General features: G+C 47.1%; 1 protein-coding gene across 3 annotated transcripts; it reads left to right on the forward strand.

The window, feature by feature from the left end:
• Positions 1-3,644: 3,644 nt before the first annotated feature.
• Positions 3,645-111,352, forward strand: GAS7 (growth arrest specific 7). Of its 3 annotated transcripts, none has more exons than XM_082326923.1 (14): positions 3,645-3,846; positions 43,760-43,883; positions 64,777-64,848; positions 66,140-66,225; positions 69,824-69,877; positions 79,478-79,567; positions 81,741-81,856; positions 87,535-87,609; positions 90,860-90,938; positions 94,965-95,093; positions 97,098-97,221; positions 99,658-99,737; positions 102,057-102,155; positions 102,854-111,352. In XM_082326923.1, exons 1-14 carry the CDS (start codon positions 3,664-3,666, stop codon positions 102,965-102,967), a joined length of 1,425 nt encoding a protein of 474 aa, XP_082183049.1. In that variant the 5' UTR covers positions 3,645-3,663; the 3' UTR covers positions 102,968-111,352. The 3 variants fall into 3 exon arrangements, with proteins under 3 accessions (XP_082183049.1, XP_082183050.1, XP_082183051.1); XM_082326925.1 differs by lacking the exon at positions 3,645-3,846 and adding an exon at positions 37,168-37,313; XM_082326924.1 differs by lacking the exon at positions 69,824-69,877.
• Positions 111,353-128,586: the final 17,234 nt, after the last annotated feature.

Genomic DNA, 128,586 nt, shown 5'->3' on the forward strand with positions numbered 1-128,586 from the left:
GTGTCACATAAATAAAAATCCTGTGCAGCCCCAGGCCAGGAGACACACACATGATGGTACATTATAGGCAACAAAAAGTGATGGTTGTTCTGAACTGGCTCCTCACTGCTGATTGCAAAGTAAGAACAAATCAAAAGGAGAAATGGGAGGCTCTTCCTCCGTGAAAAAAAGATGGAACAGAAAGGAATCTGAATGTTAGAAACAGGACAGGCCATACAGGAGTCGGTGGTCAGATGGGGTCTGGGAAAAGGACTGAGCTGACAGCAAACCATCACAAATTGTGCAAAGCCTGGACTGACTCACAGAAGTACCTGCGTCCTTGCCACCGGAATAGAAGTTGATGCATGTGCCCTGAAGTGCAGGACCCACGCCAGCACCTGCTCCCTGAAATGAGTTGCACAAGCACGTGGCTGTGCATACACGCAGAGGGCCCCAGGCAGGTGGAGTCCCTGACTTGCACGCACTGGAGTAGGTCATGCACACACTTCAGTCGAGGGAGTTACAAACGGGGCAAGGAGCATCACACGCAGGCTGCAGTCCCATGAACACCTGCATGCCCAGATGTGCAGCGTACACGCAGGCACTCTCATGCAGCAGAATGGGACACACAATTGACTCATGCACATAAACTGACTTGTGCAAGAGGAATCATGAGCCCAGTGGAGTTAGGGACATGCTGGAATATGGAGATGGATCGGTAATGCACACAGCGGGAATCACACACTGACACAGATCTCATGCTCTTCAGAGCAGCATGGACAAATACACTGTGGCTTATATAGGTGCACGCTATGTCTCAAACCTCCCTGCGTGGAGGATCTCACCAAACCACACAGACACGCAGTGTGTGCCTGCTGCTGTTGAGGCATACACGTCCTGGGCTAAGTCACACCACGCATCTTGACTTTTGCACACATTGTGAGTTTTTGCCACATTCACAGTGGACACATTGAAATGAATGATGTGTACACACACAGACAAGTGCAGTCTTACATCTGTGCATGTCTATTCCCAGAGTCAGTCACGCACCCCTGTACTGCAGCAAGCCTCTCCTGTGGACCAACAAGGTTCTCAAACACACGCACACGGAGTTCAGTGCTCACACACTTGCACACGCTGGAAGCAGACGTGGTTTCCTGCACACCCACAGACACGCAGTGCCCGGGAGGCAATCAGCAGAGGGAGCATCGGAGGAGATGTGGTCATGCCCGCTGGGCACGGCTGGCTCCCGCCAGTCAGGGGGGAGAAGGACCCACTCATCTCACTGATGTCTGAATACAGCAGCAGGTTTGTGCCCGCCTTTCCCCTCTCCACCGACTGACTACAAAAGGATGCTGGGTGGCAGGCTTGGATACGGCCGTGGGGTGTTGTCAGGCGGACCCAACTCCTTCTGCCTCATCCCTTCCACACGCATGCTGGTGTGAATCTGGCACACACAGAAGTGAGCCTCTCCCTCTCCTCCGTGTGCCACACGTGCAGATCGCCGTGCAGCAGGTTGCACAAACACGGGTGAGACCCTCCCACACGCCTGTGGTGCAGTGTCACACCAGTCACTGATCCTTACAGGCACTCTGGAGTGAGCCTCTGGTGCATAGGTGTACAGAGGCACACACAGAGCCAGCTTACACACACACACACACGCAGCCACACACACGCAGCTGGGTCTCACACGGTTGCCCCATACGCACCTATACAGGTCAGTCTCCTGCAAGGGTGAGTCTTGCCCACTCCGGTGAAGCCATACACACGAACACACGGGTCTGACTCACAGCTCAGCCTCAGCGGTGCATGTCCACACGCACCCCCGTAAGTCACGCTCACAGGTGAGCGCCGCACGCGCACACAGGTGTCTCCTGCACAAGCAAAGATATGTACACCCTCATACAGGGCTGAGTTTCAGACAAGATTGAGTTTCTCACACGCAGTTGTGGGAGAGTCTCCTACACAAACACGTACATACGTATCCCATACACCACACACAAGATGTAGTAGTTACTCAGGTGCGCGTGCCCTGCCTTTCAGGTACACCCACGCACACGTGGAGATCCCAAGCACTACGCGGGCGAGGTGCACATCCTCTCACCCCCACGCAGGCACCCCCCCCAAGTGGGCCAGGCAGCCCGCCCTGCAGCAAGTTGCGCGTACGCGTATGCCTGGGCTTCCTGCAGACACCAGTACACGTATAGGCAGGCGTATATTCCATATGTGCAGTGAGTGAGGTGTGCGTACCTGGACAGAGACACGCGCACGGCGGTTCATACACACCTCCGTGCACAAAGACAGGTATGTCTTACACACACACGCAGGAGTCACACGCCTGCTGCAGTATGAGTCAGGTATGCACACCCGGAGCAGGTTGTACATGCAGACTGTTCATAAACAAAACACACACAGGGTGGTGTCTCGCACGCACACATACACGAACATCACACAGATGAGGGTGTCACACACACGGTGCGTCTCTCACATACACACAGGTGTCACACAGACCAGGGTGTTTCATGCACAGAGACATCTCACACACGTGCAGCTCACACATGTGCCGCAGTCAGACACGCACACGTGCAGCAAGCTGTGCACGCAGCTGAGTGTTGCAGAGACACACACACACTTGGGGATGTGTTGCACCCCCTTGGATGGTTCGTACACGTTTAGGCATGTCACACCATGTCTTTCAGGCAAAACAGATTTCCCACACTTGGGTGTGTGTCACAAACGCACACGTGGTGGCTCAGACATACAGAGATGTCTCCCGCTCTCACACAGACGTGTCTCCAAACGCACACACGGTGTCTCAGACACGCTGGGTCATACACGCGGGTGTTACAGACACGCAAGGCGTCTCACACGCCGTCTCTCACAGACACACAGGTTTTGCACACACACACGGGTGTCAGACGCACACACACACAGCGTCTCACGTGGGGCCTTTCACAGGCACACACGGGTGTCTCGGTGTCACAGGCACGGTGCCTCCCATACACACGGGTGCCTCTCACAAACACACGCGTGGGTATAACGCACACATGGGGGTCACGCGGTGCCTGTCCCCCACACGCGGTGTTTCTCACACACACGCAGGGGTGTCAAGCAGGCAGGTGTCACACGCAGTGTCCCTCGGGGACACGGTGTCTGTCACTCACACACACACACGCACACACACACACACACACACACGGTGTTTCTCGTGCACTCGCGCACACGGGGTGTCTCCTCCCCAACACGAACAGGCGACGCCTCTCAGGGCCCCACGCGCGCACGGTCTCTCTCTCTCTCTCTCACGCACACGCTGCCTCGCCGACACGCGTGTCACACGCGGCGCGGGCTGCGCCCCCGGCTGGCCCCTCCCCCCCCGCCTCTCCGCCCCGAGCCGCCGGTGCCCGTGGGGGCCCGGCCCGGGGCCGCCCCGCTCCCGCCGCCGCCGCCGCCGCCGCCCGCGCTCGGCGCCCGCCGCGCCCCTGGAGCGGGGCGGGGCGGGGCGGGGCGGGGCGGGGCGGGGCGGGCGAGGGGCGCGGCCAGCGCGGGCCCTCCCGCAGCCCTGCGCGCCGCGGGGCCGGGCAGCGGCGCCCCGGGCGGGCGCGGAGCGGCGGCCGAGGCCGGGGCGGCTGCGGGCGGAGCGCGGCCGCGTCCCCGTCCCCGTCCCCGTCCCCGTCCCCCGGCGGGATGTCGGGCTCGCGCTGCCAGACGCTGTACCCCTTCTCCGGGGAGCGGCACCGGCAGGGGCTCCGCTTCGCCGCGGGGGAGCTGATCACGGTGCTGCAGGTGCCGGACGGCGGCTGGTGGGAAGGGCAGAAGGAGGACGGGCTGCGCGGCTGGTTCCCGGCCAGCTACGTGCAGCTCCTGGAGGTAGGAGCGGGGCCGGGGCCGCGCCGAGCGGGCGGCGGGAGCGGCGCGGGGGGCGGGCGGGAGCCGCTCGGCGGCCGGGCCGGGCCGGGGCGGGGCGGGGGAAGGGGCCGTCCCGGAGCGCCCCTCGCTCGGCTCCTTGGGGTCCCTCCGCCCGGCCCCCGGGGCCCCCCAGCCGCCAGCTCTGCTGGCAGGGGGTGCCGGCGGCGCTGGGGGGGAACGCGCGGCTGCACACCGGCGCTGCTGCCGGGGACCCGCCTCGGCATCGCTCTGCCCGCTGCCGGGGGCAGGGCAGGTGCCCCGGCCACCCCAGGGCCGGAGTGTGCTGGGTGCTGGTAAGAGTAGGCGGCACTCGGAGAAGGAGCAGCCCGGCCGGCCCCGCTCCGGCAGCCGGAGCCCTTGGTACCCTCAGTCGTAGCCGTGGAGTGGCGGGGTTCGGGGTGCGGGGCGAGCTGCGGGCCCCTCTGGGCACGGATGCTTTCACAGCTGCTAAACCGCAGCAGAAGTCAGTGGCTGAGGTGATACAGCCCCCGTCAGTCATGCGTGTGCGCCAGATGCTGTCCGAGTTCCTCCCTCTCCCCTTCCCTCTCCCTCTGCTTTACGTTGTGGAAGAGGTAAATTCAGATACGTCCCTTCTGCTGCAACAGTTCCCCAGCTGCCTGGAGATACCTTGCTGCCATACCAGGGAGCCCCAGCAGAGTTAGAGTCAGTTGCCCACACTCAGAGGTCATGGACTTTCCGTCAGGATGCTGAGAAGCTCTGTTAGCTTCCGTTGTTTTCAGGGCCCTGACAGCTGTATTCCCACCTCAGGGACTGCTTGTGTCTGGACTTGTTTATTACTTTCTCTCCTATGCAAATAAGACACAATGTGAGTGTAAATATATGTCCACAAAGAGTGCCTCACCATCTTTGCATTTCTGAAAGTGAAATCTGAAACATCTCATGCACCAAAGCAAGAACCTGCCATGAGCCCATCGGTCCTTCCCTCGCTGACCATGCCCTGTTGTCACTTGGCACTTAACCGAGAATGTGGGTATGGAAATGGTCTCTCGAAGCAGCGTCTCTGCGGTGACTGGGCTGAGGTGGTTAGCGGCACAGTGTTTCTTGGGTCAGCCTCTGTGTGTCCTCCAGGTTCCTAAGGGGAATCAGACACCCTGCTTCGCGTACATGTAAGGCAGGCACCACCCGCCCCAGGCGTTCCATGCCCACCCTCTGCGGGGTCCAGAGTGACGGGAAGCGCAGCCCCGAGCAGGACCAGGCCCACCAGAGGCATGCAGAGCAACGTCCTGTCAGCTAAAGGTGCTGGGCAAAAGGACTTTTTGCCTATAGATCTGGCATTGCCTTTTGGTTTCTCTAGTCCAAATGAATTAAAAAATGTCTGATGTTTCCACTGAGTTTCCGTTTCTCATTCTTACCTGGAAAGAAGGAAAGTAGGAGCAAAATTTCCCCACTCAGTGCTACAAGAGTGAGGCCAGGGACTTTTCTGTGCCACTGAAGCACTTGGGATTTTTTTGTTAGCTTAAGAATGTGGTAGTCCTTTTGTTTGTCAGTTTTGCCACCTACAAGATCATTTACTGAGATATGTGAATGTTTGTGGTTTCACAAATTGCTAAATATTTACACATCTAACCAGGAATTTAGGAATTGTTTGAGGCAAAATGTATCATGAGATGAGACAAACTCTGCTCAGCAAAGGCAGTGGGAAATCACTTCTGCGTACACTGTCACTTTGCTTCCCTGTCATCTCCCTCTTGGAAACTCCTCTTTTCCTACTTAAGTCTGAGCAAGTTGCACTGTGCTCAGATCGGTGCCTGCAGCCCCCAGATGTGCCCTTCTGGCCCTTGGCTCATGTTCCACGGAGAACTTTACTGCAGACCCGTCGTCCACACAGCCCAGCCTCCTTTCTCTTGCGCAAACCTTTGGAAGAACGGTAAGAAAGACGGCGAGTGCCGAGTGGTGTTCACTCTGGCATGTTTTCCTTTTCTCCAGAGGTGGTGCCTAATAAGGACTATGAGACAGAGTTAAAAAATATGAGAGCTAATTAACCAAATTAACCAAATTTATGGGACCACAGGTACTTGGCACACGTTACAGTAGGGTAGATGTGTGAGAAGAAGAGAGACCTGCGTGTGTGTGTCTCTCATGGCTCTGTGCAGGTAGCCTTTCCTTTGTGTGCAGGTATGCAGCTGGCTTGCTCAGGGACCTGATCTAACTGAAAGACACCACGATAGAAATACTCTTCTTCTCTGATCCGAGCCCCCGCCCAACCACATTGACATTGGAGCTGGCATCAGGAGGAGATGACAATGCATAGCCAGATGGGGCCATGAACACGATTCTTCTTTCAGTACCAACCAGCACCTATGTTGGTTTTGGGTGGCGCTGGCCCTGCAGCTTTTGGTAAGATTCAGTGGTATGTTCTGAGCTGAACTTAACCACATGCTGTTGTTGGAAGAGGAAGATGTTATTTATTCCCGCCCTCTGTCCTGCCCTCACTTCCCCATGCCCAGTTCACTCCAGCAGGTACCTGTGCTTCTCTCTCTGGAGCCCTGAAACTCATTGTCCCGAAGGACAGCTGGCTGCATTTTCTGCCACAGCAGTGAATAAACGTGGCTTGTGGCATTGTCCGAGGCATGCGAGGGCTGGCAGGGTTTGCCCTGCCTGGCACACACCCTTTCTGCTCACACCAGAGTCTGTCAGGTGGCTGGGTGCTACCAAAAGGAGATGGCCTTCTTCTGAAGCTTTTGTAACTTTAAGCCTGCCGCTGTGCATAGGCAGGCAGGCTGGTTTTTCTCATTCATATGACTTCACATTTACCAACACTGAAATCTCCTCTGACAGCGCTGCTCTGAAGTCTGCACTGAGTTTTGGTCCTGAGCTGGAAGAGGAACAGGCTGCCCAGGGCAGTGGTTGAGTCCCCATCCCTGGAGGTATTTAAAAGATGTGTAGCTGTGGTGCTTGAGGACTTGGTTTAGTGGTGGACTTGGCAGTGATAGGTTAACGGTTGGACTCAGTGATCTTAAGGGTCTTTTCCAACCTTAACGATGCTATGATTCTATGATTCTTTGAGGGAAGTGAGAAAGGTGTGAAGGACAGCAGTTGAGAGGGGAGTCTCTTCCACCCTTGAGCGGTCGGTTTAGCAGCTAGTCTGCAGCGTGCTGGTTCCTGCTGGACGAAAGAGGAGAAATGACTGTTCCTGATGCTGTCTCTGACTTGGGAGGAACCATGCTGCACCAACAGCACCTGCGTCTCTTCACAGGCAGCTGGGCTGTGCTGCTGCCAGCGCCGATCCTCTGGATGCTGCCACATGGCTCTAGTTGGCTTATCCAGGAGCTAAGGATAGGGCAGGCTCTTCCTCCTTGTATGCACTCACACTGAGTGGTAGCTCTTGGCTCTTGCAAAGGAAAATAGGTATCATCCATGGCTGGTGGTTAACCAGAACTGGTTTTAATGGCAAATGTGGAGTTGGACAGCTCTGATAAAACCATGAAGGTGGCTTGGGGGAAATAAACTCCAGTGCTAGAGATGGGCATTCCTGAGGGATCGCTGCCTTTGCCTCCTGAGTTCTCTTGCTAGCAAAAAATGTGTTTTCAATTCATTCATCACAGAAGATCAAGGAAAGGACCAAAGCTGTAGTAAATAGAGAGAGCTGTAGCAAGAGAGGCACAGGGAGGTAAAGAGGTAAAGATGTTTGGCACCCTTTGGTTCCTGCAAGCCCACAGTCGTGGGTTAGAAGAAAACAACGATGGCTGGAGGTTCCTGCTCATGGCAATGATGGAAACAATGAGAGCTGGAGGAGGACTGGAGGAGCGTACGGTAGGGATAAGCCAGAAACAAGATGTTTCTGTGAGCCCTGGAGAAGATACAGTTGTCATAGAGCAAAAGGGACAGCATAAACTGAAAGTCTATCAAAAGCAGAGAGCAAAGTGAGCAAGGGAGTGTATTAGCTCCATGATGGGGTTCCAGATGGGTTCCCTGAGGCCCGGGTGGTTGGCAGCGGTTGGGGAGTCTGCTGTGGTCTTGTTCACAGAATTGCTGAGTTGGAAGGGACCTCTGGAGATCAGCTAGTTCAGCTTCCCTGGCCATGTCTGGTCAGGTTTTGAATATGTGCAAGGATGGAAACTCCACAGCCTTTCTGGGCAATCTGTTCCAGTGTTTGACTATCCTCACAGTTTTTTGTTATGTTTAAAAGGGATTTCCTGTGTTTTAATTTGTGCCCATTGCATCTCATCCTTTCACTGGATATCACTGAGAACAGTCTGTCTCTGCTTTTTTTACAGTCCCCCTCCCTAGGTTTTTATACACACTGCTAACATCCCTCTCGAGCCTTCTTGTCTGGATGCGAAAGAGTCCCAGTTCTTTCAGCCTTTCCTTGTATGACAGATGCTCCCATCCCTTAATCATAATTGTGGCCCGTTGCTGGACTGTCTCCAGTATGTCCTTGTCTTCCTTGTGCTGGGAAGCCAAGTACTGTTTCTTATACTGTTTTGCTCTTGGAGATAGTAGGTTAATGGAGAAACAGCCCTCCACCAATATTTCCTGAACATAAGAATCCATTGACACCAGAGGAATCCAAAAGAGTGCTGCCAAATTCATATGGTTTTGCTTTTACTGAGCTTGATCTGTGAGCAAGCAACACTCTTGTGCAAACTCAAGGGCTTGGGGAAGGAGGGATGTTGTTGCCTGTGATCCATATCCCATTGAGCAGATACACCAGCAGCTTCAACCTTCACCCCACCTCCTTTGGTGGTTCATAGCTATGTATGTCAGCCATGAGACCTGAAAGTCAGGGACTAGCAGCTGCATCTTCTGACCATCTTCTCCCTCATGCGTGCGTTTATATTTTTGCCTGACCTTTTGACTATTTGAGCAGAGCCTTGCAGGGATCCTTTGTACCAGACCGCTGCAGTCCTAGGTTAAGCAATTGTCCTTCCCTGCCTGGTGCAAAGAGGAATCTGTGTAGATACCGGCGAGGAGGAGTCCTTCAAGCCAGCACTGCCATGGTGAACACAGGTATAGAGCAGCTGGAATGTGGTGTGTGATACAGCGAGGGATTTCTTAACAGCTGAAGGTAACAAAATGTTTCCTACCCAGAGGCTGACTGCCTCCTCACCCCACCTGCGTCAGAGATGCTTGGGGTGATGGTGTGTGTCGAAAGATCTGTACAGCTCCAGACCCGAGAGCAACCTAGGACAAGTCCCAGGTGTGTCCCAGTTTGTCACAAGCTTTATCGGTGCAGGACAGCATAGATGTCAAGAGGGTGAGGTGGTGGTTGACCTCTGGGGTATGTACTCCAAGGGGTGCTTTGCACGGGACCCTCTGGGGAAACACTGGCTGTTGTGTCTGCCTTTTCTAGAGAAGTGATTTTCAGCAGGGTGGGGAGATGTGTCATTCAGTCACATTTGCAAGCGGTTTGTTTTAAAATCTATTTTGGGCTTTGCTTTTTGTATTTGTGGTTAGCTAGAAATCACTTATATAAGCAGCAGCAGTAGCAACATATGCAAATTTGCTGAAAATTGTCAGCACTTTTTATAGCTTCAGTCATCCCACAGATGTAAGTCTCTGTATGTAGCACAGTGTGTGCTTCCAGCATGGATGGAGGTGGCTCTGGAATCTGACTGAGCGAGCTGGCCTGAGTAGGACTGAGAGCTGCTGCTGATCTTGTCTGCACTTTCACAGCTTGATTTACTGGAACCGTGAGGCACTTTGGAAGGAAAGAATCACGTCCTTCTCCCTGCTGTATGGTGCACGTGCAGGCATCAGGCAGTATTATCCATTACTTCCACTGCTGTGTGATATCCAGGGGATACCTCATCCCCCCTAACCCAACCTGTGACAGCTGCCACACGAACACTGAAACGTGCCAGCGGTTGAGCCTGGAGATTGTGGCACATTCAGCTGCAGGAGGCGTGGCATGGCACGAACTGCTTCATTCTTTGTGCCCACATAGTCATAGAGAAAAAGGATGAAAGGATTTCACAGAAATGATAATGCCTCTAATTTATTTTGTAATAGCAGAGAATGTGTAGAGGATTTCCGTGCCAAGCTCTACCTTGTCTTAAGCTGATATGATCCAAGGAGACAGTGTGCTTAAGGAGAAAGTAGAACCTGCAGCTGATTAGCAAGGAGAATTCCATTTCATGAAAAAATTCAGCTTCTGAACATTTATGTGAAACAGTATTGTGATGAAACCCCTATTTTTAGAGAGAAAAAATTTATGGTTTATATTTCTCTTCCTTCACATTAGTGATGGAGTGTATTTTGACCAAGAAAAACCCCAAAACATTTTGTCAGAAAATATCCAGCCAGTCCTAGAAATGAGCATCACTGCAGCCAGTGCTACAACGTGATGGCTGTGCTGTGTGCTGCCACAGCCAGGGCTGGCACGAGCAGCTGCTGGAGCTGCTCCCTGCTATCATGGGAGCTATATAATGTGTACGATACCCTTGGAAGAGAGGAGACGTTGGTACCTATTGCAACAGAGCTTTTCCTGATGACCATACAAAGAAGAATAAGGTTGTGTATGGAAAGCACCTGGCGGGCTGTGAGTACCTGAGGCCTGGGCTCTTTGTATGTGGCACCGATACCTCCTGCATGCAGCAGTGGTGCTTTGCTTTCTTAGCAGGTTGGGGTTTGTTGTCTCATGCTCTCTCGTTCCTCCATCTCCCCACTCAAAAATCAGCTCAACATAAAAAGTCATGGAGAGCAACAAGGACTGAGGATATGTGTGACCATCTTGGGTACAAATGCGGCTGCTACCACTGCTTTTTTCTAAGGATACTCCGTGGAACAAGTAATGCTCCAATATGTAGTCTTGTGTGATGGGAGAGGAATCTGGTCTTTAATCCAGCGTGATAAGGCTGTGGGTGCTGAACCCTTCTGTGGTTTTAAGCGGCTAGGGAGTGAGCATGGCGTTGTGCTCAGGAAACCTGCACGGCGTTCCGTTCCTGGTGCTACGAGCTTAGCAGTTGAACTACTTGGCTGAGCAACTGCCAGGCTGGAACTGGTTCTCCCGTCTCCCTGTCATTGTTTAGATCTGTGACTTTCTGTAACTGTATCTTTTCAGACTTGAAACTTCTGGTCATCTGACCATTGACATTTCTGGAAAATGTGGACAAAATGAAATAATCTATTTTCTCATATTAAAAGGATGAGGAAATTATGTTTTGCTGCCAGAAGATCACTTTTCGATCAAGGTTTCTGAGGGATTTCAAAGCCCCATGAGAACGTGAAGCAGATGTGATACTACAGTTCACAATCCCTCGCTCATAAGAGTGCCATCTATCATGCATCTGGTGATAATTGTCTCAGACTGTTGAAGTTATAGATAGAATTTAAAAACTGAATAGTACCATAAACACCCAAAATTTGTGAAAGGAAGGGTCTTACTGATGGGTGTGGCGTTTTTTGTGAGCTCTTCTGCACAAGTTGGGGTGTTGCAGAAGCTGGGCTTAGGGATGCTGCACCTGTAGCAGGTGAGAACAATCACATCGGTGGCCTTGCAGAAACTGCACAGGACAGAATTTTTAAAGATGTTTTTCTTTATCCTTAGCTAAAAGACGGAAAAATGTCATGGGAGGCTTAATCTGGAAGGAACTCTTTCTGGCTATGGATTACAAAGAGAGTCTAAAAACGGTCTCACTGCAGATGTCCGCCTTGCAGATGTTAAAGATGAAATGAGTTGCCATCCACCTGCACGTTAAGGGTGGATATAGAGCGAAGATGAAAAATGTGGATCATTTAAAGACTCGCTTGAAGATCGCTTAGTTCCCTCAAGAATTCCCTGTTCATTCTGTGCTCTGAATGGGGCACGCATCCTGTAGATAAACATCGGAGAGCGATTTCTGCAGTGGTAGGCATGGGGTACTCTAAACAGTCTCATTTTCCAACTTGGGTGCTAAAATGCACCTTCAATGTCTTCAATGGTGTGCTGCAAACAACGTGTGTTAAATGTATAACATGGTATTTTATACTGAATGTAGTTTAAAAAGACACAGTAGGAATAATGAGAAGATGCCAGATACTCAGTATTTCCTAAAACACTGCTTTATTTTGGTGTCCAAAATGGAAAATTTAGCTCTGAAACCAAGACCAGAAGATCCTGGCAGATTTGGTGGGGTTTGGTTTTCTCTACTTACTTCACTTCTACCTGTGTGATAATAAATGACCAGGTAGAATTAACTGGTCATTTAAATAACCAGATTAAACCTCTGTTTTATTCTCCATGATTCCTTATCTTCCGTGGTTGCTTATGCCCCATGGAGCACATTAGTATCAGTACTGCACCCCGGTTCTGCGTTACCAGACTATTAAATGTCTCAGTATGTACTCAGGACTTGTTTTCATTATTTCACTGACTACTGACACCAAGCGCAATCCCAAAGATAGGACATTTTTCTGTTTTGGAGAAGTCCCACAATAATAGGAGCAAGTATGTGGTGCTGCAGCATTGCAGATAGTATCTGTCTTTGGAAATATTTGGGCCCGTTGCGGTTGTTTTCGCTGTGGCCACGCTACAACTCAGGACAGCAAGACTGATATTTCTCACGTTGCATGTGTGCACCCTTGTCGCACCAAACGGCAGAGCATGGGGAGCCAGCCTGCTGAGCACGGCAGGCAGGCAGCACTGCTAACTTGTGTCTTGGAATATTTGACATAAGGCACCGATATTTCTGTCTTTGATTTTTGACACTTCCAGGGAGCACTTGTTCTGTGCAGCTTTTTCAGAATCCAGCGCTTATGGGATGTGCCTTGCTTACTGTGCACACATGACAGATTTACTGGAAGCCTCCCAAAAGCTTGGGCCATGTTGCGGTGGCTGCATCATGCTGTGCACATTTCCAGTAACCGTGCATGGCTCCACATTTACAGACAGGGAAGGAGGACCTGGGGAAATCTGAAAGAAGCATAAGGGACTTGATGGTCCCCACTCTGTGCTTTGCATGCTGTCATCAGTTTACGTCAGTTTAAAGTGTCATTGGCCGTATTTAATTACATGTCACACTCCCTTTTATTGGTATGATCCACTTAGAGTGCACAACAGCGTAAAATCAAGGCCAACTGTTTGTTCAGCCGCTGTTTTTCAAGAACAGGGTGCTTCAACAAGTGTTTGTCTTGAAAAATATAAGTATACTTTAGTGAAGTTGGAATTTTTTATGTCACGCCACTGTGTAAAACATTACCTATTAAGAAGAGCTCATGCAAAGGTTGGTATGTGGCCGGAAACCTGGGCTATCAGCTCTCCAGATTTGCACCGTGTCTGCCGTGCAGGCAGACAGGCTGAACCCATGCAGCATGGGGCGTCCGCATGGGAGAGGGCCGGGCCAGCAAGAGCCCCTGCATACCTGCCATACCAGCAAAAGTGCACTTGTTTTGGTTGAGGGGGAGAGCAAAGTATACTCCATGGGCTACAGACTTGCTGGTGGTACTCTGCCTGCTGGGGTACCTTCTCTGTACACGCTGTAGTGACCGTCCTGGGAAGCACTCCTTTTACAGGTATATATAATAGCAGAGAAAGTTTTTTGCTCATACTAGTAATCCAGTTTTCCACATTATGCTATCAGAATAGCTTTTGTATTAGTCTAGTACGTTTGTGGTTTGCTTTTTTGCTGGCAGATTCCAGAAGGGGGATGCCATGGGTTACTCGGGAGCTACCACTCTGCATTTTGTAGAACACATCTAGCGGTGGAACAGCCCAATGTCTTTTAGCATACACCTTTTTCGGCATTTGTGAGCAGTCCCCTCAGCACTCAGTTGTCGGTATGGGCCACTTTTGGAGTGAATTTAGGCTGACTAACAGGTGACTTTTTGGTTACTGATCTTTGAACTCCTAGGCGGGTGCAGACTCAAAGGCTGAAAATCTTTATTTGATGTCGTTTGAGATCTGTCTGACACTTCTTCCTACATTCATAGTTGGTAAGATTAGACTGTGCAGGCTGTTCTTGAGCCACGGATATTCCCGCTGAGATGCTGGCAGCAAATGCACCGTGGTCTTCCAGTGTTGGTCTGAGCACTAAGTTTGTTTACTGCGCAGATCTCCCCGGGCTTTCCCAGCTCTGTGGCAGCTTGCGATAACCCTCTGCACCTCTGCTGCTGCCGTCTCCAGGGTGTATGCTAGGAACAAAATAATGTCAACATTAACTGTTCCGTCTGCTATCACTTCACGTGCCCCTATTGATCAGTTCTGTGCCTCTCTCTTCTTCCCTGTCAGTTGGTTTTCCGTGGAGGAAAAAAAAGCTCACTAAACGGTAATTAAAAATAAAACGTCTTGTGAAGACCTGGGATGTTTGTATCATAGGGTGGATTAGGCCAAGGTCTGTAAGGAGGGCGTGTGAGTGAGTTTTCCATGGCTGTCCTACAGAGAGCTCCAGGGCCAGGAAGGCGCGCAGCCGAGGTGAAAGCTGCAGGCCGCCTGCCCAGCCCAGCTGCGCCGCCGCTCGCTGCTGGAACCGGGATCCGCAGCTGGGCAGCACTGCTGGTGGACCTGCCAGAGCAGGGGCAACGCGGCAAGGCTTTAACACGTTACACAGAGAGAAAGCGGGTGCTTGCTCTGGACTGGATAAGGAGCCTGTAATTGTCAAGTTGGGCCATTAGCACTGAATCCTAGTCTTTGAAATGCCCTCTCACACTCAGTGAGTCCAGGAATGGGTAAGGCATGAGAGTGAGGAGGGAGCAGAGGCGCATCACAACTTAATTAAAAGTCCCAAGCCGCTTGTTTTATCTTCCCATATTTGTCCCTATCTTTTACTTGAAAACTCCGTAAAATCTTCCTTAAATTTCAGAGGCAGATCTGGTAGCTCCGAGTTAAATCTGATCTCTTACCGAACCTGCGGTGCGCTTTCTGGCATCTCAGTGTTGCTCATGGCCTCCGTTAGCCTTCTCGCACCCATTCAGTCAGAGACATGGTCAAGCAGAGACTGTTGAGGAAAATACAGCAGTTGAATGGGGAGCATGGAAGGGGTTAAAAAGAAGCATCTCCCCTCTCCTGAGAGGTCTCTGGGCTGCCAAAGGACCAGCTTTTGTGGAAGACAGAGGGAAGGAGCAAGGATCTCTGAGCTGGTGGACATTTTTTGGGACATGAAAGATACACGTAGGATTCCAATTATGTATTATTTTGCATTTATCACTAGTGTAGTTTGTTTGCTGTGATGTTACCTGTTCATTGAAGACTTACTGAAGCTCTTTAGGCTTTTGCCTCATGTAAAAAATTATGTATAACTTGCACATATTTACAACACACTTCTGACTCTCCTTTTCTTGAATAGCTTGAGGAGCGAGCGGCATCATCAGGCCTTTGTGGTTGACTTTTGAGTTTAAGAAGACTAACTCTTCTTGTTTCTGCTCCTTGCTCTCTGGCTTATTAATTTTTTATTTTGCACAGTAGTTTTCTCACTCCTTGACTGCATCTTTTCCTTTGAAAGTCTTCACAGAAAGGAGTTTATGCATGCTTATGATAGTTGGTCTAACAGAAGATATCAGCACTCCCAAGAGTACCTAGCACACATCCTTATGCTATCATGGCTATAACATTGCTGTTAAGTGTATTCTGTCATTCTGCTTTTTTCCCTCTGGTAATCTATAAGCACTTCCAGAATGTTCTTTTAAATTGGCTGACTGGATCTGCTCTATCTTCCTGATCCTTTCCAATTTACTTATTCATTCATATTTCCATACTTATTCATTCATATTTCCAAATTAAAACGCTGCAGTTGCTGTGTGCCCACGGGCTCTTCCTTGACCCGTGTGCCACAAAGCCACAAAGCTAGACCTACAGTGACAAGCTGGTGCATGACAAGAGCAGTTTCAATTGCTGCAGAAGTGAGGCTTTGTCGTAGAAGAGGCAGCATCAAGAGCTGGCAAGTTTTTGGTAGTGGGGGAGAAGGAATAATTAGTATGGAGGAGTTTGGAGGAGAAAAATGGAGATTTGGAGTGACAGAGTTTGCAAGGGGTGGCAGAGAATGAAGAATTAATGCAGTTTGAATTTGATACTGATATGGCAAAGTGCCATGCAGAAATTGCACAGAAGAGGAATTATATTTCCAAGGGGTGGGCAAATGCTTAACTCAGAAAGGAATACCCAGAAACTGGATTGACGAATGCAGTGTATTTTGTCCTGGAGAAATGTGTGTACTGTCTGCAGAATTCAGTTTAAAAATCCTGCTGCGGGCTGTGTGTGTAGCACATGGCTGAGCAGTTCCAGCCCTGCCCATGTAGTGAGCTGCCTGAGCAGCAGATTTGCTTCTCCTGTGCCAGCTGCTGTATAATAGGACTAATTCATTACCCAAGGCCAAGTAATCACTCTCAATAGCAAGATTTAGAGGAGAGCCTCTGACTTGTCTCATTGCGCTGTGAACTGCTGATTAACAGTGATAACTGGCACCAAATGAAGACTGGAATTGAAGCTCAGTCCGTTATGGGATGAAGAACAGAACTTCAGGTATTTCCAAAAAGAAACCATGTTTAAATTATCTATGGGTCCCTTTTGGAAAATAATTTTGAAACGAAACTGAGTCAGTGAGCCCCTGTGCCCAGCTCCTGTCTCAGCTGCACTGCCCCAGGGTTTGCTGGACTCCCTCACTCCTGCTCCCTCCTCCGCTCTCGGCCAGCACAATTTACCAAGTCTGAATATGGATCTTTGGTGAGGGACAAAGCTTTCCCTCGGTGCTGGCTAGAGACATGATCCTGGGCTCTAATGCAGCTCAGGGATGGGGCCATGGCAAATTCTTCTGATGTGCATCTTGCCGGCTGTGCTGGAAGTGGCATGGAGGAGAGGTGGTGCAAATCACTGTTCCCAGCATATTGTGATCACTGTGGCCGATGCTCTGTGCTGCCCAGTGTGCACCAAGCAGGATGCTGCCTGCCTCATCGCTGTAGCCGGCAAGACAGAACAGGGCATCTTCCAGTGTATCTCTGATTAATGATCCCCTGCTCTGGCATCTTGTTGGTTTTGAGGTGGGACCTGCCACATCTCAGAGGTGGGACTCTCTGCTGGAGCAGGACAGGAGGTCTTCTGGCCACGTTGGAGCCCCATGGACAGGGAACCCACAGATAAAGACCACCAGCCCCAAGCAGCACATGAAAGGGGAAAGAAGCTGAGGGCTGCTGCCCTCACTGTGAACCAGAGACACTGAATGCTACAACTCCGGCTGCATTTTTTACTTGAGTAGGTTGGAGAATTTGATCACAGAGCTCCACCCAGTGATGCCCAGCAAGTTCTTTATATCACAGCCTTATAGGCTTGCATGCATGCACTATTCCTTCTGTGTGTCCAAGGGAGGAGCACTCCAGTCTGACCTGGGGAGTATGGGGACTGCCACCTCCCTCATGACTGTCACCCAGTGGCACAGTGTTCTCTAGGCTCCCTTCTCCAGGCCAAGAGTTGCTCTACCCATGTCTTCTGGGCTGCGAGGCTGCTAGTTTGCAACCAAGCGCAGATAATTTCAGATACACAGATCACCTCATTGTATCATTTGCATGGATGTCACACAGGAAGCTGCCCACATCTTGGCACTGCTGGGGCAGCAGGCTGCTGGTTTGCCTGCAGATGGGTTGCACGGAGAGCCAGGCTAGTGCAGGCAGAAGCCCACTGCTCCTGCAGCCTCAACTGCACAGAGCTCTTCTTGGGAAAGGCTCTTCTGCTTCACTGTTTTTCTCTCAGTTGACCTCAGTGGACTTTGCATTAGTCTGAGAGTCCCTGCAGACAATGGGTCTCATCCCTTCCTCTGAGTTGACTATGCACAAGCTTGTTCTTATGTCTTTCAGCGTCTCGGCAGGATGGGGGGAGGTGCTGGTGCTGACAAGCAGGGCCGATCAGAGAGGGCCAGCTGGGTGCCATGCATTGGGTCTCGTGCAAAGCAGCAGCTCTGGGACCCTGCACTTACAGCTGAAAGACGGTGATTTTTGTAACACTGGGAATGAAGCTGGCTGCACTGAATGGAGTGGCTTTTTGCTGGACAAGACGTGGATCTCTAGAAATGGCTCTTTTGTGACTCTAGGATCAGAAATACGCAAGCAGGAATGCCCGTAGTCCCTGTGTTAGCACTGATTAGTGCTCTGTGTATGTGTGTGTGTGTCCCTGGTTTATGCAACGCTTTTAGAGCCACACCGCTGAGCCCCCTCCTCCCTTCCCTGCCCTGCTGCCTTCTGGGGGCAAGGCTGCTCCTGAGCTCGGATGCCACCGCTGGGGTCAGGGCATGTGCCCTGGCAGGCGGTGAAGACCAGCTCAGGAACTCCAGCCTCTTTCCAGCCCCTGTCCTCCAGCCTCTGGAGCAAATGAATCTCAACATTCATTTCCGTGGTACGGAATTTGCTTTTGCTTTCAGTGCTGGAGGATCCAATGTTTGCCAGTGGTTAGAGGGAAGAGAGCTTGAAAGCCGCTTTTCCCCTCCCCATGGGAGGGAAGCATTGTGGGGAGGTTGATTTGAATTGCTGTGCTCAGGCCTTTCCCTCCCTCTGCTGGGATGGGATGTTTCCCCTTCACCACCAAGTGAGAGCCTCATGCAGTCTTCTGCTGGTTTTTTCTCATCTCAGAGGATTCATGCTTTACCTGCCATGCACCTTCATCCTCTCTGACACGCACCACCTATGGAAGGATCAAAATCAATCCGAATCATTAGTCCTTTTTTTGAAAATAACCACGATGCTGACTAATAACCTTTGCCTTGCTCTGTGTGATGGAGGCCTTGTGGGTTCTTAATTGCTTGTTTTGACTTGAGGGTGCACACCTGTACCCCTGTGGAGAAATGCAGCACTAGCATTGTCAGGACTATTTGGCTCGGATGCAACAGACAACTGTCACGAGTGGTTCTGCCCGCCAGGGACAGCACGTAGCAAATGGTTTTAGGTCATGGTTTGTCACTGTCTCTTTGTTCAGGTGGCATGCAGTTTGAAGGGCAGATGTCCTCCAGCTTCTAACGGCTTGGAATGCAGTGCAGCTAAAATCCTTAAAAATACTTTTATTTTAACAAATAAGGTTACAGCTTGTTCTCTGATAGAGCCTGTACACCTAAGATGTCTTATTCTACTCTGCGGTGAGCAGCAATTGTCTCTTTCTGTCATGTAATGTGTAACTGCCTCAGTTGCCTTACCAGAGTATTTCCAAGGAGTAGAATTGAATCACTGATCATTACAATGCAGGACACAATTTTTTCCTCTGTCGTAAGCTTTTTCCTTTACCTATGATGTCGTCTTCCTTGACAGCTTCCACATTTTATTGTCAAGGTAAGAAATTTATTTATAAATGAATAAAATATATAAATTTATACATTCTTCAGTGTTGGCTCATTTTCTCCTGTCTGCTAGGCTTAAGCTCTAGCAGTAGGAAGGCAATTTCTTCAGTTGAAGGAGTTAAATATATCACCCCAGAAAAGAGCAAGCCAGATCTGAAAGCTGTTCCTGTAACACTAATTTTGATCTCAGCCCTGTTTCCTGTCTAAAGACTTTTCTCTTTCAGTGGAGATCATGAAATGTCACATTCATTATTTTTGCTCAGAGCATGCTGAGAAAACGGCTTTCAGCTCCAGAGATTCCCTCTCTTAGGAGCATGGTTTGAGGAACAACAACCACGAGTTACAGCGAAGTTGCAGTTCTCGATATTTTTAAACAATATAATTCTGAAGAACAATAATATTAAGTGTGTTGCCATGGTGTAGTAGCGTATGATTAATTAGACACAGATTCAATATGTTTAAGTGTGCAAGATGACTACTAGAGTCAGGCCAAAACCAGGATAACCTCCCAGATTTCCCTCAAATAAAGCAGGTTTTGTTTTTCTTCGCATGGTGAGATCCTGCAGCTGTGCAGGATTCAGCAGGGAAATTCCTTCTGTAATCAGACCAACTTTTCTCCCTTAATCCAGTCAATTACAGGAACTTGGGACGGACAACACAGAGCTGCTGTGGCAGGAGCAGCACTACACTATGGACGCCCTCTGAAGCACCAGTGCAGGTGGGGGAGATGGACACTTGCCTATGGGGGCTGCACAGGAAGGTGGCACGTATACAGATGTCACATGCATACAGATCCTGCTGATCCCAGGTTGTCCGTAAGCTTTTGCTGTTTCAGTTCAGTGATGGGCACAGCAATATTTAGAGCAATGTGAAGGATGTTTAAGCTATGACAGGTGAGGACCTATGGCAAGGGTGGAGAGCTGACCTGGTCTGGCCTCCCCTTCAGACCTCCCCTGCCTCTTTACGCTCATAGGGATTCAGCAGCAGTCCCGTGATGACCCTGTTGAACCTCCCTCCACGAACCCGTCCAGCTCTCAGCACCAGGCGACTCGCTGTTATCCTGGGGTGACTTCTCTGCTGGGTGAGCTTGCAGGGCCACTGAGCACCAGAGCCTGTTCAAAGGGAATGTCGAGAGTAGGGACGGGAGCGGGACCCTGCTGTGAGGCAGCTCAATGCCTCTCCTGGTATTTTACCCTATGGTTGCAGCAGCCGGGTTTCCAAGGATGCTGAACATGTCCCTTGCCTCTCTGGGACTGGGGTGGTGGTGGGTGAAGCAGTTTGAGCATACAGATCGCAAGGTGTTACAGACGGCACCAGAGCCAGACCTCCACCTGGTCACTAACATGTAGGTGTGCTGCTCAAGCAGGCTGTCTCCGCCGTCTGAGGCAGGCATCCAGCCCTTCTGTACAGACGATGCGAGACACGCTGGTTTCTCCAAAGGGGACTGAGTGTTGATTTATGCGGCAGGAGCTGCCCAAAGCTCACCAGTGGGAAAGGCCAAGTCCTGGGGGTGGTGTGAGCGAGGGCTTCTCCTGGCAGCTGCAGTGCCTGACGTGGGGCCGTGCAGGAGGGCTGTATGTGTTTGATGTCCACTGGCTTGTTAAAAGCTGCGGGGAGAGGAGGCCGTTAACCACCAGCCTCGGGTGCAGGCAAGCAGCTTCAGCGCAGGAAGTGGGAGCCGTGGCTTCGGTTTCCTCTGTGTGGAGTCAAGCGCGTACTTCTCTGTTCCTCGGGGAGCACGTGAGCTGCCAGGCTGTGCAGCGAACGTCCTCCTGCCCCCGGGGAGGCTGCCCACGGGCAGTCAGCAGGCAGGAGAGCAAGCACGGGGAGTCCAGGGGGACGGCAGGTTTCTCATAAGCTTCAAGGATTATTCCTGTTGTGATGGTCCAATGTGGACAGGCGAGCAGTCCTGGAGCAGAAACTGCTCAATTCAACATGCAGACAGTGAAGAACAAGTTCATCTTTATTTCAGAGAGACAAAACAGTCACTCAGATTCCTTTATAGACAACTGAGGAAGAGGTACTTCTGAGGTCAAACTCTCCCGATGCTTTTTCAGACGTCTAGACTGAAGGAGCTGGGTCTTCTGTCTCTGCCCGGTGATCAGAGAGCACCAGCCTGACTTTCTTGGCTGTGGGCACGTGCGTTCGCCCAGGTGAAGTACGCAGTGCTGAACGGAGGCAGGAGCATTGACCAGCTCTGCATATTGGTGTCTTTGCGCTCAAAACAGCTCCATGAGGAGCTACACCGAAATGTAGTTTTCGTGTCTTGCCAAACTGTTCTTCCTATTGCTAACTCAGAGAGCAGGAGCCTGGGGGTGTTGTTATCAATCTGTAGTTTGAATTCAGCATCTGTTCTGCGTCGTCCTGCTTCTTTCCTAGGCGTGAGGCCAAGGCTGGTGTTTGGTGTCCAGGCGGAGGTGGGACCTGCCTGCAAATGCAAGGCTGCGTTAGAGCTCCCGATTCCTTCCTCCCTGAACAGGGCTGTTGCAATAGAACAAGAAGGTGCAAGTACGGTTTTTACAAGCCAGAAAGTGGTTCTTGAGTTTGAATGAAAACAATTTTCCTAGAACCTAAATGCTTTCTTTTCCCGCCTGTGTCTCTCTGAGCCACACAAGTCTTCGGGCAGCTGGGTGCAGCCCCCCAGATGTCACGGCGTGGTTGGCCTGTGGACTTTGCGGGAAGTTTCAGGAGGGAAGTGGTACAGTGAGGTGCCCTGAGCAGGGCAAGCTCCTGACAGAGGTTACCTCTCAGGAGCTTGGGGTTTGGGGTATTTTCAAGAGGGTGTTTCCATGACTCCTGGATTAGCTGTACCAAAAGTTGTGCTGCAATACTCCTCTGTTTTTTCTGCTGTCCACAGGGTAGCAGCTTGTTACCAGGAAATTTCTGATCCTTTATTTTTACATCAAGTCTAGATTAAAAATAGAATTCTACCTTTTTCACCAACACACATGAAGTAAAAATCCCATGGCCTTAAAAATCCCATCTAAAGCACTGGGATGTAATTGGCAGACTCATCAGAACTTTCTTGCTTTGTCTAGGTTGTTTTTTTTCAGACCCAGGCTTCAGAATACCTCAGCTGAAAATACTACTGTGGTTCACGTGCAAAAGTTCGCAGCGGTTCATGTGGAGAGGGTTTATAGTCTAGGAATTATTTCTTTGTGCCTCTTTGAGGTAATGATGTCCAGGTGATTATACATGAGACCAGAGGCAGTGCCACACGCTGAGAAGGGCAGGGTGATGTGAGCGCGCAGGGCTGCAGGATGGTGCTGTCGCTGGGGTGCTGGGCTGGAGGGGAAACAGGCAGCTCGGTATTTCAGCCTCTTGCAGAAACCCTCAGATGTTGCAAGCATGTGTGTGCTGCAGTGCCTAAGGGCTTTGGCAGAGACCACTCTGCCCAAGCTACTTTGTACAAATCCAAGGTCACTGATCTCCAGAATCCTTTCAATAGCACAGCACAGGCTTGGATCTGCGATCACATCAACCTCCGTCTGAGTTTCTACCAGGTCTTTTCAAAAACAATGACCTTGTGTCTCTGTCATTCAAGCACATTCATTTTTTACTGACATTTTTAATGGCCTGCTGGATCAGTCCAGAAGCTTGTCTGGCTTCGTGATTCAGACTGGGTTGGAAAAGTCTCTTGCATTTGGCTCATGGATGGAGAATTGTCTGAATGCAAGGGGAACATGGCTGATCTGAGAAGCGATCGATGAATAAAACTGAACCTAGGCCTTCTGCACCACTTTGAAAATGGCCTGGTTTGGGTGTCTGCAGGGAGATGTTACTGGTTTGGCTGGTGGTAGTTAAATGACTCGTATTTGTTTTTAAATATCAGGATAAAGGAGAGGTAAAACCTGCATCACAGTGGTCCCCAGGGCCTTATTCCCAATTGCTGTCAGTCTAAATTGTTGCTCTTACAGCTGAGCCCATTACTTTTGTAATAAATTTCCCACCAGAGGACAGAAATGAGGTAGAGTTAAGCAGTTTCTCAGTAATCACATAACTCAAGCATCAGAGGCCCGTGGAAGAAAATGATTTATGATTATGTTACTAAAGACTGCATTGTGAATGCCGTCAGAAAGATTTCATAGTCCCCACCCCAATTCTTCTTAACTTTCAGCTCCAAGTGTTGACCTTTTCTAAGTAGCATTTTCTTGTATTAGATTTTGTTTTCTTTTTAATACATGATGTCATACTTTACATAATATTTTCATATCAAGTGCATCTATTCCAAGCCACCTCAGGAAACATCAGCATAGTGTGATCTTCAAAAAAAACTGCCCAGGGAATACATGCATATCTCATACTATAGTCATAGGCTCACTCCTCTGCTCCAAGAAAGGCTCGATAATACCTACATCATTTCTTACAAACAGTTTCTGTTTTTTTCTTAAGGAAGTCCAAGCTATACCATGGCTTCGATATCACCTCCATCCTGAACCTTCCTTCCTGCAATTTAAATCCATTTTCATCCCGCCTTTGGATGGGAAAAGAAAACCATCCTTTTTCTCTTTTCAGCAGCTTTGTGACTTATCTGAGACACTCCCCTCTCACTTGTGCCTGCTCTGTATTAAACAATTTTTCCTCTTTTCCTTTCAGGTAATTTTTTCTAGGTCTCTGGTTTTTATTCTCTTCTGGACTAGCCAGTTTGTTCATATCTTAAAGACTGAAGCTCAAAACTTGACACATAGTTCCAGATGAGGTCTTTCCAGGTCCGTGTCTCCGACGCTGCTCTCTTGTCTTCCTTCCCAGTCCAATGTTTGTCTCTCTAGGAGAGCGTACCACTGCTGACACCTCTACGGCTCCTCTTCCACCTTGGGGCTAGGGTTCAATCGCATGCGGGTGATCAGATTGCTTCAACAGTTCTACCCATGACAAAATGGTGTAGGCTTTTAATTATATCCTTGTTGTCTTCTCAGGGGCCTTAAAAATTGTTAAATAATTTATTCAATTATTTTTCTAGGAACTGGAGTTCAACTGGCTGTTCCATGACTCCGTCTCCTTCTTTTCCCATTTCTCCAAGCTAGGCACTATGTTTTGCCTTTTCTGTGTTGCCAGAACTCTCCCTCCCTGATTTTCCCTGAATTCTCAGAGATGATTAGCGATAGCTCTGAGATTTATGAGCTAGTTCTTTAAAAGTCTTAGGATGAATTAATCAATCTCAGTGTTCTCCAACTTATTCCTTTCCTATTGAAGACTGAGATCTTAACCCTTTGTTGCTAGTATTAACTGTGACAGCCACTTGATCATGGATGACTTTTTTATTAACAGATGACTTTTTCTTGAAGATACTGAACACGATCATCCAGGGGTAGCTCTCCTCTGCGGAGCCACAACTGGTTCCTTTACTTGGTCTTCCTCTTAATACTACTGCATTTATAGAACATTTCCTGTTACTGTTAATGCTTTTCTGCTGATTTTATCTACTTTTGCGCCTACACTTCTGTACTTGTCATAAGAGTAACTGGCAGCTTATTTTTCATTTAAAAGCAATCTAAAAGGTTCCTTTCCTTACCCGCATGGCACCAGGCACAAAAGGTTCCCAGTCCCAATGACTTCTGATGTTTCCATGTTATAATTATTAAAATTCACTGCAGCAGTAAGAGGTAATTATATCCAGTGGATGTAAGAGGAAGATGTATATTGAAATGCTGAATTTCATAAACAAGATTAACTTGCTGGATGTAGAATAACCAAGCAGATAGATTTTCTGTATCTGCTTTGAGAGACGGCGTGGCTTGGTGATGAATCTTGAGTAAGCGGCAGGTCACTGTGTCTGGACCATGTTGGAAATGCATCCTCATTGCGGGATAGTCCCAGGGATTAGGAGGCCAGCCTTCCTCTAAATGAGCACATTCAGTTCTCAGCTCTGCAATGAGCTTTATCTATAGTGGCAATTAAGTCACACAAGCTTGGTGCCTCTGGCTCCCTTTGTATAGTTGCAGTAACTCAAAGCCAAAATTGTATTTAAACTTTGTTGTTGTGGCAATAGGCAATTTCTGTGCTTGCTCATTCTGTAGGTAGCATGCTCAGGCTGAAGCTTTCTTCTCTTGGAACTGCAAAAGTTGTGAATTGCACAGAAATAATGATATTTGGGGCTGAGTTCAGTGCTGAATTCTGTACTTCTGTGTCCCATCTCGTGTCGAAGGGTTATAGCGTAGTCATATATTTCATCAGCGCTGCGTGTCACTGACTAGCAGTTCACCAACAGAATAGCTAGGCTTGAGGAAGAAAGGGAACCTCTGGCGATGTGGCAACACTGGAGTTTATAACCTGGCCTGCTGTTCCCAGGGCCCATGAAAGTCCTGCCAGCAGCAACCACCACCTCCTAGCAAAACTTCTAAATTTCCTATGCATGTCACCCAAGTTGGTTGGGTTGACCACATTTTAACCATAACCATAAGGCATAACCATGCTTTAACACTGGCCTTTTTTCTAAGAATTTCCTCCATGCTTTTTGCTGCATAAACAAATCTGATGTGAAGCAAAAACCCATCCACATAGACATCCGACTGGGGGCTTGAAGTCTGGTAAAGTCCAAAGAGAATGGAGAGTCTAGAAGGGAAACGTGGCAGTTTTTAAATGGGCAGTTTATTCCTTTCCTCTAAACCAGCATTAGTGGGGCAAGGGAGTGACGGGGCAAGGAGAGTGGGGGGGAGGTGGCCCAGTGGCACTCCGCTGTGGTCTTCTGAGGATGACCAGTTACTGGGTGGGGCGAATTAAAAATCATCACTAACTGTTGCCAGGGATTTCCCTCCCACTGACTCTTTTTTGGGCTGTTTTCTTGTACTTGCATTTTTTCCAAGCTGAATATCATCTCGATATTTCCTGTCTGTGTTTCTGCCTGCTCCACTTTGCTGCATGTGTCTGTCCCAGCTGCAGCTGATCGCCTCCGACCGATGAGTCTCCCTGTCCTGGACCTGCTCGGCTGTGCTGTTTCCCGGCACTTTTCTTGAGGTCTGCCTTCGTCATCCCTTTTCTCTGCAGTCCTTCCCACTCTCTGCAGTGTGCTGGCTTAAATGTTATTCTTGTATATGGGCCATCCCAGGACTAAATGAATTTCGCTGCACAAATGTGGTGACCTGGATATTATTCTTCTCAGATGAAATGCTTGTACTATGGAGTTTCATTAAAAAGAGATAAACTGGGCAAATGAGATCTGAGCTCCCTGTAGCGTGCAGAGGGCCGGGAGCAGTAGCTCCGAGGACAAGAAATTGAAGTTTTTCAAATGCTCAAAGGTATGCCACTAATTAGAAAGTAAACATGAAAGTAAACATCAGCTGTGGTATGTCAGAGGTAAGAGGCATCCACATTACCAAGGACTGCCCAGTCTGTTGAAATGACGGCTTACTTTACAGGCCTGGGTAGGTGGCATGTGGGAGACACGGGTGTCCTCTGTGGGTGTCCTCCTCCAAATCAGAAAGGCAAGAGCCTCTGTGCAGGGGTGCCAGAGAGGGGACGGCAGCTACAGAGAGCATGTCGTGCTGCCAGGATCAATGCAAACCAGCTTGGTCCTTCCCAGGAGCAGCAGGAACTGCAGGAGGGAGAGGAGAGCACGTGGCTCTCGCACAGTGTGGAGATCCTGTGCTGCTCTGCCCACCAAGGGTCATCTTCAGAAGCAGCTGATGGTGCTGCATTACCTGTATGTCATATTTGCACTTTTTTCCATTCCAGTAATGGGAAGAAGCTTGTAAATGAATGTAGCATACTCTGGTGCCAGCAGGCAACTCTGCCACACTCGTCCAGACCTTCCTGTGGGAGGGGGTCAAGGCAGCCAGGTAGCTTGTGGTCATGCTCAGCACGTCCTGCCTGAGCAACCTCCAGTTGTTGAGCCTGGCGGAGAAGGAGAATTTTGCTTTAGTGACATCTTAGTCCTCTGTCGGGGTACAAAGGCAGTCCCACACTTTGCATTTTTAGAGAAAGGACCCCTGGAAAAATGCTGCAAATGCAGCAAGCGCTGGTGTCAGCAGGGCCCTCCCTGCAGGACGTGCCCACTGAGCCCGGCAGCAGACCCACGTCCCAGCTGCAAGGGGGGAGCAAGTGTTTTGCACCGCACCGTAGAGCCCTAAAGCCCCCAGTCCTCCCCTCGCCACCTGGTCCCCCCAGCAGGGATGGGCACACGGCCTCCCGCTTGCCGTCACACCAGCCCCGCTCCCGGGCCAGAGCCCACCCGTGCTCTGACAGTGGCTGCCTGTCCGTCTGTCTGGCCACAGCAGCAGGCAGGCAGGGGTCCAGGGTGAGCCACGGCTCTGTGCGGAGGCTCCGGCTGGGGCTCCGGCAGCCTCACTGGGCCTTGGCAAGTTGTGGGAATGGCCTTCTTCCCTTGCTTTTTTTTTGTTTGCTCGTTTATTAAGAATTGTAGCAGCAGCAAAAATAAAAACTAAATATCATCTGTCTGTCTGAGCGTGCTTTACTGCAGCGTTACAGGCAACAACAGTTACATTCCCCGCGCCTGAGAGAGATTACGAGGGAGGGCGCAGGAATGTGCATCTGGCAGCACTTTGTATCTTGGCCATTTCATTGTTTTCTCTGCATCTGAAGTTCCCAAAGTTTTGGTCGTGGAGGGCCATTTAATTCAGGGAATATCAGGTTGGGGCTGCATAACAGATTTTCTCTGCAGGGAAACACCATTCAAGAAAAACTGAGGACAGTTGTAAATAAAAAGTCCCCATCCAGGCTGCCTGCAGAAGTAGCTAGGAGCTTTATTTGGGGATCCTGACCTACCACAGCAACAGGGGGGAGCAAATTTCATTTTAAAGTGCAGGAAAACATAGCTGCAATATGCCAAAGCCTTAATAGCTTTGCTTAAGGCCTGGGGTCAGGAACAGAATCTGAATTAACTATTCCAATTTTGTTTTAATTGCATAGATGTTGAGATAATATTTATAATAAAAATATCTTATTAGAAATGCAGATCATTAACACAAGGTTCTCGGGGATCTGGTCCCAACATTCTTCCTAAAAGAGAGAGGATATTTAAAGTTTTTAAAAAAGTAATTAAAGATAAGTACATACAGCTAACCTGAATTATTCTTTGGACAATCTCAGAATATCCTTTTCTTGGGGAGAATACACCAGCAATGGAGGTTTGACCAGAAGCTCTTCTATGATGCTTTTACTTGCTTTTCTAACTCACAAATATGTTACTTACTTGCTCCAAAGTATTTTTGTAAATAACCATTTTTGGCAGATGACTGCAGCAGAGGTGGATGTTGCCATGCCTTAGCTTTGCTGCGCATGCTTGTGTGTGCACGTGGGAGACAGTCTATATAATTTAAGGGAGAATCCCTCCCTTCCTAAAAGAACAGACACTAATTATTAGCTGTTATGAAGTGATTTTATTGTGTCTGGGAGACTGCAGAACACAGCAGTGGAATTGTGCTTGTTAAAAAACCACATAGTGATGCATGAGAAATGAAGCAAATAGAGGCGTGCGCTGGCACAGCCCCCTTCTAAGCAGCGTATGTCTATGAAGGTACCTTGCATAGGTACATCGTACCCTTGGGAGAAGAATTTTCTTTCATAGCGATTTGTATATTTTTCATTATTTTACTTTTACTCATAACTTCTTCTTTTTGCACCTTGTGCATTGCTGGAGTGGAAAAGAGTCCCAGTTCTGTGTAAACCACAAAAGCAAGTAAGTCTGTCACTAATAGCTCCTGCGATGGCACCGCATTCACGTTGTCCCCAGGTAAAATGCTGGACGCCTGCAATCCAGCTTGAAGTGGGAGTATTTTGCTGCTGGGGCCAGGTCTTTCATTGCATTGCTGCCGTGGCTGGCACTGGGGTTTGTTTACCTGGCTGCTGTGCTCTGGGTCAGAGGACGCTGCTGGAAGATGCTTGTAATTCCTGGGAGCCGCGGAGCACACTGGAGGCAGACGGGGTGCCAGGCCGCCAGGTGTGGCAGGGCTGGTAGAGGGGTCAGCAAACGGCCGAGAGGGATTTTGTTCGAGGGGCCAGGAGGGTGATGAAAAGTGTGGTGCAACACAGAAAGTCTGTGGACGAGATCAAGAGCGGACCTGGAAGAGCTGCACGGTTGGCAAGGCACAGGTTTCTTTACCACCTCTTCTTATTTCTGCTAGGTTTCTGTTCAAGTTTTTCCCTATGTAAGCAGTTACTTCTTCACATTTGTCTTCAGATAAAACCCTGTGGCATTGTTTGGGGACGGTCATGGCAGGAGGGGGTATGGCACATCCCCATGAAACCAGAGTGGCTTAGGGCTCCCTTCCAGTTTTTTGTGCATGCATTTTGCAGCTCGCTGCAACGCCTTGTGAAATATCCAACCCTGACACTGCATCTAATCCCATGAAGCCATCAGTGCTTTTTGGCCCTGGCCGGAGAGAGGGGACACGTTCCCGTGTGCAGGTGAACATGGATAGGCTTGGGGCTTCGTCCCAGGCTAGTAAGAGCGCGTTGTGTCAGCGCGTATAGCAGAGAGCGCTTAGCCAGGCTGAGCTTTCCTGCAGTGTATGGGCTGGAGGCCCCATGTAAAAACATTTGGCATTATTCCCAGATGTTTCATTTCTCCAAGATCAGCTGCACTCGAAGGGCCCTAGGAGCGCAGAAGAGAGCCGTGCTGCCCAGCTCTTGCCTGCCCTCAAGCCTGCTGGGGGTGACTTCTCTGCCCCTCTTTTCCATGCAGCCGCCAAGGGAGATGGGTCAGACCGTGAATTTAGGTGGCTGTGGGAAGCTTCTTTTTTAATTGCTTCCAGTCACCTTTCCAGTACAGAGCACCTGGAGCAAGCAGCATGCCCCTGGCTCCCTGGCTGCCTCTTGGGCCTCTGGCCGTCTTGCTAGTGTGCCACGCTCTGCAGTCAGTCAGAGGGGGATCTGTCCCTGCAGTGTGTCATTTCAAACTGGAGGCAAGCAGTAATGCTGCAGCTGGCCTGACCTGGCCTTGTGACTCTCTGGCATATGGGGGTGACTCTTACAGTACAAGGTTTGCTCAACAATAGCCCTGTTGTCCCTGGCTGCCCAGGACAACAAAGCCCTTCAGAGCGCTTGGCCCTGGTGCTCTGCCTTGTACCAGATGATGATGTCAGAGATGGGGCGACACATCCCTCCTGAGCAGGGCAAGGCGAGGAGGGCTCCTGCCCCCGCCCGGGCTGCCCTGGCAGAGCGCACATCCAGCCCAGAGCTCTCGGAGTGCTGGTGCTGCCTCATCCCCCGACTTTTACCTTCTCCTGCCCGTTGTCACCCTACCAAGCCATAGTGTGACAGCTCCTAGCTGGGGAAGTCTTAGGATCCAGGAGAGCCTGTGGCAGAGCTCCGGGTCTCAATTCCTAGTGAGGGGATGGGGCTGTGACTCAAGTAGCTCATGTCAGACTTTGTCATATCCTAGTGAGCTGAACGTATGTGGCAGCATGCGGAGCTTGGGTATAGAAACATGAAACCGTGCTACGATCAGCTCTGGATCTTTTGAGAAATCAGCTTTGTCCCAGCTGGCCACATCCTGTTATTTCGAGACATCATGGGAGGAAGACACCATGGCTTCATTTCCTAATAACAGAAAGGCAGCAGGGCAGAGCACTCAGTGCGCTGCTTGTTGGTGACCCAAACTGGCTGTATACTGGCAGATGAACCATTCCCAGACCTCCACAGCCCATATCGGCTCTGCTAGTTAAAATGTTAACTCTCTGAACAGCAAGAAACAATGGTGCTGAAAGGAAAATGAGGAATGGGAGAGTGCTAACTTCTTTATTTCTCTTTGGGAAGAAGAAAAAGGACTACAGATATTTCTGAGGCGCTCCTTGACTGCTACAGGAAAACAGACTGCAGGGAGGGATTGCTCTGTGTTTGAGGGAGGCAGTTGGACACAGCCGTGCTTGGGAACAGGCGAGAGGTACCAGCCCAGTCCTTCCTGACATTCTTGCACTTGCCTTTTAACTTCTGCATGGTACATATGCTGACTTCCCATGAGGGTCTCCAAGGCCACATGTTGATGCCGAGATCTGCCTCTTTTCTCTTCAGTACCCTGTGCCTTAGAGTTTAGGCAGACATAGCATGTGAAGGTTTTTCTTAAAACTGGTGCTGCAGAGATGAGCTTCTGCACGAAGGCATGAACACAGAGATATGCTGCAATGCTCCCCATTCCCCCAGGGCTATAACAGGGGACAGGCACATGTGAAGTACCTCTCTTCATCATTGCTTAGCTTTGTTTTGGACTGGGATTATTCCACCTCAGCTACCTGTCCTCCACATCAGGACCTGGAAAGACGAATACCAAGGGCTGGGAAGTGCATGTGCACTGTGGTAGGGGCTGCTGAGTCAGGTAGCCCACTAGAGGCAAGGCTGCCACAGCTCCATATCCCCAGGTCCAGACAGCAGTGAGGCTAAGCGTGTATTCCCAGTAGGCATACAACACGAACCCACATGCATGGTTCCCTGCACAGTTCAACACAGACAGAAACACTCAGCACTCTCTCAAGTGGCACCAACAGCCTCATCCTTTTCCCCTTTCTGGCTGAAAAAGGACAAAGGTCTGTTAGTGGGGAATGCATACATACATACAATGTGGAGCCCTCCAGTAACTGGCTTCAGACAGTCTGTCCAGGAGCTGGCCCTGGATCCTGGTCTCCCCAGTTGCTGGCACCTGGTCATGCAGCGCCTGAGACCGCAGCCCCACTCCATTTGCTGGTTCGCAGATCTCCTTGCACACACCAGCACATGCACAGACATACGCTGAAGATCCTTCCAGTAACTGGATGTAGATACCCCACCTACCTGGCAGCTGAGCCATGGAGCCTTTCACCTGACACACACAGACATGCATAAGCAAATGGGCCTCAGCCAACAACCAGAACTTACGGTCCCTACAGTAGTGGGCTTGGATCTCCTGGTCTCTCCAGTAGCAGCTCAAAGACCCTCTGGTCTCTCCAGTATCTTATAGCTGTTTTGATACCTGGCTAGTCCAGTTCGATATGCACCCACAGGATACACCAGTACTCCAGTGTCTCCAGTTGCTGGCACTGCAAACACACTGGCCCCTATGTCTTCTGGTCCCCTCTCCAGTTGCTGGCACTAATTAAATCTCCATGCATGCACATGCATACTGAATAGAGAGGCCCTTGCCCAGGAAAATAGTTAGAAATGGATGCTAATAAGAACACAGGATGGACTGCAGTGATCAGACTCAGGGCATGGACAGACAAATGTGATGACCATTTACACGTGACTAGCTCCTTTCATCCCCTTACCCCTCTGTTTTCCCATAGTGGTTTCCTCCTTTCCCCCACCTTTGTTTCTTCCCCTAATCATCCCTTGTCTTGTATAACCCCAAGATGCTCTTTGCCTGCATCCCATAACGAGTCTTATACCCCTAGAGGCAGTATCAGTCTGTAAGATGATCTAGAGAGCCTTTCCCTTGACTCACTGTGATGGTTTTCGCCCCAGACAATGGGGCTGATTGCTCTCATGCACAGGGGAGGCTCCAGGCAGGGAGCTCTGTTTGTGGGATTAGGTTATCTCGGTTCCCCACCCGTCATTGTCCCTCTGTGCTGCTGTTAAATGTTCCTCTGTGCTCCCTTGTGTGTGGAGCTGAGCCCTTCATCACAGCAGTCTGCCTGGTTGACCCCTCCTTGGCCAAGTGCACACCGGGCTCCCCCAGGCCACGCTGGAGAAGCTCCACCCAGCAGTGCCAGCTCCTTGCTGCTGCCTGATGTGACCGCCCGCAGCTTCTTTCTCATCCAGTCTCACTCTGGCCATCACCTCTCCACACATAGCTCGGCTGGGTAACACTAGCCAGGAGGAGCTGCTCAAAGGGAATGGAACAGATTTGTCCATTAAATGACTTTTTGTCCATTAGCACAGAAAGAAAAAACACAGTGTATTCTCCTAGGGGGTGATTCTTGAGCTCCCTGTGGGTATATATGCATTATACTTGCAGGGTGTAGCCATGGTCACCATGTTCTAGACAGGCTTTCTTACTCAGAGCAGACACCTCTCCCATCTGGCTGTTCAGGGTCTTCAGTGCCTGCTGTGAGGGTGGTACTTCGTTTCCCCTTTCTCGGATGCTAATTCAGTGCCAGGACTCTACGCTCTTGTCAGATAGTGCTAAAAACTGTCACAGGGTAGCACTCACACCGGCTGTGAGCACACTGAGAAGGGAGCATAGGAAAGTGATGAACTTGCTTGGGAGCGTGCCGAGAGCTCAGGCAGAGCAAGAAGTGAGAAAGCCAGCAGCCGGGCTGTCCTCCTCTGCAAACCGCTCTCACCCTCTTGCCACACCTGCCACTCGCCAGATCAGGCACCGTCACAGGCTTTTTATTCTCTTTCTTGCTAACCACCCTCCCCAAATCAGGGCCCCACTCCCATGCTCTTTCCCCACATTGAATCTAACCCCCCCCCCCCGCTCTCTCTCTTATCCTTCCTACTTCTTACACCTGCCCAGCTTCCCTCTCCTCAGCCAAAAAAGTCTATAGCTATTGCCAAGCACTTTGGCACCTGACTTGCTGCTTTACTGGGGAGTGAGCATCGTCTGTGGCAGGATTGGGACCAGACCTGGTGCCACGGGTCCCGTGAGACCCACCAAAGGGGACAGGCTCAGCTTCAGCTCAATGCTGTGGCTTCTCCCAGTCTGGCCCCTTACATGGCTTTGTGCACCAGGCACACATGGAGAAGGAAGGGAGAGGACTGACGTGCACTGGAGTTACTCGGATTTTTCACCTCTGGCTCGACAGCTCCTGTTTTGAAGGGGTCTCTTCCCACCCATTTTGGTCTCTCACACAGCACTGAGACAGAAAACATCACCCAGTCTGTCTCCCTGGGTCATGTATCACTCAAAACCAGTTTGTTTTTCCCTAGTACTGGCAGAGAAAAATATACCAGTCCCAGAAGGCTAATTCTCTGCAAACACGATGCTATTCACGGATATTACCTTAAAGCAAAGTCCTGGGCACATGCCTGCACCGCAGCCAGGGACCTGGGTGGGAGAGTAGGGAGGATTTTGGCAGCTGTGGATCTGGCTGGGAGAGCAGGCCCTCAGCAAGGAAGGTAGAGCTGGGTGGGAAGCATGCACACTGCATTTCAGAGCCAAATGGGAAAGAGGAGTGCAGAGGTACAGGAGAGTTGGCCCCGGAGCAGAGACCCATGCACAAGGTCCACCTGGTCCTCCTCCTCCTGGTCACAGCTGTGGCGGGTTGGTAGGAAGGCAGCAGAGATTGCATCCAAGGAAACGGCTGCTGCAAGGAGATGCTGAAGTTATTTAGGAGGAAAAAGGGGTGAAGAAGACTTTGGTGTGGCACAGAGGAGACTTACTAGGGCAAGGAGATTTTTAAGACTGGGAAAAATAAGAGCTGTCCTGCTAGACTGGCATGTGGGGTATGTGCTGGGCATAGCTCAGCCCACGGCTCCAGGCTGGCAGCGCAAGCAGCGCTGTGAGACGCCCTAACACTTGGCACAGGTTAAGGGACTTTTTCTCTTCAAGGAAGAGGGCTGGTGTTGTTACAGAAGGTGGCCAAAAATGAGGCATGGTGCCCAAGGAAGAAGAATGCCATGGCTGGGCTGGGAGGGCTGGAGGGGCAGTGTCTTGCTGTGTTTCTGCTACAGAAGCGGTGCCCACAGGGCCACCCAGGAAGGGCAACTTGTCCCCAGCAGCCATGTGCCACCAGATTCAGCTGAACGGGAGCTGTGCTGGTTGTCATGACAACTAGGACAGGTCATATGACCCGCTCCACTTTCTAAATATAAATCTGTTTCACACAGTGTATGTGACTCCATGGAAACCAAATGTTGAGCAAGAAAGATTGCATAAAAATGAACAAAATACAGAATGACTCAAAGTATTACAGACGACGGGCATTGCCGGAGGGGTTCAGAGCTGCCCCAGGCGTTCCCCTTTGCCAGGGCACATGTTAGTGTGGGCATGCCCATGCCCAGCCTGGGGAGGGTCTGGGGGGCACTTCTCAGTGCTGGGATCTTCATGCCAAACTTGGGATGGACACAAATGTTGGTATAGGCATCTCTGCCACCAAGGGTCTTCTGTGGGCTTCTCTCACTAGCAAATCCTGTTTGCAGCATCAGCTGTGTTCAAACACAGACCCCGCTTCTTTGCGGCACCATGTCTGCCTTATTTCTGCTTCATATGCTTGGGTTGACGCACACCTTGGCCAAGTTAGGTATTTATGAAAACTGCAGTTAGACAGAAACAGAAGCCCAGTAATGTCAGTACAGAGCAAGCTTTTCCCCGCAGAACAGAGGGCTGTTCTGGTGCAGGTACATGTTGTGGCAGTTTTTCCCTGCTGTGTCCTTGCGTTGCTTCTTGCAGGGAGTTTCCGCTGCGTGTTTTGGCCAGCTTTCTGTCCCCAGTGATCCTCCAGCACGGGGCAGGATGCTGCAGGGGGGCTGCTTAGCTGGACTCTGTAGCCTTTCTTTGCGCTGTTGGGTCTCAGCAGAAGTGCAGTGTCACTCTGAGCAAGTGGCAACAGCAGATAAGTGTCCCGACACTGCATTTAATTCAAACCTTTCCCACAGCTAGAGGCATACTCTTCATTTGCTCCAAGGCTGGATGCTCTGTTGAAATAGGATCATAAAATCATGGAAGAATTTGCATTGGAAGGGACTTCTGGAGGTCTCTGGTCCAACCCCCTGTTCAGAGTTAGATCAGGGCCTGCATTTGTGGTTTTGGGATTGTTTTGCTTTACCTTGGGTTGTGTGTTCAGGACAGCCTCTGGGCTGCACTCTGCTGGAGCGCAGTGCGAGCTAACGCATCTTCAGGGAGCTCAGGCTTTTAAGCGCACAGATGTTTCCTCCCTAGGATCCCTCTTTGAAGGGGAATGGGGATTTCCTGCAGTTTGAAAATGGGAAGTGATTTTCCTTTATTGAGCAAGGCTGAACTTGTCTCAGGGGGTCAGGCAGCACGGGATAGACTGATGCGTGCAGGCCTTTCACTCCCCATTGCCTCACTTTGCTGTGTAAAACCCCTTCTGGCTTTCTTTCTTTCCACCATCGGGAGGGGATCACATTGCCAGATGGTCTTCCAAAGGAACAGCATGAGTTGGGCTTCTGCTAACTTGATCACGAAGAGCGAGGAAGAAAAGAAAAACAAAATAGTCAGAAAGTCAGAAGAGGTGGAGTGGGAGAGGCATCCCCACCGCCTCCCTGCTGGACACGCTGCCCTGTTCTGAGCTGGCTTAGCTAGACAGCAAGTGCCAGGGCTTCAACATGCGGGCCATCGCTGGTGCTCTTTTTAGCATGGAGCATCCAGGATGTCTGACCCATTGGCATTCTCTTCCGACATGCTTCTAGACAATCTGTGCTTAACAGCGCACAGATGAAACACTGTTCCCTGGTCAGGAGTGTGGCCTCTGGGTAGGTTGTGATGCTGTGGGGTGGCTGTCCTGCCTGCACTGGTTGTCCTCCTCTCTCTGACATCCCTAACCCAATGCCTGTGGATGCAGGGGGGGACGGGCCACAGGTAATGGTTGGGTTTATGTGCTCCGCCCTAAAAAGCACATCCTTCTGCCTCTTGTCAGTGCTGGTGTCCTGGACGAGGTGGGTAAACCCCATAGATCAGCTCTTATTTCATATGCTTGCCTTTGCTAGCTCTCTGGCGCATGGTTTGCTGCTGAAGAGCTCCAGTGCCTTCTCTGCTTTGAGCTGCCTTTTGCCTTTGCTGCTCATTTCTGGTTCCTTTCTGCTGTGCATGTATCAGGGGAATCCTGTCCCTGTGTTTCTGCAGACAGCAAATGAAAACCATTGCTTGCCAAGGAGAATGAGGCCTGGTGGGTGGCTGGCTCTTGTCTACCCCTCCATGTATCCCTGCTATATGGATTTCTTATCCTAGGAAATCTCGTAGGAGGGAAGTGCTTGTGTTCTTGGTTTTGAATGTTTTGAGATATACTTTGGTCCCTTTTCCAGGCAGCAAATACAGATGCAGGAGGATTTCACTGGGGTCACACGTTCTTTGCTCTGCTCACATTGTTCAAATTTCCTGTTTCCTCAACGGTGTGTTGCAGACATCCTTTTCAGGTCCAGATCTGCCTGTCCACCACCATGCGGCAGCTGGTGACACTCCCAGAAGTGACAGTGAGGGGAGTGGCGTAAATGTTTCTCTCAGCTCAAAGGCACTGCGGGAGTTGCAAGATTTGGAAGGCAGCAGGGATTGCTAGCCCACCCAGCCTGAGCTGCTGCACAGCTGGGTCAGGGGCTTCAGGGTCCCATCTTTTTCTCTGATTGGAATAGAGCAGATCTTCTAGAAAGAGGCACTTAATCTCGATGGAGGAACTACAAGAACTGCACAGCCCCCTGGTAAGCCGTTCCAGTCGATACTTATCCTCATGATTGGCAGATTCTTTTTAATCTGAGCCTGTCTAGTTTCAACTTCAGTCACTGTCTGCTGTTCTGTTTTTGGTGGTTTGTAATGCTCTCTGCTGATATTGAAACCTCCTCTCCATGTAGACAGTCCTCTGTTGTGATTTACCGTTCTCATAAACTATCCTGGCAGTAATTCTCCTAAAAATAGAAAGAAGACATCAAAGTAATAGCACAGTCTTGCCGTCTGAGCCGTCCAAGGAAGAGGTGTGCAAGCAGAAGTGCCTCCCTTTTCTTGTGACATGTGTCGGGGCACAGGGTGTGTCCTGGTCAGAGCTGGGTTTTGGGAGAGGTTTGAAGCCTGGCCTGGCGGTGCTGTGCCAGCTGTGGAGCTGGGCTCTTGAACACCATCTGCTGGTCACTTCCCATCTCCACGCTGTCTCCTGGCCCCTGTCTCTGTCTTGTCTCAGCGGACTGGCAGCAGGATTGCCTATCATTACATGCCAGGTTAGCCCGAACTTCTCCCATATGGGTGTGCAAAGATGTTTCCAGTTTAACCATGCTGATGCTAGAAGATGGCACTGCAAAGGGTCTGGCTCGGACAGGGTCCGCGAAGAAAAACAGAGCGAGAAAGTCTCTCCTGTTACTCAGATCTCCTGTTTTGGCAGAGAAGGCACGATGTGCTGCCACCATGGCCTCTGTGGCACTCTCATTTCTGAAAGGATACGCTGCTGAGTGTGCCAAAACTATGGGGTACTTAATCTGTGATGCATTATAGAGCCCAGCCCCATATGCTACTGCCCCACACCATCTATCCCAGAGCCTCCTGGTATCTCTGCTTCAATGGATGTAGAATGGTGAGCAGTAGAGGATGAAGCCAAGTTTCCTTTCTTCTTCAATTCCTCCTCTATGCCATTTTCAGTTCCTCTTTCCCCCACAGAGTATCAGTTTGGAGCAGAGCTGCTATACGAGTGGGAGTTCAAGTGTGTGTGGGAGGGGATTGCACTGGGACCAGTTAGGGGCTCTAACACAGAAGTGGTCCCAGCATCCCGAGGATCTTCCTCTGCAGTCCTCGTGCAGAGGTCAAGTCCTGCCCAATAGTGAGCTGCTGTTTAGGATCACATTCCTCTCTAAACCAAAAGGATCCACACATCCATACTCCATGCACATCCAAGCAAACCACTGCCCCGTTGTTTACAAGAACATCTGCATTTGGCAGTGCTGGGGTTTCCCTTATATTCAGTCCTCTTGACTATCATTGATAGGGACTACTGTGCTTGCAACACTTCTTTATTGGCAAAATCAGAAGCAAAGGTAGAAATATTAGTAACTCAAAAATAGAATTAGCAACTGCAAAACATAATGCTTGTGTGCTTTTTTGAAGCGATACGCATTTTGGCAGGGACTATAACTAAAACATTGGCTTAACTTGGTCTTTATACTATTTCCATCCAACATTTGCTGGTGTCCACTCTATACTGTCCACATCCATCTCTTGGCATAGCCTTTGTTTAAGAGTACAACCATGGCACCTATCTGTAAAAGACCTCTGCTTTTCCTGCAGTCCGTCTGGGAGATCTGAAGCAACACTGAAAAAGTGACTCAAAGGATGTTGGGGCGATTGCAGAGCTTCCCTTCAGCAAACCAGCAGCATCTGTCCTTGCGGGGTACTGGGGCTGACCATGTGGAATGAAGTAATACCGTGGGGCCCTAAAGAGAGCTGAACCTAGTCTTGACCTGCTTGGTACACGGGATCACTGTAGGACCATATTAATAACGAGGGGTAGTGGGAATGGATAGGACTTCAGTTCCAGGAGGGAAAGAAGTGTCACGGAGGCGCACTAAAACTAACCAAAATGAAGGACAAACTCAAAACAACTGTATTGCACAAAACAACCAAAACCACACAACAGAAACCAATGAGAAACAGGGGTAAACCGAAATCAATCAATACTCCAGTAACATTTAACACGTAACAGGTTCGCGGTGTCAGTCGGGCGGGGTGCTGTTACCGCACGGCTGTACACACGGCAAGGATGACCCAAAGCGCACGCACTCCCTCACTAAGGAGGGAAACGCTCTCTCTCCCGCGGGTACCCGGAGGGTGCAGTCGCTCACCCGCGGCGGGGGCGGTGTGAGGGCTCACTCAAGGACATCCAGAAGAAAATCTCTCACCCGAAGGAGGCGAGGGCCCTCAATCCCAGGCAGTTTCCTCCGGCAGCGTCCCAACCCGAGGGGAGAGGTTTCGCACCCAGACCCACTGGTCTGAGAAGGCCGCTCCGAGGGGGCCGCCGGCGGCGCCCTGTTTATGCCCTGGGTCAGATCTGCGCTGTGGCCATCACTGGCCGTGATCCAGAAGCTTCTCTGAGCCCAGGTGCCTCAGGGGCTGCAGGCCCCGCCTGGCGACCGAGCAGCCCTGCTCCCCCGGTTCCCCCTGCCGAGGGGTGTACGTGCCGGCGGGCACGGCGCGGCACAAACGGCGCGAAAATGAGGCGCAGAAAGCCGGTGATCGCCATGTTAAAAGCCCCGATCTTCGGGGGGGGATGGTGGTGGTGGTGAAGGGTACCTGTGACACAATCCACCCCGTGACCACAGTCATGATCCCACCGGTTTCTTTGGAGTGGTGGTACAGTCACCTCTGGCTCCGAAGTTAAAAGGGGGCAGAGTGTTGGTGAGTTTAACACCCACTGTGGATCACCATCGTCGTGTGTATGGCCGTGCAGTAACACCACCCTGCCCGACTGACACCTCGGACCTGTTATGTGTTAACTGTTATCGGATTGTTGATTGATTTCAGTTTACCCCTGTTTTTCATTGGTTTCTGTTGTGTAGTTTTGGTTGTTTTGTGCAATAAAGGTGTTTGAGTCTGTCCTTCGTTTCGGTTAGTTTTAGCATGCCTCCGTGACAGAAGGTGTTAAGGACAGAAATGGTGAGTGTGCAGTACAAAGGTATGAAATGCTGTACCTTCTCGAACGGCTGGACTCGATGAGCTTAAAGGTCCTTTCCAACCTAAATGATTCTATGATTCTAGATTCTGGAACAGAACCCAGGTTGGATTATCCCAAATTCCTCCTTATGTGATCATGCACAGCAGCGAGAGTCTGGTGTACCTTTGTTATCGTCAAGGCCAGAGATCTGTGCAGTGAATCTGAGGGACCCAACCTGCTGCCAAATTATTCATGAGCTGGTTCGCTCCTACGCTGTGGATTTTCATTTTTCTTCAGTGTGCTTTTGCAAACAATAAAGAGGGGACGATAACCCTGTGATGGAGAGTTTAGGAGCTGTCCCAGGATTTGTCCCAGCACTCTGCTATCCCTTGGAATATGCTGGGAGAGAGGCTGGTTTTGTGGTTCAAAAAATAGCTTGGGGCTACCACGCTTTTCCCTCTGATCTGTCCTTCTCTGCATATGTTACTTGATCCTGAACGTTTGAATGCCTTTTAGCCCTGCCTTTCTCACCAGACCTAGCTGTGTTTTGGACAGGGACTGTGTATGGGTATGGTGCAAGGACAGCCCTTCAGGAGGCAGTCCTGGAGACAGAAACCAACTGGCCGCCTTCTCGGCTGTTATTGCAATTACTGGGGTGACTGCACTGGTCAGACAGACTCTTCCCAAGAGTTCTTTTTTCTTCCCAGTGTTTCCTTACGTTAGGTGAGAAGGCTGTCTGAGAGAGATGTGAGATGGGAAAGCTCCCCTGCATGGCAGGGCACAGGAGCTGAACAGGCCCAAAAGGAAGCTTGCACAAAACAGCTCTTTGTAAGGTCCATGGGATAAAAGTATGTGTCAGTCCCATACACTGGTCCACGGGTCTGCATCGCCTGCACAAGCAATGCGATGTTTCCAGGGACGTCATGCCTGGGAAGCCTGCAGTGAGTTATTTTCAGTCTTGAGTGAAAGTAAAACCAAGCAAAAGGATGATGCTGGATATTAGGGACGTACTGCAGGTGTCAGGGCTCGTGAGCAAGTTTCTGCTGGTGCCAGTATGTGGCTGTAAAGAACTGGAAATAAATACGTGGTTGTTGGAGCCATGTTAGCAGTGGCATTGCATAGTGAAACAAGGCACTTCCATAAACACCCATATCATGTTGGAAAAGAACTCAGATAACCCAGAGGTAAAACTGGGATAGCTTAATTTTTCTGTCATATTCATGAGGTTTAATGTTTTCTTTAGTAGGATTCGGAGCTTTCAGGGAAAGCTGTATGAAACAGAGAGGTGTTTGAGTGGCATGTATGGAGGGGTCCTGCCCCTGCGATCACATAACTGGCATGGCTGTGCTAGCTTCACGAAGACAAGAATTTCATTTAGAGCATTTCTACGCAATAGTATAACACTAACAATAATGAGAATGTGTTCCTTTGGGCAGGCTAATGTGTAAGAGAAGTTTTCACTGGCATCCTAAGCTGAGATCAGCAAAAAAAAATAATCAAATAGTAACATAAACTGTGAAAGCTTCTGCTGTCTCACATGTACAGCAGGGTGAGTGGAACTGTAAATTGATTTGATTAAACCTTAGAGAGCAGAAACACAGGGGATAGGAATAGACGGTGGAGATCCTACTGATTAATTCTGCGTACCACTCTGCTAGCCATAGGCATGCAGAGCATGGGATTTGAGTCATAAACCCAGTAGAGTTCCTTAGTATCTCCCAAGCTAACTTGTTCAATTCATGTCGGGCCAGCTGAGTCTCCCAGGCTGTATCTCTGCTCAAGGAGAGGAGCTAAAATCTGAACGAGCACAGGCTCCATCTGTGCTGCAGTGGTGAGACAGTATTCATCTCACGCTGGCCTTGGGTCCGTATGGCTGCCTTGCAGCCTGTGACCTGTCTGTGCAAGTACGCTTGATGAAGCACGAACACAAGATCATTCTCGAGTTCAGTGCCTCTTGAGAGTCATTGTAATCAGAGTTTTCTGAAACTGAAAAGAAACATAAAATAGACTTTTGGCTCCAAAATCATTAAATGTCGCTTTTATTCTGGGTTGGAACAGAGTTGGAATTTCACTCAGAGACTGAGTGTGTAGAAGGACACATCACAGATTTCTTTCTGACGGTACTGTTCATATGTCTGTCAATGTTTGAACATTACATGCAGCCAGATGCTGAAACTCTGCCTGTCCCCTGGATGTGGCTGCTTGTGAATCGAGTGCAGTCACTTCAGACCCGTCCCCACCGTGTTGGAAGGCATTTCCTGGGTAGAGGTTAGCTTCCATGGGATAAATAACTCCATTTCACACATTTTCCCTTGTTCTTTTGTATTTCTTCCTTTGAAGGCAATGCAAACAAACAAACAAACAAAAAATGAGTACATTGCATGCCTGGTTTGCCTTAGCGAATGTGGAAAGGCAAAGTGGAGCTCTCTGGATGTGAGCCAGGAGGAGGCTGTTCTGTTCATAGCCACAGCCCTGTAGGGCTGCAACTGCCACTCTTTATCCATGCATCTTCTCTCTCTACTTTTGCCTTATTCAGTGTTCCCGGTTGAAGGTGGGGTTCATGCCTCCTTTGGGATGAAGCGCTCTTTGCCAGTCTCACATCAAGCAGCTGCTGTAAATCCCAAGCTGCCAAGGAACCACCAGAGCTACCTGGAAGGGGGAGATAGTCCAGGTGATGCAGTGTAGTGCAGACAATTACTTGCACTTCAGCTTCACCTCTTTCTTTTCCATGCATCCTGAACCTGCACTGAGGCTTGCAGCTGAGTTGGTGAAGAGATGTAGAACTGAGGTGGCACTTGAACCCTGCTAGCAGTTCTGTGTGTGCCTGGAGAGCAGGTGACAGCATGGTGCCCATCTCCCGCTGTTCCTAATGATCTGGATCACTCCTAGTAATCTGGATCCTAATGATCCTGTATCTGGATGATATGGATCCAGATTACATCTAGATCGGTAACGTATGCATTGCTAATTACATGCATTATTAGTATATAATCAGCATATTGATAAATTTACTTCAGCACACTACTCCTATAGGCGACATGGCTCTGCAGTGTTTCTTCTTGAAAATGTCTGAAGGTGATGGTTCCCCTGGAAATGAAATTGGGGCAGCACCTCCATGAGCAGTGCTTTGACCCACCAATATATCCACATAAAAGTAAATGAGTGCCAGATGCATGCCTTTCTTTCTCAGACACTTGATTATTTTATGCTTTGCATTTTACTGCTTAACGAGAGTCATTTTCTTGGACAGGTCCAGGTGCTTATGGGACATCAAATACAGAGGAGTTTCATTTCTCTCCCAAAGGATCCTCTGCGTAGCCAGTGCTCCAAGGGAAGGTTGCTTCATGTTCTCGACGAAGCTAGGACAGATGAGAGGAGAAATGGATGGAAAGTCTTTGGGTGTATTGCAATCTCTAGAATGCCAAACCACATGGTCCCTTTCCAGACGTGTGTCTGGTTAGACTTTACATTATCTAGATATTGACTTAATAGGTTGTGGTTTTTTTCTTTTCTCAGCAGAAACCCAGAAAGTCAACTGCTCAGACAGGAGAAGATGCCTTGAACGGCCATCTTCCCCCCGGCTGGCAGAGCTATATGTCTCCCCAGGGCCGAAGGTACTATGTGAACACCTTCACAAATGGTAAGTGGGGATGGGGGCTCCGGTAAGTGTGTCACCCTAGCAGTACAGATCTGTTGCAGGAAATTGTCTCTCAAGTTGATTTTGATGACAAAGTAGGCTCAGAGTCAAAGGAATTAATATGACCCTGCCACCATATGAAAGAAAATAATTATAAGAAGATTTAGTCTTCTGATCCTCTGTCATCTTACTTCTGACCATTAGAAGACATCTGAAGCTTTTACAAAAGAGGGAATGTAAAGTAGAAACACCCCTGCCGTAAATGTTTTAGAATATAAAACACTGTTAAGGATATAATTTTTACCACATTCCTTATTTCCTTTCCCTTTAGCTGGAGATATTTATGTCTATATATGTACATATATGTAAAATAGTTTGATAGAATGTCAGGTATCACTAAAGCACCGTTAGGGGAAAACAGAAATAGTTAATTGAAAAGTTGCTGAAGTCAGAGTCTGCTTGCCCATGGAGACAAGGGAAGAAAAACACATGTAATGGGACATCAAAGACAGAATTTTCAGTCTGTGTTTGTGTGTTTTATTCACTGTCATGCTAGTGGAGAAGCAGACTTAACTCACGATCTTATCAGCTGCTGAAGACCTGTCAAACTTGTACCGCCTTTGGCTTGCCTAAGACTGTGTCTACCTGCTTTTCTTGTCATGAGCTCAGAATGGTGTTACAAAACTGAGACTTGTGACCAGCAAAACCAGATTTCTTTGGAAGAAAGAATGACAGAGTGACAGGGGAGGAAAGCACAGCAGGCGTTCACCTTGTTCACAAAGCCATCAGGAGCGACCACTGGCATTCCTCTTTCTGACTCCCTGTGAGTGCAAGGAGAGCCAGGGGCTGTCACAACGCACCTCACAGTCCATTCAGGGACTGATGTGCTTTATTTCAGAAGCCTTTGGTCCAGAACTTGGCCAAGTCATTATTTACCTGAGTTTTATGCGCTGACATCTCATTGGACCCTCCAGAAGGCACATTACCATTAAACACTGGCTTAATTTTCAAGCATAGTCTGCTCTGGCTCATGGGCAGCATCCTCTGCATGCCTAGGGAGATCAGTAGGAGTTAGATACCTTGTGCCCACTGCAATTCAGAGGTGGGTGAGGAGGTGATTAAACTCAGTCCCGAGCCATCATGGTGATGGACCCTTACTCACATGCACTGGGTTGAGGTCAGATAAAACCAGTAAGAGGCAGAGCCTAGTTTTTATATCATAAAAGCTCTTATCACAGGAACCCTAACCCAGAAAGGTAGATGGCCTGGACTCAGTTTCTCCATAATGTCAGGCAGCTTTTTACTTTTCCTCACGAAAGTTACAGGGAATATAACAAGGGCCAATAGCCATATCCTGCTTGGTAGGCCCAGGTCAGAAATCAGGAAAATTATTTTCTCTAGGAAGGCAGGATAGCCCTGGCACAGGCTGACCGGGGAGGTGGTAGAATTTCCATCCTTGGGAGATCTCAGAACCTGGCTAGACAAAGCTGTGGCTGACCTGATCTGTTGTTAGCAGTGATCCTCCTTGGAGTGAGTAGCTGGGCTGGAGACTTCCAGGGGTCACTTCCAGCCAGTTCTTTTTGGGAGAATGCCCAAACCACCTATAGTTGTGCTCTCAGCTACTGGAATGGGATTGCTATGCAGCAAAAAATATAGTTCTCAGAATAACAGAGAATAAAAGAGAGAGTAGAAGTGTGATTTCTGTGTTCTGGTCCTTGCTTTAGGGAGCACTTATTCAGGTTGTGTTGAGATGAGAAAGCTCCTCACCAGAGTAGTCCTAAACCCAACTGGCTTTGAAGTTAGGATGCTCTTGTTTCTTGTGCTGGACTCAAGAATCATGCATTTCTAAGCCTCCCACACCTTCCATGAGGGCTGTAGCCTTTTGTGAGACAACAGGATTCTCTTGCAGCGTGTACAGGGCCACTCTGGCCCCTCGACTCCTCCAGCTTAGCTGGTGGTCCTGGCAAGCTCAGTTTCTCTCAGCCTGCTCAGTTAGAATATGCTGCTGCCTGAAAGTCTTCTAGCTGTGTAGATACTGCTTTTTGCTAGTTTATCAGTTTGATGATATTGCTTGGGAGTATTTTTGCTCTAGCTGCGCTATATTGCATTATCAGATTGACATCCCAAATGCCTATGCTTCCTCAACATGGTTTATGTGCCAAAGAAGTGTCACCTGTGGTGTCACCTAGGCCTCAGAAAAAGCAGAAGCTGAATGCAACCTCAAAGCCTTTCTGCCGAAGTGTGTGATGAAGCCTCATCCATCTCTGGCATAAGCATCTGTCTGGACACTGTTTTGATTTAATCTGACTAATTGGCTCTGACCTTTGTCCCTGCAAAACTGGTAGTGCAGGACTATCCACAGGCAGATTGTCCAGTCTCATGTTGGATATGCACTTTCTTCCTTGACTGTGCTGCAAAGTTGGACCTGCTGAGCCATGCAGTCACCATAAAGTCACATTTGGCATGCAAGGCTTGCTGTCTAACAAGGGGATTGCACCTTGACACTCAGGAAGTATTCTTTGGCTTTGAGCCATATGATAAGTCAGAGACAATATGCTATAAAACTGCAGTCCCCATCTTTCCTATGATAGAGCTGCATTGGCGTGGGTAATGTTTACTGCAAGTCTCATAGACTGGACAGCTCACTGACTGCACCTGATGACTTGTCTTAACTTCATATTTGTCCTGTCATTGCTGCAGCTGCTGCTGGGAGAATCAAGATAAACAGTGGCAGCATTTGTCATGGGGATGTGGTGCCAGCATACCTCTCTGTCACAGGGTTTCATGGGCTTCCTTCCTGCTTTGCCTCTGTAGCACCTTTGTTTCAGCAGCAGGAGCTAGGTCTCTTTTCCACCAAGGTCTTATTTGTGTAGATGTACTCCTAGCTTGCTTTCTCTTTATCATAGCTATCACCCGATGGTGAAAGTACGCTGGAGCGTTTGAGAGAGAGATCACTGTTCAGTGCACAAGCATGGTAACTCAGAGGTCAGTGGAAGCTAGCTGGTTGGCCTTCGGTCTGATCCACATAGTTAAAGATCTGCTCACCATTACCCACCAACAGCGGTTGATGCAAAACTCTTGGTTTGTAAGGTCATAAACATTTCTTAGATCTCCCAGGGACCAGTTATCTCTTTACTGAGATGGATGATCAGAAAGTGTTTCAAGACCTCCTCCACACTCCACAAATTCTCTGTTTTTTTTTATTCTATCACGGGGAAGTCTGGGTGTTCAGCAGCTTTCACACAGTGAGTCACAAAGTGGCTGGTTGACTTGCTGTAAAACCACTGTAGGGGTAACAGCCATTGCTAGAATGTACATCTGGTCTCAGCTGAAAGAGAAGGGACGTTGCTAACCCATCAGGAAACACAGTAGACCCTGTGCACGTTGCTTTCCCATGGTCTTTCCCCTCTGATTCCACAGCTGAGACGGTCTGAAACGATGCTTTGTCTCATGGCTCACACATGCAGCAGGAGACTGTGAGGGGTCAGGGAGCACTGCTTTGGGTGCTGATGGCAATAATGCCTCCCAGCAAGGGCATGAGCACTTCTTTTGCTAGGACACTGCACATCCTGACGAACCATACTGATCACATCTCCTTGCTGGACAGAGGTCCAGCTTCAGTGGGGTTGATGAAATGTAGACTGTTTTAGAATATAGGATAGCATGGGAACAGCTCTGGGTTCTGTCCATGCAGCCCAGCAGAATCTGGATGTTGAGTCTGCCTACGAGGGAAGGATGTTAGAGATACCCACCCAGCTACTGTTGTGTCTGGTCTCAGCCAAATGCCAGCAATTTTCTACATGTATTAATCCCATATAGATGGGTGCAGCAAGTGTATTTGCTAATATACAGACTATTAAAAAATACAAGATTCTGTGTAAGACCCATTCCATAGTTAACCATGCCAGTGAGTCACTAGAGGGAAGAAAAGGGAACTTCTTGAGGCAACAAAGTGTTAACTAGTCAGTCAGAGTAGTTCCCACCCATCTGAGGAAGAAATATTTGCATCTCCAAGGGAGTGAAGCAGTCCTTATTTTAATGAAGACAAATGGCCAGCCTATCTCCTGGATAAGGAATAAGTACTGTTAAGATTCAGAGTGAAAGATTAAATCTGTCTGAACCCCCTTTAAAGGGCTTGGCAAGGAGCCTTCCCCGAGCCAAGGAGCTTCCCAGCACTGTCCACATGAGTGGACCTTGTGATGCAGACTTTCCCATGGAGGGCTCTCCTTAACAGATGCAACAAGGCATAAGGTATGCTCGGAGAAGGAAGCTCTGTGTAGCACCTTGCCAGGAGAGGACAGCACTTCGGAGCGATAAGGGAAAGAGAAAGAACTTTCTGGTTATTTTTAGTCTAAGTGGTTTAATTGAGGTTTTCTTTTTTTTTTTTCCCACTTCCGTCTTTCACAAGTGCTTTGCTGAAACTAGATGCTGTGAATAAAGTATGTTATTAGTATCGTACATTAACATAGCTGCACTGGAAGGTGAGTTTAAGGCAATTTGGATAACAGCAAGGCACTCTTCACCAAAAGTTAAGGTAGATGCTTCAGTTGGGGGACCTCAGCAGTACACTCTCTGCTCCCAGGACCTTCTGCTGCATGGAGCAGGTAGAGAGCTGGCACCAGAGGGGTGGACCCTCTGACATGCAGCAGAACACTGGGACACATCCTTGGACTGTAAGGGTTTCCAGGGACCTTGTTATATTGGGCTACACTGAAAAACGAGTTTTTCTTCTCCTCCATTTGGAGCATTCTGTGAGAGAGAACTTTAGTTTTCAGTCCCAAAGTGGAAAGAAGCTCTGACTCCAGAGCAGTTTAGGCGTGTCCCTGTGTATGTCTCATGTCTCCTGTTATCAGGATCTACAAAGCTTCCTATTTAACAGGAAGAAACATGAAATTGCCCTGGAAAGGCTTGGTGGTTGCTATCTGTCATGAGCCAAAGACGGGTTCCCTCCCAGGCTCCTCTGAAGTGCGCTGTGTCATTTCCTTCTGTTTCCAGGTGTAGAACCTGGACCTGGATCAGAATCACCATGCCAAATCAGGGGTGTCTTCTCCAGGTGTTGAAGCACCAAATTGTCTAAAGGGACTGTACAACTTCAGCTTTGTTATAGTGGCTTGTACTTTATGTAGCCATTTTTTTTTTCCCTTGAAATTTTTTAATCCAAGAAGGGATTTCTATATCTCAGCCATGATCTGAGCTCTGCTTGCTGAGAGAACGAATGGTTTCAGAGAGAAAAATATCATTGGTTATTCTTTTAGCTTACAGCAGGTCTGTCTGGCTGCTGTGGAGACTGTTTTTTTGTGTTTTTTTTTTTTTTCTCTTATTTTAAATAACTTAGAATATCCCTCCTATTGAAGCTTTTCTGTATTATTTGCTTTGCTCTTCTCCTACCCACCGAGGCTGAGCCAGGCAGTGGAGCTGAAGCAGAGGCAAAAGGCTATCTACTTCTACTCAAGCCTGCAGAAATTTGAGAGGAGAAACTAATAATAGCTAGAAGAAGCACAAAGCTGTTCAGTGGACAGAGTGGGAGATGCTACTGCTCTTTCATAGGTAGTGATCCGGGGGAAAAAGGAGCTGGAAAGTGAGCGGAGGGAAGGGAGGGCTCCTCTCCGTGACACAGAGCATCCAGGGGTATCCTCAGCTCTCCTCAGCTGGAGCCCTGCTAGCAGTTCCTTCGCGTTCTGCCTTGCCCGTGTGCTGTACGCACCCTGGGGACCCTGTCCAGCTGCTTCCATCCAAGGATGCAGCTGCGGAGCCTCTGCCAACAGCGTACTGCTGCAGGAGCTGTCTCTGATCCTTCCACCTTTTCCAGAGTCCGGTGGTACCCAGACTTGGCCTGCGGCTAAACTCAGCTAATTGCTAGAGTGCTACATTGTGTTTTTTCCTTCAGGACTGATGTTAGGTAGCAAATGTAGCACGGCGTTTTTGGTTGAACAGCTCTGTGCAAGGTCTCCTGTAGCCTGAAGCCCACAAATGCATGCCCTTGCTTTCTTTTTACACATGTAACACATCCCTTAGGCATTGCTACCATGCATCCTCCCTTTGGTTGTCCCTCCCACCTTACGTCTCTCATGCATGAGGTAGAAGACAGTCACTTATCTCAGCCGTATGCTAAGCATATGTGGAAGCTCCAGGCATTGGGTTCACTGTCTGTTATTTTAAATGTTGTATTTGGACATCCTCTGAGTGGCATGTCCTTCTCTTGCAGTACTGCAGCTGTCCTGTGTGCCCAGCCAGTTGCCCTCTGAGGCAGTGGGAGGCATACTGCGGAGCGGGGTGGGGTGGGGGTATTCACCGAGCTCAGGGCTGTGGCTCAGCCCTGCCTTGGGTAAGAGCACAGCAGAACATCCCCCCGCCCCACTCGGGGGCTGCAGGGCGAAGCACCGCTTTTCTGAAGGTGGGTGCAAGAGCAGGCTTTCTTGGCGGGTTCACGGCAGTTTTAGCACTTCCATCATTGACAAGCAGTGGTCAGACAAGGTTCGTGCCCTCTCATGTGGTAGGATTGTGACTAAACACCTATGCAGCGTGTGGGCAGGGCAGGTCTGTGAGCAGAGACCCCCTCGTGCAGGAAAGGCAGCTCATTTGCAGGACCACAGGTCTTAAAAGCAGCAAAGGCGGTTTGAAAGCTGGCTAGAGGGAAAGCAAACTAAAGGGAAAGGGGACCATAGTTAAATTACAATAAGATGGTGCAAAACTGTTTGGCACATCATACTCAAAGCGTGGTAATCAATGGTCCCTTGTCAAAGGGAGGTTTGCACCGAAGGAAATCCTGCAGGGAACTGCCTGAGGCTTCGTTCTACTCAGTATTTCCAGTAATGAATGGCATGTTGACATCGAGAGTACTTATTCAAATGTTAACTTTAACTGAAGCTGGGACAGAACATGGTGTGCTGCACAGAACAGGCTCAGAATTCACAACCATCCTGCAGCTGAGGGCACACGCTGGAAGAGTAGGATGCTGTTCAGTAAAGATGCACTTAAGATTGGAGATTTCATCAGAAATAATTAAGTGACAAAGACAGGCAATGGAGCAGTTTACAGACAAAGATGTAGGGGCTCTAGAGGATCTAAAACGGCATGTGAGCCAGCAGTGTTGTGCTAGTACAAAAACAGCCAGCATTTTCCGTTGTATAAATAGGAATGTTGTCGGTGAGGCATGAAGTAAGCCTGTAAGCCTCCAGCTTTACAAGGAAATTATAAAGCCTCAGCTGGAATATTTTATCTTGTTTGGGCTCTACACTTCAGGAAAGATGTGAGCCAGTTGGATAAAGCCCAGAAGAGAGTAGCAAGAATGATGGGAGATGTGGAAAACATGGCCTGAGGGCAAATGTTAAGAGATTGGAGCTGCCTGCCCTAAGAAAGCAAAGAGGTGGATGGGAACATGAACGTAGGCTTCAAGCGCATAAAATGCTGTTGCGGAGAAGACTGTTTGCAATGCCTGTTGTGACTGACAGTAAGACACAGTAACACCCTTCAGTTGCAATGAGGACAACTCTAACTCTTCCTAGCTCTCTGAGACAGTAAAGTGTGGGAGTAGGGAGTCGCCTGGGAGCCTGTATCACTGGAGGTCTCTCAGAGCAGGTTATGCAAAACCATGAAAAATCATGTTGGCCTTGCTTTGGGGCACAGCAGGGACAAAATGACTTCCTGAAATCCCTGTCAGGCCTGTTTTTTCAGTCTGTAAAGCCTAACCTGTATGAAAAATATTTATCAACGTAGAAGGTGACAAATGCCTGGGACTCACATGGGAGTTGTTCTTTATTTGGTATCTGTGTTTCCCCAGTTTTTACATACATCACATCTAGGCTGTCACTCAACTGCTGGTTTGCTTTTTCTGGTTGTCTAAGTCAAAGAATCTTAATATGAGTTCAGAGGAACATCTACTGTGCTTCATTTCATCTTTACCCACATGCACCTGCGCTGAATAGTCCCACTGTGCTTTGGGACAGATCCTGCTCCTCCCTGGACAGTCCTGCCCTCTGGCTCCCCAGGGAAAGGCAGGTTTAGCCAGCAGCGTGCATGGCAGCAGGCGCTGGTGGGCTCTGCACCAGGCAGTCAGTCTGCTGGGATGAGTGCACAGCTGGGAGCAGGGAGGAGACACGGCCTTTGAAGAAGGTCAGCAAGCAAAAGCTATACAAGTTTTGGTGCGGTGGGGCTCTGCCAGCTGAACCCTTTGTGTAGTTCTGCTCCCTTCTCCTGAAAATAGGAGGCGTTGGGCGATCAGTCCATCCAACGAATTGCCTTTCTGAACATGCCTGGCACTGCACCATCTCTGCTTCAGCAAGCAACCGGCACCATTTAACCTTCTTCCTCACATGGAGCAGAAGGCTTTTTTTGCATTAAATATGTTTTTTGCTCTTGGTGCTTGAGCTATTCAGAGATGGGAACTCAAGTATGCATTCCCATTCCTGGGGAGGGGAAATGGGATTTTAGGGGTAAGTAAGTAACATCTTGATTCTTCTGAGCCTTGAAAATACAACAGAACCTTCCCCCACTGTGAGGCATTAATATTACTGACAGCTGTTTCCAGTGGTTAGTGTCCTTCCACGTTGTGCTTATCTGCCTGTGCTATCCCTACATCTTATCTGACCATAATAGTATTTCCACCATGCGTGTTGCTGTGCGGTCTGATTTTCATTGTCTTTACATGAAAAACACAAGGAAATTGGTTCTTAACTGGAAAGAAATATAATTTATGAGACATTGTTCTTGTGTGGAAAAAAGATGTTATAAAAATTGGTAATGAAAGAATTGGGGTGACTCTGTATGGAACAAACAGATTTGCACAGGTCAATGAGCCAGCCGACAAAGACAGCACGTTCCTGGCTATCTCCACTTGATGGCCCAACCACATAAACACTCCACAGTTATCATCCTTTGAAACTGGTTGGACTCAATCCTGAAACCATTTTAAAGGCCTCTGACCTGTAAAAGGTCTGCAGAATGAAGCACAAGAGAATTTCAATATACCTAAAATTTATTTTCACAGTATGACCTGCTGTAGGAAGGTTGAGTCTGCATCAATTACATTACAGTCAGGATGCCTGGCGTCTATCTTGTACAACATCTAGAGACATCCAAGCTTGTCATGTCAAAACATAAGAAAGAGGAGAGAGATGCAAGCCACTCTAGAACACCTGGAAGACCCTTCTCTGTAGCAGTCATGGTCCTTATTTTGCATCATTAGCTCTGCAAGGAGTCCTGTGCTGTCTGGAGGGACAGTTAGGATACCTCTCCTGGGATGTGGAGCGTTAAGTGCATGTTCACGCTCTCTGTTTAGAATCAAGACACCAGCAAGCAAGGATGATAAACTGGAAAGAAGTGTGTGCAAAGGAGCTCATAGCTGTCAGGCTGCTGCTCATCAGAGTCCACAGCACTGAGTGGCCTCTAGGATGCTCACTCCTGTGCCCTTAGGTAGGATTCACCATCCCTATCGCCGTCTGAGCAGGGCAGAGTTCGATTTGCCTGACAAGGTAGGACAAGGGTGGACAACTCTATTTGAGCAGGATCTTCCAGTCTCACCATTTATCCATGAAAAGAAATAATTACCTTTAGCTCTCCATTGTCTTCCTGATGTAGGTGTCTAAAATAGCTAATGTGAGGTACACCCTGTAAGTGCCAGTCTCTCTTCATTGACTCTAAGGAGAGCTTCAGTGACGATACTGACTCCACAGACAGGTAAAGCTGGCTGTAGTGAGTCTCCCCAGGGACCTGAGCTTACAGCCTAGAACTGAAGGGGAACTTAAAAAACGTCCTCAGTTTCCTTGCATGGGATTACTGCCCCTTACTACTCGCACAGCAGAATGCAGCCATGATGGCGTCAGCAGGCACAGAGAGGGCTGCACAGTGAAACGGTCTCCTCCTGTCAGGTCATATGGTGAGCACACCTCCATTCACACCCAAAAGATCCGCCCTGGCTTTCTTCCCCAACAGCGCGGAGGATGCATAGGACATCTGTAAAATGCAGCACCCTATTTCTACGCTGAGTTCCTACAGCTGTTGCAAGTGCCCAGGTGTGTTCACACGTGCACACAAACACACGTCTGCATGTGTACTCGCACATCAGAGGGACAGCACTCTCGGGAAGATTCAGTGTCTGAAAAGCTGCAGTATTCCTGGGGGTTACTTGAATAACAGGAGCTGGAAGGCCAGGCCAACAGCTCTGCAAATCAGACCAGGGCAAAAATATTTATCAAGGGGCAGGAAGCCTTGGCATGTTTAGGAAATATCAGAACTATGACCTGTTGGCATGGCAATGTTTGAGGAGAGAAATAAGTCTTTAGAGACCTTCATTGCACAAGTACTAAGAACCTAGGAGGCCACGTGGGGGCTGGCAGGAAAGCAGTGGAAAGGAAAGGCAGGCTCTGCAAGTACAACTGCAGAGATGGAGACCACCTTCCCCATAGCACACTTTGCCTCATTCAAGGTAGCCACAGCATATAGCTTAGAGCTGGCCAGAGCTGCAGCTCAGTGGTACAGAGCTGTAAGCCCCATGGAAAGCTTTTCTACATGCTAGACGCTACTAGGCCTGAGCTGAAAAAAACTGCATTTGTGTGTGCAGTACTCATAGGTTTGATTCAGCAGATGGAGGGGAAATACTTCTCTGCTGTTGGAGCAATGAATGGAAGACCAGTGGTTACTCCGAGAAGTAACTCCCTAAGGGTGAGAAGGTCCTTCCCAGACCTGCAGTATTGGCTGTTCCTCAGCAGTCTGTCCCTGTGCCCTTGATCAATACTATTCTGCCTTGGATATTTTATCCATCAAGTTTTAGATGCTAAAATCTCCTCCTAGACAGTGTTTGGCTATCTCCACACTCATGCTTCCCCAGTTTCTCCAGCCTCAGCATTACTACCCACAGGCACGCAGCCCCTAGCACTACCATAAGCCCTCCAGGACGTGTGCTCAGTCCATGTTGTCCCACGCCCACTGCGTGTGCCAAGGGAAGAGGAATTGGCTGTTTGAAGTGTGTAAGCAGCAACCTCTTGTCCCCATCTCCTGAAGCTCCTGCTGCCATGCAGAGGACGTCTCCGCTGTAGCAGTGGTGCTTGTGACTCCGGATGGGGAGGGCATGGTGGGCAACCCACCCCTCTCTAGCCTGATCCTTCCCAGTGCCCACGAGGGGTTTGTAGGGATGGCTGCTTCTGCGTTCTGGGGATGGGGAAGGGTGTTGGCAGCTGGGGGTGATGACAACTGATGGACTAAGGGAGAAGGGGTCTGTACATCCCAAGATGGATGTGTTTAGGGGTCCTGTTTGCAGGCAAAGGGAGAAAAAAGTCTAGCAGGACTGAAAAGAGTGTAAAACACCCTCGTGCACAGCTTCCATACTTCTTCTGAACCAACCTGGCTGCCCATCGATTTCCCTTATTGCTTCAGAAAAAAGATGAACACAAGTTTTTTGTTACTTCTTCCTCACCAGAACTGTGCTGGCCTTTTTGTTGGTTTTACCTCAGCAAACAGTGGTGGGCTGCATCCCTTGAGGCCAGCTGTCCATCTGCACTCTCCTTGGGCTCACAGGTCAGTTCCAGTGTTGACCTGTTTGGACAAACATGAAATGAGGCCTCCAGAAACCGCCAGTTATCTTGTGGCCTTCATATTTCAAGTGAGCTGGCTCAAGTCCCAGCTTGATAAATATCCCCGTGCTTTATGCACGATCCTCCATCTCTGTCTGTGACTCAGGTGAGGGGTTGTTGTGTGTGGTTGTACTGAAGAACAGCCAGTAAGTGTTTATGCGAAGTGCTGTAGACCTCTTGCTGGCCCCTCAGGGCCTGTGACCGTTTCACCAATCAGCCAAGATTGCCTGTACCTGGCTGTGTCCTGGGGTGTCCCTGTCCGTTCCCTTCCCAAGACAGGTACCATTGCAGCAAGTCAGCGAGAACCTCTGTTGTTCTGCTGGAATTTCAAGAAGTAAATGTCCCCAGGCTGGTCTGGGTTGCAAAATCGCTGTGTGTGAAGCTTCCAAAACTTTTCATGTATATGAGCTAATGGGAAGACTGTGAATAGGAAGAAACCCTGTCTGGGAGAGAGGGCAAAGAGACAGAGTGCTGACATTTATATTCAACCCTGAGCACATCTAGATAACCTGTCGGTCATCTGGGGATGGGTGCAGGCAAGATGAAATCATTTCTGCCCTGGATATCTCCTACCTGACAGTCCCTGTGAAATAACTATGTTTATTTACTTGCTGCTGTTTTGGGGGTTGGCAGCAGGCTTCTAGCTGGCATTTTCAGAGCCCAAAGCAAGGAAAATAGCACTGCTCTCCCCTGCCTGTATTTCTTTACAATGCTTCGTGTTTGGTTCAGGCAGCTTCAGGACTGCTGGCAACGTAATGCAGCTTACTAGGGCTGAGCCTCTCCCCTTTCCCAGGAGATTCCCCGGCATCATCTGAAACAAATGTATATTTCTGAAGTAATTCCCTAGCATGACATTTTCTTATCAATAATAACTGTACTTCTGTGTTGTGATTACAAATGAGAGGAGACGTGAGTCCAAGCACAAGTGATGGGGAAGGACATACAGACATAGGGTAGGATGGGTAAATGAAGGGGCAGAGAAGGTGAGAAGCAGTCAGGGTGGGGGGGTGGAGATGCTCTCCAGTCTTTGAAAGGTGTAAAGAATTGTGTGCTTCAGAACCATCTTCTGTGCATGCACAATACTTACCCATCTTTAAGAAGACTGCGCTGAGCAATCTCCTCTGCTTTGACACCCCATTAATCCTCTTTTCAGATGTGAGACTGTTGTAAGCCATTGACTGAATGGTGCTGGCAGAGCAGATGATACTGCACACAACCTGGGCTGTAAAAGAACGCGGGAGGGTTTCCACGCTGCTCGGCAGGGGTGGCCTCGGTGTGTTTTCTGACAGGGGAGCCCTAGGATCACACTGCTGTGCTGAGTTCGAGCGTACCATGTGCCCAGAATGCACAGCTACTATGTGGTTAACCATACGGTTGCTCAGTGTCTTTGGGAGTGGTTTACAACTGTGCGTGGGTGGTAGATTCAGCAGGAAAATATTTGATTATGCTGAAGTAATTCTCTGATGTGCTGCAGCTGTAATACCTCTTGCATTAGTCAAACAATAGCACTCCAGCTACCTTGTCCATCACATTAAAGATAACTTATATACTTATGACACAAGTGTGCGTGTGGCTTGCTGCCATCTTGCGTTCTCAGCTGAGGTCAGCCTTCGATGGTGTGTCCTTATTTCCAGGCTTTTCTTGTCTGTGGTGTTGTGTCCTTCCCATTTACTAAACAGCCTGTCTCCTGGAAAGCAGGAATTCTGCTTTCACATTATCTTGATCCTAATTAAGAATATATTCTCATTGTCACAAACACCATTAGTAAAATGCCACCTGCAAAAGCAAGTTCTGGGGCACGGACTTTCAGCAGTTGTTTCATTGAAAGGAATCTCAAGTCCAGCACTTCAGAGTTTAGGAAATTTTTCTTGATCTGCCTGAAAAAATACGTATTACTTAGCATCCTCCTGGTACCACCACCCAGCTTTTCTGTTTCTGTCCTCCTGGGTACCCTTTCCCGCTTATCTTTCTTCCTCTGAAGTTCCTAACTCCAAGCAAGTCTCTGATCCAGCTGTGCAGCCTGCAGCCTGCCTGCTGACCCCAGGAAGAGCAGAAACAACAGACTGTGCTTTTCTAGCCAGTGCCCAAACAATAGCTGAAAACTCAGTGCCATAAACACATTGCATTTCCCTCGCAAACCTAGTGCTTAGGGACATTAAACATCCCATGGCTTGTGAGCAGCCGGGTTCTTTCCATCCAGCATGGTGCTGTCTTTGTCTTGCAAGTAAATTTCCCAGGGCACCAAACCAGTATCTGCTAAAACATCCCAGTCTGAGTAATTAAGTGCTGATAGGGCTGAGCACCATTGGAATCCACAGCTGGAAACTCCATTAATCTTCGTCCTCCTTGTGCCTTGTCCGTGGGCGGTTGTCATGAGCAGTGCCTGGCACAACATGGGCAGGTAAGAGGTGGTGACAGTGGTTGTGGTCATCTTGTACGCAGCACCTTTGTCATTAGGGCACTCACTGGGTCAGAGAATACCCACAGAAACTCAAAGGGACTTTTGCGTGTTTTGAGGTTCTCCATCCTAAAATATATCATTCACTACATTTATGTCTCGTAGCTTCTATGCAATGCCAGAGATGAGAGCACTGTAACATCAGTATGTTGCAAGCTCAACTATTCTTTCCTAAGACACATAATTTTTAAGCATTGTAAGCTCATAAAAAGGATTAAATTAAGAAGCACCAGGTGCAAAGGAAACCTCCCTACTGCACCATTGTAAGCTAGACCTTAATCAAGAATATGAAAGCAATTTTAATAATGCTGCATTTCACTGGGTAATTGGAGGATGACAACAGACTAAGTAGGAGAATTTTCTACCCTGCGATCACACAGTGATATTTGCATTTTCACTGATGCTGTTGTGAGTGGGGAGGGGAACGGGGTGAATACAGAGTGGGCAGTTCTCCAGAGGAAATGCATGAGAGAGCCATCCTGGCAGCCCAGGCACAGCTTGGAATGAATCTGGCTAAGGGTGGCACTAAGGCTATTAGTAACAGTTGGTCATTTTGTAATTTCACCTCCAACCTTTACCAAATCTTGAATTCTTTATTTTCAGAGAATAAACAAGACTTACTTTATCTTTGGTTAGAAAGCAACCTCTAAGTGAGCTGATAGCATGCCATTTCTTTGAGAGAGATGACCCAGTAGTTCGGATAGACTGGTATGTTCCTGAGCTCCTGCCCAGCACACCTTGTCATGTCCCTGAGAGCCAGGGTGCATGTGTCAGCCTGGGGCTCAGCAAAGCCAGATGCGTTAAAGGGGCTCTCTCCTTGAAGACAACCAGTACTGCAATGCTGGAAAGCAGTGAGGAAGTTCATCACTTGCAGGCAATTCTTGCCTCTTCTGAAGTACTTGCTAGACGCACAGTGAGAGATCAGTGGACGGAAGAATATAACCACGGCCTGCTCTAGTACTTCCTCCGCCTAATATTTTTCCATTTCTCTGAGTAACTTAAGGAGCTTGGAAGGATTTAGTCTGTGGGTTGAGGTTTTTCTTTCATATCTCACCAGCTACGGTCAACACCTACTCCAACTAAACTTATGAACTGCAGCTGAAATAGTAAGTCATCTGTGGAGACACCTAAGAGATGTCAAGCATTTTTATTTCATGTTTTTTCTTGTACAGATAAAACTTTTTAGTGGCAGTGTCCCTCTGATACGGGATGCCTTAGCGAAAGGGTGGTATAGAAACCTGCCCTGGTGAAGTGGCCTAAAACCTAGAAAAATAAAGCATGTCTCAGAAAATGCTGGTAATAGCATTATTATCACTAATAAGCCTGCAATGAAGGGCTCGCTTTTGTCGCATGGTGTTTGCAAAAGGAGGGGCACGGTACAGGTCCCAGTGCTCATTTTGAAAGATCAAGTAAGGACTGTTGTCAGCAGCTTTTCCCATGCTGTTGAGGTAGCGACAGGCCCCTCTACCCACAACACATGGACAGAAGATTTCAAGAACTCTTGGATCGTGCCTGTCTCCGTGGTGCTGTTTTGGGACCGAGGATAAAAGCTGTGCGGCAGCCTCAGTCTCTTTTTTATTGAACTGCCTGTGGGATGGAGCTGGATTTCAGTTCTGACACTGCAACTCCTGCTGAACTAGTTCAGGCACTACATGGTGCTCTGCTTTCAGCACTTGCGAGATTGAATCTCATGGTTCATGCAGGTGCAGAGAGATTTGCATCTGGCACTTCTGCCTGCTTTTTGTGTCTCTTTTCATTAGGCATGAGGATGGAAGTAACGGCCAGGGTCCTGGGAGGCCCACGGAGGAGTGTGACCTCGCAATGCAATGAGAAGACACCGTGTAGAGGACCATGTTGCAGTTCAGAGGCTTGTGCATGGGCTGATTGATTGGGCCTTTTGAGCTGATGTTGCTATAGGTGACCTGGTTTCAGTACTGCAGGGCTCACTGGACCAAAACGTTGGAGCGCAAAGATGAACGAGCTGCTGTGACGAATCAGGAGAGTCCTCAGGCTCTGGTCTGCAGGAGGCCAGGAGGGGAGAGCCAGGATGGTTCCTCCTGGCTTGGAGTCAGTTCTGTGAACTGACGCAGAGGTGAGACCTCCTCACTCCAGTGAAACAAAATCTCCTTGTGCTACATGTCCTCTACGGAACAGGAGGAAAACATTTTAATTGTACTCTCATTCACCCACTCCTTCTGCTTCTAAAGTTTTGAATGGCTTACTCCAGTCTCAAGGCATTGCAAGTGGTTTCCTTACGTGCACAAACCCACACACTCCCCCTGCCTCTCCTTTGGGCTGTTTTCTCCCACACACGATATCAAGAAATGAAGTGCCATGAAACCCTTTCTGATTCATCACAAATATGGGGAAGATCTTAGTAAGAAATGGGAGATGAGGTGCGAGAGCACTGACAGCACTTTGTTGTCGGCTGGCGAGGTGAGGTTTGCTTCCAGCAGAGCCAGCTGGAGCGTGGTGGCTTCAGGCAGCCTGGAGGTTTGGACTGGGGAGCGCAGTATTGTGCTGTTAAAGGACACCTGTTTCCAAAGCAGGGCTGTTCGCATGCCCTTCGACTCACAGGTCCAACCAATCTTTGCACTTTGAGGAGCCATGGACAGGCAGCAAACCTTGCTGAAAGCCTATGGAGATGCAGCGGAGCAGCAAAGGAAGGCTAGGAGGTTCACAAACTGTCTGCACATATGGGTGATTACTGCATGCCATTGGTTAGAGCAAAGTGAATCCAAAAAAGATGAGGTAAGACTGTGGGGCCTGTTCTACCCTACTGTGAATATCACTTCTAATTCTGCATGTTTTCAGGAACAGTTTGGGAGAAGCTTGCAGGGCTTCTTCTTGTGTCATTGAGGAGGGGGGACCTGTTCTGTTGCTGTTCTTCATCCATGTCAGAGTGACCTGTGCAGCCTGCACAGCTTCATGTTATTCAGGACAGAAACTCAGTTTGGAGCTGCTCAGCATTACAGATTTATTGCTATTAAAACCAAAACAAACTCCAAACCTATTTATAAAGACATGAGATAGCACTAGCAGTTGGGTGACACGTTGTAGCTGCTGCAGATCCTTAAGACCAGGGAAAGTTTCTGCACAGTAAGCAGACCCAGAAGTCCTCTGGCTTGCTCTGCCCTGTTCTCGTAGTTTGGCCAATGAAACTATGGAGCATTTAGCTCCTAAAATAGCACTAGAGATGACACCATGCAGAGGGACTAAATCCATTCCTGAAAGCAATATAAGTACCCTCAGGAGGGATCATACTAGACCTTAAAGCCCTGATGTTTGGCTGATGTTGTATGTTCAGACTGGGAAGCAGCTGCTTTGACCTGAGTGCTACTGGATTCATGGACACAAAATTCCTTCTTCAGCTGCTACGCTTTGATCCCAAAAGCTGTCTGCACTGGGACCTGCTCAGAAGCTGTGTCTTGACTAACATGAGGTCCCGGAGTGTGTGGCTCTCCAAAGGCCGGGCACATCATGTCACTTCTCATTCTGCCAAACAAACAGATGCAAAGTGAACTTTCTTGCCCCAAACACCACAGGTTTCCGCGTTCCTTTGGGAGGAAATGTTTAACCACGCCTGTGAAAACCCTCTTTGGTTCTGTTGGCACCTATCACTTGGGTCTTGTACCTATTTTTCCTCTCATTACATCATTTCAGTTTGAACAAGTGGCTTTCTACTGCCTTGCTGTTTAGTAGCGAATTTCCCGTTATCTCCCGGGGCTGCAGGACTTCTTTCTGTTCAGAGACCTCCTGCACAGTCCAGAGAGTGACAAGGAAACTACTGATTATCCCTTCCCCTCGTTGGCTAAATGGAATAACTAACATGTGGCTGATAAGGGAGGACAGAACTTGTCAGTGTTGTTCTGCCAGTGCTAAATTATGCTCTCATGGAGTGAGAGGCTTTAGCTTGTCTCCAACATCCTCTCTGGAAAATTGGGTGGTATATAAAATCTTGTCCGATGTTGAATCTGTTCCTAATAGCAGTGATCATTGTTTTACCACAAGGTTACAACTAGTCTTCAGATTTTGCAAGCACCAGCATCAAAGGCTGCATTTGGTACTCCAACACGAGGCTCTTGTCTTGGCTATATCAAACAGGGTGTTACCTCTCACCCAGCCTTTTCTAGTTTTTTCTAGTTGTGGAAGAAATCATACCCACCCCCCCCACCCCCCCACCCCCCGTTCACTTCTAACCGTGACTGAGCTGCAGAGAAATTTTAATGTTACAGGATGAGTAAATTTAGTTGCTTCCAGCAGATGGCATTACAGCAGGGCAGTCCTGAGGGAGGTGAGTTCCTATCCCAACTTGGGCTGCCACAGTAATCCCTCTGCTACTCTGTGCACAGAAGTGGTTGGTTTTTTTTTCCTCCTAGCACTCAAAATAAATGGGGTTAAAAACATTCTTGTTCTTTTCATTTCCTATCCAATAAAAGATGTTATTTCTATCTTATGCATCTTTATAGCATTTTTTTGCTTTATTTTTCAGTGTGCCTAACTCCACAATCACTTTATTTTAGAAAATTTGTCAAGACACTGAATGTTTTGAATTGTATTCACAAATATGCTAACCACCGGGCACTGCTCTTCCACGTGTAAAATTTCTGCCCTCAAGTTGTGCATCTGGGCAGTCTGTATGGCAGAGGGGAAGAATTAGGTACTTTGCACCAGCTCCACAGCAGCTAGCGGGCAAAGCAGAGACCAGTTACAAGAAGCAGCTGGTAATTTTAACCAATTAATTAAATTTCAAATATATAGGTTTTTAGGTATATTCCTCTGTACGGTCTCACAAATGCAAAAATATTGCAGACAGGTATGCTTGTGTAAAAAAACTCAAGCCGAATAGGAAGGCAGCTGTTTTTACTGCCCATGTCAAAGTGAGTTCTGACGAAACCACGGTACCCTGCTGATGGCGCTTGGGCGTATCAAGAGTGGACATCACAGCCCCTCCACACAGATCTCCAAAAGCCATTCTTTAAAACACTTGTCTTCAAGTCAACTCACTTCTGTTATTCATTAATCAACAATTTACATTAGAAAAAAAATCTACCAGAAGCATGGGTAGCATATTCTATTGTTTACCTTTGTGTTACAATAAATGTAAATAAGAATTTGTCTTTATTTAACCATGCACTTGTGTATTTTAAGCCAAGACAAGCTGACTCATAAAAGACAACTCTTAGCATTTGATTTTCCTTCTGTTTAGTTGAAACACATTCCAATTCTTCCTTATTGACCTGGTGTGGAATTTATTAACTTACTACCCAATTCACAAAAAGCCAAGTAAAATTTAAATATTGCCCTGTGATTCATCAAAGCTTCTAGTCCACCAGGTTTTGCACTTGCAAGGAAAAAAAAAGCTCAAAGTATTTTTCTTTGCAAGCAAAAGTGTGCTGTGGCTCAGGGAGGAGAGGAGAGACGGGGAGGCAGGAAGCAGGGCATGTGTCTGGAGGGTCTGGGCATCGCAGGTGCAGGGGATGGCACCGTCCCCCGTTTGGGATCTGTAATCCTCAGTGCTTTCCTGAAATAAGGAACCTAGCGCAACCCTTGAGGACACCTGTATGTGTAGATATGTGCATGAATGTATATATAAAGACAGATAAAGCAGTACTCCGTTCTTTACCCAGTAGGCCTTTTCTGCTTCTTAAAGCACGTTAGCGTTCCGTTGCTCAGATAAGCACTCATCCCGGAGAGGAGGCCTTACCTGCCCCGATGGACGTGCTGACTGCCAGCCCCTAAGCTGTTCCAGCCAGGAGCTCTCTCAGCCACTCCTGCCCTGTTACTGCTTGACCACGTTCATCCAAAACAGAGAGAGATGCAGGATTTCAGGCTCTGGCAGGCTTGGATGGCTGTTGGTTGGGATTTTGGGAATGACAGTTTCAAATGAAGTGGCCAAAGTAGTCCTTAGACTTGATTACTCTAGCTTGCTTATTTTCTTATTTGATATTGGCAGGCGGTCAGTATTGTTTATTTGGTTTGGTACAATATGTTTATTCAAAAGGACTGGTGGCTTGGGCTTTCTAGCTAGACTTCTCCAGAAGTTGCTGTTCTAACTCCACTGTCTGCTGTTTGCAACTTTTACAAAGTTTTGCAATTAAATCTTCTGTATTTAGCATGTGGTCAAAAATAATTTTCCATTTGCTGAGAAAATGAGGAAAATGGTTAAACTACAGAGGAAACTGAGAGGGGAGAAGCAGCAGCAGTCTTTTGAGTATCAAAACTGGTGTGACATACATGTGCATATCCCAGCTGCTAAAGGACCCGAGCGGAAAAAAGGATATTTGCCAGGGAAATAGTTTTTTTGAGGGGAAAAAAATGCTATGGTCTGTGCATATGTCACTAAAACCACATCTTTGAGTCATTCAGAGCTGCCTCTCATGCGGAGAGCAGGAGCAAAGGCACTGCCACCACTTGGTCCCTGTTCCCAGGGTAAGGGCCACGACTGGCTGTGCTGCAGCTCCCTGTCCACAGTGGGCTGCAGGTAGGACCCCATGCTGGGCTTGATCTAACTACACCTGGAAATGCCATCTGTGCAGATTACAGGCAGTGATCTGTGTGTACAGCTGTATCCCTGCTTTCTTGAGCGCGGCCCTGGGGCAGACCTGTACTGGAAGAACCAGTGATGCAGCTCCCAGTCTGCTCTGTTCCCACCCATCCCAGCTGGCTGCCAAGGGAGCGGGGGCTGGGAAGCGACAGCACAGAGAGCTGGGAGGAGATGGGGAGTGCAGGGAGGTGCAGGCACCCTCCTCACAGGGCGAGAACCTGGTTCAGAGAACACTGAGGGTCAGACCCATTTGCACATGTGTAATAGACATAATTGGTGTGTGCAAGACCTCCATCAGCCTTACACTGATGTTTTCTTCAACAGAAACGACCTGGGAGCGGCCAAGCAGTGTGCCTGGGACTCCAAAGAGCCCTGTGTCACAGAAGAGTTCTGCAGGTACTGTTTGATGCTGTGCCTGACCACTGCACTGGGTGACTCTGCTTTGCTACCACTCAGCAGAGCAAAGAAAAATGCTGTGATTACATGGGATGTATATTTAATGTGCACGGTCATGTGAGTGTAGCAGAGTAAACGTGGTAGGGCTTTCCCTTTTGATATATACGTGTTCTCGCCTGCTGTTTCCCTACTGATGCATCTTCTGGCGGGTTGTCTGAAGTGCTGCTCAGAGCTGGGATGGTTCCTTCCTTGGAGGCAGATGGTGGCCCAGCGAGTCAGCGGGGCTGCCGGCTCTGGGAAGGAAGGACGGGCTGCCTTTCCCGGTCCTGCTTTCTGCCGGGGCAGGGCAAGCAAAAGGTGCAGAGGAACGCGGGCTGGCTGTAGTTTTTCACATAGAGCACATGTGCACAATGAAGGGTTTTAGCAAGTGGTAGCTACAGGGTTGACTACTTCACCTCTGTCCTGACTTGAAGTTGCGGGGAATCAAGTAACAGAGAATCAGCTGCATAACTGTACTGAAAAGCTTCAGGTACTGCAGAAAGACAAAGCAAAGCAAAAATTACTCAAGAATAAAAAGCGTTAAATGTAAAGGCCATTGCTGCCAGCTGACTGTAAATAATACAGTCTAGAGGATGTTTTTCGTAGAATTTTTTTGAAGTGATGCCCCTCTATCGGCACAGCTGAGTGGGAAGTATGCTTGAAGATTGCACATTTTGTTGTGACCAAAGGATTTGTGATGTGGTTAGTTTAACGCTACTTTGAGCATTATTCTTTGCTCAGTATATTTCAAAAATAAAGCATCCTACAGCTGTGTACATGAACCATAAACATCTTAGAAGGCTTGCTTTCTTAACATGAAAAGCCCATCTCCATTAAACCAGTGCTTTTTACATACCCTACTTCTTTAAAACACATTGTTTTACCAAGCAGTGCTATGGGAACTGTTTTGAGTTTAGGGATCTGTTTTTCTTGGCTCTTTGCAGCTCAGTAACTCCTGTCGTAACTCCTGGTAGGAGCCTGCTGCAGGATCCTGAGGGTGGAGTGGGCTGAGCTTCTGCAGAGTTTGGTTCTGGGGTCTTTCTGGGTTGGAGCTAACACATCCCATTGCCAGCCTGTTAGGATGGGGAAAAGCATCTGTAGTTTCTTAGGCTGGAGGCAGTGAACACTGGTGACTCAAAAAAGGCACCATGATTTATATCTGTATATTCAATTATGTGATTAGTTTTTAAAATATGCAATCATTCATTTGCTACCGGCAGCAAGCCTGCTAACTCTCCATCTGTTCTTACAGTGAATGGCTACCACATCTCTGGGACCCCGGTACACCAGCTCGACTCTGGTCATATCAGCCTCCGGAAAGCCAGTGGGGACCCCCAGGTAAGTTCTGGGGAGAAAGCCAAATAGTGGTATCCAAGAATAAATGGGTCTCCACTTATGTAGTTTAGGAACCTGCCCAGAACAGGAGATCAAGAGACATTTTCTTTTAGAAACTGTCAAATCAGACAGATCTGTTGCATCTAGAATAGTGTTGTGGTTTAACCCCAGCCGGCAGCTAAGCACCACCCAGCCGCTCGCTCACTCCCCCCTGGTGGGATGGGGGAGAGAATTGGAAGAGTGAGAAAACTCGTGGGTTGAGATAAAGACAGTTTAATAAGTAAAGCAAAAGCCACACACGCAAGCAGAGCAAAACAAGGAATTCATTCACTCCTTCCCATCGGCAGGCAGGTGCTCAGCCATCTCCAGGAAAGCAGGGCTCCATCATGCGTAACGGTGACTTGGGAAGACAAACGGCACCACTCCAAATGTGTCCCCCCCCTTCCCCCTTCTTCCCCAGCTCTATATGCTGAGCATGACGCCCTATGGTGTGGGATGTCCCTTTGGGCAGCTGGGGGCAGCTGTCCCGGCCGTGTCCCCTCCCAGCTCCTTGTGCCCCCCAGCCCGCTCGCTGCTGGGGTGGGGGGAGGGGCAGAAAAGGCCTTGACTCTGTGTCAGCACTGCTCAGCAGGAACGAAACCATCAGCGTGTTATCAGCACTGTTTTCAGCACAAATCCAAAACACAGCCCCATACTAGCTACTATAAATAAAATTAACTCTATCCCAGCCAAAACCAGCACAAATAGTTAGTCTTTGTGTCCAACTGGTAAAACAGTACAAAACGCGAGGATACTTTGGATTTTTTTTGTCCTATCACTGCTTTCTGAAAAATCCACCAGGCCACTTTAGTCACTATTAACAAACAACCCTACAAATCCTCCTACCATTCCAGCCTGAAGCCTGGGCCTGTCTCCAGCACGGTCCTCTTTCTAGACCTGCACATCTGCCCATGTCTGTATCTCATTGTATTTTCTTGCAGCTTCAGCCTTCCCTCCCAAAGACAGTATTCACAAAGAATTTGTCCGAAACTTTTTTCTCAATTACTTCATCCATTCCTGCATGTCTGTTTACAGGCGCTCCTCTGTGCCTTACATAGCCCGTGCCTCACCCATCTCGTCACCCCAGGCTAGTGTTCAAGATGCTGACTCGTGGACAGCCATTCTCCCCTGCCTGTTTGTCCAAATTTTCAATAAATATCCCTGCACTTTTTCTCGCACCACTTCATGGCCCTGGGAGAGTCTTCCCCGCAGGTCTGCAGATGCAGCACAGGGCCCTCTTCCAGCTCCTCCCATGAAACTCGTTGCTCCCTGCCAAAACACCACCAGGTGAACAGCAGGCGGGTTGCACTCCCGTTGGGTTGTGCTTCCCTGCCCGCTGGCATTTTTCCCCCAGTGGTACCGGACCCGAGTTCTCCATTTCTGTATTAACTGGTAGGTTCTTCTGCAGTGCAACTACTTAAATGCTCCCAGTGAAATGCATGTTTGATTTGCGTGCTGCTGCCCTGCTGACCTGGGCTGCCTGTTGCTCTCAGCGTCCCTCTGGTGTTCCCTTGGTCTAAATTTTGGGTTGACTGCTGACTGTCTCTCTCTGCCTCAATACACTTTCTCGCCCGCTGCCTCCTAGGTAGTGGCCTTCAGCCTTGCCCTCATGTGTGCTGCTTAAACCAAGTCAGCATTTCTGGCTTTGCTTCCCCACCAGTGGATTCATGGCATCTCCCATGATACAGTCCAGCGCTTTGGACTCCCTGTTCCTTCCACATCCGCATCAAACATCTTGCACTTAACTGCCCCGTGCTGCTTCTTGCAGCTGCTTGCACAGGCTGGAGGCACAGCGTGTGGGCACCTAAACTGGGTCAAAAGCGTTTTAGGAACTGATGTAGTGCATTACGAGACACACCTGTCCACGCGTCTGCTGTGAGTCCATCAGAGAACCTGAATAAACTTGCAGGCTGTGACTTCGTTTAAAAAAAGCTATGCTAATCTGTGTGCAACAAATCTCATTTCTCAAGGTATCTGATTCACAGTATTTTTGCAGTTGGCTTGGTACACAAGTCAGATTAAGTGACTCCTCCAGAACTTCCTTTGTAACAACATTTGGCACTTTCCATTTTTACGGTGCTGAGTCTGACTCAAGTTTATAGCCACCTTTTTGGTCAAATTCCTATCTCAGATACACGGGGAGTCCACTGCCGTGCACTGGTTTGCTCAGCTGACTCAACCATCAGACTGACAAAAATCCCTTTCATGCCTTGTCTCATTCAGTTCAACAGCCTCCATGATACTTTCTTTCCATTGCTCCTCTATTACAGGTTTTTCCAAATTGGAAGTCCTGGCTTCATTCCTGCTTTGAACCTATAACTAATTTGAATCTATAACTAGCTGCTGGTGCCATTAATTCGGAGAGCAGCTTGTGTCCACGCCCACTTGGGAGCCTGGTTTTCCTGGGAGCTGTGGCTGCTTTTGCAGAGGAGTCCTTAGTAAGGAAAACGTCTGACTGTATACTGTTGGTTGCAAGAAGCTGTTCTCCACACCCTCCAAGTCTCACTTTGGCCAGTCCTTCTCCGACTGGCCTGTCTTGGGCTATCCCAAGCTGCTTTGCCTTGACTGCCTCCTTGTCTGTTCTTGGCACAGGCTGTCTCCTGCTGCAGAGCAGCGTCCAGGCATTCTCCACGATGCTTTCTTAGACCTGGGTAGCAGCCATCATGCAAACAAACGCTGGCAAGAGCCCTCAGGCAAGCTCAGCCATATTTCTTGGAAACAGGTCAAGGGGGAAAAAGCCACAACTGAGAACACCACGGAGCTGTGCTGTGCTGGGCGCAGGGCCAGGCCTTGTTTACGGCTTCCTAGAAAGCAGCTAAACGCTGCCCGTTCAGGTTGTCACCGCGGCGCAGAGGGGGCAGCGGCAGAGCCGGGCCGGCAGCGGCCCCCCGCGAAACCCCGGCGTGCGGCCCGGCCGCGGCTGCGGCCGCGCGTCCGAGCTCGGGCTGCGGCCGGGTGCGCTCCCCGCCCCGCTCCCCCGGGCCCGCTCGTCTCCGCGGCGGCTGCTGTGGAGGCGGCGCCAGGGCAGGGGGACACGGGGCTGGGGGACAGGGGGCTAGGGGACACGGCACAGCCCGGCGACCGCTGCCGGCAGCGGACTCGCACGCTGCGGATCAGCTCCGAGCCGGCGGCCCGCGGGCGGCCGGGGCAGGACCGCACCTCCCCGGCGGCGCGGCTCGGCCCCGGCCACCCCCCACAGCCCGGCGCGGCGGGGGCGAGAGGCGGAGCGGCGGGCCGGTGCCGCCCCGAGGGCTCGGCCGGCAGGCGGTGGGACCGGCGGCCCGCCTCGCCCGGCTGGGAGCGGGCTCCGCCGCCCGGCCCGGCCCGGCCCGGCCCGGCCCAGCCCGCCATTGGCCGCGCGGGCTGGCGGCGGCGAGGGGAGGCGGCGAGGGGAGGCGGCCCTGCCGGGCGGCGGCGCCGCCTCCAGCTCCCCCCGAGCCGCGCCGAGCCGAACTGAGCCGCGCCGAGCGGAGCCGCGCCGCCGGGCCATGGGGTCCGCCTAGCGCCCGCCATGCTGGGCTCCGAGAGCGGCCGTGACGGTGCGCCCCGCTTGTCTCCACAGACCCCGGGGTCCCCGGCGGCGCCGCGACGGCAGAGCAAGGAGAGCAGCCTGACGGTGAGTCCGGCGGGCGGCGGGGGCTCCGCGCTGGGCGCTGTCGGGCGCCCGGCCGGCGGGGCGGGGGGAGGCGGGCGGGCAGAGCCTCCACCGCCGGTAATTTTGGTGTTTAAACGCTACCAAGTCAGGGGCCCCGGGAGGCTCCGTCCTGGGCGGAATTCCAGTGTCATTTTCCCCTGGATTCTGGTGGTTGTGGGATGAGCAGGAGGTAAGGGCAGACCGAGGAAAGGGAACACGCCTGCTCCAGAGATGCTGGCTGCGAACCAGGTGTCCCGAGGAAACTTCCTCGTCTGGTAACCGTCCCCCCCGACAGCCTCTGTGTTTGGAGAAGCACTGAAAGGTTGGAGAAGTACAAACTGAGGAGCTGGGCCATCGCCCTGCCGGCGCAGAATCTTCATTTTTCTCTCGAAGAGGTGTCAGAAGGTATTTTTCTGTGCCCGAGTGCCCAAGTGAAGATTTCCGATGGCAAGTATAGGCAAAGATTTTAGGTTTCAGTATGAAGTTAATCTTGCATTTGCTTTTAATATTAGTAATTAAGTATAGCTGACTCAATTATGATGTTCTCAGTGTCATGTTTACAGACTTTAATATTTTTTGTATGCCTGGTGATCTCATCTGGGACACAGTTTGCACTTCTGGACTCCTTAGTGCAGGACAGATGTTTAAAAGCAGGAAGGAAACCAAAATAGATTAATGAAAGTGGCTGGGAATAGAAAGGTTTATTTAAAAGGAAATAATAAAGAAGATAAACAAGCAGATAAATGAATTGCAGTGATAAAGGAGAGGCAATAAACATGCTTACCGCTGCAAGCATTGGCAGGGTATAAAATCCACGAGAACAAAAGGAATAATTTAATGTTATACATCATTGTTAACTGTTACTACGAGGAGGAGGTTGCTGTCTACATTATCACACACAGCCTGTTGAGTTATCCATTGGTGGGCACGTTTCCCTGGGTTTCTGGTGACAGGGATGAGGGTTCGAAAGGAGCGTGTACAGGTGCCTCTGTCTGCAGCACAGGTCAGTCATTGCCACGTAGGTACAGTTTTCTTGGGGAAAAAAAAAGTATGTATATCTTCAACATTTTACTTGGTTATCAAAATCAGTCGTTATGAGTGAAAAAATGTGTTGTTACTGTTAATTAGTGTGTTGAGAGGATGGTATATCGTGAAGTAAGTATAAATCTGTTGGTTTGGGCAGATTTGCAAATGTCCTAGGGAATCAGCTGCAGGACCTCCAGGGCCGCGGTGGCTGAGGCTGCAAATGTGTCTGAGCCACCTAACGTGGCCTCTGCCCATCGGGTCGAGGGGCAGGAGTGAACCGTGGGCTGAACGTCGTGTCCAGAGGGGCTAGGCGTGGTCCCGGGGCGGCTGGCGCTGGGGTGCAGGGTGCAGCACAAGAGTGACAGTGCTTGTGTTTCTGAATTACTTGCTGCTTACAGGGGTGAGGACTCGGGTTGTTCGCTGAGGATGGTTTTCACTGTCATATTTGCTGGCCCGTGTGCCATCTGGTAGCATCTGCAAAGCAAGAAAGTGTTGTGTGTTATGTCAGGGTCACTGGGTGTGCATTTCTCCAGCAGAAGTCTGAAGCTTTCAAGTACGATGCATCAGACAGACAAAACCAAGCTAATTTTAACAGCTGTTCGCTCCAAGCCATTGCCTGCGTCAAGGAAGCATTGTGCCAAACAACATTCTCATACGGAGTGTAAACTGTAAAGCAATGTAAATTTTCCCTGTCTCCTAGGAGGTTATATTTATTCAGCGCCACTCAAGCTGATGTTGGGATGTTCTGGTTAACAGAGCTGCAGGGCACGTCCTTAGCTCGCTGTCAGATGGTTTCTCTTGGTCTGTAGCAGTGCTCAGGCAGAACCTCTTCTTGCAGAGGGGCATTTTGTGATTAACTTTGGGGCTCTCAATCCAGCAAACCTGCCCCCAAACTGAAATCCTGTGATACGCAAACTGCGGACATCAGGTGATGACCAGCGGCTGCAGCCTAGCTGTCTCTGTTTCACTGTTTTCAGCAGAAGACAGGGTGGGAGTTCGTTCCCATCTTCCTAGGAATGCATCTGCCTCCTCTGCATCCAAAGAGCCATTTAGAAGCGTGGCTTCTGGAAATCCTGAAGGCAGGTGGGAGCTGGAGCATTTCTCATCTATATGCACCCAACAAGAAGAAGAGTACGGTGTTTTCTCTTTGGTAAACGAATGTGACCAACACTGTGTTGTCTGTTTTCTTTGGCAGGGAAACCCCTGCTGGGTTATATCAGAGGCTGTTATGAAACTGCTGCTTGCACAAATTATTGATGCACACTTCGGAAGCAGCAGTGCAGGTCTGTGGTCTGCTTTGATTTTGCAGTGGGTTTCAAGGTGCACTCATTAGTTTTAGGCTGGATGGTTTGCTGTCTGAGTCCTGAAGAGCTCTCTCTCTGGCCGTGAGTTCCTGTGGGAGCTGAAGCTCCTTTACCGTAGGTGAGGGAGAGTTAAATGGAGAAGGTACAGGGGGATATCGACTCAGGGACAGAGCTGTGTCTCACTTGAAGAGCAAGCAACCTATCTGATGATACGGTATTTCTGAGCGTGGGTTTCTTCCTGAAGAATGCTCTAGTGCCTTGTCAAGACACTGCACGACTTGGGAAATGCTGGCATTTGTATTGCATATGTTGGACACATACATGAACACGTGCTGCAGATGTGAAGAGGGGCAGCCTACGTGCAGCAACTTGGTATTTTCTGCTGCTGTGCCCTGCGTCTGACACAATGTGATGAACATGGTGAGGCTGCATGTTCAGCACCATTCTCCGGTCTGCCCTGGGGCTGACTGCATGGCAGAAACCGTCAGAAATCCCCTGCTTCAGCATGCACCGACCGAATCATCTCCGGACCTTTCTACAGACAGACCAAATAAAGAGGGGTCCTAAACACTTTTGGCAGAATCTTCCCTTTGAAAGAGACGCCTATCAATTGACTTTGTTAACGTTCAGGACTTGCGTTGTCTGTTCTCCGCTTCTGTCCTACCGTAGCTGCAGCATCACCCTGCCAGCACTCAAACCACATGCAAACTCCTGATGTTGAAGCTACCTAGACACAGTCTAGGCATTCGTGAGCTTCCCTGTCTGGGTAGAGTTAAAACTGTCCAAACCTTTGTCTGTGCCTAAGCTCTTCTGAGATCGCCTCCAGCCTTTGCATTTGGCTGTTTTGCCCAAAGAGTCCCATTTGGCAGGTGAACTCATTACATCTAGTGGAGTTGGCTGTTGTACTTTTTGGTTCTCAGCTGAAATTGTAAAGCAGAAACTGAAGCCAGGCAATCTGGCACAGCGGTGCAGTGTTTAAGGTGCTGTGAAAGTGCAGAAATCAGAAAAAATAATTGGCATTTTTAAGTTAGACAAGCAAGAACGTTGCCGCGCTTCAGTCACTTTAGCATGGCGCAGTAAGCTCACCCACTGTCTGCTCATTTATTTATATAGTGTCTTATGTAATAAACATGTAGTTGATTATCTAAGCCTTGATCAAATTATTCTTGTTTTACTCATGTTGCATGGCAATGTCCCATTTACTGGTGAGTGCTGGTACCAACTTCAAAGCCTCCAGAGGACTTTGAAATCCATGAAATGAACGTGCACGTCCGACACAACAGTTTCCTGCGCCGGTGCACACTGCTATTGTAGAAATCCTGTGCGCTCACCTGCCTCCCTGTGACTTTTCTGTCACCCTTTTGCATCTCAGACATAATCAAGAGTCATCTACAGCATAAACAGCTCATTTTGCCATCGCTGCCGATGTACTCGTGTAAAATACGAGCTGGAGTATTTAGCTGCTAAGAGTATAATGGCTTTTGCTCATGATCAGTATACGGGCAAAAGTGTTGTAATTTCTTTATTGAGTTTGGTACACAGCAGGCTTGTCAAGAGAAATGCATCAGTATTTGTTGCTTGCCTGGTTTTTCTCTCCCTCCCGAGCTTTGTTGTCACCGTGTTTTTCACAGCAAGTCTGCTCTGACCGTACCTTCTGCCCTTGGCGATCCAGTGGCTCCCTCACGCAGGTTTTATGGTGCCACTCGTGTCCAGCGGCAGCTGGAAGAACAGGCTGCTGTCCTCTGGCATGTTTGCTTAGCTTACGCTTGGAGTACGCCTTACTGGTGTCTTCTCATTAACTTTGCTTTGTTGCAAGCTGACAGCAGCCATTATTTCTATTAGCGAAGAGGCTGGATGAGGCCTTAATGTCATGGTGAGGCTGATTATCACCTCGGCTGTCCCAGTGGGGCCTGTGTGAACATGCGGGTCATAATGCCTTGTTTCCTCTTAAACTTCTGTGACTCCATCATTAGCTGAGATATGTGTTTTAATTGTTTTGTTTCTTACTGGCAATAACAGCTGTAATAGTCAGCTTCTGCACGCTTTTATTCAGGCCTTGTTGGCTAGTCAGCATTGTTGAAAGTGATTGGCACTGCGATGGTCTGTCCTGTTTGAATTTGGACCTTGCACAGAGCCTGACGGGCTGTCAGGGATGAGATTAGTGAGAGCAGCGGTCCTTCGCAGTTAGTGAGAGCAGCAGCGGTCCCTCGCGTGGGAAGGGGGTGTTGCTGTCTGCGGGACCCATACTGAACGCTGGTAAACATCAGGACGTCATCGCGAGATGCCCTGTCTCTCTTTAGTCAAAAAACTCATCAGTGGGACTAAGCTGGTGAACCAGAGTGCTTTTGTTCCGCTGTCTTTGATTTTAGAAACAAGAAAAGGAGCATTTCAGAGGGAGGGTTGTGGGCGGAGCGAGATGTGGTCACTCCGCTACTGGCGTGTGGCCATGTCCTGCTCATTGCCAGCCCGGTGTTCCCCTCCCTGCTGGGAAACCCTGAGAGGCCTTAGAAATGTTCGGAAATACAGATCCAAGAGCTCTTGTTTAAGTATGAGAAGCCTGTGGTGATGAAAGGAAAGAATGAGTCACAGGATTTCCTATGTGGTCGTATATAATTTTTAGTAATATTTCTAGAGTTTTGAAAATTTTCATGCCCCCTCCGGCACTTTCTGTAGAAAACTGTAAATTCTGTTAAGTTCTGTTTGCCACACAAATAATCCTTTTTTTTTTTAAGACTGAAAAAGTTTCTGCATTTTATTTTTAAAATTCTGACACCAGTTTCTTTTTAAATGTGATACTAGACCCAAATGACCTCATGACTTTTTCCAGACAAGTCAGCATCGTTTCTAGACAATTAAGTATAAGCTTCTGAGAAGGGAGGAATATTTGATTTATTCATAAAACTTTGAGTCTGATGATACTTGTTGAGGAACATGCGAATTAGCCCTGCTCTCATCACCTCTTGCCGTGTGTACTCACTGCCCCTCTTCCTGCTGCATGCGCGGACCGGGTGCAGTGTGTTCGGTCCATCGCAGTGGGACACTTTCACCAGTCTGAGCGTGGGCATTTCCAGTGACTCTGTTTATTTCTTCAGGATATTAGTTAATTAACGGAGAGTCTTGAAGTTAATAAGCAGCTTCCAACTGACACAGATTTAGTTTTTGTGAAACAGGTGCCGTTTTTAGCAGGGAATATGAGTTTCCCTTGCAGTTTCCCTTTGCAGATTTTTAAGCTGCAGGGAACAACTCGTGTGCCACTGTATGTGCTCCCTGCTGCACGTCACCGCTGTGTCCTGGTGGGCAGTGTGGTGATGCCCCGTCTTCTGGTAAAGGCTGCAAAATACGCTGAGGAGGTACCTGTTTCCCCCCTTCTCATTATCCAGTGTGACAAAGTTGGGCCCTAGAAATCTTCCTTGAAAACACTGCTGTCTTCATGGGAAGCATTTGGTCCTTTCTCAGTTGAAATAAGTTGTGTTGGGCAATGCAGAACTCCACTCAGCAGTGTGTTTCCACAGGGGACCTTCTAGCCATTCTCTGCAAGACCACCAGTAAGAGGATAGGTGGAAACCAGAGTAGCTTCACCTTTCTCCCCAGTATTGGGGCTCCTGATGTAGAGATGTGAATTGTTTCCAGCATCCCTAAAACTTGCATGCAGTCTCTTTACCTCTTTTGCCTTCTGCTGCTAACTATTTTTAACTTGAGCTAAATCCCGAGTTCCTGTAGCTTGGCAGCGTGCTCTCAAGAGGCAGCACCTTGTCCTGGACGCCCATCAGGTGTTGTGTCAGCACTCGCCGTAGCTGTGCACAGGGCAGTGTTCAGTGCTTGCTGCCAGGGTGGAGAGGCTGGAGGGGCTTCTGGGGATGGAGATGCTGGAGGGGCTGGAGTTGCTGGGGGGGGTTGGAGATGCTGTAGAGGCTGGAGGGGCAGGGGAGGCTGGAGGGGCTGGAAGGGCTGGTGACCTGTGGCTGTCATCCAAATTTTTATTCAGTGAGTGTGAAATGTGGCATCAAACCCAGAAATCCTCAAAGCCAGAAGCTGTTTAAACCTGTCTTGACACTGCATACCTTCACGTGGTTACCTATAACATTGTCATTGCTGACAATGCTTTGTTTCCCGTATCTCCCCTGCTCTGGGAGAGTGAGCTGCAGTGTTGCTCACTCACGGGAAGCAGTTGGCCTGCTATGATACGTGGCAGAGCAATTGTGTGCGGGTTCTGAGGCCATCATATTTGTAAGGCGAAACTACAATATATTGTGTTATTTGAGAAATAGTGCGTGGCTCTGACAGTGCAGAGACATGCCCAGGTACCAGCGCAGCCCGTGATCAGCAGTGGCATGGGATTTGGTGAACTGTGAAGCAAAGCGGAGCCTTTTCTCTGTCTGCCCTTGTGCGCCCGTCTAGCACTGCTCCAGGGCGGTGCTTGTTGGACGCTGTCTGAAAGCAGCAATTTGGCTTAAGGTTTCTAGCCAGTATTTTTAAGACATTTGGGCTGATCAGTTGTGAAGCTTCCGGGCGGGGGCAAGAGGAGTCTCCTGACAGGGTGCTGAGCCAGGGCACGCTGGCAGCCCCTCGCACTGGAGCTTTGCACTGCCCACGAACAGCCCTGCTCACCCCTGCTGGCTGCGAGGAGAGGTTGGGGCTGCTTCCAGCAGATGATGGGATCTGCTCACAGGCTTTTAGATCTGGTAATCCCTGAATGGAGAAGGGAAGGTAACCCAACCTACCTAACCTGTATCAGGAACAGTGTGGCCAGCAGGACCAGGGAGGTGATAGTGCCCCTGTACTGGCCACTGGTGAGGCCGCACCTCGAGTACTGTGCTCAGCGCTGGGCCCCGCACCCCAAGGCGGCCATGGAGGGGCTGGAGCGTGGCCAGAGCAGGGCAGCGAGGCTGGGGCAGGGGCTGGAGCACAAGGCTGGGGAGGAGCGGCTGGGGGAGCTGGGGGGGCTCAGCCTGGAGAAGAGGAGGCTGAGGGGAGCCCTCATCGCTCTCTGCAGCGGCCTGAAAGGAGGCTGGAGCCGGGGGGGTCGGTCTCTGCTCCCCAGGAACAAGCGATGGGACGAGAGGGAACGGCCTCAAGCTGCGCCAGGGCAGGGTTGGGTTGGGTATTAGAAAAAACTTCTTCACCGAAAGGGCTGTCAGGCCCTGGCACAGGCTGCCCAGGGCAGGGGCTGAGTCTCCATCCCTGGAGGTATTTAAAAGAAGGGTAGACGTGGTGCTTGAGGACATGGTTTAGTGGTGGACTTCGTAGTGCTTGGTTAATGGTTGGACTCAATGATCTTAATGGTCTTTTCCAACCTTAATGATTCTGTGCTTCTATGATTCTAACCAAAAATCAGGGCAAGATGGGCTTGTGCTGTACTGAGGTAACTGAGCTGACAGGGAAGAGGCAGGAGGGGAAAACTTTAGCAGAGGCAGAAGGTGTCCTCAGTGAAACGTCCCTCATGGAGGGGCTTTGTGCTGGAGGCCGCAGTAGTGACAGAGGCCAGCCTGGGGTAACGCAGGGGCCCATCGCTGCAGCATGGGCAAGCCCAGCTGAGTGCGACTACACTGGCACGTCCCCTGACACCCCACGGGTGCGGGGCGCCCGGGCGAGGGTGAGCACCGGCACCTTTGTTGTTGCATGGCCGTTCTGCTCTGTACTGAGCTGATGTTTTATAACTCCTAATGCGTGGCACTTCTGATGGAGAATGTGAGGGAATGGGGAGGTGTTTCAGCAGCTTCTGTTGTGTGTTGTTCGGACTATGTTGCTGGTGGAGGCTGGCTCTCGCTGGAGATGCAGGCTCACCAGTGCGTGGCTGCTGCCTGCAAAGTGACAGTGAAGTGAGAGACCTGGTCTCTGGCCTCCTGCAGATCAGCTTGAAGCCTGATGGGAGCTGGGAGGGAAGACGGATGGTTTAGGGTCTAGCTGAGGTGACAGCCGAAGACACTGTAGGTACAGGGTCCTCAGCCTGGTTTGAAAAGGACTTGGCAAGCTCTGGGCGGGGTGATTTTTGTGGAGAAGAGGGGTGGAGAAAGCTCTTCGTTACATACGGGACAGCCACTGAAGCTAGCATGGGCAGACAGCAGCAGAGCCAGTGTGGGTTTGTAGGAACAGCATTGTATCAGCTGAAGGCTTTGTCTGCATTGCTCTGGCATGGGGGGTTTACACTGTGTCAGCACTTTGCAGCATGTTGCTGTGTCCTTTTTGATCCTCTCTGAATAGCCCAAAGGCAGAGTGACCCCGTGTAAGCACTACCTTCAGGTCTGCCCATGCAGCTGTGCTGACCCTGCCCACAGCTTTGGGTTTGGATTTCCTGTGAACGTTAACTGATCCAAAAAAACCCCAAACCCATACAGTTACCTTTGTTAGTCTTCCATCCTCAACTTCTGTTGGTTCCTTGATTAATACACAAATACTCTTAGTGTCCAGTGAACCTGCGGGTACAATAAGAAGGACTGCTTTTAGCGTACCTGCCCAGCAGAAATTTTAGGCAAGCATTATGTACTGGCAGCGAGCTCTGACTCTTGCTGATGCTTCCCCTGTAGGGCTTAACTGCACCCAGAGTTACGCTGCAGCACCTTGTGCAGTAGCTGTCACACTTTGCTTCCACTGTGCTTTTATCAGGCCACATTTTCTACTGCGATAACTTAATGAGCACTTGTACTTTTTTATGCTTTTGTTTAATGACTGTGTGATGAGTCCTGTCTCACAAATTGTTGTGGTTTTTGCACACTGAAGGCTAGCTGACTTTAGAGAGCCCCTGTTCCTTTTTGCAGGGAGCATCACTTTTATCTGAAAAGGTCTCTGGGATAGATGGAAGGGCTGTGCCCTGAAAAAATAACACCTTTTTTTGTAATCCTGTGAGAGACTAGCATAGCCAAGATTTTCTCATGAGATAGGCCGATAATGCCCTCAGTGCTCTCTGCTGCTCACGGTATTTCTGCGTTCAGTGCGTGCTCAGGGTGTTTCACGTCAGGATTTTTACCACAGTTTGTGAGGGATCTAGGAGGACTCCCTGTATGGCACTTTCCAAATCAAGCAGATTTTCCTCATGTGGAATGGGTAGTTTATTTTCCTCTGAGCCGACACTCGTGCTTGCTCAGAGGAGCTTTCTGGGAATACTTAGCTGCTGTTTCCATGCAACAACCCATTTTTCTTCACTGACATGCGTTCACTGTGGATTTTCTGATTGGAGGTGCATGTATATAACCTTTCATTTGCATCAACAGCTAAATTTCATTACCTTCTAACTCTCTTTTGCTTTTTTTTACAGATAAACTGTGTGACTTTCCCCCACCCTGACGTAATGCCAGAGCAGCAGTTACTGAAACCTTCGGAGTGGAGCTACTGTGATTATTTCTGGGTAAGTAGGCAGCCAGCCACATGCCATATTGCAGCTCCTGAGCTTCCGAAAAAGTGGAACAAACAGCTTGATTTGTGGTACAAAGTAAAGGACAATTTGGGCTGAAATGCAGTGCATTAGGGCAGCACCAGGGAGACTGAGGAAGCCAGTGAAGATCAGGTGGAAACCATCTAACCAGTCTCAGATATGGGTGATCATCAGAAGAGTGTCCAGAAAGGCATGGTCAGCTGTCAGGAGATGGTCTTGGTCAGGAAATGGGGAGGATGTAGGACAAACTAGACATCTCAAAATACCTCAGCCAAAAGAACTGTGTGGCGGGAGGAGGGATAGTGAGGTGGCTAGCAGGGAATATTATTTCAGTGTTTCCCAGAGCATGAGAGGTAGGGATGCACAAGGAAGCCGGGGGTATCACATTTAAAACAAGCAGATAGTTACAAACTTTGTGTTAAATTGTAAAGCTCACTCCCACGGGATATTCTGAAGGATGCATGATAAATTAGTTTTTTAAAGGATGAGGTTTGTGAAGGACAGGCCCATTAGTAGCTCTTAAATTGAGTAGTTTTAATGTAGCCTTCAGCATGGGAAGTCTCCAGTGGCTGTGTTTCTGTGTGTGCCCTCTTTTGCTTAGCTCTTCTTTCAGGATCCTGAATCAGATTAAAATGATACAGTAGTCCTTCAAGTGTGGAGCTGATAGAAAAAATCTTCCACTGGAAAACTGTTTTTTTGGGGGGTGGAGGGAATACTACCTCAGCAATGAAGATTTTATGGATTTGACATGTGTTTTCAGTTATCAGTTATTGAAGCATTTCCATTTTTTAAAACAAAAGTTTTACTTACAAAAAAATGTAGCTGTTGGAGGCACAGCAGCACTTCCCCTTGTGTGTGCTCAGCGTTGGTGTGAGTACTAATAGCAGTAACTTGCTAAAATACACTGACATACTTGCAAATGGTCACGTTACCAAACCATCAAAGTTTCTTCAGTTTCTTCCAGTCTTCTGATCCCAACGAGCAATAAATTGGAAATGGTATATAGGCTTATTTTTTGCCTGTGTCTTACAGAAGTTGCTGCCCTGCTTGGTTCTTTCCATTTAGGCTCGGCCACGGCTTGGTTGCTTGGGTTTTGTCACATCTCGCTCGCAGTGAAACTCCACTTAAAGCTGCCTTTCTTCTGCAAGCTTTTATCCGCTCCCAGGACTTTCCTCTTGTTCAGCCTTGTAATCCATGGTCTGCCCATGACTCGCCTCCTTCTTCGATCAACTCCACTCCTCCCGTTGTCTCAGGCTGGTAGTGCCCAGCTGCCCAGTGCCTGGCCTGGCATCCTACAAGTCTCCTGCTTTGGTTAATGTGGCATTTTTCTCTGTGCAAATGTGCAGCACCCAGGGTATTGGAGCAAAACCTATTGTCCTTAGGGAAGCATTCTCTAAGCCTGTTTGTTGGAAGGGGATGGGAAATGAAATTCTGAAATCAGGGAAAGCAGAGAAAGGAGAGAGAGAAAAGAGGGAGCAGAGAGAAGACTGTGTTGGTCCTTGTAGCAACCCTGAAGTCAGTGGAGGAAGGGGTGAAAAGGGCTGTGTAGGAAACAAACAGTGAAAGATGGGATGTATGGCAGTCATCTGTTGAAGAAGTTGCTGTTTTACCCTGCTTTACAGCAGATCTGTGCAGGCTGGCTGTATTTTTCTGAGTGCAAATCAGGGTTGAACTTTACAGTCTATTAAAGGTCATTTAGGGCTGTGTCACCTTTGGAAAGAGCAGCAGTGTCTTCCCCTCTCCCCCAGCCGTTCGCTTGTGCTGGTTCCAGGATCCCTTCTTCTCCTTGCAGGGCTGAGCCATCAGGGCTCACGCTTGCCAACGCCAGCCCAGGGATGTTATCGGGTATGAAAGGCCATGGGCAGAAGGGAAGGCAAGACTGCTGCTTTGGCCCCAACATAGTCTTGTGCTAGCTAAAGATAACTGTAAAACTTATTTTTTTAATAAAAAAAAGGAATAAGAGAAGGGGGAAAGACAAAGTGTTGGACTGTTCCTCTGAGAGGGGCTGAGGTTGTTTATCAGAGGAGAGCTCTTCGGACACTGTTGCTGCCTGTTGCTTGGACTGCTTGGGCAGTTGCCACTGGGAACTGTGTGTCTGTGGTTTTGATACCCATATCTTTTTCTTGAACGTCCTTTTCCCTTCCAGGCTGATAAGAAGGATTCACAAGGGAACAATACAGTGTCGGGATTTGAAATTCTTCTTCAAAAGCAACTTAAAGGGAAACAAATGCAGAAAGAAATGGCAGAGTTCGTTCGAGAAAGGTAATTAGCACTTTGCTATGAAATTAACTATTTATGGCAATTTTTTTTTTTCCTGATTTAGATATTCCTTCGGTACATTAATGGTGTAGCATAAACTGCACAAAAGATATACTATCAATTCTTAAAGAACGTTTAATATTTCTTTAATGTCCACTCACACTCTCCAGTCTTCCCCAGCTCTCACTCATCTCTCCTGCTGTGCCTGTCTCAGTTGTGTTGTACACAGGCTGTCCATTTAGACAGAGGGAGCCAAGAAGGTTTTAAGTGGCAGATTCAAGGAAAAAACATGGACATGGAAAAAACAGAGTAGAGATGATATTTAGAAAGGAAATATTTTGTCTGAAAAACAGAGAAGCAATTTGTTGACATGGAGCATAGGCACAGTTTCCTAGGGGAAGTTGTAAAAAGACATCACTTGGGACTTAAGCTGGTAATGGAGCTAAATTACACATACAGATATTTAGAGCGAGCACCAAGTCATAAAGGCAGATGTTGCTACCAGAAAATGCCAGAATGCTATTAATGGTCTGTTGCTCTGCTGACATGGGAAGTGCACTGAGCACCAGAGAAACAGTTGATAGATGCTCAGTTCAACCATGTACAGGAGATGATGTGACATCATTACTCATAAGTAGTGTCACTGTTATTTGAACTCGCTTGTCATGTGTCCAAGCCAGTGTAAATCATCTTGAGGATGACTCTCAAAACTTGAGAACAGCCCATAGGGAACAAGCAGTGTTTACTCCCGGGAGGAAGGCAGAGCACGCTGATGGATGTTCTTTCCTGGAGGCAGTTGCACCAGCTGAAGGAGCTGCTGTCCCCTGTTATTGTCTCTATGTTGGTGCTTGCTGCTGAGTTGATACTGCATTCCTGCTCCGCTGCTGTGGACACGGTGTGGCTGTGCTGATGTAAATCAATAGTGGTGGAAGCAATGAACGGGGCAACAGAGAGGCACCTGTATTGGCGTTTGGGGGGCAGTTCGATTGGGCAGAACTTGCAGATAGTTGCCTTCATTTGTGGTTTGTTTTCTTTCTCCCTCTTGTCTTTTTTTTAGTATTAGGGATATGGCAGCAGTGGAGAAATGCAAAGTATAGCACAGGCAATAAAGACGGTCTGATACAGGAGGTGCAGAGTGCCCAGCATCCACTTGTGATTCCTAATGCCTTTGACGTAAGACAGTCCAAGAGACAGTTGCCTCTATGATCCATGAAAAAATGTGACCAGAGGATGCAGGTAGAAGAAAGGACCAGCTGGCAAAGGAAGAATACCATTGAGAAGTAGTCTTGCTAAGCTAGAAGATGAGAAGGCACGCAGAATTGTGATAGCCATGGCCAGGGAAAAGAGGAGGAAAGCCACTCCAAAGAAAGTAATATATAATGCAGTTTGACAGAAACAAAAGAAAGCAGCATTCAAGAGGAAGGGAAAGTTGGCGTGAAATGAGAGAGAGCAAGGAGGGAGCAGCTCTGACACTGGGAAGAGGCATGTTCGTGTCCTCAGTAGAGGAAGAAGTAGGCATGTTACAGAAGAAAAGACAGAAAAGATTCACTGTGTGCTGAAAGAAAGAAGGTTTGGAATTGAGTGTGAAGAGGATCTAGATGGGAGTTATAAAAAGATGAATATATTTTTCTTCTGTTTGGAATAAGTGATTCAGGATTGCTCTGTGTGGAAAAGGAGGACGGTGTTGAGCTGGAGAGGTTACTCACGGAAATGACAGCTCAGGCCATCAGGGGAACCTTTACATTCCCAGCTAAGAGAGAAGAAATACTGATAAGATTTTCTTGATGACCATCAGGTGGCTCGGGGAATACAAGACCACATTTAACTAGGGGTTTTCATGTCCAGAAAAATTCTCTCCATTGGTACAACCAGCCTTCCGGAGTTGAGGTTCAGGCAGCTAATAAAAATAGCTTTAAATAGGAAGCTGGGATGAGACATGATAATCAGATTTCTTCATCAAATGACCAACAACTAACTGAAATTTAGTTTATCAAGTAGATGCTTTTAGAGGAGCTACTTGTAAATAGCAATCTTAGAGTGAGTAATTATGTGTTCGTTCAGTTCTTGTTGACAAAGGCAGGATTGTAATACAGACTTTGAATTTTAATAAGACAGACCTCAAGAAAGAGAGGAAAATAATTAGTAAATTGACTGAACTGAAAGATCAAGGATGTGGGTGTGAAAGAAGGAAAGAATTACTTTAAGTCAAAAGTGAAAATATGGTCCAGCATTTGCATTCACGGAAGCACTCCAAAACAACCAAGAAAATCTGCAGCCTGCCCCGAATAGCATCAGTTTCTCCAAGTATAAGAAGTAGTGTTTTTATTAGCAAAGGCACACTGTCTTAGGCTTTTGGCCACTTGCTTTTTAATTGAGCTGGGCTATGCTTAGAAAATTTAAATAAATAGCAGATTATTTAACTACATGAAAAGAGAGAAAGGAGGGCAAGCAGGAGAAAGGCTGTAGTGAGTCTGATGGAGGTCTGTCTGGCCCACTGACTTTAATCTGACCGTGGCAGTACTGAGTGCGTCAGAGGAAAAGTGCATGAGAGTCTCTGTCCTCCCAGCGTCAGATAACCAGAAGTTTGGGGATTTCCAGAGCCAGAGTTTGCCTTAGGTCTGCCATGTTCAGCAGATACTTGTAAACACCTTCCACTGTTTGTCTGATCCTTTTGAGTCTTTATATTTTTGACCACTGCAACAATTTGTAGCAGACTTCTGCAATTTATGTACTACAGGAAAAGTAATTATGCTTCTGGTGTCTGATAATTTCAGTGTTGCCTCCTAATCTGGAGAAGTAGTGGAAAAAGACTCACAGTCACTGTCTTCACGTAGTGACAGTTGTGTCGATGTCTGTCAGATATCCTCTATCACCTTTTCTCCATGTTCCCCATGTTGTCTTAATCTATTTAGTTTCTTCTTCCATGGCAGTCACATCAGATCATCTTTGCCTCCCTTTGTAGCTCTCTAATTTTTCTTCATCCATTATAACATGGAGTGACTGAAACTATTTAAGTGTGGGGACGTGAAGTACTTTATTTAAAAAAAAAGGCGTAACAGAGCAGGGAATAAACATCCAAAGAGCAACTAGAACTAATAAAGTCAAGACAGTATGGGTCAAAATGCACTTATAATCTGTAATACTTCTGACTACACAGGGAGTGAAATTCTGAAAGTTTTCAAACAAGTTAGTGAAAACAAGAAACTTAGGGTTTTTTGTGTGTGAAGCTGGAGTAACTGCAAAACATCTGTGGGGGTTTCTGGAGGTAGGTCACAAGGCTAAGGAGTCCCTGTGTACAGGTGTGTTGGTGTCTCTCAGTCGGCACAGACAAGGTGTTTATATTGGCCAGGGCCCAGAGGCGTATTTTTTTTCCCTTTTTGAGGTATATCTTCATCTTGTTTTTTAGCTGCTTTTGAGATGTTCAAGGCATTTTGGCCACAGATGATGACAGGACGGTAGGCTGGGGTGGAACAATTTATGTCTTATAATTGGGATTCCTAAGTAATAACGAATTCACCTTTTTAATGTTATTTTTTATTGTTATTCCTCCTTGCTGAGGCAGTCTGCCCTAATAGTAGTGCCATCCACCTGCAGTACAAGTAACACTTGAAATCCCAGAGCCTAGGCCAAAGTTGGGACCAGTGAGGACCACTTCAGTGAAGCCAGTGACCTTGCATTTAGGGTGCCATGCTTAGGACAGCCACTGATGGCAGCAGACATAGTGTGCCTTCTGTGCGATTGTGAAAATCATGAGGCTTCCTTTTGTCTTGTTGTGTCTAATACTTCCCCAGCTACAGCATTATCGAGGAAGAACTGCAGAGAGTTTTCAGGTCCTTATTTTGACAGCAAACCTTTATGATGGAAGATGGTTATTCCTCTGTTCATGAGAGGAAGGACCGAGACACAGATTTGGTGTGAGTCTGTCTGTATGGGCAGCTTAGAACAGTCAGCAGACCAGCCAGCACCTTTGCACACGTACCATCCACAAGTAAATCATTCAAAGGCATCCTTAAGCCAAAATTGAGCAGGAATAAAGTTGCATGGTGAAGAACGTAGACTAGAGCTTTGGTTGGGAACTCCTGGTAACTGAGGCAAAAGCAGTGAGCCCTGGCTTTGTGCTGGACACTTGGGTATTTATCTCAGCTACATTTAGACATTTGCATCTTCCTCATGGTTGACCTATGCTCCCTTTCCAGTCCACAGAAATTGTCGCTTCTGAGACAAGATTAGTCTCATCCTAAAGTAAATATTTAAAGTAGGTCAGGTAAAACGTGCCTGGATAAATCCCTTTCCATAGTGAGGTCCTAACCACAGTGTAGTCTTTGGTGCTGGACAACTGTATTTCTTGGTCTTGCTACAGCAGGCATGGGGAGCTGGCTGGTTTTGTTCTCAGGGGAGGGGGAAGAAGAGGACCGCCACATGCTGGGTGAGGTCTGTGGTTGTATTCTGCCGCACTGAGCTGGGTATCACCTTGGGCCTCAGCTACCTGCATCCCACAGAGTGACATCCAGATCATGTTTTCAGCAGCCCACAATATCAGAGCTGGTTCAGGGGACCCCTTTTGTTTCGAATGTGCCATGCATTGCAGCGCTTGCTCAACTAGCTACTGCAAATGGGTGTGCTAAAAATACCCTACCTTCTTCTCACTGGAAGGACATGGATTTCAAACCAGGTTTTTCCCCTGCTTGTACGTAGTTAGCACAGAATCAGGACTTGCTCCACCCGGGTGCCACACAGCTCTCTGTCGGCGATGCTCTACTGAGCAAGCTGGTTTGAAAACCAGCAAATAGGCAGTTGTTTGCCCTAGCTGGGATCATGTATACCTTGCAAATGTTTCACTAGAACTCAGGGGAGATGGAGATGGGTTTCAGGCACGATGCACATCACCTCTGAACCAGCAGCTGCTCCTTCCCTCCCTGTTGTGCAATCAGCATTTACCCTTGTCCCCTCGCTCAACAGCTCCACTTGCGCTTCTCCCTGCAGCCATTCCCATAGTGGTTGTGTGCCAACAGCTTCCCTCTTCTGCACCCCCACCGCTGGCAAGCTCGGATGCTGTTCCCAGTGTGGTGCTGCTGAGTGAGTGGAGAGAAGGACAGGGCAGTGGGTGGGATGGGCGAAGGGCAGGGGCTGCACTACGACAGGTCGGTGACAGAAGCCCCTGCCACATCTTCACCAATTTTGTTGTCTGTAACAGGGCGCAGGAAGCAGTCAGTGTCCCTAGCAAAGGTGCAGTCCAGCACCCCAAACCTCATTTGGGTTTCTCCTGTATCGCTGCATTCCTTCCTCTTCACTTCAGGGATGTGCGACCTCACGTTTAGCAGCAGACTGAAACACATGCTTCTCAAGTGAGCCCAGCTTTGCAGACAGTCCATGTTGCACAGTAGAAACACTTTGTCCTTGTTATTTGCTCTCCAGAACTGTAGCTTTTTCTTCTAATTTTATCGCACATGCTGTCCTGCATATATCCTTGCTCTTGCCATTGCATTTTTAGCATATGGAGGGGAGAGATGGATCCTGAAACTGGCACTGCCAAGCCCTGGAAACTGAAAGGAAAATTCCTGTGGCAAGATCTGTTAAAATGCAGAGAATTTCTTTAAATTATGTGTGTGGGTTTCTGCCTTAAAGCTTACTTACTGCTGTCTTTTTATTTTATCTCTGTGTGTGTGTGTGTGTGAGTGTAGGATAAAGATAGAGGAGGAATATGCTAAGAACCTGTCCAAACTGTCTCAGAATTCCTTGGCTGCTCAGGAAGAAGGGTAAGTGTGTCTCGGTGACTTTTGCAGAAGACAAGAATTTTAACATAAAAGGCATTCCTCCCACACAGGTACATGTATTTTTCCTGAGCTCTCTCATTGAGTAGAGATTTGTTTGGCTTGGCATCCTGTGTGTGTTGAGGAAGGTAGAATTGCTTTGGAATATTTTTCTTTTGAAGATGTTCATGGTAAATTTTTAAGAATATCTGCATAAAACCTTGCATTTGCAATAATGTGTTTATGCTATCCTTGTTCTAGCCAGCACTAGTTCCTTTAGGGATTAGCATGTATAAGTACTAAATTACTTTGAATATGGAAGGAAATATGGAATATATATACTGCTGATAGTAGATTTGTAAGGTCAGGCTGGTAGAATTGGAGCAGCACAGACAGAGGGAGGAAGAAGTCTCTCCTCATCTTGGGTCTGGCCCTCCCAGAAAAGCAGCAGATTGTTCCTTAGTTACAGCATGTTCACACTTTGGAAGTTATTAAGAAGGTATTAGGCAATGCACTTCAGACTGGATTGTAATTCTTCAGCAATAATGAAAAGACACCACTCCTGAAGGGTAAGAAGTTGGTAGCTCTGTCTGTTCTAACACAAACCCTCTAAGCACTGAAAGCCAAGGTTGGAACTGACTGTCCTCACCCTAGTTCTGACACAGTGTGTTTCTACTGGCAGTGAAGCTCCACGAAGTGTTTGCTCAGCTTCCAGTAGGCAAGGACAGAAATTGCAAGAGGCTAACTAGGCCTTCTCTGAGCACCTACAATGACGATGGGTTCTGTTCTTCTTTCCCCTTCAGGGGTGGCTGTTAACCTGCTCCTAGCAGAGCTAAAACCGCTTTCTTCCACACCCTTCTCCCACTTTCTCCTACCCCCAGTAGGAGAAGGGGGGAATGCCTGAAAAAACGGAAGGGGAAGGAGACTAGGGCAGAGTGGATGAAAAGAGAGGGAATGAGGACCAAAGCATTAAAAATGTTGAAGTAGGGAGCTGAAGGGGGGACAGAGCAGAGGGCAGAGAGCTAGGAACACTGCCTGGTGGTGCTCTTCCTGGAGAGGTGGCAAGATGAGGGAATGGAAGGTGCTGTGGTGGCCAAATTGGCTAGGACCAGGAAGAGACTAGTGAGAAGATCCTGGTTATTGGTGAGGCCCAGGAAAGGGAAAAATTCCATTTAAAAAAGTGAGGGAGGGATAGCAACCAACAGAAGGATCTGAAGGAGCCAAAAGTGGGACTGCAGCCTAGCACACTCACAGTAAACATTCACGAGGATCTTCCTCTCATTTCTGAGAAGGTGTGAGTTGGGGGACCCCATGAACTGCTCTGTGAACACACCAGTTACCACTGCTCGTTTCGTATTCCACAGAGCATTTTGAGCTTTGCCGTCCAGCGGTCTCTGGAATTGACGCAAAGTATGGGCTGTCCCTCCAGGGTCCTTGCCCTCCTCTGGTGGTAAGAAGACCCACCATCATATATGGGAGTGGGACATGAGGGTGACGAGATGGGACCGATTTGTGGTATCAGGATGGTTCTGTCCAAGTTTCTGTGAGTACAGTGCTGCTGCACGTACGCAGAAGGTGATACAATCCATGGTCATTTAAGTCATTGTGGTTGGATAAGAGAGGCAGAAGATGCTTAGCAGGCTGAAATGCCTTCTTTACTTAAATAGATCAGATAAAATAGTACTAGTGAGAACTAGACAGTGGGAGGAGACCTCAGGGTGGGACTAGGGAAGGAGAAGAGTTGGGAGCACTTACGTAGGTGACGCAATCTCAGGTTGTTTAGCTGTGATGAACACCATACTTGAGGACTCAACTCATTGGAGCAACATCAGAGATTACAGATCGTTATTTTGAAATTGCAGATGACGAGCAATTTTAAAGGCTACCAGGAAGGGACAATATGACTATCTTTGAAAAGGGGGTGAGGGAGAGAGAGAAGGAGCCGGGAAATTGTAGATCAGTCAGCTTTATGTAACCTGTGCGAAGTGGTAGAATAAGGCATCAAGCTTTCTAGAAGCACTCAGCAGAAAACTAAGGTGATGAACAATTATTGAGGATGCATACAGAACAAACAATGTCAAACCAACCTGAATTCCTCCGGTGATGGAAGAACAGAAGAAGTCAGTACCATAGCTCTTAATTTAGTATAGCTTTTTGCAATGGGAGATTCTTGTAGGCAGGCAAGAGAAATGTGGCCTCAATAAAGCCTAAGGTGCAAAACTAGGTAAGAAATCATACCCGCTACTTACAAAAAGTGAAGTGTGGAAAGTAGCTATGGAGTGAGATCCCATAAGGTTCGTCCCAAGTCCAGATTTTTTTCAATGTCTTTGTTAATAACTTATGATAGAATAAATAATATCAGAGATGAGAAAAAGCTGGGAGGGATGGTGCATACAATTTGAAGAAAAGATTGTGCTTCAGAATTATTTTTTTAAACTAGAGAAGTGAACTGAAAAAAATGAAGATGCATTTCAATGAGGACAAAGTACCAGGTTTTATACTTTCACAGGATGTGAAAGATACAGTTACATAACGGTTTGTGGGAGAAGGATCTGGCTGTAGTGAATCACAAGCTTATTCATCAACAACTTCACGCTGTTGTCTAAAAAAGCAATCGTCCTGAGATATGTAGAAGAAAGAGTGTCTGATACAAAATAATCTGTTACCAGTTTAGCAACTGGAAGACCTCTGCTGGGAGATGGTGTAGTTTTGGTTATGACGCATTAAAAGGAACCTAGGCTGTTGGAGAGGGTCTGGAGGAGCGTACCTAAACTGCCATCGTCTGGAAAATAATTTGGCTGAAGGAAAAAGAAGGTGGAGAAAAGACCTGGTAATTTTCGAATACTGAAAGGCTTCTCCGAGGAGAAGTAGAATAATCTATTCACCAAAGGTAGGGTGTAAAGTAGAAGAGGCAATGGGAAAACTGCATTGATGAAGATCTATTTTAAGGATTAGAAAAGAAAAACATTGTTATGGTAAGAATAAGAAACTGAAGTATCTTGCTTATGGAGACTACATCTCTGTAACTGGAGATCGTTATGAACAATGTTTTCAAAGATCTGCTACATACAATGCAAATATAATTCTGCCTTGGTCACAGAGATCAGTTATCTTCTCAGATTCCTGCTATCACTTTTCCATGATTTTGCTGAGCATGATGTGGTACAAAGCATTGTGCCTTATCTATCTGATGGATCTTGCTGGGAGGATGTGCAGAAGACAGGGCATTGATAACTGTCGCTCTGTGTTCTTTCAGCACATTAGGAGAGGCTTGGGCTCAGCTAAAGAAGAGTCTAGCTGATGAAGCGGAGGTTCATCTCAAATTCTCTTCTAAGGTAAATAGTTCTTCCTTTCGCAAAGATTTTTGCCCTGTAATTGATGTGGATCTCACTTCAGTGCTTGTTGGTCGGAAAAATACACATGCATATAGTACAAATTTAGAAGAATTAATAAGTTGGTGAACAAACTTACAGAAATTCTGTCTGTTCTTCCTGCCAAAATCATAGTTTATTTAATTTACCTGATGAGTAAGTTAAAACACATCTAGCCTTAATTTTTCATAAAAAAGAAGGAAAACTGATTCTAGTGGTTATTCACCTAGGGCTCTAAGTTCCAGCCTGTTCAAGTGAATTTACCTAGACCTTGTACAGATTACTTCTGTAGAGGAAGAAATGAAAAATTATATTTGGCTTCTCAACAAGAATCTAATGTATCTGTCTGGAAGGAAGAGAACCAGGACTCCGACTTCTTGGTATCCTTAGCCTTTCTCAAAAGTGCACTGGGAACTTACTTCATGTTATTTTTGGATCTTCTCTCAAGTGATGCCCAAGGAGATTTCTTGAACAAATTATGGTATTTATCTGTTTTTTTCCACCACACGTGACATACTCTTGCAGCCTGTTACATTATGTTAACCTCTGTGGGTGATCAAGTTCAATACAGTGGCAGATATCTCAGCACAACAGCCATGTTCTGGAGGAAAATTATAGCTCTGCACTGTTTGTAAGTGATTATGCAGAGGTTACTCAGGCAACCAGCTGCTGCCTTGGTAACCTGCTGCTCTGCTTCGAACTTCTACTTCAGGGCTGTAATTAGTGAAATACTTTTTGCTCCCCGTTGTTCTCCTGTATTGTTTTCCAAGAGGAAGAAATGCACCCTGGAGCGGTGTGTGCGTGTAGGCAGGTGATGTATAGGGGCTCTTTAATTATTTTACTTTTCCTTAAACCATGCACAGAAACTCCTGTAGCATCCTCAACTCTCCCCACTGTTCTTGTACCTGCTTTGAGAGTTCCTAGTTCGGGCTTTCTTTTATTAACAGAATAGGTTTTCAAACTTATTGATTATTGCTATTACTTTCAGAGAAGTTATTCTTAGAAGTATTTATATTTCTTGTTGATAGTTGAATGAAACCAGTCCGTGCTGGCACGAGCAGTCAGTACAGTGCAGAGCACACCAAGAACATTCAAATGTCAACACCAGCCATGAAGACGTTGAAAAACTTGTGCGACAGTCCTTTACGGCACTGTTGCATTAGGGGTCATGAACAGATCAGAGAAGGTGACAGCACTCTTGCGGCACTTGGAACATAAAATATTATTACACTACTAATGCCTGTACAGACTGGCATTGCAGCTGTAGATACATGCACAGGAGGGGTCCTTCAAGAAGGCTGTCATGGCATTAAACCTCTTCTCCATTCCCCTCTTCCCCATTATCCTTCACTGAGGTCCAGGAGGTGAATTCTGCTGGAAAAGAAGATGCACATGTGTTATACTAGTTGAAATCATGGTGAGCTGGCCTGGATATGATGGTGTGTTACCAGCCACTCTGGAAATGGTGCTGATGGAGCAAAGGAAAAATAAGTACTTGTGAAATCAGAGGAATTTTTGAAGTGTGATTTCCAATAGCTCAGCTGTGTAGTTTCTCCAGCATCTCATACTATGATTAAGCCTATGCCTCTGTCTTTCTGTCTAAGTCTCTACCATACTGGTACAGAGATACAGGGTCTCCATCCTATACCTGATAACTTCTTTTAGCAAACTTCTTGAGATTTCAAGTCCTTTGTCACATCTCACTCATTCAGTGATGGGTAAATATCAGAGTTGTCTGTATACACTGGTGCTTTAAATCTCTTCATCTTAGGAAAGTAGTTTATGGGTTTTTTCATCTATTGCATGCATTTGAAGGTCTTTTAGCAAGATCTTCCAGGAATAGAAAAAGGAATAAGTATGGGCAACTATAATGCAACATTTAAAAGCCTGGGTCATTCGCATGTGAGTCTGTTTTAATAGCTTATGGTACCTCTTGCGAGATGGAATTTCAAGGAGGATAATGATGCTAGAGGATGGATGACTGCCTGCACTCAGAATTCCGCTTCTTTGTTTCCCAGAACACAAAACTGAAGAAAGCACTTGCCTTGTTTGCATTTTTAGCCTCCTGGTAGTGCATTTCCCATCTTTATGAGGATCTGAGAATTTCCTGTCCCATTATGAACCGTGTGAAATAAACAAATATCTTTACTTTCTGTTAGGCAAGTAGAACTACCAGTGAAATGCCCTCCTGTTTGGTGTGTCCTTGGCCCTGGGGATTTTTATAAGGGTTTTCACAGCACTGCCTCTTACGTGAGATAGGTCAGGTTGCCACCTCTTCCACTGAGGGTGACTGACCCATGTTGGGTCGTTTACTCAGGTTAATCCATTTATTAATGGAGCAGTCTGAAGAGCATGCAGACTGTTTAGCTACTTCAGACTCAGTTGGACACAGACATCTCTGTCAATTGTAATATGTTGCCTCTGGTGTTCACTGTAGCCATCCTGAACTTCTCTGTTCCAGTTCTTCTTTTGTTGAGCATTGACAATGCTCTTGGCACAGCTATCGGTTTGTACCTCTAGAGTTCTTGAGTTTGTGTAACCATGCTGGACCACAGAGTTGTGAACAGGTCTTTATTAGCTTGCCTAGGGCCATTCTGATGAGACTGTCATAAAAATATTGTCCAGAATTTTCTAGTCCAACCCCCCCCAGTCGGAGCAGGACTATCACCCACAGTGGATCAAGCCAGCTATATCTTTGTCTAGCAGAGTCTTGAATATCTCTAAGGACAGAGATTTCATGACCTCTCTGGTCAACCTGTTCCAGTGCCCAGCTACCATTCTGGTGATTTTTCTTTTTTAAATTACATTCAACCTGGACCTCCCAAAGCCCAGTTGTCTGTTGTGACATTGCCTGGCCCTACGAAGAAGAATTTTGCTCTGTTACCCTTGCAGCTGACCTTCAGATAGCTGTAGGCCATACTAGATCACCATGGTGCCAGTCTTCATCTGCGTAAACAAGCTCTGCTTTAGACTTGTTTAACCTCTCTAGGATGTGTGCTGTAGGACCTTGGCTGTCTTTGTAGCCTCTCTCCATTAAAAGGCTGTACTAAGCTTGAATGATGTTTCCTTCTCCATTAAAATAACACTGGAGAAAGGCTGAAGATACTTGCTTTCAGGGAGTATTTGATACTGCTCCACTGTGGGCCATGTTAGGTGATCATGGACCCAACTCACCTGCATTGATGGAGTCCAGCATCCCTGCAGGAGGGACAATAAAAAAGAAGTATTTGGTTGCTTCTGGGGAGGTGAAATACCTATATCCCTTCAGAGCCTGTTTTCTAGATGTCGAAACTGTATCAGAATGCCAAACAGCAATATGATACAAACTCTGTTAGAGTTGAGTATTACCGACTGTCAAGTCCTGCTTGTAGGAGATCAGTCACATGTGCAGTCTTGATGGATCTCTCCTGAGTTCAGTTCAGTGGTTTCTTGCCGCTACTTAAGAGTGTCAACTAAATACTCAGACTTCTCTTCAGGCTCCCTTATACTTGACAGAAATAAATAAAATGTGCCTTTATTGGGTCTCTTTTCAGTACACAAGAAACACAGGCGTGTTGCCACAGTCCACTGACTCACCTTATTGCAGTCAGGGTTAGCGGCTTTTGTTTGTGTACTTTTTTTTTTAAGCAAGTTGCATCAGTTAGGGCAGAATCAGAGCACCTCAAGAAGTGCTCTGGATATTGCCTGCAGTTGGATCTTACGTGTGAGAAGAGAGATATGATTTAATGGGGCGAGAGGAAGACAAGATTTCTGTACTTTTGCTCCCTTCAGTAAATATTCTCTTAACAGAGCTGTCCTGTGAAGAGCTGAGTTTTGCAGTAGCTTCACTCAGAGCTCTCTTGGGGAAGAGAAGCGTTGCTGTATGCCATTGCCTTTGCCTGCAGTCTGTGTATTGTTTCCTCTCTGTCCTGAGCTCTGCTAAGCAGAAGAGCCAGGAATTGCTGCCTGGCTCCTCATTATTGCCATTTCTTCCTTTGTTTTCATTACCAGCTTCAGAGCGAGGTAGAGAAACCCCTGCTCAACTTCAGAGAGAACTTTAAGAAAGACATGAAGAAGTGCGACCACCATATTGCAGACTTACGGAAGCAGCTGGCCAGCCGCTACGCAGCGGTTGAAAAGGTGGGAGCAGAGAACAAACTGGAGAGTTTATGAGGTACTGCTGGTTTGGACAGAAAAGCAGCTGCCCTGTGAAGTTTCTGTTCTGCCACAAAGAACCACAAAGGTTTTTGCTGAGTGCTTTCTGCTGTTAGTTATGCTTTGCCAGGCTCCTGATGTGGTTTGCTGCTTAGCTGAGATTTGGGAAACGGGGCTACAGGCAGGGCTAATGCGTTACTGCTGAACTGGATTTTTGTTTCATCTTCCCCTTCCCAATTTGGGACAATATATTTCTAATACATTTGATGAAATGTGTGCATCTGGAAGTCACGTCTGTTGCCCTCAAAAGGTAAAAACCCTTGCCTTAGGATAGCAGCAGGGTCAGGCCAAAGGCGCATCTGGCTCAGTATCCTCCTGTGCAGTGGCCCAAAGCAGATGGCTGAGGAGAAACTGGCACAGCAACTCACAAACCCTCTCCCAGTTCCCATTTTCTGCGCCTCACAGCAAACATCCTCACCTGAAAAACCCAAACATCAGCAGCACCCGAGTATCGGGGGCTGTTTTAACATGACCATCCAGTAGGTAGGTTGTGATTTAGGGAGGGTTATACCCACAAGAAGTGCTCTCTTAGCAGCAGCTGGCAGGAAATGGGACACCCATGCCTTGGCTGCCAAGACGCTTATGCCAAATGGTATCCTCATGCGGTTGGCTCTTGGGTGTACGTTGGAAAGGAACATACCATGCCCAGTCAACCCAGAAGGTTGGTTGGGCTTTCATTGAAGATCAGACTGCACATGAGAAAGTTCTCCCGGGGACAGAATTGTTGCAGGATACACAAGGTTATTAGACTGTATGTGTGCAGGGAAGGCATTTTTCTGCAAAACAATAAGTTCTTTACAGTCATCTCTGCAAAGAAACACAGTCCTCAGTAGGGATATTGAAAAGAATGAATTAAAATAGCCTTGAGAAGAAGGAATAAAAGAAAGGGAAAAGCCGTGCCTGCAGCGTTCCTGAAGAAGTACACAGCTTCTCACCAGATTGCTTTCCTGCAGCTCCCTCTTGCGTCCCGCCGAGCCAAGCACAGGGTCTTTGGAACTGCAGGTTGAGAAAGTTCAAGTAATGCCTTAAGAGCGTTGTAACTTGCAGGCTGGTGTGACTGTAGAAAACTGCAAGGTGCTAACAAAATGTAACCATCCAAACTTAGTTTTAAACACCGTAACTGGATAAAGAACAAATGTGACCTGTTTTATAACAAGGCCATGCAAAACAAGTTATTTTTATTTTGTGTATTTAGGCAATCTCAACAAATGAGGTGACAGCATGCATATGTGGTAATGATGTTTATTTGTTAAGACACTTTACTAATTTTCCTGTACATGTTCAGTAATGATACTGATAAATCAGGTTTTAAAAGCCTGGAAAACTTTAAAGTAAAGTAATTTAAATAATCAGTTGTAACCAGGTCTCAGGTTGTTGATTTCCATAGTACGAACTGATGTTGTCATGATCCTGAATTAGTTTTTCTGAAATAAGTCTAGAAGTTCCTATTGTTAGAGTTTCTGATAAGTGTATATTGAATCCAGAAGGTACATAAAAATAAATTTTGTAAGATACTTGAAATTCTTTCAACAACTCAGGTCCTAAGAAAAGCAAATGGAAGAAGTGTCTTGGTGATGCTGGTTAAGACATGTAGAAGAAGCTCCAGCTCCCCTTTCTTCCACAAATAGTGAGAAAGTTACTAAGAAACATGAAAGTCTGATGATGCCTTTTGTACTGTGCCTTTCTCAGAACCTATGAAGAGTTCAGATGCTTTTGTGATTTGTTGGTGACAACTTCTGTATGGTGGTAGGACACTTCTTTGAACACCACATGGTGTCCTAAGAACTTGAATCCCAGTTAGGACCCAGTTTTATGCAGAGTCCCTGACTTCTTACTGACAAATACTTGTGTGAAGGAGTCACACATGGCTGAAAACAGCTGGCAGCTCTTTTCCTCTAAAACGTGTGACTCTTCTTTAATTGCTCCAAGGCCCGGAAAGCCTTGACAGAGAGACAGAAGGATCTGGAAATGAAAACGCAGCAGCTAGAGGTGAAGCTCAGCAACAAGACAGAAGAGGAAATTAAGAAGGCGAGACGGAAGTCCACTCAGGCGGGTGAGTACCTGTGTCTGGCAGCGGCTGGAGGCGAGTGCAGCCCCATGGACGGCAGGAACACGACGGGATGCCACTGCCTATCCACCTGTGTGTTTCTCGTTTTTCAGTATTGTAGCTACAGAGTCAAAGTGAACCATGCTACCAATCTGTTCGGTGTTAAATCCTCTGAGGAGGAAGCCTCACTTTTTCCGAGTCATTTTTCCGAGTCAGATGTCACAAAATGATGATTTTGATAATTGGGGTGAGAACAGTAAAAGGAGGGTGAATTGTCATTTTGTTTGTGAAAGTGTGCTGAGATAACTGAATGTGAAACTTTCAAAGTCAGATTCAAAGAAGCTCAGCTGAGGATGTTTCTTCCTTAAATCATAGTTCCTTCCTTGGTTCTTTCCTAAATCACAGTCACCCACAACTATGTGGGTGCCTATTATGCTTCCTATTACCATCTTTTTCCGTGAAAGTGAACTTTTTGTCTTTTTTCCACTGCTACTCAGTGATTAAAATAATTTCTTTTCAAGGGATACTGAGGATACAGTAGTGTGTTCTATAGTGCACTGAGGACACAGCTATTTGATGTGACCTGTGTGTGTTTTACAGAGGCTCAAACCGCTTCTCCAGGATCCATCAGGAACTGTCTGTCTTGAGATCTGCAAAGCTGATATGTGCAGCTCTGTTAGTACCTTGGCTTCCATGTTTCGTCCCTTCATAGGTCCATTCTTGGCAGAGTGGTCCTTCATAGTTCTGAAGCTTTAAAACTTCAGGATGGCCTGTCTGAGTTTTGAGGAGACTGAGAAGAGTTAGTCGCGGTGTGACCACGGGTATAGGCAGCTATTTGAGGAGAAACAAAAGTTACGTATTGGCGACAGGAGGCTCCATGAGAGATGCTCTTCAACCGTCTGCAAATTCACAGCCTCTCTGTGTTCTCTTGGGCCCCCAGAAATTGTTTGTAATAGATATTTATTGAACAAGCAAGGGAGAGCTGAAGATCAGATGGGAGTAACCCAGAGTTTGGTGTGAGTCTCCCCATCACTGTCCCCACTTGGTGCCACTGTTATGGTGCGTGGCAAGGGAGGACTTGCCCCATCCCCACAGGTACTGCTGCCCAGCTGGGCTGCTTGCAGTGTGCACAGCAGCAGCATGTAGTGATCTAGCTTTGAAATGAGGCCTGCTGTGAGTGGACGATAGGACTAGAGAGCTCTAGACCAGAGCCCTTCTACAATCCCACCCGTTACTGATAGATGGCGTTGCTTTCTGCTCCTACGGGTTGTTCATGTGTTTCATGGCTTTCATGTTCCTGGCTGTACAGTGGCTCAGATTCACTCGGGTGGGTGGAGGATAACCCCAAGTCAGATAGCTCCCGAGGAGCCTCCTGGGGTGTGAGAGCCATTAGTTTGGACTTGTCATGTCATTAGACATCCCCCGTCTGGGTGGATAAGCTTATTGCTGAGCTTTAAGCCCTGAATCCTGGTTTCTTCGTAGAGTTTGGTTGCCGCCCTAAGTTCTAAGTCCATGAGAGACTTCCAGATGCATTTACTTCTTTGACACTTGTTTGGTCTATGGAGTCCTGTTCTTAAAGCTTGATTCGTTCCTGGTGTATGTATAAACACCTTTTTGCACCAAAAAGAACAGGATGAATTTGAGCCCTTGACCTAGGCATCAGACCGTTAGGGAAAGCGTAACTGAGCCTCATTTAAAGAAGAAAGAGAATTTACTGGCTGGAAACCAATAATCTCTGAGACATGCCTTCCAGATTTTCCACCCACCTTTCCCTCTCTGTCAGAGCAGAGTCCTGCAACAAAGGAAAAATTGAAATAATCGCAGCTTATTGTGTTACTGCCCTGAATGTGGGAGGAAGCCAGAGCTCGACTGGAATCATGCATCTTCAGAGGCTGGAGAATGCATGAGTGTGCAGCTGGGTCGAGGTTGCAAATAAGTGTCCCTTGATCTCAGACAGCTTGAGCCTGACGCTTCGCTCCCATTTTAAACAGACCCATCTTAGAATGCAGTCTCACCTACAGAGTGCTACCCTGCAGCTCAATAACTCATTACTATTGATTTCTCACTTTAATTATTTTATTTTTCAGATATAACTTTCTGTCTATGAGATTTTTTTTTTTTAACTGAAGTAACTTGCTTTCATAGTTCTCGGCATTTTGTAACGTATTACTTAATGCTCATATTTTCCTTTTAAAATCTTGTCTTTCCCCCTCATTCTTTCTCACCCCAATCACCTGAGCTTTTGCCATACATCAAGTGTGTGCATTTTGTTGAAATGTTGTTGCATCTAACAAATGCCAGGTAACAGAACTGCCTTCAGCTCCACCAGGACTGACCTTCAAACCCTTTGGGTCTGTCTACAAAACCTGAACTGCGATTTCTTTCAAAGCGCCCTAACACTGCCTAGAGAAGACTAATGTGTTGCTATTTTGAACTTCTCAGGAGATGACCTGATGCGCTGCGTGGATCTTTACAATCAAGCCCAGTCCAAGTGGTTTGAGGAAATGGTGACCACCACTCTGGTATGTAACTGTGTAGCATCTCACATGTATAACAGTGCAAAATTGTAATAGCGTACAACATTCATCACTCATAGCTAGTTGCAGTGCAAAGCGGTGGGAAAAATTGGGTGATGAATCTCCCATTGTATTTCCTATTCTCAGTTCTAAGAAAAACTGATATCATTAGTGGAAGGAAGAAGTAATTGTTTTTTTGCAGAAGGCATTAAACCAGTTTGGGGCTGCTTAGGGGCCAGAACACTGGAATTGTCCCCAGGAAGGATGAAGTAATGCACAAGGAAGACATGGAAAAACGTGATAAATCACTGAATCCATTTGTACATTAATGAATTTTTGTATTCCATGGTTTTACAATTTCTTCACGGATATTGCCAGCTCAGAAGAGGCATGCTTTAATTGCCTATTGTTCTGCTTCTCTGAAGATAACACAGCTCACAGTATTCCCCCTAAGGGCGTATACCTTTGGGGTTAGTCACCAAGATGCCAAGATACAGCTTTGATGTGCTGTATTCCTTGAAATACCTGTACTTTGGCTTTAGGGCTCCTCCCCCATGTCATTCCTTAGAGCCCTTCTGGACAACAGCCAATTGCTTTCAAAAGTGGGAAATAAAACTGTCTTTTGCATGTATTTTTCTCATTGGACAAACCAAAACTGTAAACTCCTCCTAATAAGAAGCAGGATAATAAATTGCTCAGCATTTGGCAGTGTGTCAGTGCAATATTTAAATTGCAGTAAATAAATAAAGGCAGATGGATGAGTGGAAAACCAGGAGGCAGATATCTTCCCAAAAGCAGAACAAGAGAGAAAAAATTGGCTGTTCCTATACATAAGGGATTTGATTCTCCTCTCACTGACCATCAGTGCCACTGTGTCCCCATACGGCCAGGTTATGCTAGCTGCATATTTGCTCCTGGAGAAGTGCAACTCGGAAGTGCTCTAGTAGATAGCTCAAGAGGGAGGTCATAGCCTGCAGGCTGCCCAGCAGATTTGTCAGTTGTGAAACTCAGACTGAGAAGCATTTGAAGGTAAGGCTTGGTATACATGAATATAAAATCTAAATTGACAAACAGTCTGCGTCTGATCAGCTCAGATACAGATTAGATCACATGTAATACAAAGTTGAGAGACTCAAGGTCTGAAGATTTGTGTTTCCTTGCATACCTTCCTCCCTGAAGTTTCTAGTGCAGATACAATGCACATTCTGTGTATGGCGTGCTTGCCAGCACTAGCACACTGGCTTCTGTGCTCTGGCCCTGCACACCTATGCCCTAAGTAAAGGAGTCTTAGTTCAAAGTGGGCCATTCATCAACCAGCAACAGCAATAGGAGCTCAGTCTGTTTCAGTCTTGTCCATACCATAAACTTCTTTGCTCTTCTTCCTCCCCAGGCAGATAGTCTGCCACCTGAGATTTTTGTGCTGTAATGAAGGATCTGTTTCCTGGAAGACGTTTAACAAATTGCAGATAGCACAGGGAAGGCAATGTAGCAGCCTGTCTGCTTGCATATGCTCAGCTTGCACTCCACCGTGATGCCCAGTAAGTGGACACCAGAAACGCCCTCTGCAGGCATTTTCTGTAAGATTTGGCCCCATTGATGTCCGGTGAATACAGAGCTTTCTAGTGAAACAGCAAAGTCCATTGCAGTATATGTCTTTAAAGGCAGACTTCCATAGCATGCTGCTTCCACTGCTGCCGCTCAGATGGACAAGGAAGGACTAAACGCAGACTTTGGGGTATAATATCAGAATCCAGGAGAGGAGGGAGGCAGAAAAAGTCGGGAGGAAAGTTAGAAATCACCTGCCTTTTCAACTAAAGCGTTGCTGGAATCTGCTTACTGCCAGCTGAGCGAGGTGGAGACTTGTCCCAGCTCATCATCTGCTGAACAGATAAAACTGCTCTTACAGGTGTCTGGTTAGACCGAGGGCAGTCAGGCCCTCTGACCCATACACCCCAACGCCGTCTCCTGCTTCCCCAATCACAGTGACTTCTGGAGCTAGCAACAAAGCATGCAAACCTTCTTGCAAGAAACAGATTCCCTTGTTTGAAGCATCCCTGAAGACAGTAGCTCCTCTCTCTGCCTTGGTTGTTTTGGAAAGGTTTCGACCTTCTTTTCTGTTGTTAGGCTCAGGCTGAAGTGACTTCTGTTGCTTGCTGTCTCTGATTCTCTGCAAATCAGAGGGATGTGCAACCACAGAGTTCAGCTCCAAAGTGGGACCCTGGGGTAGTATTACACTGACTGGCAACCTTTTGTGTGTCATCCTTTCTCTGGGCCTTCACGCTGAGCTTCCAAGAAAAACGTGGACTTGTTTTTCTTTGTGTCCAGGAGCTTGAGAGACTAGAAGTTGAAAGGGTGGAGATGATTCGGCAGCACCTTTGCCAGTACACACAGCTGCGGCATGAGACAGACATGTTCAACCAAAGTGTAAGTCTGCTTTTTGTTTGGTCCCTTTGGTCTTTACTGCACTTCAGCTGAGCAGAACAGTCCCTATCCTGATAGGACTGACCTGGACCGAAAGAAGATGTGAAAAGTGTATGCGGTCAGCTTGTTTGTTTGCAGCAGTACTGTACCGCGACCCCAGTCCTGCTCCTGCTCCAGGGCACTCTGATCCTGGTTACATTTCTTACTGCTTGATTGCAGCTTTTTGCTGGGCGAGATGCAATAAAATGAATTATGTTTGGCCAGCATGAGCCATTATTAGTTCTTCCGGCATGATGCACTACTCTTTAAGGTCATCTGTTCTTGCAAGGAAGATGGTAAATAGTTTCACTGTTGCAGGAGGGAGTATAATTTTTTTCTTATTAAAAAACTGTCTAGTTTTCAAATATTAAAATACAGGGGATGTATGCTGACCTCAGTGCATGGTTGTATTTGATGTAAGGTACAGATTTCAGGACAGGAGTCAGAGACTGGCTGGCCAGTGTTACGTCTGCCTCTTCTCTGCTTCCCGAGGCTTCACATTCAGATCTGGCTGTTGTCCACTGAGTCTCACATAGATGCAGTTCTCACTTGTCTGCAAATGCAACGTAGGCGTGCCCATAGCTGCTCTATGCTTCAGAGCAATGACTGTTTCTGCTTGAAATGCGCCCTTGACATTTTGATTCTTGTTTTGTTCGTTTTAGACAGTAGAGCTCGTGGATCAGTTGCTTCGGAAAGTGGATCCTGCCAAAGACAGGGAACTGTGGGTAAAAGAACACAAAACCGGAGATATCCGACCTGTGGACATGGAAATATAGACTGATCTGTAGATGTATGTGATGAGTCCACTGAATTAACCAGGCTAATGTTTGTTTTTTAAGGGTCAGAAGAGCATAGGGAAAAGGTTGTTCCACTACCAGACACCTTGTAATTTATGCCTGTATGGGCTATCTCTGTTACATTTAGTCATTAAAATGGTCCTCATTGTGCTAAGCCTTAAGCACCAGACATTCCAGGGTGAAGAAACCAGATGTGTGCTTCCCACCAGAGGTTCCCAATTGCACGCAGCTTCCAGAAGAAATCTGCTTTCTGGTACAGAGAGCGCTCTGTTCTTCAGTGACTTTGTGCTACATCCCTTGCATGACTATCTTTATACAGTATGTTAGAACAACCATGCAGTGAGCCTCTGGCCAGCAAGTAGATAACTGTTTGAACATGATGGAGGAGGCAAGGAAGTCCTGATCATGAATCCCAGGTCTGTCACTGACTGCTTTCGTGGCCATAGGCAAGTCAATTAACTTTTCTGGCTCCCCCATCTATAAAACACGCATATCTCGCAGCGATGTTGTGCGCATAACATTGATTTCATATAACACAGTTTCCCACCATAGCAGTGAAGTGATGGCCCTTCTCCCAGAATCTACGGAGAAGACTCCTGTTCTTCCTGTTTTATACTCCCTCTCAGGGATACATAAACCCATTATCATCATGATTTCTGTTCTAGACCAATCAATAAGGTTGAAAGTGTTACCGTCACCGTTATTTATCAGGAAAGACTTGGTTGTGCTATACCTACCTCATTAGCTGTCTGAGTGCCCTCAATGACAGAAAGAGGTTATATACCAAGGAATAAATGAGATGTTCAAAACCTTTCCTGCTTATGCCAGATGTTTTCTCACAGAATCTCCTTAAAGACAGTCCTCTAACATTTTATTTGGGATCCAGGTTTAAATTGCCCTTTGTTGGTTCCTTCAGGTGAATATCACAGCCTTTAGGTATCTTTAATTACCAAGTTTGTCCAGCTAAATTGTGGGTTCTATCTTTTTACAGCCTGATTTTCAAAGGTGCCATGAATCTGTGATGCTAGATGGCAGTAGATGAAGATGTAGGCGTCCATCAGTTCTGCACCATCAGATTCTTAACCTTAGGTTTTTCCTTTGTTGCCACAAACCACCAAAAATTCAACGCTGCTCTTGGCACATAGTGTTATGTAGTTTGGAGACTGGTTTTGAAAACGTATTGATTTTCTTCTCCTGCTGTTATTTCTGATTGATTATTCAGTGTTGCTGTTAATATATTTTTCAGCATTTCATACAGTGCCAAGATTCTTAAGATTCTTGCTTTAGATCCAGCAGAAACCTTGATTCTCACCACTGTGGCCTTTACTCGGTGTTTACTGTGTTGTTATCTACAATTCCCCAGACTATACTATTTCATTTGATCCACAGTGATGCTCCACTTTATCTCATTGTTACCATCCTTTTTCCCCCAGCACCAAAATTGCGTCCTTCTTTTGTTCTACTACTATTCAAGGTTTTTCTTCACCAGCCTCAAAGTGCTGTGATTAGATTATTGAGAATTAATATTCCCCTTTATTAATACAAACTGAGACACAGAGAAGTCTTATCTGAAACACTTTTAATATTGGTGCAGTGATTATTTTTCTGGTTTGTTATTTCAAACTGAATTCTATTGCATCTTCCTATTGTTCCCTTTTTCTCAACCATCTCTTTACCAGCATAGATTCGTTCCTGTCTTGCAAATGCCTCCACAACCCACTTCTCTGCTGCATCATTAACCGTTACAAACCTTTGCACATTGGCAGATGCAATGCCATGACCACTGCATGCTCAGGATCGCTGTTCCTGGTGTGACACCTCCCGTACTGCACTTCCATTGCACACTTCTGAATTTGCGACTACTATTTTATTCTTGGTGTTGGAAGCATCCAGCACACTGTTATGTGAGTCTCTCCTAAGTTCCTGCAAAGACCGTTGCAACACAGATGAAACATGGTTTCCCTAAGCATCGCGTAGTCCTTGAGCTCAGAGTACTTATGCTTCCCTAGGCTCCTCTTCTGCTGCACAAGCAGGGAAGTTTTGTGATGATCTCTCTTTTTCAGTCTTCCTATTAATTCACTCTCTGTCCTATGAATTTTTCTGGCATACCAATGTGTACTTTTCCTCTCTCTCCCGTGCACTTTGGAGGACAGGCACTTTTTCTTTTCTTCTTTTTATTCAAACCACAGGTGCAGGGTGAGCTTTCAAAACTTCAATGTCCAAAAATAACTGGAGTACTTAAGAGCTGCATCTCAGGTTGATCCCTGTATTCTAAGCTATATTGAAAATTAAAATGAGCAATCTTGATGACACCTCACCACATTCTTGTTTTGATTGCAAAACCAAGCTAGTTGTGCACTTTATACAGTATTCTCCTTAATAAATATCTGAAATAATGTCTTATCGATTACACTTTATTTTTCCTCTTTCTTTAAAGATATTTGTTATTTTATCTATTTTGGACTGGAAATACTGTCCATTAGCACAGGTTTCTCTGAGGACTGAAGTGTATTTTGGTTCCTCTACTAAGGTGTATTTAAGCTGCTCTCAATTCTCAGTTGTATTTTCTGGCAATTTTTTTTCCCCTTCTGTTTTATTTCCAGACAGTTTTACTACTTCTAGTTTTTGGTCCATTTGAAATGCTGCAGGAATGTGTGAGCTGCACAGAACGATAATTCTCTTGATGGAGTCTGTATCTCTTTTTCACTTTGATAATCTGAGGAGAGCACTTTTACCTGGCTGTTATTCTTCACCAGGTCCAGCAAACTCTCGCGCAGTGCTGCTCTGCCATGGGTGAGGTGCTTCCTCTGCAACAAGACTTTCATCTGTAATCAGTGGAAGCGTTAGGGAAGTTTTGCTGTTGCTTGTAGACAGTTTCCAGTTTATTTCCTGCAAAAGATGATATTCCCTTGTGATACGACACTGCAGACAGCGGGATCAGTGTTACCTGGCTCATTCACTTCTCTTGAGTGATGGATCCTGGACAGTGTGGTGCCTTCTAAGTCAGGGAGTGCTGGAACCCCTGTGCTTCTGAATGAACAGCAGCTTCAGCAAAGGTAGTGACATGTTTGAAGGGAAGCATGGACACCTGCCTTTGTGTTCATTCCTAACAAGGTAACTTCAGGAGTTTCATCATTGCTCTATTCATCTTTCACTGAGTTGCAAAAATGCAGTTGAATCCAGTCTTTCCTCAAGCAACAGCTCATCCTAAACGGCTTCTTCTCCAGAGCAAGATCAGGCTTTGGGTTATGTTAAAATAGCTAGCATGTGAAAAGCATGATGATGTTGCAGTGTAACTGATAATAGGAACAGCAAAGTAATTCTCTTGCCTCCATAGGTACTGAGCTTAAGGGTCATCTCATTTCGTCTGGCAGCTGGGCTCACACACTTGGTGCAAGTTTTTACTGTTTTAGTCACTACAGGTATCAGTCCTTTTTTGTTGAGTGACAAGGCTGTCTTACATCGTCATATGGCTCTGTGGTCACAGAGCAGGTGAGCTTTCAATTAGTACTGTTTGCTTTCACCTGAAGAGGTACAATTAGTGGGAATTTGCCTCTGGTTCTTATCTGGTAGCTCTGCTTGCCCGGGTCTTTGTTGAAGCCGCCTGTGTTTCAGGAGTCCTGCCGCTCCGGCGGAGCTCCCTCTTTGTCTAAGCCATGCTGTCACATACTTGCCTCGTGCCGTCAAACCTCTGGCTCCCTGGCGATCTCTGCTTCAGCCAGAGCCTTTTGGCCCTTGTCTGAGCTCAAGGCCTTCGTGAATTCCTACGGCTTTGAATCCATTGGGTGTCCCGAATCCAGTGCCAGAGCTGGTGAGGTGCTTACCAGCTGTAACCTCAGCTACTGTACAGAATGGGAACGTTTTATCCATCATCTGTACCAGCCTGCCTGTGTCTTCAGAGCCATCTTCTGAAAGAGTTTACTCAATAGAGAGTCCTTGTTGGAAGTCTTTCTCTAAGGTATTCTTTCAGCTTATTTCCTACCAGACCTCATTCTGGATCCAGTGCTGTTGGCTGATTCCTGCTGGAGTTCATGAGCTGAAAGCAATGAGTCCTTGACCACGTGGGCCAAGTCCACTTCCTCCCATCACTGGCAAGACTCCAGTTGCTTTCATAGAGCAACATCCAAAAAGGTCTAATTCTTGGATTTCCAATCTGCTCCAGATTCACTCACATCTGTAACTCCCATTTGTTCATCACTTCTGTGTGTTGAACATCTTTTTAAAGACTTCAGTTGTTCCCTTACAGCAATGTTATTTCATTATTTGACACTGGGATCTTTAGAGATAGCTTTAATATTTTTTTTTAACGTTAAAATATTGTAACAGCAGTGAAAGTCATATGGAAATCCCTGTTATGTTTCTAGAATACTTTTCCCCCCTGCAGCCCTGCCGGAGCTGCTGTGGGGTAGCTGTGCTCTCCATCGCGTTGCACAGTTACAGCAAACACAGAAATGTTTTTCCTTTCCTGCATAGCAGGCAGCATGCGACCACGCACTTGGGTTCCCGTTACCCTTTATGCATCTGCGCAGTTTCATGTTACAGAATTAGCTGCTTTTTGTTTAACTGACAGCCCCATGCTGTAATGTCAGTGTGTGGAGCTGTCTTGTGACAGTGAACTGCACTCAGATCACCTCTTTTATTTCTTTTTTTTTGTTTTGTTTTTCTAATGGGAATTTTCTGTAAAGCAATCACAGGAAACTTTTACATGCCCAGTAGCAGTCATAATTTCTCAGACCTTCTCAGAACCTCTTTAAATTTGTCTCTGTTTTTAATGTCATTATTTAAATATTTCTTGCAAGTTAGACTCTTTATGTAGAAATGTACACTGTTCACCTGCACTTTGGAAGCGCTTGGCACTCAAGAGATTTCTCAGAACACAACAGGGAGCATGTAGGTGATAAGAGACTTTGAAAATCAGGCTAACAAAGAGAAATGTACAAGCCTCTTTTTTTCCTTAGTCGTTCACTACGTGTATAAGGTAAACATTAAGAAACGAGAACCTCAAATACTAATGTATAAGACCTAGCTGCTATACATGCAGTTCCCAGCAGCCCTACGAGTGACCCTGTGTCAGGCTGTGGTAGGAGCGCAGCTCTAGAGCATGGGCCTACAGCTCATTGTCTGATGCAGCTGTAAAAACCCAAATCCAAAATTAAGTGAAAAAGCCCATCTATTTCTTCAGTCACACACGGGGAGAAAAACACTGCTTACTCAGGTGGGTCCTTCACTACCAAGCACCTTAAGAAATCCAGACCAGCACCTTGAAGGTCCCCCTGGAATGAGTAGATGTGACTTCTTGGTGTGATCAATTGATTGTTTCCTTCTGAATTGAAAACGTATTTGCTATTTTATTGTAGCTAGCGTGCTCTTTTGCACTAGTGCAGCCTGCTGGGTCTGTTCCCAGAGGTGGCATTCGGAGTCTGGTGTCCTGGAGGCAGTCCTGCTCACCCTTACATTCCCGCTTTGTGAGAACTAGGTCTTCAAAAGACAGTGTCAAAAAGGCAGTTCTCAAAATAATGAGCTTTCCTGATCACAGACCTTTCTGAGAAGTCTGTAGGCTTTTTGCTACCCAGCATGTGTTGAAGTAGGAGAATGAGGTCCCAGAGGTTGCTGAAGCATTGCTGGGAATCGTTCCTGTGGCGTGGGCATTCCTCCCGTACCGTACAGTGGTAGGGAACAGCTGACGGGAGTCCTTTGCACAGCAGAGGTGTCTGACATTTTACCGGAGGAGCCTGCTGGTCGCATATAACTTAACCAGGTGGGCAATAGTTACAGGCAGATTCAAATTAAAAACAGGCACATAGGGCAGGAAAATGTTGAGCTGCCTCAGTAGCATTTGAGCTTCTCGACGTGAGGCACTCGTCTCCCTCAGACCCTGACGGGTCCAGTAACAGGCTCATCACTCTCCGAATTCTGCTTAGCACGTGAAAATCAGTGATGAAACGTTCCCTTGCATCTGTTGTTTGATACAGGGCTCTCCAGCTAGCACCTGGTTGTGCCAGCAGGAGACCGGTCCGTGGCAACACCACACACGTCGTGACTACAGAATGGGTTTTGGCATTTGGCAGTGCTGTGGTGTCCTGTGCCCTTGCCCTGAACTGACCATAAGTCAGGTGGAGAAGTGCCAAGCCTGGTGTGTAGGTGTTCTCCAGGAGCTTGGAGCACATGGTCTTTCTGTTGCATAATGGTGATGAAGTCTTTCCTGTCAGCAAATCTTTGTCTTTTCCTGAGAAGCACTATTGTATACATAATACTCATTACCTTGTCTTATAGTAGATCTTATTCATATAAATGTGCATCTTTCAATTCTTATTTTTTCCTCTTCATTGTTACTGTAGCCAACCCTCCATCACTGAGATACACCAGCTTTCAGAATCTTTTCTTTAATTTTGTATTTTCATAGAACATCTCTGTTGCTTTAATGTGCTGACCAAACTTCATGCTTTTGGATGTTTTCTGAGAGTGGTAAGTGCATACTTTTTGGAGGGGTTATTTTCATTTTTGTTTTGGATTTTTCTTATCATCAGCCATCGGGTTCGGAGGTGCAATGACTCCTTTTTGTGCTAGTCACCGTTTAGTTTTTCTTCCTGGACATTTTTTCTGAAGGGACCAACACATAGCACAATTTGACTTAAATTTCTAATCCCATGCGTTCCTCAAGGCAGAAACCTTTTGTGCCTAATGATGCATCTGATTCTAAGAATTGTACATGGATAAAATCTTTCATAGACCAATAAAAAATAAGTCTTAGGTTAACCGCGTAATAATTACAGAAAAAAATATATATATTTGAAACATTCAAATTTAATTCCCTCAACTTACATTAAGTTGAACTATTTCAGGTGCGTTGTAAGAGACAAGCTCAGTGGATATTCAGAACAAAAGCTTTTCAGCTGCTGTATTCAGGTTCAGTGAGTGGACAAGACTATAATTTTGAATATATGCAGTCTTTCAGGACTACTGATTTAACAAGTAACTGAGTAATGGCTTGTATCACAACCCTACTAAAATTCCAGTAGTAGTTCCCCTTGAAGTGCCTCTTTAAATTGTATCTGCTACAAGCATGTAAAATACACAGATTCACCCTACAAATTTCCAAAACTCAGGAGCAGCCAGCATGCACAGATCTGTGCAGGATTCTCAACCCTCCTTCCTTGCCCTGCACTGTGCACTCTTTTAGGACATCCACATATCCAGTAGACCTGCCTTTGTCTCACTGATCACCTACTGTCCAGCACAGTCATCCTAAATTCTCAGTGCTGAAAATGGAGTAGGAAATGTTAGACCTAAAAGCAACTGCATTGAAGGAGCACTGGTAACCTGATCTTCTGACACGTCCTTCAATATAGGGTTCTCAGTAGAGTAAGCAGGAAATTCTGCATAAAAATAGTTGGGTAAGTGGCATTGGGGCCTAAGTAGGCCTTTACTGTGTAAAATAAAAAAACTTGACTCTTTTTTTTAAAGCAGTTACTGAGAAGAAATTTTCTGGTACTGGAAGTCTAAAGCTGAATAGTGATTTCGGGGATCTCACATCTGCATGACATGACAATCTTAGTCATTTGAATTTGGGAACGCTTGACCTGAAATTCCTTGTTCCTTTGGAGTTTTTTGATGTGCTGGCTGAGATTTTCAGAATAGCTTAAGGAATTTGGATGTTCATTTACCACTCTTTTACTCCAGCAGGTCAAAAACACTCTTTAGGGACAGCAGCCTCTATCAATTACGAAAAAAGCAGGTACTAGTATTGGACAAATATTTTCTTCTCCTTCTTAGATGGTTTCCTTTCTTTCGGCAGCCCAAGACAGTATGAAAAATGCACCACGCGGTTTTGCAGACATTCTAACAGCAGGGATTCAAAGGCGGGCCAGATCACCAGTCATACACTAAACCAGAGTTGCTTATTGGGTCCTTTTTGTGTAACTTTTGCTAAATACGTCTAAATTTCTAGGAAAGTTTTCTTTTGCCAGTACTAATGACTTCTTATTTTTAAAGATGTTTAACCAAAATTTTATAACTTTCCATAAATTTTGGCTGAATAGACCCCTTAAATAGTTTATATATCATGCAGCCTCTGTCTGGGTAACTAGTAGGTCTTGGATCGTTGTGCAAATTATAGGATGGCTTTTGTTCCATGAGGATATATGAAGGAATCACTTACTGAACTTAAGAAGTTGAATGCAGAAAAGATTTAAGGGGCAGATCTTCAGCTTGGGTAAACTGGCAGAGTTCGGTGGAAGCTACTCTATGTCAGCTGTGGATCTTGTCCTTCAGTGTTGAAGGCATTTCCTATACATAATTTTTCTGTCTTACTGTAAAACAATTTCATATGGTTAAACTGTATTTTCCTATAGAGTTCTGCAAGTTTATATGCACCACAGTGCTCATCTCATCTCCTGTAAAATAAACTGTACAGAGACACATTGAGCATGGAATTGTCTTTACCCAGTTGCTTTTTCTTCTACCAAAGCCGCGCACCTTTTGAATGCAGTATCATGAAAGAACACTCGGGGTGCCATATGCACATGTACTGCTTTGTTGATACCAGCTTAATGCAGCTTGAATTTGCAATCACATCACTCGGGTGTAATCTACTTGTACTTATCCTTTTCAGATCTTTGCATGATATTCAGATGGATACAGTCCCTAAATTTCATTTTCATTAGGAAAACAATTTAAGAAACACCTGTAGTTAAGCGGTTTTGTTTCTTAAACAAGCAGGCAAGCTGACCGTGATCAAGTCTGAAAGGAGCTGCCGTAAAATGGGCATGCCTTAAATGATCTGTAAGTCTTCTACACCCAGTCAATCCTTTACCTGCAAGTTCCACGTGCATCTTGAAGCTTAGTTGAAGAGAAATCACTGTTGTAAAATGTTCATGTTAATAAATTGTTCTGCTTTGAATATTTGAGTTAACATGCATGCTGGCAGGTTTTCGGACAAAGTCAAAATCAACCTTGCCAAAATCCTGTCTAATCCAACAACTGTCCTCAAAAGTTACCAGCATGGTATGCTGCTATAGAAGCAGAGCTCAGAGCAAGCAGGTGTTGCGGTTCTGCAGAACGCGAGCCCACCTTCCCAGCAATGTGTGACTCGGGGACCTTGGAGGTAATGGTATTATCCACACATCTCATAAACCTCAACGGAGCTTTCTTCTAAGAATTTGTCCAGTTTTGAACTCATGTAAAAATGTAGTTTCTGCAGCCACCTGCAGAATGGCGTCCCGCAGCTCCGCAGTGTGTTTGTACATTGATGTGGTAAGTAGTTGCAGGAGCGTGCATGCTCTTCTCAGAAAAGGAGAAGAAAGGTAAGACACTGCAAAAGTTCCAGGTGGAAGCTTGGTTTTCACAGCAGAGTCTTTGCACCTTGCCCAAAGTAGCCTAAATCTATCAAAAAATCTCAGAATGCTGTTTCAGATGTTGGTGCATGGTATAGACCAGCTTGGTGAATACTTAACAATTCTCCACATGCTGTGGTACATTTACGTGCAACTTAATTAAAAGCATTTTCAGTTGTAGAGGAGTTTGATACCACTTTGAAACCCAAGATGGTGAGTTACTGTGCAAGGCATGACACTTATGTGCTGTGCTGGTGTAGCGCCAGTGCTCAGGAAAACCTAATGGTGAAAGGACCAGAGTGGAAGTAGCAGGGTGGGAGCCTCGCAGTCTGCAACATTTAGCTATAAAGGGCAGGATGTGTTACTGCATTCTGCACAGGAATACCTGTGCTAGACTTTTGCAACCAAAATAATTAAAAAACCAGCCTGGATTCCACCGTGCAATTAAGCCTTTGACCCTCGTGTTCCTCAGAAGTGGAAAGAAAGCTGCAAGGGCACCAGCGAGGAGAGTTGATTTCAGACCACTTTTGGGACTAAGAAGTAGACGTTCTTTGTGCCTCAAGCTGTTATCTAATAGTTCAGAAGTTCCTGTTAATTATAAATAAAATTATGTCAATACAGTCTGCATCTTCTGCTGTTTCCCTGATCAGCAATATGATCCTGAAATCTCCAGATAAATACAAGTTTTCTATATGGTGAACTGGACAGTATGTTACGAGTGTCCTAACTTCTACTTTATTGCAAATACTAAGTATAAGTGGAAGTCAGAGGCTGTGTGCACACCATCGGATTGGATCAGATTCTATTTTGCTCTGGATGCTGTTCCTCACAGCACCCACACTGCATTTGTGCTGGGTCCCCCCTACCTTTGGTGGTGGAATAACTCAGTCTTGTTGAAGGCAGAATTTGGGAGCAATTCAGCGGTTAAAGTGATTGGCGAACTGCTGTGAGAGGCAGGCTTTGATGGTGCTGCAGCCCTGCCCTGGCCGGCCTTGGTCCCCCCGCGCTCTTCCCCCACCCCTGCGTGACCGATGCAGCTCCAGCTTCAGGGAAGAGGTGCAGTAGACTGCCGAGGAATGTTGCAAAGAAATACAAATCCCCAAGAAGCAGAACAACCTGTTAAAATTCCTCCCACATTCCTCTCAAGGTGGGACACGTTGGGGTGGACTTGCATGAACTGTTTGAGTGCAGTTTTGAGCAGCATTTTCAAAAGCAAAGAGATGGGTTGCTTCGCTGTTCAATGCTGAACCTATTGGAAAGCCCTGGCAGGGTGCAGTCCTGCCTCCTGTCAGGGTGGGTGGGAGGCTCAACTGATTTGAGGAAAACCTGGTATCTTTTTATTTATTTTTTCTTTCAGCCAGGGACTTCCTGCAACCGGCATACATTGTAGGTGGATATTGAAAATAACTCATGAGCCTGGAAAGCCTTGCAACCTGTTAGAACCATTTAGAACTGACTCTTTTGACACAAAACAATACTTTGTCACCTAAGATGAAATGTTTGTGTAGATCTTCCTTACAAAATAGCATTTCTGCAAGTTTTTGTCATGCTCATTCATACTCTCCCACAGTTCCCAAACACGAATGTCTCGGGAGTGGCTGGAGCCCCAGCACTGCTCCTGCTGTGATAAAAGCAAAGTTAGTCTTTTATCAACAGTGGCCTGCTCTACCTAACAGACAGAAAACATCACCCTATGGTGCTTATGTAGGTCTGGAGTCTGGAGAGCGTTTCGTGGCAGTGCCCCACGATTATTTCCATCTTTGAAGGCAGTGCCTTCCAGTCCTTCATGAGGTGTACCTCGTTCTTAACTCCTGTCTGATCAAAACCCAGTACTCAGTAGGTTAGTAAAACTTAACAGGGTCCAAGGAACATTTAATTCACTGTTTCCTATTTGTAAGAGAAAACCTTGTATCAGTCTTGTGTTTGGCAAATGAACACCTCTGTCCGTGTTCACAGTTTGGGGTTTTGCATGGGGGCTTATGTCCAAGAAGCTAAAGGCTCATTTTAAATGGCCACTTCTAACTCACCTGAAGCCTAGGGGTGTGAAGCCTTCCTCTCAACAGCCTTCTACATATTTTCCCAGCCTGTATCAGTTTTCAAGTGAACCTGCCTGTATTTCTCCTTTTTTTGTTTTGTACCCTGCAGTTGTGGGTCCCTCTCCCTCACTTGAAGCTGAAACAAGCCAGGAAAGCTCTTTTCCTCACAAATCTCTCTGCCAGAAGCATTTAAATTCACCAAAAAAAATGAGCAAAAGATGGTAGTTCCTCTCAGGCTGCACAGTCAAGCTGCAAATTCTTACGTTAATGATGTCAGAAGTTTGCATAACTCTAAAACAGGTTTAAGCTGTTGGGAGAAAGATTTTACTCCGAACGCTGCTGGAGCCAGAGATTCAGCCTCTGGTGGCAGGAGGTCCTGCAGCTGTGTGGAGGATGGCAGGAGCCTGAGGGCAAGAGCACCGGGGTCCGACTGTCTCTGCGCTCTTCCCTGCCTGTGTGGGGATTTCCACCGCTGGAGACAGAACACAAAGCAGCAAAAAATGTGAGTTTCAAGAACATGTCCAAGGTCCTCACAGGCTCAGATTTGCTCGGGTTTTGTGGTTAAAAAAGGACATGCCCCAGCAAGCCCCTGCTCTCCTCTGCTTCTGCCCCACGGGTGAACTCAGCAGTCTTGTGAGGAGTACATGCATTTGTACCAGATCCGTGCTGATTTGGTGTCCAATGGAGATCTGAAGAGTTCAGATTGAGAGGCCCCAGCTCTATTCTGGTTACAAACAAGAAACACACCAGCTGTTCAACAAAAGCGTAGTTAAAAAGTCCAGTCATTGAGACAGAGAAACAAGCAATCTAATCAACAGCGTGGTTAAATCTATTTCTCACAATAAATATGACAATGCTGCCTGAAGAGAAACCCTGGGATGATTTGGCAGTGCCCTTTCGCCCTCCTGCAGTTCAAAGCCATTTCTGCATCTTGGAATGCGGGTTTTGGAGTGCACGGTTCAGCCTGTTACACCAGAGGTCAGTGTGTCCCCCTTTTTGCCTTAGAGGGCTTCAACTCGGAAGTCTTTAGAGAACTGCCGCTGTGTCAGCTGAAAATTGCAAGGTGTGTTAGCAGGGCTGGTGATGGGCCATGTGCAGGCACAGACCCAACAGCACAGAAAACCATCACCCCAGCCATAAATGTGAAAGCCGCCTGCTTTTTTAATATCTGGCTTTATTGCCATAATTGACTCATTCTTGCTCCTTGTCAGTCTACAGTGCCTCAATGTATCCCAGTTTGGAGCAGTACAAGGAAAGAGGAAATGACAGGCCATGTCCTGTGATGTGCCATGTGACATATTTCTAACTGCATCATTTTCTTCGTATACGACCTTGATGTATGGTCAACAGAGGACAACACCGCATCTGTAGCCACATTACATACCTTACTTCAAGCATTACTGCTTAACCCTAACATGAAACCTTTGATGGGATTTCAGGGGAAAGCCTTGCACTTAAAGCATTCTTCTAGGGCAGAGCAGTGGTAGTGCAGCACAAGATGCCTTGCTCAAGGAGCAAACCTACAGCTGGAAAGAAGTGATGCTGAACTTTTATACCACGGGGAGCTACAATCTTAGAAGCATCAAAGCACCCAGCATCTCCACCTGCCAGGTGGATGACAGGGTGCCAGGTTTGGAAAGGGACCACATAATCCTCTACTGGGCAGTTCTTTTCCCTGATATCACTTTAGTGGAGTTGCTTCTTATATCGTCTAATGTTTCACATATAACCATCACAAATACTCATGTTTCCTGATTAAAAATGTGCTGAGCCATGGTGTCAGGAAGCAGCAAGAGGCGGGGTTAATCCCTGAGGGTGGAACAAACCAGGAGCTACGTGACCACAGCACAGACAGAGCCCTCACTGACCTGAAGGCGCACGGGTCTGAAAAGTGTGGAAAAAGCAGGGTGCTGGTCATGGGGTGCGTCAGCATCCTGAGACAAGGTGAGGTGATGAACCAGGTTCATCCATGGAATTTTGTTAGGAGCAATAGGAGATGAGGCAGACACAGGACTAGGAGGCAAGGCTATACAACAAAGGTCTGAGATCCATCCAAGAAGCAAAGCTGGAGATAGGTGCACCTACAAGATAGCTCGGGCACCTACAACATAGTTTAGGCCTCAAGTGGTGCTCTTGGAATCATGGGCAGAGGGCGTGGGTGGAAGCCGCAGGTCAGGCTGGCGAGGGCAGTTAAGTCCTATTGGTCCACCCAGGGTCCTGACAGACTGTTGGGCCTGTCTGCATCCGCGTTGGCCACTGTACAAACATAAGAAACAATTCTGCTTTGCAGGGCTTAGGATAGACAGAGAACCAGGCTGCAGAAGGTCAGAAATGCTCATGGTGATTTGCACTGCTCACGGAAGGATTCACACAAGACTATTGAATAGGAGCAGTCATTAACTACTGCTGTGAGTCAAATGAAGAAGTTAAACTTATTCGACAAGCTGAATGGGCTGAAAGTGTTTTTTAACCCTCTCATGTCGTTGTGACATATGTCCTTCATGAGGCACTTAGAAGCAAAGCTATGTGCAAAGTTGAAGCAATTGGTTTAACTTAGCTCTCGTAATCTCTCCTGGTTTGCTACACAGGTGCCAACTACCATTTTTCTCATGTGGTTTCATTAAATACAATGGCAATTTCTGAACTGATGGTCAAGACAAAACGGCCCAAGGAATACTGTTTGCACACCTTACATTGAACTAACCTCACGCACAAGTGAAGTTTCGGCAGTCAGGATCTTCTATCTTGACTCAAACCACAGAAATACTAATTTCACATTTCTTACTCAAAGAATCTTGCTTGTATAAATTACTGTCTTGGTCCTTATACAAACGAAAAAAAATTACAAACATGCACTAGTGAGGTATTTATTGTAGGGACAAACAGTCCAGCCTCACTGGTTAATGATGCATGCTCAGTTGACACTGTCTTTTTCACCAGTCCCTGGAAGCAGAGGACGGGAACACATCTAGCTCTGATTTTGACTTCCTGTTTTATAAAGTAGAAAACCAAACACTCAGTCTCCTGGAGCTAGAGCATAAGTTAGAGTCTTTTTATTTACAGAGCTATGATTTTTTTTTTTTTTTTTTTGTAGACTTAGCAAATGCTTTAAGACTGTATCATTTTTCTCTGCTTGTTTGCTCAAAGAGACTAGAACTCTCTTTTTATATCAGCTGCGTAGATGTCTGTAAGCTGACTTCTCCAACGCGGTGACAATCGTGGCTCTCTGCTCACAGGTCCAGGCTTCAGGAGCTTTTCTCACTGCCCTTTCACTTTCTGGCAAGTCTATTTAAAAGGGAGAAAGGTTGCTGAATGGCACTGGGGTTAATGTGGAAACGTGGGAGTCAAGTCAGGACACCCCCTTAGCACTGCTCACAATTCTGAGGAATCTTTCCTGTTGGCTCACATTATCATGCAAATGCCTGCAAATGTGTTACAGTTGTATGCTTAAGAGTATAATTAACTGCCTGGTTGCTGTGGTGCTTACACATATTGAAGGAAGATGGGTAGTCAATGCCTTTTTTGTCCTTTGTTGCTTTGTGCTTTTCCTCAGTCTTCTCTATTGCTGAAACAAATTCGTTTCTTACCTCCCAAGTCTATGAAAAGTAAAAATTTGGGTTAGGCCAAAGGTCCATATAGTCCGGTATCCTGGCACAGACAGTGACCAGTAAGTACCAATTTCTTACGGAAGGGTGGAAGAAGAAAGGTTTGTAATGAAATATATTGTGATTCATTCCTGGATTACACTTTGAGGCCCTGGTGATCCCTGCTCCAGGACTCTCTTCCCCAACAGTGGTAGTGGTGTATTTAAACAGCACTTGACAGATTCTTTTTTCTCCCATGAGCTGATTTGGGAACTCATGTAAACTTCCCATAACATTATGTAGAAAACAGCTGCACAGCACAGTGATTGTACGATATGAAGCATCTCCTTCTGCTTCCTACTAATCTGCACCTCTCCAGGTTAATTTGTTGTCTTAATTCTTGCATGGTAAAAGACAGCTACTTGTCCTCTCACTACTGTGTTCCTTCCCTCCTGCCCCAATCATTTGTTGTTCAGGGTGAGCAGTTTTGATCCCCAAATCCTCCTGCTATGTGCCTGACCTAGCTCCTCTCTGTCCTCTCCAGGTGGGATGAAGAGAACTACACAAGGTATTTAAGATGTAGGCCCACCGATAACATAATGCTGAGTGGCTATTTCTTTCCTAATAATCCGTAGCCCTTTTTTATTTATGTTCCTTTTTCTCCTGACTGTTCCTGTGCTCTGCAATTACTTGCCTCAGAGTTAATAGGAACTTCAGCTAACAACTATAAGAAAACAGCATTTTGAATTTCTTGCATAGACATTGTTCTGCAATGCTTATAGCTCCTGTTATCTAAAACAGTAACATTGAAATATGGAGAAAGATCTGTATCTTCTAAAATCTTAAAACACGCAGAAGGGACTTGGTACAGCAAAGAAGGCCTAGAGAAGCAGTTTTGGCACAAGCTAGCAGTAAAAGTGAGGTGGTTACAGCAGTGAAGTAAGATTCTAAATCCTCTCTACCATACACGTGTGAAGCTATCAGAGAAGTAACCACCAAAGTGTTGACTCCAGGCAATGACTCCAGGACAATGATGCTCTTAGAGTAAAAGCTCTCCTTGCACAGATACTGCCTCTGCTTGGTTTCGCCTATACTTTTTTTAACCATCACACCTGCCTATTGTTCATCCAGCAAAGACACCACTCCACCTTTCCCTCTGAGCTACCCTTGGCCACAGGCAATCATTTCTTCACCCTTTCTTCAAGCCCCTCTGTTCCTGCCCCGACCATACACACTCCTCTATCTCATTGTCTCATTTCGGAGTCAACCACTTCACTTCCCACAACTCTGCCTCCAGTAAACACTTCTCCTTTTGACCTCCCTATTTCTTCCTGCTTTCTCTCCCACCATGCATCACTTCGTGTCATCCACTGGCATCTTCTCATCCAGCCACCTCTCCAGCCACCTCTTTTCCCACCTGAATTGCTGGTGCAATTCATGATGGTTATTCCCTGAGTTCCTTCAGCTGCCGTCTCCCTCTCCACTCTGCACCCTTTCCCTCTAAACACTATGTTTGCTTTGTTATCCTGCAACATCCATTCTTGTTCCTGGGAGCGTTCAATTCTATAAATCCTCTCCACAAATCCACTTTCTTCATTTCCACCAGACTTCATCAGCCTTACCTACAACTGCTGCTGTTTCTATGCTGGCTTTCACTCCAGCCCTTATAGTACTGCCCCTCTGTGCAGACCTGCACCAGCAGCCCCAGGCAGAATGCTTTCCTGGACTCCTCAGGTGCTGGGGATCTCCACGTTTAATATGCTCCAGGGGGTATAATATTCTAACCATACCCAAGTTACCAGATAAACCGACAGATACATAGATAGACAGATAGACAGATCAGTCAATGATTGATCAATGATTGATACCTTTTTCAAATGAAGTTCAATAAAATCCACCCATCTCCTTCCCTGTTCTCCTGTCTTTCCTGTTTCCTTCCTCTGTCACATTGAACTCTTCTCTCCCCAAAGTGGTAGAGATTTTTCTTTTGCTTTTTTTTCATTTGTTCTCTTCCACTCTCACTGGCATTGATACACTTCAACTCCATTCTTCCTTCCTCCTCTCTGTTACTTTGGCTCTTTGCTTTCTTCTGCTCTTTATTGCTTCCAAATGCCACATGCCTGAAAAAAAAAAAGGAAAAAAACCCTCCACACCCCAAAGCTGCCTCACTCAAGAATGTACATTCTTCTTTACATGGAGCTCCAGCCTCTTTCTTTCAGCCATAAATCAAAACATGATGGTTACCAATATCAGAATCTCATCTCCTGCTCACCCCCAGACCTCTGTCTCTCCCATGGATTTTACCTGGACCTCATCTTTGCTCTGTGCTGGTTTTCTGTTCTATCTGGAAGCTGCTGACTGCCTGTTTCTTGATCACATCTGGTCCTGGTCTCTTGTGGCTCTTTGCTCGCTCTATTTACTGCCTTACATTTATTCTCTCTCATCTGTTGTATCTCTATTTCCCTCTGTCAGCCTTCACAGATTCCCCTTCCCTCTTATCTCCCCCTTTCTAGTATTTCTCCTGCTCAGACTGTTTCAGTTCTGCATTTTATTGGTGGCTTATTCCCTATCTCTTTCCTCTGTCATTAGGCAACGTCTTGCATAATTCACCATCACATTAATAAGAAAAGTCTTGACAATGTAGCTGTCCCTTCTAGACCCATGTTGCTACTCACAACACTACCCTTGCACACCTCTCATTCCTCATCCCATTCACTCAAGACCTTCATCTGTCCTGTGTTTGTACAGCTCAACAGTTTGATTTGTGGCTTGCAGGGGCAGTGGACCACATCTGAGCTTCTCACTGCCTCCCACACACACCTGATTGTCCCAGGAGGATAACCAAGAGATGCTGCTTCATGTTGGAAGGCTCCCTGTACTGCAAAAGGTGACAAGAAGGGTTATAAAGACTGCCTCAATACTGAGGGGTCGATGTGCTGTAGCACATCCTAAGGTCCTTGGCATTCAGGCCTCTCCAGACTGGGGTTTCTGGGCCTCTCCGGACCCCAAGACTGGCGTCTTGGCTGGAGGATACCATGATTCCTTCCAACTCAGAGACCAGGGCTTCTTTCTGCTTAAACAAGTGTATGAGGAGTTGAGATGACTGATGTATGGCCAGGTGTCTCCTTAGAATCATAGAATTATTTAGGTTGGAAAGGACCTTTGAGATCATCAAGTCCAACCGTTAACCTAGCACTGCCAAGTCCACCACTAAACCATGTCCCTAAGCACAACATCTACGTGTCTTTTAAATACCTCCAGGGCTGGGGACTCAACCACTTCCCTGGGCAGCCTGTTCCAGTTCTGGATAACCCTTTTCATGAAGAAATTTTTCCTAATATCCAATCTAAACCTCTCCTGGAGCAACTTGAGGCCATTTCCACTCATTCTATCACTTCCTACTTAGGAAAAGAGACTGACACCCACCTCGCTACAACCTCCTTTCCAGTAGTTGTAGAGAGCGATAAGGTCTCCCCTCAGTCTCCTCTTCTCCAGACTAAACCACCCCAGTTCCCTCAGCCACTGCTCATAGGACTTGTGCTCTAGACCCTACACCAGCTTCGTTGCCCTTCTTTGGACACGCTCCAGCACCTCGATGTCCTTCTTGTAGTGAGGGGCCCAAAACTGAACACAGGATTCAAGGTGCGGCCTCACCAGTGCCGAGTACAGGGAGACAATCACTTCCCTAGTCCTGCTGACCACACTATTTCTGATACAAGCCAGGATGCTATTGGCCTTCTTGGCTACCTGGGCACATTGCTGGCTCATAATCATCTGGTTGTCGATGAACACCCCCAGGTCCTTTTCTGCCAGGCAGCTCTCCAGCCACTCTTCCCCAAGCCTGTAGCGTTGCATGGGGTGGTTGTGACCCAAGTGCAGGACCCAGCCCTGAGCCTTCTTGAATCTCATACAGCTGGCCTCGGCCCATCGATCCAGCCTGTCCAGATCCCTCTGTAGAGCCTTCCTACCCTCCAGCAGATCAACAGTCCTGGCCAACTTGGTGTCATCTGCAAACTTACTGAGGGTGCACTTGATCCCCTCGTCCAGATCATCGATAAAGATATTAAACAGAACGGGCCCCAATACTGAGCCCTGGGGAACAGCACTCGTGACTCATCGCCAACTGGATTTGACTCCATTCACCACCACTCTCTGGGCTCGGCCGTCCAGCCAGCTTTTTACCCAGCAAAGTGTACACCTGTCCAAGCCATGAGCCAGTTTCTCCAGGAGAATGCTGTGGGAGACAGTGTCAAAGCTTTACTAAAGTCCAGCTAGACAACACCCACAGCCTTCCCCTCATCCACTAAGTGGGTCACCTTGTCAGAGAAGGAGATCAGGCTGATCAAGCAGGACCTGCTTTTCATAAACCCATGCTGACTGAGCCTGATCCCCTGGTTGTCTGTACGTATCGTGTGATGGCACTCAGGATGATCTCCATAACCTTCCCCTGCACAAAGGTCAGGCTGACAGGCCTGGAGTTCCCTGGATCCTCCTTCCAGCCCTTCTTATAGATGGGCGTCACGTTTGCTAACCTCCAGTCAACTGGGACCTCCCCGGTTAGCCAGGACTGCTGATAGATGATTGAAAGTGGCTTGGTGAGCACCTCTGCCAGCTCCCTCAGTACCCTTGGGTGGATCCCATCCTTGATACACCTAGTGCTCTCCAGACTAACACTTTTCAGTGTTCAGAGCATGCAGCTGCCAGTAGATCCGCAGAGACACCTCTCAGACTTTTGTCTATCATCTCCCCAAATCCTCAAAGCTTAATGCTTTAGGCACATTATTTATTCCTTGTAAGGTACAAATAAAAAGAGTTGTGCTGTGTCTTTCCTGCTGCCTTTACTGCTCCCGACAGCTGTAACCCTGAGCCATTAGCAACCCACCTCCCCTTTCCTACCTTTAAGGATGCTACTGGAAGAATGCTAATACAAATGCATCAAACCACCTAAAGCAGGGGATCAGTCTAGAAATAAAAAGATTTAGAGAAAAAAAAAATTAAGAAAATCAAAGTACTATATTTTAGCCTGTCTATGGAATTTTATACTTGTCTGAATCTTTGACATTTTGGATTTAAGTAATAAATAATAATGATGACCCCATTACTCCCTTGCTTTGAACAAGCAGTCATTACTGTCACCTTTGTGTCACAAAGGGGAAATTGAAGTATATGGAGCTGACACGACTTTTCCGAAGCTTCCCAGCAAGGCAGAAGTCATCTTGTGTAAAATTTAAACATCCCGAGTCCAAGTCCTCTGTTCATTGTGTCCATGAAATTCAAATGTGAGTGTACTTAAACCACATACTGGTAGCTTTAAGTGGAAATACCATGTGCATCCTCTCATGCCTAAACTGTGGTTACCTGCCAGAGATGGCGTTGTGAGAAAAAGGAGGCAGGAAAAAGCTGAAGAATTAGCTCTAATGCAATTTTTTTGTTGTTTTCTTTAGTTCTTCTAGGCAGTGTTTATCTCCCTCTTTGCTAAACCTCACTGTCTGCCTAAAGAGAGAACTCTGCAGTAGGGCAGACTGCAATCCCAAAGCATTACACAGAGCCAGACCTAAGCACCAGTCCTTAAACACAAAGGAGGAGAGGAAGCCAGGAGTACTTGGTCAGCCTCATCATCTCTGCTGTTGATGCGGCCCATGTGGTGTCTGTGGTTAGGGGTACCCATCACACGGAGTCAGCTCTCCACATTCAAGCAGGCCCAAACTAACTCCCTGCAAATCCTGCCGTTTTCTGGCACTCATATGGTCCTCCAGGCAGGGAAGCTGTGGCACAGTGAGGAGAGGAGCCATGTGGAACAGGGTAAAATCAAATAGGGTTTTGGCATCTGGGTAGACAGACATGGCATGATGGATAGACAGGACTCTCAGTTAGCCCTAGAGGGACTCTGATACATGAGTGGAAGAGGGCAGCCTCTGGGAGAGGGTGAAGAGCCCAGGACAGCTGCTCGGCTGTGTCTGCAGAGATGCTGCTGGGCTTAAAATCAGAGCTGACTCCAGAGAAGGCAAAGAAACAAGCTGAAGAGCAAACAGGGAGAGCAGTGAGAATTTGGCTGTGATGGGAGAAAATAATCATTACAATGTGATGAACACGATACACAAGGAAACTGAGCCTTCAAGCCTTTGAGTCCTGGTTATATGGCAGCTCCAGTTTCATTTCCCGGAGCTAACTGCAATGACACAGTTTACAAGCAGCTGCTTCTCACTGTAGCTCTGTGTGGCTCCAGGAATGACTGCAAAGATACCTAAACACAACATGACATTTAGCGCAGCAGATGGTTTGTGAGATTTGGAGTGGCAGGCTGAAAAGATATAATTAAAAATTCAGAATTGTGGTTGCTATGAAAGCTGAAAAAAGATGATGTCAGTAAAATATTCTGATTAAAAAAAAAAAAAAAGTACTAATGTCAGGAAGAATTTTGCAGATCATAGAGTTCCTCTTACTGGGAGCTGAGACTGATGGGAAAAAGTAAAAGAAAATTCCTGAAGCAAATGAAAGGAAGATGCTGTATCCTGAAAGGAAGGACCGTTCCTACAAAGTTGAGGCATGTATGCAGCTTGCCTAACAACCTGGCACCCTGGCCAAATAATAAGCCAATATAGCAATGGCAGATGGGAATGCTGGGGTAGCTAGGAAAGTGAGAAGTGCTATGGGAGACCCAAAGATGGTGACAGCTGGTGAACTGAGGACACCACAAGTCCCTAAATGCATCTTCTGCCATCAGGTTGTTGTGGAAGTGCCAGCAGAGAAGCTTTGACTGTTGCAGTGGCGACTGCCAGCAACATCAGCTGCTGGTGCTAGAGGGATATCAGAGGAGTGGACCAAGAGACAACAGGCTGCAAAACACAGATGTAGTCAAGTGGAAGTGGTTTGCTCTACTGTGCAGGTGAAGAAGCTGACATCAGCCTGGGGTGAGGGGATTATGTCCAGGAAGTTGTGGCCTACAGCCTCCTGAGGAGGTACGCCATGGTTTGGCATTTCTCATCCTGCTGCTGTCCCACACACTCAAGGTTGTCTTCAATTTCCACTGAAGACTGACTCACAAATATCAAGACTGCTGAAGAAGGTACACTCCTGCTGGTATAACTTCCCTTCCTCCAGTTCTGGTATCAGGCACAGGTGTACAGCATGTCCAAATAGACCCAGAGGCACAGCATCACCTTTTTCATCTCCTGTACTTGGGGCTGGAGGTGTAAGGATACCATTACTATGCCATACTTTGGTCAATAGTTAGGATAGACCTCCTCCCATCCCAACCTCAACATCCTAGAGGGAAGATGACTAGTTTAAGAACAAGTTGTGATAGGATACTTCGTTTATCTATTTTATTAAAGAAGTTGTCTTTTCTCTCTTTAAAAAAAAAAAAAGTGGTGGTTATATTAATTCATGTTTGCACTGGAACAAAGCAGAGCAATAGCTCTGGAGTGTCTCCCAGATATCCAACCTTCCCAAATTTGTCTTTTTCATAGGATTCAATGAGGTGGCACATGCATGACTCTGCCTTATTTCACTTCTTTTTGGTGACTTGGGAAGTGAGCACATTAAACATGACAGAACTGGCACATCTCTCAATCTAGCAGATTTATTCCATATTTTAAAAAAATACAAAACAGTATTATTGATTCCAAGGCATAACAGACAGAGAGCTCTCCAGATCGGAGTGTTTGTGCATTACTATTTGAGCCTTTGAGGCACAGACCTTGGTATGTAGAAGCAATATATTTAAACAAAGAATGTGAGTACAGATTTATAATTAGCATATAGTTGACAACTCTGGCCATAGAAGGAGCCATTGTGTCTGGAAGGTTGCGCTTTATGTGTAGTAAAACATAAAAATTTATAGCATGTTTCACAGCAGATTATTAAGATTTTGTAAACCTTATTCTTACAAATCAGATCAGTTATCACACTACATCTAGTGGGAAAGCTCTGTTGAACCCGACAAGCTATTTTGGGCTTAAAATTCAATTTTATGTCATACAAGTTTTGATGGAAAGCAAAATTCTTGGCAGAGACAACTTCAAAGCTGTGGGAGTCATGTTTTAGTGTGGGTTGTCTCTGATGTCCTGAGCATGAATATGCCACTTTGTCTTAATGGACTGACTCAGAAGAGACCAAACTTGCCAGGCCCAGGGGGGGATGGGCTCCTTGTCGAGAGGGAAGAAGCCTTTAGCTCACACCAGTCTTTCTCAGAAGGTGAAGGCAGTGGAAGTCTGGGGAGTAAAGGTGAGAAATTGATTGATAAAGAGAAAAATCCTGTTACTAGGTCTACAGAAGCATAAAACCCTGGGCTAACCTTAAAGTTTTTGTTGTCTGATAATTAATCTATGTGCAAATTGGATAAGTAATTTACACAAAATGTCACTTGCAAACAAATACCAATTTGGGTCGATCTGTCTCCTCCACCTCTTGTTTTGTCAGAGCAAAATCATATTTCTTGTCCTTTCTCCTAACTGCTTCTGTCTCTCCAGTCTGTGCACGTGTAGGGACCCTGGCAAGTCTAGCCTGTTTCTCACGTCCCAGGGACCTGCTGCAGCTTTTCTTATCGGCTCCTCTGGCTGCAGTGTCCCTCCTGCGGCCCTGGGGCTCCACAAAGGGCAGGAGGAGAATCCCGGGAGGATACCTAGCTGCAGACCTTCACCTTCCTCGCAGGAGAGTCAGCTAATTTCGCTGACTCTTTTCACAGATACTTTCACTGACGCTACTAACATGTTTGAATTGTTGAGTCTGCTGCTGTCTTCTAGATTGCTTAATATTTTATTTAGAACTGAGGAGCTTGTAATATTTCTGTGAAAATACATGTGTGTGGCCAGCCAGATTTAACAACTTCTGTACTTTAGTGATATAATAAATAATGCTATATTTTTATGATGAAACTTGCTGATTTATCTACTTACAAACATGCTTTCTGAAGGAATCCATGTGATGATTGTTTTTATCAGGCCTCCATGGTCTGCTTATATAAAAAAATGTGGATTTTTATAAACTGAAAGAGGCAAAAAGACCATACACATAATAGAGAGAAGAAAATGTACCTAGCAGGGACTGCTGTTGAGAGCACAGAAAACTGTTTCTTGATCATCTGAAATACTTTCAAATGCAATTAAAAAGCAAACTATTTTACTTAGATACAGTAAAATCTTACCATTTTCACATTTTTAGCACCCAAGTAAAATGCATTCTAAACCACTTCAAGATTTTAATATCTTAAACAGCAACTCGAGAAGAAAGTCTTTTTTAAATTGGAGAAGACACAGTCAACAGATATGTAATGTGTGGTGCTTGTAATGGGTGGTGGAGAAATCCACTGCAGTAAAATGCTATATAAGCAGAGTGCACATTCTGGTAAAAAGCCTTTTAAAACTGCAGATATATTTTTAAATGTATCAAATATTTACATTTTATTAAAGTTTTACCAAAATATACAACCTTGTATTGATTAAATAGGTTAAGTTCTTAACACTGATAGAACAGTAAAAGAAATACTTTTTAAAAAGTGCCAGAAATGTGATAGCTCAAATGTGTTCTTGACCTAGTGCTAGTCAATGAGTTTATCTGTTCTTTGCAAGGAAACAGTATGTCATAACTGGTAAAGTTTACATGTCTAAACATTTGCAGACTGATAAATAATTTTTAAAAGCATTGGTAAGTTATATAAGCTGCATAAACTTAGTCTGCTCAAACAACACATTGAAGATAGAGGCAACCTGTCTCAAAAAAGTGCCATTTGCAGTTGTAAAGAAGATGCAGGAGCAGGGAAAGCCAGAAGGGCAGCCACAGTGTTGGCACCTGGTGGAGAGAAGATGTGTGAATAGAGCCCACAAGCAGCCCTGAAAATTATTTATTTGACATACAGTGGTTTCATAGAATCACAGACTGGTTGAGGTTGGAAGGGACCTCCAGAGGCCACCTGGTCCAACACCTCTGCTGAAGCAGGGCCACCTAGAGCCGGTTGCACAGGATATGTTTTATTACATTTGCATGCATTTAAGTTAAAGTAGAGTGCTTGCCAGTAAAGTACAGGAAAAATACGTAACAAATGCTGTGTAACTAGCTGTGGGCTAGATAGTTTGCCTGTGTGCCTGGGGTATACATTTATATTGTAGATAAATATTGCTGGCTAATCTTTCTGTTGCCGCCTTCTTTTTTCCTTTCCGTATGCCAATTGGCTCATGTTCGCAAGTTTGGAAACTGGCTTATAGAATATTAACAAACTTAATTGAATTTCATAGGTCTCTGGGTGAGCTATATGTGACAATTCAAATTTCATCATGGTTCTTCTTAAATGCTGGAAGAAGTATTTAACAACATTCTTTTGGTGCTGTCACAATCCCATGTCATTATCCACTTCAGGTCCCCTGGGAGGAAGGTGGAAGCAGCACTTACCACCAATCTATTTTGTCATTTGGGCCACAGGTAGGGCAAACCTGCAGATGCATCAAAATGTGTGGCTAGTGTCAAAAAAATAGTGAAAACAAAAATAAGCAAAGAAAAATTGTATCAAAACATTTCATTTGGGCACTTTCAAAAGAAAACATTTTGGTCTTTCATTTCATAATGACATTTCCAGCGTTAAACTTCAAGTGAGGATGCTCAAAAAGGGAAGCAAAAGTTTGTTTCTTCCCAAGCTTTTTTTTTTTTAATAT

This window comes from Platalea leucorodia, assembly GCF_965183815.1.
Source record: "Platalea leucorodia genome assembly, chromosome: 14".
In the NCBI taxonomy this organism is placed as follows: Eukaryota; Metazoa; Chordata; class Aves; order Pelecaniformes; family Threskiornithidae; genus Platalea; species Platalea leucorodia.

What these genes read in the sequence shown, in the direction of transcription:
- GAS7 (XM_082326923.1), top strand. Translation starts at nt 3,664, where the DNA reads ATGTCGGGCTCGCGCTGCCAGACGCTGTACCCCTTCTCCGGGGAGCGG. An exon ending in GCAGAGTTCGTTCGAGAAAG is followed by an intron (nt 81,857 to 87,534) that starts GTAATTAGCACT and finishes GTGTGAGTGTAG; the next exon opens with GATAAAGATAGAGGAGGAAT. An exon ending in ACGGAAGTCCACTCAGGCGG is followed by an intron (nt 97,222 to 99,657) that starts GTGAGTACCTGT and finishes TGAACTTCTCAG; the next exon opens with GAGATGACCTGATGCGCTGC.